Source organism: Labrus mixtus, chromosome 21 (genome assembly GCF_963584025.1).
Source record: "Labrus mixtus chromosome 21, fLabMix1.1, whole genome shotgun sequence".
Taxonomy (NCBI): domain Eukaryota; kingdom Metazoa; phylum Chordata; class Actinopteri; order Labriformes; family Labridae; genus Labrus; species Labrus mixtus.
Genome location: NC_083632.1, coordinates 15,029,570 through 15,172,266, shown reverse-complemented (window position 1 = coordinate 15,172,266; position 142,697 = coordinate 15,029,570). Strand labels below are relative to the sequence as shown.

General features: G+C 44.6%; 6 protein-coding genes across 16 annotated transcripts in view; 3 read left to right on the top strand and 3 right to left on the bottom strand.

Annotated features, from left to right (window-relative positions):
- Positions 1-20,533, bottom strand: part of gas7b (growth arrest-specific 7b) — a 56,070-nt gene extending 35,537 nt beyond the window's left edge. For both annotated transcript variants that reach the window (XM_061027589.1, XM_061027590.1), the window contains exons 1-2: positions 20,084-20,533; positions 1-82 (exon numbers count right to left, since the gene is read on the bottom strand). The exon at positions 1-82 is cut by the window's left edge and continues 36 nt beyond it. In XM_061027589.1, the coding sequence (XP_060883572.1) occupies positions 1-82; positions 20,084-20,263 (262 nt within the window). In that variant the 5' untranslated portion in view covers positions 20,264-20,533. The remainder of the gene's footprint in view (positions 83-20,083) is intronic.
- An 11,786-nt stretch (positions 20,534-32,319) lies between these two features.
- LOC132954996 (myosin heavy chain, fast skeletal muscle-like) lies at positions 32,320-54,104 on the bottom strand. Its single transcript, XM_061027578.1, has 39 exons — positions 54,042-54,104; positions 53,205-53,432; positions 52,785-52,928; positions 51,584-51,740; positions 51,461-51,488; positions 51,239-51,353; positions 50,526-50,618; positions 50,373-50,436; positions 50,192-50,290; positions 49,707-49,810; positions 49,479-49,617; positions 49,010-49,128; positions 48,147-48,296; positions 47,895-48,065; positions 47,512-47,818; positions 46,157-46,236; positions 45,986-46,073; positions 45,789-45,906; positions 45,596-45,719; positions 44,174-44,310; positions 43,823-44,078; positions 42,421-42,663; positions 42,132-42,308; positions 41,295-41,440; positions 41,115-41,205; positions 40,654-41,043; positions 40,447-40,573; positions 39,402-39,520; positions 37,950-38,146; positions 37,013-37,196; positions 36,567-36,732; positions 35,607-35,731; positions 35,215-35,523; positions 34,927-35,130; positions 33,942-34,067; positions 33,650-33,820; positions 33,359-33,559; positions 33,139-33,270; positions 32,320-32,367 (listed from the first exon to the last, which is right to left on the bottom strand). The coding sequence occupies exons 2-39, from the start codon at positions 53,406-53,408 to the stop codon at positions 32,320-32,322; spliced, it is 5,853 nt and encodes a 1,950-aa protein (XP_060883561.1). The 5' UTR covers positions 53,409-53,432; positions 54,042-54,104.
- A 5,338-nt stretch (positions 54,105-59,442) lies between these two features.
- rsph1 (radial spoke head component 1) lies at positions 59,443-63,277 on the top strand. 2 transcript variants are annotated; one of them, XM_061028209.1, is made up of 9 exons: positions 59,443-59,549; positions 59,770-59,883; positions 60,579-60,684; positions 60,766-60,856; positions 61,055-61,190; positions 61,408-61,479; positions 61,613-61,720; positions 62,751-62,859; positions 63,148-63,277. In XM_061028209.1, the coding sequence occupies exons 1-9, from the start codon at positions 59,499-59,501 to the stop codon at positions 63,198-63,200; spliced, it is 840 nt and encodes a 279-aa protein (XP_060884192.1). In that variant the 5' UTR covers positions 59,443-59,498; the 3' UTR covers positions 63,201-63,277. The 2 variants fall into 2 exon arrangements, with proteins under 2 accessions (XP_060884192.1, XP_060884193.1); XM_061028210.1 differs by lacking the exon at positions 61,613-61,720.
- Positions 63,278-64,442: 1,165 nt separating this feature from the next.
- Positions 64,443-69,039, top strand: adprm (ADP-ribose/CDP-alcohol diphosphatase, manganese-dependent). The gene is made up of 3 exons (XM_061027595.1): positions 64,443-65,200; positions 67,488-67,610; positions 68,035-69,039. The coding sequence occupies exons 1-3, from the start codon at positions 64,630-64,632 to the stop codon at positions 68,325-68,327; spliced, it is 987 nt and encodes a 328-aa protein (XP_060883578.1). The 5' UTR covers positions 64,443-64,629; the 3' UTR covers positions 68,328-69,039.
- A 584-nt stretch (positions 69,040-69,623) lies between these two features.
- map2k4b (mitogen-activated protein kinase kinase 4b) lies at positions 69,624-84,990 on the top strand. Of its 4 annotated transcripts, XM_061027591.1 has the most exons (13): positions 69,624-69,850; positions 73,199-73,234; positions 75,152-75,184; positions 77,693-77,795; positions 78,137-78,311; positions 78,501-78,620; positions 78,731-78,850; positions 78,935-78,986; positions 80,098-80,225; positions 80,487-80,564; positions 80,727-80,875; positions 81,909-81,954; positions 83,689-84,990. In XM_061027591.1, the coding sequence occupies exons 1-13, from the start codon at positions 69,736-69,738 to the stop codon at positions 83,800-83,802; spliced, it is 1,269 nt and encodes a 422-aa protein (XP_060883574.1). In that variant the 5' UTR covers positions 69,624-69,735; the 3' UTR covers positions 83,803-84,990. The 4 variants fall into 4 exon arrangements, with proteins under 4 accessions (XP_060883574.1, XP_060883576.1, XP_060883577.1 ...); XM_061027593.1 differs by lacking the exon at positions 73,199-73,234; XM_061027592.1 differs by lacking the exon at positions 75,152-75,184 and having other exon boundaries at positions 69,625-69,850.
- Positions 84,991-86,996: 2,006 nt separating this feature from the next.
- On the bottom strand, positions 86,997-117,010 carry myocd (myocardin). 6 transcript variants are annotated; one of them, XM_061027582.1, is made up of 13 exons: positions 116,599-117,010; positions 110,202-110,267; positions 103,975-104,130; positions 99,167-99,351; positions 97,601-97,705; positions 97,170-97,492; positions 96,908-97,064; positions 96,312-96,827; positions 95,016-95,513; positions 93,355-93,495; positions 92,974-93,096; positions 91,919-91,976; positions 86,997-91,751 (listed from the first exon to the last, which is right to left on the bottom strand). In XM_061027582.1, exons 1-13 carry the CDS (start codon positions 116,651-116,653, stop codon positions 91,129-91,131), a joined length of 3,006 nt encoding a protein of 1,001 aa, XP_060883565.1. In that variant the 5' UTR covers positions 116,654-117,010; the 3' UTR covers positions 86,997-91,128. The 6 variants fall into 6 exon arrangements, with proteins under 6 accessions (XP_060883565.1, XP_060883566.1, XP_060883567.1 ...); XM_061027583.1 differs by having other exon boundaries at positions 86,997-91,673; positions 116,599-117,009; XM_061027584.1 differs by lacking the exon at positions 92,974-93,096 and having other exon boundaries at positions 116,599-117,008.
- Between the last annotated feature and the right edge of the window lie 25,687 nt (positions 117,011-142,697).

The following is a 142,697-nucleotide window of genomic DNA, read 5'->3' as shown; positions in this document are numbered from 1 at the left end:
GTGGCGACATGAAGCATCTCCACTGAGGAGGGAGGGGGTCTTTGAGGTCCTCGACGGGGAGCTGACTCAGAGACGCTGTCCTCTGTGGAAACAGAAACAGAAATGACAACATGAATAAGTGGCAATAACCACAAATTTACATTTTCAACGTCAGTGCCAGGTTCAAGGACAAAGATGTTTCCCTCAGAGGTCTGTGAACATTTCAATCACTGGTGCAGATTAAAGCAGATGAAACTGAACCGCTGAGGAGCAGGCTGCACAGCAGATGCAGCAGAAACACGCTTCCCTCAGCTCGGGTTCAAAGAGGTTCTCATTTCCTCAAAAGATTTCACAACCAGCAGCCAATGACATCATCATCATCACAGGCCGAGCTGCAGCACGTCCTCCACACGAGGAGCGTTTCTCTCTGCAGTCAGAGTGTGAGCTCGTACATCGTACAGCTGAGGAGCTCTGAACATCTGCAGCTGATTATCAGGAAAACGACACGCTGAGGCCGTTTAACACACGGAGGAGACGAAGTCTGAGACTCTGCAGAGACCGGCCGAGCTCAGCCACAGTCTGCCTCAGTCCAACAGATCCAGAACAACAAGTTAGTTCTAGTCTTTGCAAACAAACCCCATCCAGATGTTCAAACACTGGAATACAGCTGGAATAAGAGCTGCTAAAAGTGATGCATGCTCAACAATTTTCTTCCTGACTATCACGAGCGTCTCTGTCTGTTCAGTACGTCACTTACCAGTAAGAGTCATTTTACATCTTTGTTGTTTCAGTTTGCAGCAGAGTTTTAAACAATGGTTCAAAGCCTTGACTTTCAGGTAGAGTCAGCATCTTTTTCCTTCAAAATAAAATACAGACTTCTCCTAAAGTGAAGCTGTTCCATCGTCCCTTCTGGGCCTCCATACACGTGTGGTGGTGACTGTGGCTGTTTTCGAAACCCCGTACTACATACTACTATCTAAATCAGTATGCAGTATATACTGTATACTGTATACTGAGTTCAACAGGAGTATGTAGTATGACTGCCAGTCGTCGGTTATCTTGAAGTATGCTTGGCACGGTTAAACTGGTTTCCGGTCCTGGAATGCGGAAGTAAACCACAGCCCATCTGGAGGTAATTAACATAATTAAAATCAAACAATCTCTCATATATTCTGTCATTTATACACAATGCCCTGGGTTGAAATATGATTGGCATGCTATTAAAATTGTAGTATACTTTTCAGACATTCAGGTTTAACTTTTACTCAGCTGTGAATAATATGAAGAGCAAGCCAACTGTGGCACTGTACAGTCTAAAAAGCAGGAAAATCCGAGGTCATATTTGTTATTGGTTCATGTCCATAATGTGGCAAGATATTCAGTCAACGCCACCGATGAGTTCAAACAGCTACGTTCCGGCATTTTGATCTCTGACCTGGCACTTTGCATTGTGGGAAACAGTACTTGAGGTAGACTAGTCCGATGCATACTGTACATTTTTCCCGAATCAGTATGACGTGTCTGCAGAGACTCTGTCCTCTGACTGGATTTTACTGTTCTGGTTGACTCGGGACATTTGTGGGCGGAGCTGGTGTGTTTCCTCCAGCCAATGACAGCGCAGCAGGTGAGTTTAGGAGTGGATACAATTCAGCGACTGGACACGATTCAAACCGGTGAATATGACGGACGTGGACGTAGCAGCAAAGAAGAGAGAATATAATCACAGTGAGGAGAAACATCGGCGGTTAGCTTGTGCTAGCGTGCGTTAGCTTGCAGTGTAGCTACAAGCAGTAAACGTACACACTAGGTCCTGCAGTGAGGGCGAGCTTCTGGAGGAGATTGGGGAGGAGGAGGGGCCCAGTTTGAATGTTGTGTTTACAAACATTTCTACCGACTCCTCCTTTAATTTGAATATTAAAGAGTTAGCTATGGACAGATTTTTTTCAGTCCAGCTATGCAACTAAAGTTAGCTTTGTGATGACATTTTCATCAGACTGAAGAAGGTTTGTTTTTAATGCCTAAAACACCGGGAGTGATTAACCTTTTCTTGTACCGGTAATTCATGAAATGACCATTAAGAGCAGGAAACAGAAACTGTGTTGTGGCGTTTGTTAAAGCTCAGAAAATGTTCTCATGTTGCTTCATCTGAAAACAGATAAATGTAGAAAAGAGACGTTAATATCTGAGATCGTAGAAACTGACAAGTAAGTGGAGGGTAAAGCAGAACTCGTTCCTTCTTCTTCCTCTGATGTTAAGCGTCACGCGTGTAGAAAAGCTGCTGAGGAGACGAGTTTGGATCAGGGTTTGTGTTTGCTCTTCTTCATAAAACATCAGCACACAGAGGCGGGAGGATATCATCTTTTACCGTCTAATCAGCTGTTTTTTATGGCTAATCAGGCCGCAGTTAGTATTGATTTAAGAATAAAGAGTCCCTGGAGGTAAAAGTTAGGTCATTGTGAGCCTGAGGACGAGAAGGAGGAGGAGGAGGAGAGGAGGAGAAATGGAGAAACGCCTCCTTTCTCAAGGCTGCAGGATACAATAAGAGGAGAAGAAGAACGAGGACAAGGAACAGGAGGAGGAGGAAGAGAAAAAGGAGGATGAGGACGATGACGAGGAGCACGACTAGGAGGAGGAGAGATGAAGAAACGCCTCCTCTTTCAGGGCTGCAGGATGAGTTATGACCGTGTGTAATTACAGCCTCTCTGACAGCACGGCGGCCATGTTTTCTCTTTCATGGCCTCAGCGGTTACTCTCATATTTGTCCTTCATGTAACTTCCTTTGAGCAACAGAACAGCTTCAACGATCCAGAAACACCCCACAGAAATGAAAAGAAGTCGTGAATTAAAACAGAATGAAATATCTCCGACAGAGCGTGAAGCCTTAAACTGTGCAGGAGACACTGATGTGCTTTCTTGTTGTGATGTCGTTTATGCGAGTATTCTCAATCATCTATATGCTCTCGCCCTCGTCTGCAGAGAGAGAATCAAACCCTCCCGCGCTGAAATGTTTTATATCAGATCGATTTAAAGAGCATTACGTGAAGATGAATCTCTTCTCTGTTATCACATTTCATTCATGAGCTATTTCCAGAGACGTGATCGTCTGTTTGTTTACTGACGGAGAAAAAGAAAAGTCGATCCAGCAGACAGAGTTACAGTGAAGAGTGTGTGTGTGTGTGTGTGTGTGTGTGTGTGTGTGTGTGTGTGTGTGTGTGTGTGTGAGAACTTGTTTAACCAGAAGCTGCAGCACGAGAAAAAGAGAGAGAGCTCGGTCCAAACTAAAGGAATACACTGACAACATTTCCGTACCTGATGGTGCAAACATATTTGTGCAATTTAGACCGTGTGCAAGAGTTCGCCTGCAATTTGTGATGACTCAAAGAAGTAACTAGGACTTATTTTTGTTGCCGTGGTATCAAAACAGCAATCCAACTGAGTTCAAAGATCACATATTCTATATTATCCACTTCAGCATGTTTCTCTAACTCTAATATGTGTCCCAAGTCTACAAACCCTTCAATGATGAGAAAAGTCTGTCTGCCTCTGCCCTCTGAGTCTGCCTTCTCACCTGTGAGGTGCATGTGTGAACAACCACTTCAAGAGGATTTCAGCAGCAGTCCTCCTGAAAATATCAAAAAGTTTTCAGGAGTGCATGTATGAAAACAGCTTAGGAGTTGTGTCTTGACTTGTCAGGTGAACGTTGTTTATTTTAAGTGTAATGAGATATTTTTGACTACAAATTAGAGGAATACACTTGTAGTGTTCCTGAGGTGTGACCTTCACATGAAGGGGTCACACGTGCAGTCAGAGAGAACCCTCACCCTTCATCACTGTTTCTAAATATCTGAGTGAAAGGTGGCCGTGTTGTGCCGACAACACCGAGGATATTCCTGCCAGGTTGCTCATCCAAAAATCATGTTCACAAGACGAGGACAGACGGAGGGACAACCCAGAAACATAACGCCTCCGGTCATGGCTTTTCACGAGAGAAGAAGGACTAAAGTATATTCCAAATCATATCAGGCATCAATGAGAAATGTCGTGTTTTCCTTTAATGACAGAGTGACTTGAAAGTCTGTCCCTAGCTGTGTGATCATGTCAGAGATGAGCAAATTCTCCTGGGGACGTTTCTCTGCTTGTGTTCGGTCTCGTTTATTCTCAGTTAAAGGAGAGCACTGTTTCTTTCTCTGGACCGAGCGGGGAACTCTCCGAGAAGCGGCACCGACAGATGGGAGTGGGAAGCTTGGAGTCAAAAGGTCACGATGCACGAGCACCAAACCTGGACAAGAACACTGAATTATCCCTGCTTCAAGTACAAAACTGTGAGTTTCTATCTCTTCTAACATCGTCGTTCTTCCTCTGCTCTGAACCCAGCAGGAGGTCTCCCTCCTGACGGAGCGCTGACAGACCGGCGTCTCCCGTCACACACGTGAAAACAGACAGACAGGACTGAGAGAATGGGAGCACCTCTGTGGTTTAAAGTGTGACGGAGCTCAGAGCCGGCCTGTCTCAACATACGCGGCGTTTAAATAATGCAGCGATCCAGATGGTTAACCCTGTAAAGCCCACACAGCCTGCAGCTCCTCGCTCTCAGCCTGCAGGAGGAGCCGCTGGCAGAGAACAGACGATCGTCATGACGGAGCGAGAGAAACCACAACAATCAGACCTCCCGTCTGAGATCTGCACATGCTCACAACATGGCCGTGATTCAAAGACACTCAGCAGTCGTTAAAGGGGTCAGCGGGGGACAGAAATATCATTCTTAGAGTATGAGACTGACGCCATTCTCCCTGTTGAGAGTTATTGTCCCATTAGAACCACTGTTGGAAAAATCACAGATCGTTGCTTGAGGCTGAGCAAAGCACATCTTGTCTGCAGTCCCGAAACTACTTAAGTTCTGTTTGCACGTTTTCATTTTCAGTTGCACAGAAGGTTTGGAGATTTTCCCTTCATGACATCACAAAGGGCAGTAACCCCTCCCCCAGGTGGGTGACACTCCCACAGCTAGGTGTTTGTTCTGCCCTCTGAGTCTGCCTTCTCAACGTAAACAATAGGACATGGAGCGAGAAAGACCGAGCCACCCAAGCCCTTCCAGAGAGGGGGCGTGGTCAGACACAGCTCATTTACATTTAAAGGTACAGACACAGAAACAGCCTGTTCTGAGCAGGGCTGAAATAGAGGGGTTTATAGACATGATCAAATACAGGATCAGAGTGGATTTAGAACAAGAAACTTCACACACATGTTTTGACGATCTCTGAGACTTGTTGAGGAGAACATGTGACCTTTAGACATCACTAAGTGGAGACAAAGAACAAATAGCCTTCATGAGGTGATGCAACGGCAGATTGGAGGTGACAATTTGTTGGATAAACTATCATTTGTTGCAGGATTACAGATTCAAACTAATACTTTTAAAAACCTTGATTTGGGGTATTTCTATTTAACATGAACTGTGGAGTCCTCTCTGCTGGATTCTGGGACATTTGGAGCGGTCCTGAAGTCAAAGTTCACTTTTCTGAAGACGTACTGTGTTATGTCAAATATTTATGATGCAAAAAAAGGCCAAACCAGATCCCTTACCGGTCCCCCGGGAACAATAAAGAGAGTCCAGCATTTTATTTAAAATATTAGAGATTTTTCCCACACACCCACAATCAGCACACACACACACACACACACACACACACACACACACACACACACACACACACACACACACACACACACACACACACAGGCTGGCTCTCTGCCTGGAAAACTCTGAGTAATTTGTTGGGAAAGTCTTGTAATAAACGTTCGGTGTTACTGTGAGTTCAGTCAGTCGCAGAAGAACCGTGTAGTAAACTTCATGATTCGTTTTTCACCTGGATGTTAACGACCCGAGCCGAGCGCTGCGGAGAATACGTCCACTCACTCCTCCTTTAAGAGACAGAAAGTTCAAACTCAGGGGATCGTCTGAACTCTGGAGGGAACTCTGGCATCATGTCTCAAGATATTTCAATCAAATCAATCAGACATGATCGACTCACACACTGGGCCCTGAGACACTCGTGCACAAACAGGATCTGTGGACATGCGGGGGGGGGGGGGGGGGGGGCTATTATGGGTTTGGTGGCTTGCTCAAGGGCACTCTGGAAGTGAACTGGCACCTCTCCAGAGACCATACCTTGGTCCACACTGGGACTTGAACCTGCAACCGTCCAGTTCTCTACCCGAGGAAGCAGACCAACTCCACGTCCCTCTTCAGTCCACGGCGCCCCCCTCAGTGCTCGAAAGCGCAGAAAGCTAACTCAAGGTTCACCTCTGTTTAGGGAACGAGCTTTATCGGCATCACCCCTGCCCGCTCGCCCGCTCGCTCACCTGCAGTGAGATCTCCAGAATATTTCCTGCTGTGTTCTCACCTCAGCTCAGCCCGACTTCCCGCAGACATTGAACCAGGGGGACAGCAGGAAAAAGTCTGTGTTGGATGTTTGCGTTCACACATGCAGCTCATCCTGAAGACGTTTGGTAATGTGCATGTGAGAACACACCAAAACACGATCCTGAAAGTAACTGTTGTTTCAGTTCAAATAAAAATCACAGCCTCAGCTCAGTGCGACACAAAGAGCAGAAGTTCCTCCTTTCACTGACGTCAGAGGAACGTTGTTTCTAAAGACTCAGAGCAGACTCCGTTAATGAGCCACCAGCGAGCACGGATTCTTTCTGTCTGAGTTTTTCTGCAGGTCAGCAGCGCTGGTACAGGCGCCGATTGTCGTGAAGGTGAGTCATCAGGTGAAACTGTCGCAGTCTGACATCACATGATTCACTCTCTGTGTGGAGGAGTTGTGTTAAAACACGGAGGATTACTGGACCTTAGCTCCTCACACAGGCCTGACTCACACTCACACACAAACACACACACTCACAGGCGTTTGTGTGTGTGTGTTTGTGTGGGTGTGTAGTTACATGAGTGTGTGAAATAGCTTTTCAGCAGTGCAGCTCTGTTTCTGTGTGTTAGCCGACCTCAGTGGAAACATCTGGTCTGCAGTGTGCAGGGTCAGGGTCTGTCTGAACATCTGTCCAGTTTCCAGCTGGAAGGATTCAGAGTCACAGAGTCCTGAACGTGAACCTGAGCTGAAGGCAGAGCAGGGCAGGATGTGGAGTGATCCCAAACATTTAGAAATATCTCCCCTACCATGAAGAAGTTTAAAGACAACTTCAGTCAGAGAAATAATGATGCTAAAGGAGACGTTTAAAGAACATTGTGATGACGTCCATTCTGATTGACCGTGAATCAAAGCTTGTTACAGCGAGGCTGACCCGCTGACCCCTAAAGGTCAAAGACCAGACTCATACATTATCAGCTGGAAGTTGGCCGTCACACTGTCACGATGCCGAAATTTTCTCTGATGTTTGATATGAAAACAAGTCACAGTTTGTCCAACAGGTGACGTCCTCTTATCTGAATCAGTTAGGTGTACGAGATGTCAGCATTAAATTGATTTGGCACAACAGAAAAACATCGACAACTGACGTCGGTTCATGCCACATTATTTGTCGATGTCTGTCAACAGGGCTGATATCGGCCGATACCGATGTTGAACTGATGCGTCCCTGCCTCTCTGATCAAAACTAAACCATCTGCAGAAATACCACATTTCAGTCCCCAGGTCAGATATTGAACCTACTTCAGTCAGACCGGAGCCTGAGGAGCTCTTCTGACGCCTTTAGACTGATAATATAAACTCACTAAGCCTGTTCCCTCACTGTTTATCATTTCAGACTTGAGATGAGAAAATCCATCCGAGGCCTCAGAGACACCAGCTGATGTTCTCACTGCAAACATTTCATGTCCACATTTCATTCCAGTTACTGAGTAAACACTGAACAACGTTCTCTATGCTGCTGCATCTTAAGATATGTTGTACTGTATACACATACATGAAGCCAAATAAACAGCAGCTGTGTACATGTTGGAGCAGAGCTGTAGACCAACACAAACTCAGAGAGCACAGGCACGCTGCAGTCTGCAGCCTGTGCATCTTTCAAACCCCGCCCCCCCTGCCCCCCCTCCCTCATCATGTCAGAGGATCAGAGGTGAGACACACAGAGGAAGTGTCTGTTTCCTTTTATTTACTCAAGCACACCTCCACCTTCCCTTTCTGGGCCCGAATCTGCAAACGTTCCCTCATCAGGTCACCGTGATGTTCACACACAAACGCTGATGCTGATGTCAGAGCGAAAGCAGAGACACAGCTGATTAACACGGAAACACGAACGCAACACCGGCTGAGATTAAATGATTACTGTCAGTGGTAAATTAAAATCTGAGGCCCGATGAGTCGGCAGAAACACGAGAGCCGTCTCAGGTTAACATGTCAGGTCAGGGTTCAGGTCATAAGGGAGAAAATTCATGGACATTTAACTTCAAACCGCTTTGAAGTCATCAAGGTTTTCATCATTTTCAGACGTCTATAGAAAGAGGAATCCACAGATACCACTAAAGGAAGAGAACCCCTTGTGGGGAGGCTGTGGCTCAGTTGGTAGAGTCACCGTCTCTCCATTTCGAGGGTTTGATCCCCAGCTCCTGCAGCTACATGTCCGATGTGTCCTTGGGCAAGACACTTAACCCCCGAATTGCTCCCTCTGTTTCGTCAGCAGTGTGTGAAAGCGTATGAATGGAGTTCATTCTTGTTTTTTGTTTTTTTCAGATTTATTTTTGGGCTTTTTGTGCCTTTAATGGAGAGATGGGACAGTGGATAGAGTTGGAAATCAGGGAGAGAGAGAGAGTAGGGAATGACATGCAGGAAAGGAGCCACAGGTGGGATTCGAACCTGGGCCGTCCGCTTAGAGGACTACAGCCTGCATACATGGGGTGCGCGCACCAACCACCAGCGCCCCTGGATTAGTTACTTCTGATGGACTCTCTACTCAGCAGCCTCTACCATCAGGGTGTGAATGTGTAGGTGTGACCTGCGGTGTGAAAGATCTTTTAGAGTAGTCAGAAGACTGGAAAAGAAATCAAGTCCATTTAGCTTGCATAGGGGTTAGTGTGCGTGCTCCATGTGCGGAGGCTGTGGTCCTCGAGGCGGGCGGCATAGGTTTCAGATCCGACCTGGGGCTCCTTTCCCGCATGTCGTTCCCCAGAAAAGAGAACCACCGAGGTGAACTAGTTTGAGACCATCATCCTGCTTCCAAAGGGATTCGTAACTCTGATCGCACCGACTGATTTATGACACTGAGAGGAAGGAGAAATCTATGAGACAAAGTTTGTCGTGCAAATGAAAGAGACCTGAATTCAAGAAATGTTTGTAAACACAACATTCAAACTGGGGCCCTCCTCACTGCAGGACGTAGTGTGAACGTTTACTGCCTGTACCTACACTGCAAGCTAACACACGCTAGCACAAGCTAACGGCCGGTGTTTGTCACCTGCCTGTCCAACAGGAAGCAGACCAACTCCACGTCCACGGGTAAAAGACAACACAAGGTTCACCCTAGTTTTAGAACGAGCTTTATCCACTGTTACTGTTTTTATCTGTTTGTTTGTTTTTGACTGCACTGTTGGTGTTGGTTTAGTGTCTTTCTGCAGCACGTTTCTTCAGTCGCAGCATGTTTTGCATTTATTCTGGACTTTTATGTTTCTGAATTTGCTTGTCAGACCCTTTTTTGTATTTTTGTGCTGTTGCAGCGCCTTTGCTCTTCTCAGCCATCGTAAAAAAAAAAATCTCAACGCTGGGGACCAGAATTCCTCCAGCGACCCACATAAAACAAGGGCACAAACTAACACGCAAACTCCGGAGAGCAGCGTATTTACGTCTGATCATCAGCGCTGTCATCAGCAGGCCACAGAGCAAGGAGAGCAAAGTTTAAACATCTCTCCCAGGAGGTCTGAAGCTCAGAGTCTCAGCCCTCTGAGATCACTTCAGCCCAGTGTGAGAAATACAGACAGGGAGAGATTTCTCACACGTCCGCCCAGCCGCTAACTACCAGACCTAGAGAGAGGAATGTGTCAAGATACGGCCGAGGAGGAGGAGGAGGAGGAGGAGGAGTGAGAGAAGGATCCTCGGAGTGAGACAGGGAGGAGGCAGCAGAGCGATGGGGGCTGTGGAGCGTATCTTTATTTGGGAGACATTGTTTTGGTTTGGGCAGATGTGGGAGCCTGAAGCGAAGCCACATTCCCAGATGAGGGCTCTTCAGACACTCTGAGAGGAGCAGGAGGAGCAGGAGGAGCAGGAGGAGGGATGCACATGCGTGTTCAAACATGCACATATACACCGAACACGCACACACAAACTGTCATTATTGTCTGCTGAGTGTGTACATGTGTGTTTCTTTGTGTGCGCTTGCAGGCAGCTAACAAAGCCTGTTTTGTTTGGTCCGGTTTATGTGAATTTCTGCAGCCTTGTCCGTCGTGACAGAGACGGGACGAGTGTGACACGCTGAGTGACACGCCGAGTGTGCTGATGTGTGTGTGCAGCTCTTCTCTGAACAGGCCTGCTGATGTTTCTGCATCAGATGTGAATCAATCTGTTTTCACTCAAACTCTCTGAAACCTCCACGGGAACTAAAGCGTTCCCCGCTGCCACCACTCAAACATGCAGGACAGGCGGTTAAAATCATGACTGCTTCACTCGGAGCGCACAGAAAAAGTCTGGCAGCTCCAGACGAGCTGGTCGTAGCTTCCTGCACGCGGTCCACGCCCCCCCCCCCCCCCTCTTTAAACAGATGCAGCTTGACTCCTGAGTGTGCATGCCAGTGGTTTACGCTGTGTATATGCTGAAACAACTGTGCACATGATCTGGATTATCCCCCTCCAAATGTTTGTTGTAGGTAAAGAAACACGTTGAAACATATACTCTCAACAATGTCCGGTCTAGATCAGGATTAGAACATGTAGGTCGTTCTGCAGGCCTGAACCTTCGAGGCGCAATCCAGGAGTTTACAGCCGAGTGTGAAGCAGCTGCAGTCAGACCTGAATTCAAGATTAATCTCCGTCCTCCATTAACTGGGTCTATCCTGCTTCTTCCAGAGGCTGACCAGGTCCCAGTTTGATGACCTGTTAGCTAGGATCAGTACCAGGTCCCGGTTTGATGACCTGTTAGTTAGGATCAGTACCAGGTCCAAGTTTGATGACCTGTTAGCTAGGATCAGTACCAGGTCCCGGTTTGATGAGCTGTTAGCTAGGATCAGTACCAGGTCCCAGTTTGATGACCTGTTAGCTAGGATCAGTACCAGGTCCCGGTTTGATGAGCTGTTAGCTAGGATCAGTACCAGGTCCCAGTTTGATGACCTGTTAGCTAGGATCAGTACCAGGTCCCGGTTTGATGAGCTGTTAGCTAGGATCAGTATCAGGTCCCAGTTTGATGAGCTGTTAGCTAGGATCAGTACCAGGTCCCAGTCTGATGACATGTTAGCTAGGATCAGTACCAGGTCCCGGTTTGATGACATGTTAGCTAGGATCAGTACCAGGATTTGTGCCTCAGTGTTGTCACTGGTTTCTGAATAGGTGTCTTGAAGACAAACATCAGCAGTCGCCATGTTGGAAATGCGGACTCCGCCTAAGTTTAAATAATTCTAAAAACGGACAAAGAGGTGGAGGGGAGACGGGGCTTAAGCCTCGTCCCCTGCTGGACATTAGAAAGAATGCAGGCTTCAGTATAAAAAGCAAAACATCTTTTATATTAATTCGATTAAGGTCTCTGATCTCTGAGAGCTCCAGAGGAGGTTTGGGGTGAATTCATTGGTATGAAGAGAAAAAGGTAGAAAAGGAGGCCGAAGTTGAAAATTACGGTAATAATCATTTAACTGAGCTTAATGTTCCTCAAGCTTTAACTCTAATAGCTGCACTGGAGTCGGCCAAGACCGAAGAGATGAAGGCCCAAAACAGTTTTACCACCACAATTACCAAAATCTGGCTCTGAACTGACCTCATTAAAATAATCATACTAACTTTAAAGGGCTCTAAATATACACACATCCACAACCCACTCTGTCTGACGTCTTCCCTTTCTTTGCCTGTTACTACAGAAGGCTTCATCTCCACAGACTCACATTTCTCCGAGGTGTGAAACCTTCAAACCGTCTCCGGTGTCAAAACAAACAGCAGCGCGTGGTTAACAAGGTGCTTTCAGCTGAAGTTTCTCGGCTCCTCCGCATGAGTAACGCATAAAAAGAGATGACTGTGTGTTGTAGTGACATCACAGCGGGAGGGTGGTGTAAGTTTTCCAGCGTGAAGGGGAAGCACCTGGCTCTCCAGTGGCGGTCAGACCCCCGCACGCCACGTCAGGGATTACAGTATGCCAGGCTAAATCAGCATCTGAAGCTCTGCCTGAAGCCCCCCCACCCACACACACACACACACACACACACACACACACACACACACTCTCAGCTCTAACCACAGCTGATACTCCACCAGCTGAGGGTTCATGGAAACAAATCAGGGTTTTTACTATTTGATAGCTATGAAGACGCTCAGGAGTTAAAGACATCCCGCTCCAGATGAAGTAGGATGACATGTATCCTCCGTTTGATGCTCGATGTGAATCTCAAATATCAAACACACGGTACAATGCAAAGGAACAGTGTCAGCCATACAGCAGCGGTTATCAAGAGACTGTCGTCATAGAGACAAGACGCATGTGCAGGGCTTTCATTCTCAGCGCACCGAGCGCACGGCCAGCGCTTTTCTGCCTGAAAACACGGCAGCTCCTAAATATTACAGACACGTGACCGTTGGACAAATTCATCCCGCTGCTGAGTCAGCATGTGAGGAAGAAACAGACGTCAAAGAGGAAAAACAGTCGGCAGAACAGCACAGACATGTGACATTTGATGCCGTTTCATTTGTGCGACCAACAAATAAGAAGCGTCCCCAGAGTCTGCTGCTATTCGGATCTCGTTGATCAGAATGCAGATCCCCCAAATGACGTCGACGATTGACTGCATCGCTCTGGATGATGACGCTACTCTGTTTCACATCACGACCACAAGCTCCCATTGGATGTCAACTCACACACTGGAACACCAATATTAAATCAATGCAAATCCAATTAGGAAGCACAAAGGCGTGACGCCGGAGCTCGGTACAGCGCTGACCTTTGATTTACAGGTATGTATTTAAAGCGCCCCCTGCTGGACAATCTCCGTCTCTAATAGGTCCATTTCTCTGATAATAAAAAAAGACTGATATGTTGTTCATCTTAACATGCTTCTCTTGAAGAGAAAGAAAAAAGGTCACACCCGCCTGTAGAGAACGTAGCGACCTGTACTCGCCATATTTCGTCCTCATGAAGGAGTCAGGCGGGGGGGCACGCAGGGGGGCAGGGGGTCCCTGCAGACGGCCCCTGCCTCTCCATCTGCAGGACCTCTATTACATTTTTACTGCCCATGTTGATACTTCAGGTGTTTAATGGGAGTCCTGACTTGTAATGTGAATGTCATACTCGTTGTAAACAGGAGTGTTTACTGCCCTCTGACTGACCGTTACAGGTCGTAACCCAGTGTCACCAGTTCATGAATTAAAATGGTTTCACAGCCTGTTTGTAGCTCGTCCCCCAGCAGCAGCAGATACGACGTATACTGAAACACGAGGTCAGGAGGTGACGAACAAACTGCCGGATGTTGAAGTCCAAAGTGAAACAATAAATGATGATGTTGGTATTTTGATTCGGCATTACACCCTTTGTTAAAAGCTGTTCCATTGTACACCGAGGTATGCAGCATGTTTACTGAAACTTTACAATCAACAATGATTTCGGATGAAGACGGCAACCTCTTGCTGCTTTCAGGCTGTTCGCTTACACGACAACGCTAAACCAAAGACGGGGGCCTTTTCTTTTAAAAAGAAGACCTCGTCAGGTACCACCGAAGTTGAAATCCCAACCAAGCTTGACGGATCTCAAAAATCCAATGGTGTTGACACAGGTCAAAAGTCAAGATTTCGATCATGATGTGGTTATTATTAACGCACCGTTATCTCCACTTTGTACAACAAGCTAACTAGCACTGCTGAGCGAGGAGAGAGTGACACAGCCTTGTCGAGCTTCCTCCTTCCTCCTTCCTCGTCCGTCTGCGCGAGCGACAGAGAGGAAAAGAAGAACGAGGCGTTGAGGAGTCTCGTCACGCTGCGTCGCTTGCGGGCCGTTAGGACACGCAACAGGAAACAAAAGAATCGAGCACCTTCGTTATCTCCTGCAGTCTTCTGGACTGACTCTCAGGTCGGACTGAAATGCTTTTTTACTTCCTGCTCATGTTGATTCAGTAAAAAGTAGAAACCAGTTTGTCGTTCTTTAGCAGAACAATGCTGATGTCCAGATTTCCTGCTGCACCTGAACAAAACAAAGTTATCACAGAATCTGAAGTCACCTGAAGTCACACCGTGCACAAACACGTTTTCAAACGTGGTGATAAGACACCAAACATGTCGCTCAGCATGAAGTACCCTGACCCCTGACGAGTCTGATGACAGGTTTCAACCAATCAGAAGTGTTTGGAGAGTCGGCGTCGGTACAAACTGTCCCTGAAGCACATAAAGCAAACGTCCTGAAGCCTTGACGACAGCTCCAAACACAGCAGGGCGAGCCGACACGAATGAGTCACTGAATTAATGGATCGCTGCATTTCATTGGTTAGTCGAAGCTGAAAAACATTCAAGCATTTTGAGTCTCATTCACATAATGTCGTCCATTGAAGCTGAGTGCGTGACGTCATCGCCGCGCTCACAGGAACGAGTCATCGCTGACGGTCTTCAGCTGCTGCTTTTGTCCTGACACTTTTCTCTGCGTTTTCCTCTTTTTAGGGGAACGCTGCAGAGCGGCACACGCTGAGAGGATCACAGTTTGCATGAGTCATGATGCTCCGCTGCTCGACATCATTCCACCTGAAACATGTAGAAAAGACGACCTCGTCCGCTCCTCTGTTTGGAGCTTATTCAAAAAGAAGGTTTACGTTGTTCTGCGTCTAAATGTTACCTGAAAAACAAAAAAGACGACAAACGACAAAAAACGCCTCCTTTACTTTTCTGAAGCTTCCACCCTAAAGTTCTGCAACCTGACCCGAGCCCTACGGAACCAAAGGCCCACCTCGGGCTCCCCTTTCAGGGCCTGTGTCCATTGACGGCGCTTATTCTATGGCTCCATAGAGCACATCACTCCTGTCTTTGATTTTAAAAGTCTCCTTCTCACCTTCAAGGCTCTCCATCACCTCCCACCTCCGTACCTTTCTCAATTCAATTCAAATAACTTTATTTATCCGTTAGGAACTTCATTTGTGTAAAAGAGCATCAGTACGCATACAGCTAGACACAAAAACAACAGCAGAAACACACACACATAAATAAATCATGAGTGGTCTTAAAAATAAATAAGAAATAGATCATTTGTTCATGAGCCTGATGGATGTGGGAGCAAAGCTTGACATGGCTCGATTAGTCCGGAAAGTGATTTACTCCTCACCTCCACACCCATCCAGACCCTGCGTTCTGCCTCCTCCATGCTCCTCACCACACCTCCAGCCCGCCTCTCATCAATGGGGTCTCGGGCCTTCAGCCGAACAGCCCCCCCGTCTCTGGAACGCTCTCCCAGTCAGTTACATCAACTCTCTTCAAACCTTCAAATCACAGCTCAAACACCTTTTTAGATTAGCCTACTGCGTTTGACCACGCACCTTCTTTCTTTTGCTGTTTTTGTTTTGAACGTTGTGCTCTTGCAGTTGATTGTGCTCTTTAGACTCACTGTTTTACCTCTTTGTCTGTACGGTGACCCTGAGTGACCTGAAAGGCGCCCATAAATAAACTGCGTCATTGTGCTGGCAGCGCCCACAACCTCCGCTTCTCGTCAGCGCTCATTGTTGCTAGGTTACAAAATGTAACTTGATACAGTGTCTGATACTGCAGCTCTGTACGCTTACTTACTTTTTCTCAAGAAAACTTCACCAAGAGAACAGGTACGGTCGAATGATTTCCACGAATCCACACTGAATTCCACATTGAAAATGATTCAACTGTAAAATCAGGGAATTTGCTGAAATGTGTGTGTGTGTGTATGTGTGTGTGTGTGTGTGTGTGTGTGTGTAAGTGTGTGTGTGTGTGTGTGTGTGTGTGTGTGTGTGTGTGTGTGTGTGTGTGTGTGTGTGTGTGTGTGTGTGTCCAAGCCCGTGAGCTAAATGAACAGACAAAAACGACCGCTGCAGCGCCCGTCAGCCTGTCTGTGTGTGACCTGTGTTCGGGGGCGGGGCTCGTCTCCCCCACACCATCAGACGTAGCGAAGAGAACATCCGACACGTCAAAATCTCAAACAGAATTAAGAGACCCGAAGCGTCAAGTTAGAAAAAAAACAGAAAATGATCAGAACGACTTTTATGAAACTATTCTGACCTGAAACTGTTCGAAACTAATCGAAAAGACGAGTCTCCTCCGCCATTGTTGCTGACGAAGCTGATACCAGAAGCCCCGCCCCTTCTTGATTCTCGTGTTCAAAAGAACTTTATTCACGGCGGCCTGTGCATGCAGTCAGACTTCAGACGGGACACTTTGAGTCATTAAAGCTAAGGTGTCTTTTTAGCTCTAAATTCATCTTTTACTTTGTAAGAGGAGAGCATTGTTTGTCATCAGTGTGCGAGGCGCCAGGCAGCAACAGGTCCTGAATGAGTCACTGTGTGTGGAATAAAGGAGCCGTTTGTAGAACAAAGACACGGCACTGAGGACGACAGCCGAGCCGAGCGCAGCAGCATTGTTTCGAGGTACCAGCTGAACAAATCTCTGACAGGACATGAAGGAACATCAGCGTGAACTTCGGATCCATCATCGGGACTTACTACACTCTGAGATTCCCCCGAGGGTTCAAATGAAAACCCCAGAGTGAGGAAACAGAGAGACGTGTGTCTGTATGGCGCCATCAAACATCCTCCTGAACACGTCAGATCAGCCAGCAGACGACTCATTCAGAGAGCGAGCAGGGGGAAATGTGTACTTTCAGGATGTGTGCTTCAGCCTATGTCCTCCAACGGGGGGGCACGAGAGAAAAAAACTAACTGTCTGAACTCTCGCAATGATCTGATTCCATGGTTTGGATTACTGTGATTCTAATTCTGTTAGCATGTTAATGGAAATTTCCATTATGTGTTAGCATCAAGCTAACTGACTTAGAATAATGCACCAGCTGTCACTGAATCTGAGCGACTGTTCTTACTCGATCCAGGTCTAAAACAGTCCTCTCCTCTTGTTCCTCTTTCTGACTCCTTCCTGTGCTTTAAGACGTTTACAAAGACGGTTAGCTGCTTAAAAAAAAAAAACACAACAAAGACCGGCTCGTTCACCGGGAGTTCAGATTCAATCCACACTGAAGATCACATGAACGTCGGGACCTTCACCTAACGGATACATGTCCCTGATCCTTTTGACACTTGGACTCAAACAGAAACGTAGGCAGCGTGCCGACGTTTTAAAAACAAGAGATTGCCCGATATTCGTTTCCTAAAGCGCCTTTCAGAGAGGAGTCTGCGTGCTGCTCTCAAACCCGTTCATTGTCTACGTGTTACACGGCGTGAAAGCGAGTCTGCGTCGCACTGAGCTGATCGCAGCGTCGCGCCCGCCGTCGTCCCTGAGCTCCATTCTACAGACCTACGGGCGTCGGAGAGAGAGAGAGAGAGAGAGAGCTTGTGTTTGTAAAGACACGTCATGCTCGTGAAGCGCTCGTTATGGAGCTGCAGCTCCTCTGGACGAGACGAGACTCTTGCACATCCTGTCGTGGTCTGAGGATCTCATGAAGCCACGCCCTCTTCTTCTTCTTCTTCTTCTTCACTGCTCGTCTCCTCCTCCTCAGCAGGAGAAAGTTCAGAGTGGACACATATAAACATACTGAGTGTCCAAAGTGTAGATATTTGAACGACTATCGTTTCGGTCACCTAGCAACCTGCCTGCTCCGTTACGTTGTGCGTGTGCATGCCCCCCTTCCCCTGGGGCGAGCTGCATCCTATCTGACAGACCCTCAAGACTTCTGTTTGTGTTGCCGTAGTTTCCAAACAGGTATGATACCATTTGAGATTTTTTTTTTTTTTTAAGATTTATTTTGGGGCTTTTTGTGCCTTTAATGGAGAGATAGGACAGTGGATAGAGTTGGAAATCAGGGAGCGAGAGAGAGAGAGAGGGGAACGACATGCAGGAAAGGAGCAAGTGGTCGGATTCGAACCTGGGCCGCCCGCTTGGAAGACTACAGCCTCCATTCATGGGGTGCGCGCACTAACCACTGCGCCACCAGCGCCCCGATATCATTTGATTTTGACAAGAATCATGTTGAAGTTTGTAACTCTGCTCTCAGGGCTCAAAACTCTGTTCTGTTAAAGGAGTCGGGCTCAGCTTTGAAGAAAGAAGATAAGAAGGTGGTGATGATGTCACTCCGAGCTGTTCGATCTTTATGAAGCGAAACTGGTCACTGGTAAAAACCCAAACAGAGCAGAGTGTTTCCCTCCACCACAGAGCCCTCTCAGAATGCTTTCTGGTTATTTTTAGCGGTTCCACTGCAGCGAACAGAGTGACAGGAAGGAGGGTTAGCGGTGAGAATCTGAAGCCACAAACATCCGACACAAGCTGCAGGCGCACACACACACACACACACACACACGGTCTGTCCACACGCTGATGAGGATCCAGCATCAGATAAGAGTGTTGTTAGAGCTGAAATGAGCTGCGCTTCAGGGCTGAGCCTTTATCTCAAACATCAGGGTTTTAGAAAGAGTGAGCATGAAGGACACACTGAGACAAAAGATCCTCACTCACATGTTCTCTGTCGTCTTCCTCTCGGCTCTATCCCGTCCATCAAGGCTGCCCACAACTGTTTCTATCATCATCCATTAAAGTCATCAAAGATTTATTTACTGCATTAACTGGGTGTTGAACTTTGACCCCGGCAACTGTAGTTTAACACAACTGATTTACTGACCGACATGGTGGAGGAGTCTGATGCTCGGACCACGTGGACCACAAGAAGACTAAACCTGGGCTGGAAAGCTAGACCACTATTTAGACAGTCCACCGCGTGAACGCTGGACTGATCCAGGAGGTGACATGCGGTGGCCGATGGGAGCAATCATGCTCTGTGCTTCCTCGTCCGCCAACCCCCACGGGTTCAACCGATCTAGGACCCCCCCCCCCCCCCCCCCCCCCCTGGACCCGCTGGACTGTAGACCACAAAAGTTCACGTAACCCTTCAATAACCAAACCGTGGTCCTACACTTCAAAATATGAATCTGAAGGAAACACAGCAGGAGTCCGTGTTCACCTGCAAGGATCCACATGTTGCTCCTTTAAATGAAGCTTGATGAGAAACTTTGTTTGGATGAACAGCTCCTGTTTGAATAATTAGCCTACTAACATGCGCGTGTGGGTAACTAAGGAAACTCACTTTTTAGTTTCCGCGTGTGGCTCACTACACAGGACAGATCTGCAGACCATCATTTCTCCCACAGATGACACCCTGCTGCTGCTCCAGCCCGGCCGCCCCACCCATCGCTGCACATTCCTCAAACTGAAGAAGATACGAGATGTTGTGCGTGTGATCGTATCTGAATCAGGAGCTTCTGCATTACTGTTGTTGTGTGCGCACATTCAGCGAGAAGAAGACTGGATCAACGCAGCAGCCGTCGTGACGGAGGGGAGAGTCCAGGAGTCGTGACGAGATTTTACGATGGACGCAAACAAAAACCACCAAAAGTGAAATCAGACGAACAACACAGAAGAATTTAACAAGGAGAAGAAGGGGGGGGGGGGCTGGTGGGTGTGTGCATGTGCAGGGAGGAGAGCATTCACGCGCGCAGAGAGAGAGAGGAGACCTGAGAGTATGAGAGGAATGTGCGCGTGGAATGAGGAAGTGTGCAGCCGGTCAGTGAGGCGGAGGGGTGAGAGTTAATCTGATAAAGTCAGCACGGGAAAACTATTCATCAGAGCGTCTGTCAATGCTGCCTTTATACCCGAGCGTGTGTGTCAGAGTGTGTGTCAGAGTGTGGAAATTGAGTGTGTGTGCGTGTGTGTGCGTGTGTGTGTGTGTGCGTGCAAGGAGTTCTGCACTGACCAAGAAGTTTCACATGATGTTCATTAATAAGAAGATAAAGGATTGGTCCTTACCTCGAGGACCTGCACGTAGCTGGAGGGGAACCAGCCCCTCTCCCCGTCCCTCTCGCCCTCCCACCAGCCCCCGGGCAGAGCTTGGACCACCTTGATGACCTCCCCGGCCTGGAAGCTCAGACCCTGCTGGTGCTGCTCCCCGCTGAACGGGTACAGACTCTTACAGAAAGACCCGGACATCTCCGCGGCAACTTTCTCAGGAGGAGGATGATGATGATGTTGTTGATGTTGTTGATGATGATGATGATGATAGTCCAAACGGCTCCCCGTGAAAGAAAAACTAACTTTTTAAAGCACGTGAGGGTTTAAATCCAGAGTTTGTGTCTCGTGCTGCTCGCGGGGGAAAACTTGTGTGAAGTTGGTGAACAGGTTCTCCTCCTGCTCCTATCTGCTCCTCTCTCTCTGCTCCTCCTGCCTGCACACCACAGACTGTAAACACTGAACACACACCCTCCGTCTGAAGACACGGGAGGGAGAGAGAGAGAGAGAGAGAGAGAGAGAGAGAGAGAGAGCGTCAAGGTACCCGGATAATCACGGAAAAACACGAAGCTCAACACGACCGATTTCAGAATAAAACATTTTTTTTAATTAGAAAGATTTTCTCTGTATTGATCAAAAAACAATTCATTATTGTACACATTTTTCTTACATTTATGACATTTTTAAACTCTTCTATTTCCTCTAAAGAGATATTTTCTTATCTGAATATATTTTATGAGATAAACATTGTCAATGAGTATTTTTTTTAACATTAACGTGACTTCTTTTTATGTACATCAGCGATTATAAAGCTGCAGTCTTGAGCAGCTCTGATTATCTAAATATTTTGATATCGTCCTTAATTTCGTGTTTTTTTTACACTTCCTTTGGTGATGTTTCTGATACCAATAAAATTATGAATTAAATTAAATCTAAATACAGACCGACAGAATAAATACACTTCCAAATAAACATTAATGAAACAAATCATTCAAAGTTGAATTTACAGAATGTTTTAAAAGTAAATGTAGCCTTATTAAACTTATTTAAACCACGACTGCTTCATATTTATCGAACAATTAGCCTACATGTCCTTTTCTTGGTTGTATTTCATCAGGTTGTCTTTTTGATTTATTGTATTTTCACCATCATCTGTAACTCATATTCCTCCAGAGACGATAAAGGTCTGAACTGAACTGAAAACAACTCTTCTTTTTATCAGGAAATCAGCTATTCAAACAAACCTCCTCGTAGCGTGCTGCGGGGTGTGGGATTAAAGACACGAGCTTCAGAGACCTGGTTCGTTTTTTTAAAAATGAGACTGAACACATGTTCAAAATGTGAGAACAATGCTATCTCTGGAAAATACTTATTTTTCTAATACATTTTCAGATCTTTGTTTTTTTTTTTTTATATATTTTATTTTTGAAATTTTAACCGGAAGTTCTCTTCCTTGTTGCGGCATACTTAACGAAAGTTGTAGAACTCCCCTCGCGCTCTGCTTTTTTTTTTAAACATTATGAAATCGTTTGTCGATGTTTTTTGTCATATTTTTATTTTCATTTGAGCAGATGTGGTAATTTACACACTTTATTCTGAAGGATTGAGGAGGAGGGGGAGTTCGATCCAAAGTGTTTCACAGCGCAGATAGAGAGCTGACATCAATGTGTGGAGCTTTATTTGTTTTATTTTTAACCTTCCTGTATCACTCCGGACATTTAGGTGTGAATGTTTCACTTATATTTAGAAATTATTTGGACCGTGTTGCTGCACATCTTTCTAGATAAATGTTGAAACTCCAATTTGAATTTGTCTAAAACGTCTTTATAGAGCCAGTCGTCCGCTCCCTCAAACTTCTTTAAAAATAATACAGAATTATATTTTTTTGGGGGGGTTCAATCTTTCAATCATCTTCAGTCAGGTTCAAACACAGTTTATGTGTATTTATTTATTCTCTCCTTATTGTTTTCTCTGTTTTATCACTTTTCTCCCTATCTTAATTGTTTTCCTTTCTAAAGCCTCCTGTGGACAGGTGTTGAGAACTAGCATGCTTGCTAAAACACTTAAACAATGCATCTGGTTCGTCCAATGTATCTGTGATGTCCATGCCAAATAAAGTCTATTATTATTATTATTATATTTCTTTATTTTGAGGATGTTAACCCTTTAAATGCCAGTTTGGTTACATAATGTCAGAGGTTTCTATAAACAAAAAAACATTAAAAACCACAGTACCAGCAAGTTCAGTTCACATGCTGACAACACAATGACAGCAGTCATAGCAACTAAATCAACAACAACAACAACAAACAATAACTTTACAAAAGAGAGAAAGAAAAGGTAACTTACAGAGAACATTTAAAAAGAAACACTTTATTTTGGAGGGAAAGTCGAACATGACATTCTGACATCACATCTAGAGTTTGTTGGTTCTTCATTTCTCCTGCAGCTCATCGTTAAAACACAGCGTTACTGAAGTTATCTCAACCTGAGACAGAGACAGAGACGCGTCACATTCTGGATTCTAACTTTTCTTTGACTTTTAAATCACTAAAAACATCCTGCAGGAATCCTCATGTCGGTGTGTTTTAGATGATGCACAACATGGAGCCTCGCCACGTTTGATGAAAAGTTCATTTTTGAAAAATGTCTTCTTACAATAATATGTGTCTGTGGCTCAGTGGTAGAGTCGGTCAATTCTGAACCGAAAGATCGGGGGTTTGATCTCCAGCTCCTGCAGCTACATGTCCGATGTGTCCTTGGGCAAGACACTTACCCTCAAGTTGCGCCCGGTGTCTCGATGGTGTATAAATGGGAATATGGTGCGTTCGGAAATTCAGAGTTGCCGGCACCTCTATTTCCTGTACATAACCGGCCAATCACAGCGACTCTGTAGGAGAATGTTTGGGTTGCCTGGCAACAGTCAAGTTTCAAAGTAGCATCATCCAGCTTCCATAAGTTTAATTTTTTCTGCTTACTGTCTCTTTAAGAACGCTTAAAAAATGCACGTCAACACTGATGTCATTTTTGTTTTGTTTTGAGGGGATCGCCATGGAAACCGTTTGTTGACAGGAAACATGAGAATGATGCAGACGATGCTCTCCTGTTCTCTGTCCACCTGTCCAGGAGCGCCAGGTTTCTCTCTCTCTTCACCCGACCTCCTGAAACGTTCTCCTCGTGTCGGGTACGTCAAGTCTTTCTTTGTATTCTTTGTGTTTAGCCAGAAGAGCTTAAATGTTATCGTCTCATGAGTAAGACAGACATGGAAATATAATAATCCTCTTCTCAGAGATGAGACGTTTGTGTCTCTTACTAACCACAGGATTTCTAAATTCTTAGCTTTAAACTTAAATTCAGTTGTGATCTTTCAAACAGTATAGGAAGCAATTAGAGTAACAATTAGAGGCTGGGTTATCGGCTCTTTAACAGCTCAAAAGAAGCAGATAAGAAACATAACGAAAGCTTTCGCTGAAAGATCTTGAAATTAAACTCAAAGAACAGATCATCTAAATCTGGTTATTGTGATGAAAACTGTCTTAAAGGTCCAATCAGTGAGATGTGTAGTGAGTGAAATGATAAAGTGACCTTACTATATGATCAGACATTAAGGAAACATGCTATGTTGAAGTGCTGGCTTCTCTGACAACAATGCAGCAGCCAGTATGTCCTCCTTCTAACTTTAGATTCTGGTCCTGAATGCTCTGGATTTGTTTGGACCAGAGGAGGTAGGCGGTTTTAAGACACCCACACACGACCGTTTTGGACGCCCCTCGGTTTGCCAGATATGATTCCAGTTATCAGGTCAAACCAACAGGTGTTGCAGTGATGGAAGCGGGCAAGAGAACTGGTTCAGATAGAAGTGATTGTACCCGACCTAAAAAGCCTCTGCATGTTTCTAATAAGCTCCACGAGCAGAAACGTGCTCAAACTAGGATCAATATTGGAGATGCTTTTGAAAAATGGAGAGAGGTTAGAACGCAGAAAGGTTTACAGACCGATGCAGAGCTGACTAAACACTGAAGCTTCAGTGTCCAAGACATGGCATCGACTCTAGAGAGGAGGGGGCGGGGGGAGACAGCTCTCTATAATGTTTTGAATTTAGACTGCAGTACCCATTTTAACCACTAGGAGTCAGTTACATACAGCTCCTTTAATTTGTGATTCATTCAGATGTCTTTGGTCTCCTGCTCTGCAAACAGATATAAGGCTGTTAAACGTTGATCTATAACAGTCGTATTATTGGTCTTACTTTACACTGAGGAGCAGATCAACATCATCAACCGTCGCTAAGGGTAACCTCGTCCCGAGGTCGAGGACATTCCTGATTGCCACGACAACAAACGGCAGTACATCTTATCGTGTATCAGGCTTTAATGGTCCAGACCTCAATGACATGACTGTTTTTCATCAGGAGTTTAACTTTGGTTCAACATGCACAGCGACTTCAGTCTTCAGCAACTTCTCCACATGAGACCGCCGTCTTCCTGCGAGCGAGGGCAGCAGCTCTATGGAGCAGAGGTCAGTCCGTCACAGTGATCATAGAGCTCCGTGGTCTTTATATTACCGTTCAGGACGAGCTCATGAGTCTGTGATCTGAACGTGTCATGCAGAAGATGCTCCTGCGGCAGTTTGTGCTCATGAAGCTGCAACAGGAAGTTCCTGTTGATTTATCTGCTGCAGACATGAAGAGGTGGCTGCTGGCAGGACGGAGCTTCCTCAAAGAGTGAGACCAACACTCGATAGAAGAATTAACTTTAATTAATGCAAATTAAACCAAAACGATAAAACACATGTTTCCTCCTTCTCTTAAAGGTTCCAGGAAACAGCAGAAGGAGTGGAGACGAGGAAGCTGCTCATGGTTGAACTGGTAAATAAAACAGATTTTATATGTTTAAAATCTGTTTTATTGTGTAATCATCGCTCATCGTTAGGCGCTCTCCTCAAAGATACCGGACGCCATCGACAAAAACAGTCGAGCACTCTTGTTGTGTTACATCCAGACGAACCATTTCAACACTAAAACACAAAACAAGTCACCCGTTGAGGCAGCGGTAGCTCGACATGTCCGTTGTTTTAGAAGGTAACACTCGTGTTTCTGTCCATGAAGCCCGGTGTGTTTGTAGAGAGAGATGTAACAGCTGTTTGTGTTGAAATAAATCGTCAGGTCGATCTCTGCAGGGATCCTTTCTGTAACGTTTTCACACACTTGTAATTACTAGTGTTGTAGTACTCGAGATCGGTCTCGAGACCACTTTTTGAAGGTCTTGTACTCGTCTTGGAATCTAAAGCATTTGTACTCGGTCTTGTCTCGGCCTCAAAAATGGCAGACTTTAAATCAAGACCTTCCCGGTGTTACGGCCTAAATAAGTGACACGCCCCCTACACACAAGATGATGATTTTTCTGTGATATTTATGGTCTTGGTCTTGACCCGGTCTTGATCCCTTAATGTCTTCATCTTAGTCTTGTCTCTGTTACTGTGGTCTTGGTCATAACAACACTAGTTATTAGTACATTTTCTTGCAGAAACAAACACAAAATCAACTCTTGTGTGAAGCTACATTTAGCCCGGGAAGAATTGCTTCATAAACGACTTTTTATTGACGTTTTTGTTAGCTTAGAAAAACACAATACTGTGTGTGTGTGAGCGAGGATGTCAGGAGTTCTTCCCACAGTCTGTATGAAACATGAACGTAGGGTCAGTGACATCACCCACTGGTTTCGGAAGAGACGCTTTGAAGCCCATCGATGGCTGTGGACATTTTGGAAACGCAGCCTTAGGCCCCGTGTCCACCCAGCGTTTTTTCCGGGCAGAAAAGAGCTTGCATGAAGCATTTGTGCGCTGAGAATAAAAGCGCTGCACATCTGTCTTGTCTCTATATGTATGGCCGACACTGCTCCGTTACTTTTTACTGCATGTTTTATATTTGAGATAGTTTTTTAAATTTAAAGATTTACTTACAACTTGAGCGCTTGGAAAAAAAGATGCTGGGCGCTGCACTCTTGTCCTGGTGGCGGCCAGCTTCTGCAAACATTCTCTCCTCATTGAAAACAACTGAAAAATGTGCAAGTGGTCCGGGGGCTTAACTCGCCTTATTATCTCCAAAACGAGAAGAGTTATAAACAAATCCAGCGTCTGTGCAGTGAGCGTCAATAAAGAGATGAGCTGTTTTTTGAACCAGGTTGTAAACATGTTCATTTCCTTCATGTTTTTCCTTCATGTTAATTTAAAAAACAATAATCGAAACCTTTAACTTCAGGTATATTCGGTTTAGATTCATCATTTTGTGGGCGCCAGTTCCCCACTGACTTGCATTGCAGGAGCTGGTGCAACAATGACCTCGTACTGGGTTTACTCAGAGTCGGTTTTATTACCTGAGAAAGAGAGATCCAAACCACGCTGTTACCTGGGAAGATGGCTCAAAGACATCCTGAGAAAGAGCATAGCGCCCCCTGTGCTTTAGAGAGCGTACTAAATTATGAGCCAAACTACCGTCTCTGCTCTGGGCGCTTTTTGACCCACACTATATTTTGCAACACATGATTTCATTGTAGGTCCTTTAAAAGAGGAGTCAAAGAGTCTCTGACAGAGAAAGGAAGTCAGCTGTTCAAAACAAAGAGTTCCTTCTTGTGCAGGCGTGGAGCTCAGCGAGGCGTCTCAGTGTGGATCAGCTGGAGAGAGAGATCAGGGAGGAGATCGATAAAGAGAAACGTCTGTCAGCGCTGCTCAGGAGAAAGGTCAGATCAACTCGAATCATTTAGAACTTAAACATCCTTCAGTCACTCACTCTGCTTCTCTTTCTGCCGTACGAAGGTGACGTTGGAGGGCCTTCAAATGTTTCTGTCAGTGATCCGCTCTAAAGCCGAGCAGGACGTCCGAGTCTGTCTCCTCCAGCTGTCCAACCAGCTGCTCCTCTCCTCCGTCAGCTCCGACACGGGGACGCGTTTCAAACTGGCGCTGATCACGAAGCTCCAAAGGGCGACAGAACCTTTAGTCCCTCAGGTGGTTCAGACCGCCCTGAGCCTCCTCCTGAAAGATCCAGACCCTCGTGTGGAGGACAACACCACCCAGAATCAAGACGAGATCAGGGACTCTGATCTGAGAATCAGGACTGAAGCTTCCAGTGCTGTGATTGGCCGACAGCTGGCTGATGCAGCAGCTTCCTGTTTCTGTCTGAAAACAGGTTTCAGTAAAGCTGGTGTGCTGCGTGTGTGCACGGCGGTGAGCGGAGACATCGTCCGAGCTGTCTTTAAAAGATTCACTGAGCGCTCCAGAAGCTTCCACCTGTTCGACTTTGATCAAAGTTTCTTCACTGCGAGAGAGAGCGTCCTCGCCATTGTCCACGACATGATGGACGACAGACTGCAGCGCGATGCACTGAGCTGGGAAATGCATCAAGTTTGTACTCAGGAGGAGCTAAAGGTAAAAAAAAAATCTGTGCTCAGAAGACGATAGAAGTTAAAGTTAGAATAGTTCCGTTAAAGTTTCACTACTTCCTGTTTCAGACTGCATCATGGGATGGCTGCAGGAAAGACAGGTGAGTTCTTTAAAAAAAGGCTTATGTTGTTCCAAAACGATTAACATGATTAAAGCATGCAGCAAATTCAGAAATTATGCAAAGTCACAAACAAAAAACCTTCAGGCGTCAACCATGATAACACGCTGTGGAAGAGAAAAAACGTGATGCAAAAACCGAAACGATGCATAAAATGTTTTTATTGGACAAAGCCTGATTGACGTCACCTGTCTGTTCCTGCAGGGGGCGCTGGAGTTTGCCTCTTAGTTAAAACACACGCTGCAGATTCAGTCTTAAACAGTAGTGCTCCAGGCCTGAAGGGGGCGCTCAGCAGATCAGAGTATTCTTAAAGGCAGGGTTGGTAATTTTCTAAAACTAGCATGATTATGAAAGTAGCATTCCCTCAGTGCTCCGTCTGCATCCCCCCCTCCCCTCTGTGCTCCCTCAAAAGCCACGCCCCCTCACTTACATGCACGAGCGCCGTTGGTCCAGAAGCGGACCTCAGCTCATGCTTTGAGTGTGGGCTAGAGCACGCAAGAGGTAGAGAGCGAGCAGGGAGACAGGGAGGCTGTGATTGGTTCATCAGATTGGTACCTCGTGGCAGACATTGGTTGAAGTTTTTACAGGCTTACAAACTGATACAGATGACAGATTTTCTTCGTTCCTTTTTCAGAGAACATGAGTTATTAATTTCTGTCAGGACCTAAAGACAATTTCAACCAGAATATTAAAAAGTGGATCTGGAGGAAATGACCAACCCTGCCTTTAACTGAAGAGAGTGAGGGACAACAGGAAGTGTTTTTAAATTGAGTTTTTTCATTTTGCATCATTTCTGAATTTGCTGCATGTTAATTGTTTGACTGTTGCCGATCGTTTTACCCTTGAAGGCCACCGTACATTTTATCTGATTTTAGATGAGAACGACCAGCAGAAGTGGTTTAGAGTGTTCTTCAGTAGAATGTGGAATAAGATGATCAACAAGTCCTCAGAGGAGTGAATCCCACCAGCTGCTAGCTCGACATGACATGCTGCACAGAATAAGACATATTCAATAAATTATTATTAACATAAAGAGCATCTTTACTTCCTTTAGTTTATTCATCACTTACACTCACTCCTCACTTCTCCTCTTCTTGTTTTGTGGAGCCCTCTAGTTGCTGTGACGGTGTCATTACAGATTAAGACAGAATATCAGAGCAATAAGGCGTCTTTTAGGAGGGGATATCTCCTATTTTCTGATGTGACGCTAATGAGACGAGTTGCAGAAATGTGGAGGTGCTTTCGTGTGTTTTTAACAGACCTAATGGTTGAAGAAAAACCAGCAGGTGTGAAAAAATAAACCAGCTCATTTGACTGGTTCATTACTCACATCTGATCTGACTCTATGCAGCCCACTTTAGTGTGACATCGATCACGCAGGCAGCATCCGACGCCTCAGTGAGCTCGGCCTTCACCGCTGAGTCCTCGTTCGTCTCAAACTAGGAGGCTGTCAGCGCTCAGGATGTTCTCCTGCACTGACACAGTCCTGAACTGCAGCAGAAGATAAAAAAAAGTAATCCTCACACTAACTGACTTTAAGGAGCTTTACTATATCTTTACATTTGTGTCTTCTAATAATTATTATTTCTTTTTAAAGGCTACCAGTGGAGTTTTTAAAATTCATATTTGGGCTTTCATGATGAAAAACACGAGAATGTATTTATTTATTTAACACTTTGTCAACATTTGAGTCCAACATTTGAGTCCTGCAGCTCTCTGAAATTTGGTTCATGAACTTCTGGAAGTCTGGAGGCCCGTTCTGAAACCATGAATAGATTTGTAAAAAGATGAATGAAGTATCAGAACGTTGCTGCTTTAATGAGGCTGAAGCGTGGTCAAAGAGAAACAAAGAGAAACACCTGAATGCATGAAAGAGTGACATTAGCCTCTAAGCACACTCTGAGGCTAATGACATTCCTGTGATGATGAGGACGCCGACAGGGAAACAAAAGAAAACAGACGTAGATCCATCGTCCTCTGCAGCCGCTGTGATTGGGCCAAATGCTCCTTTGGTTATTTTTCTCTAATCACGGTTAATCCTCCGCTCTCATGCTAGCTTTAGCTGCTGAGGATGAGTGACAGCGAGGAGGAAAGTTATTTTAACTGAGAAGGAAAATATCAGCCCTGATCTCTGCAAACACGCTGAGATTAGACTCACACTGACACACACTCACCGACACACACATACACACACTGACACACACACACTCACACACACACACACACCGACACTCACACCGACACACACACACACACACACTGACACACACACACACACACACAGACACCGACACACACACACACACACACACACACACACACACACACTCACACCGACACACATACACACACCGACACTCACACCGACACACACACACACACAGACACCGACACACACACACACACACACATACCGACACTCACACACACACACACACTTACAGTCAAACACACACACTCACACACACACACACACACTTACACTCAAACACACACTCACACACACACACACACACACACACTTACACTCAAACACACACACTGAGAAACAAAACAGAAATCAGAAATAATCAAACGTTTGTGATGCTTCACTCGTCTTTATTCTTCTAAAGTCTCACAGCAAAAACAAAGTCTCTGTTTACACCGTGTGGTAACATGAACATAGACGCAGTAAAAAGATGGACGACATGACAGCTCTCCAAAAGTGAAGCCAAAACATTCAGAGCTCCCCCTGCTGCCCACTGGCTGCAGTTTAGATTTTAAGCTCCGCCTCCTCCATGTTTACAAATGGAGCATGTGTCAAGCTTTAAATGTTTCTCAAACATGGTTTCTGTCTTTATAGTTAGTTCATGTCATTCATGTTCATGTTTGGAGGAAGTTATGTTTGAATTAGTTATTTGATGCTTTAAAAAGTGGAACAACGCTATGATTGACAGCTCTGTTGACAAATGAGGCTCCTGCAGCGCTGTGTGCAAACCGTCACAACAAACTGTTCTGCTGTGGACTGAACCCCCCTGGGGGACCTTTGACCTTTCAGCAGGAAGTTAAATGTGTGTTTTGTTTAGAGGAAGGGGCGGGGCGTCAATACCATGGCGCCATCAGCTGACCTCAGCTCTTTCTCCAAATAAGCAACTCGTAAGCAACTATTTCTCCTGGGTCGCCGGGTATTTTGGCTTCATTTTCATAAACTGAGAGAATGCGGAGATGCTTCGTCCATCTTTATATGAAGTAAATTGTGCAAACATAACAAAGCATGAGAGCGGGCTTTACTTGAAAACACGGGACAGAACAAGCCATCTGCACTAACTCAGTGACACCGGGCGTACACGACAGATTCTGAAGTCAGGTCAAAAATTCAGCCCAATCGCTCGCCACAAGCAGTGTACATAGTTGGGCATGTCGGCCTGATCAGCTGTTCACGACCGGTCAGATGATTTGATGAGCAGAGACACGAGCTGATTCCTCGACATCAGGGCTTCTTTTCCTGATTTAAACCTGAGCAAACTGTCAGGGCCCACGTCCAACAAGCGTTCTTTTTCTGACTGCCAGCGTCTTTTTTCAATTTAGCGTTTACTGCAGCAGGCGGCCGTACGGAGAAGCACGCTCAAGTTGAAAATCTTTCAACTTTTCAGAAAGGTGCTGTTGACGTCACTGACGCTCTTTTCCTAATCTATGATATTCCCGTAATTTTGTCTCCTACAGGTCGTGTCTTGTCCCCACATCCTCCTCACTCCGTGTCTGATCGGGAAATAAACGATCTCAAATATAAAACATGCAGCAAAAAGTAACGGAGCAATGTCAGTCATACAGCGGCTGTTTTCAACAGACAGGCCTGTGCGATGCATCTTACTATCACCAACAAGATGATCATTGGCAGGAAATATCTGTTGAGTGTGTGAGAGCATTAGAGAGAGAGAGAGAGAGAGAGAGAGAGAGAGAGAGAGAGTGTATTTGACGGCGTTTGTTTTTGATCCGAGACAAAGAAAAGAGACATCGCTCTGACTGAACTTCAATCTGGAAGTATTTAAGAAGAAGAAAACTCCCCTCACGATTTTCACTGCTCCGTCTTGATTTAACTCGTACATCGTGAGCTCATTAATCGTGATCTTTGCTCGCAGGCCGTGAACGAGGAGAGAGCATTTTATTTTTCAGTGTGCTGCCGATATTTAACAAGCAGTTAAAGTTTAAACTAAAACGCCATGAGGATGAAGCAGATATTTCAGAGCAGGAGCAAAGCTTCCTTTAGAGTCTCCCCGTCTTTACCAAAAGTTCTCTCAATGTTTTTTCATCGTCCTCCGAGCTACACAAACATAAAACTAAATCAGCTCTCTCTCTTTCTCTCCCTCTCTGTCTGCCTCCAGGGACATTTGTTTACCACCATGTAGAGCAGGGATGTGTTCACTGGAGACGCTTGTTAACATCAGGTAAAAACAGGTTCAATAATGTTTGTTCACTCTGCACGGCAAACTCAAACAGACGACATCTTCTGAGGCGGCAGGATTCACTCAGATTCTGCCTAAAGGTGGAAAGAGAAGAGAGATAGAAGTATTTGTAAACCGTCAGATAAACTTTCAGAGAAATGAGGTAATGGTTTTCTCTGGTAGAATCATTTAGCTTTATAAAAAAAGGTTTTAAAGGTCACATATTATGCTAAATCGTCTTCACCATGTTCCTCTAACTCTAATATGTGTCTCTAGTCCGTCTACAAACCCCCCAATGATGAGAAAAGTCCATCCTCTCCGTCTTCTGCCTGCTCCACTTTTCAGAAAATGTGTGCTCAAACAGGCCGTTTGGAGATTTTCCCTTCATGACATCACAAAGGGCAGTAACCCCTCCCCCAGGTGGGTGACACTCCCACAGCTAGTTGTTTGTTCTGCCCTCTGAGTCTGCCTTCTCACCGTAAACAATAGGACATGGAGCAAGAAAGCCCGAGCCACCCAAGCCCTTCCAGAGAGGGGGCGTGGTCAGACACAGCTCATTTACATTTAAAGGTACAGACACAGAAACAGCCTGTTCTGAGCAGGGCTGAAATAGAGGGGTTTATAGGCATGATCAAATACAGGAGGTTGCGGCTTTGTTTTCTTAGTTCACCTGATTGCTGAAAAAAAATGTTTTCAAGTAGCTTTGTTAGCTAATTGTCAATCACAGGTCAACCCCTCCCCCTCTTCCTGGTCTCTGTGACTCTAAACGGGACCATAAATAACTAAATGAACATCATGCTGTGGTGAAGAAGAAGTGAAACTAGGGATTGAGATAAACTCATCAGGAAAATGTTTACTAAGGGAATAAATCAACTGAAGAAGGAGGAACATTTGATCAGACTTTTTGCAACTTGTGAAGTCGCCCCCTGCTGGACATTCATAAGAATGCAGGTGTTAGTCATTTCTCTACTGGGTTCACTTCTTGAATGCAGTCTGTGGATTTATTGAATAATAGACATCTATTTAATTACCTCACTGGAAGATAAACAACCTTAGAAATCAGATTCTAAAATAAAACATATAAATGTCAGACGTGTTACCTTTCCAAACTCTCGGCTCTTTGTTCTCATTTTGTTGATCTGAGACTCAGCGATGTCTGCTCTCTCCTGAGCTTCCTCCAGCTCGTGCTGCACCTTCCTCAGCTTAGCGAGGTGGGTGTTAGCCTGCTCCTCCTGGTTAACAATAAAAATATATATAATTAATTGCACAGGCAGAAATATTTGGTGGTGTTTTGTTTGTGTAAATCAGATCAGGTCTTACAGCTTCCTCGTTCTGTCGTTTGTAGGCCTTCACTTTGAGCTGCAGCTTGTCCACTAAATCCTGCAGCCTCAGAACCGTCTTCTTGTCCTCCTCGGTCCGATACGTCAGCTCCTTCACTCTCCTCTCGTATTTACGGATCCCCTTCACCGCCTCACAAGATCTTTTCTGCTCGCTCTCCAGCTCCCCCTCCAGGTCACGCACCTACAAGACAACCCCCCCCCCAAAACCCTCCTCAGATATAACATCCCTCTCCATAACGCTCCAATGGTTTCACACAGAAGACTTTGATACCCGAGTCTCCAGCTTCTGGAGCTGCTTCTTGCCCCCCTTCAGAGCCAGGCTCTCAGCTTCATCCAGGCGGTGCTGCAGGTCCTTCACAGACACCTCCAGGTTTTTCTTCATCCTCTCCAGGTGGCTGCTGGTGTCCTGCTCCTTCTTCAGCTCCTCTGCCATCATGGCCGCCTGCATGAACACCAAGTGATGTTTAATAAAGCTTGACAGGAAAATGAAAGCACGCTCTAATAATACCCACAGCCACTTTATAAACCTGTAGCTGCTGAATAAAGAGGTTTTATTTATTTACGTCAGTGATGGCCTTCTTGGCCTTCTCCTCTGCGTTTCGAGCCTCCTGGACGGCGTCGTCCATCTCTCCCTGCAGCTGGCTCACGTCTGCATCCAGCTTCCTTTTCGCGTTCAGGAGACTCGTGTTCTGCAGCCGAGAGGGGGTTAAGACACCAAAGGTTAAGAGTCAATGATGGTTTAAACTCAAGAAGTGATGCAATGTTAATTATTGGACATTGGAGGGTTGAGAGCCATGAGAGTGAAACAAAGCAGGTGGAACAAAAGATCCCAGAGAGCTGAAGTGGAGCCGCTGAGTCGGTCGAATATTACTTCAATTAACGAGCTACACAGAGTCATGCATGTTGTTTGACTTATTTATATTCCAGCTCATATTTCAGTCGACCGTATGTTCCAGTGTAACGTTGTGATGGTCAGCGTGAGAACTGCTCGACGGTCAGGTAAATCAAAAGTGAAAATAAGCAGGAAGTCAGTTTTTGGTTTCAGCCATGCAGCAGAGAAGTTACAAGGATGGAAGAGTAAATATAATATCTCAAATGAGTGACGACAAACAAACACAAAATCCTTTCTGTGTGAAGTAACAATCAGGCTGAGCTCTCCTGGAGACTCCAGGTTCACACTACCACAGTGCACTTCTCGTCGTGATCTCTGGCAAGAACTGAAATCCCAGTACATCCAGAACAGCGCTGCTGGGAAGAGTGCGGGAACATGAGCACATCAAACCATCCTGCACCCACTACACTGCAGGCTTCCTGACACGGCAATGCCCCTCCCTACCTCAAAGAACTGCTCCCCCACAAACTCGCACAAGGACCCCAAAGATCTGCTCTAAGGGGGACAAAGCCCTCTACTCTGCTGCCCCGCGATGTGGAATGGGCTCCCAGATCACCTCAGCCCCCTACATACTCTCATCTTTGTTATTTGACTGAGTTCTTACGTTCTGGTTCCGTCCCTCTTCACGCCCTCACTGACACATACACACAGCTCACCTGAGCGTGCAGCAGAGCGACTCTCTCAGAGGCTTCAGTCAGCTCCTGTTCAGCTACTTTACGGCTTCTCTCCGACTGCTCCAGAGCCGCTCGCAGCTCCTCCACCTCCGCCTGCAGCAGGCTGCACCTCCTCTCCGCCATGGCCACCTGCTCCTTCAGCTCCTCCTGACTGCGCAGAGCCTCGTCCAGGTGGATGGTTTGTTCCTGCAGAGACACAGGATGTTAAACGACGTGCTGTTTATCTAAAATCGAACATTCTTGTGTTGGAGGTGCCGAACAATCCTTCACTTTGAGGTGAGACTGAATGTTCCTCAGCTGCTTCTGAGCCTCTGCAGCCTGCCGGTTGGAGTGGCTCAGCTGGATCTCCATCTCGTTCAGGTCGGTCTCCATCTTCTTCCTGATCCTCAAGGCGTCGTTCTTGCAGCGAGTCTCGGAGTCTAAAGCCGACTGCATGGTTTCCACGACGCGCTGGTTGTTTCGCTTCATCTGCTCGAGCTCCTCGTCTTTCTCAGACAGCCGGCGCTCCACCTCTCCTTTCACCTGAGCCAGCTCCAGCTGCACACGCAGGATCTTAGACTCCTCGTGCTCCAGAGAAGCCTGGAGGACACACATGAGGAAGAATATATTCATTAACATTGATAACATCGATTGAGGAGCATTTTTATCTTCCTTTATGTTACCTCAGCTTCTTCCAGAGCCGTTTGAATCTCCGTCTTCTCCGTCTCGGTTTGCTTCTTGGTTTTCTCCATCTCGTGGATGGCTTTGCCGTTCTCTCCGAGCTGCTCAGTCAGATCACAGATTTCCTCTAAAAATGACCAAAAAAACATAAAACACATTTATTAACCACCAGCTGGAAAACAACACAACTTCAAATCAAAGTAATGTGAAGGTTGAAACTGTTCTTTATGCGTTACATTAACTCCCACTGGACTTGCACAGAGTGCACTCTGTGAGTAGGTTACATACACTGTAAGACGTTTCTCATTGTCCACTGCACAGCTCCTACATTGCACCTTTTGTATATTTTGTGTTTTTTATTTTTTACATTTTTAAATTCTATTTTATATATTGTAATAGCTTCTTATACTTTATTATGTAAGTTGTTGCTATTTTTGCTTTATTTCCTTGTTAATTGTTTAGCACCAATACACCCTGACAAATTCCTTGTATGTGTAAATGTACTTGGCAATAAAACCTGATTCTGATTCTGATTCATGCTTTTCAGTTCTTCACATACCAGGACTGTAAACACGACTTAAAGTCTTAAATTCCAGACAAAGACAGACGATGTTCTTTTGGCCTGTTGTGATGTTATTTCCTGATTTATCTTTTGAAGCTTCACATCTGAAAAAAACTATTTATAGAAGTCATATTTTAGCTATAATAGTTTTGTGCAAGCGATCTCCTGCAGCCAGATCCCAGCCGCCGCCTGCCCCGGTGATGTCACCACGTTTTAAACTTGTTTAAAATAAGTTATGATGTAATCAACCAACGTACATCGTGATGATGTGGACAACAAACCCTCAGCTTCCTGTTGCATAAAGAATAAATGCTCCTGCCATCGTAGATTTGATGAAGTCTCTGTAAACTGCAGCAGAGAGATCTGCAGCAGCTCCAGTGATGAGCGCTGATTTACGTACGCTGCAGGTTTTTGTTCTCTCGTTTGAAGACCTCGAGGTGCTCCAGAGCTTCCTCGAAGGAGTTCTTCATTTTGAAGAGCTCGGTGCTGAGGGAGCAAGACTCTTTCTGAGATCCTTCCAGCTCCGCCTGACTCTCCTCGTACTTCTGCTTCCACTCGGACAGAATCTAAGAAAACACAGATTGTTGCTATGGTTATGGTTTTCTCCTTTCAGCAGTCTTTTGATCTCAGCTGCCGTATCTATGTGTGCAATGCATCACGATTATTGTTCCTGGTGCAAACTGTAAACTTGTTTTTTCACTCTAAATAAAAATGCTGCACGTGCAGGATTCAGAGAGCTGCAGAATTAGAGGATGTTATAAACCGGGTTTGTTCAACAGAACTCGCCAAACAGAAAGAAATGCAGCTATTGTTTTGCACAGTTAGCATGTGAAATGTCTCCGTTACCTTATCAAAGGTCCTCTGTTTTTTATCCAGACTGGCGGCCTGAGCGTTTGCTCTCTCCACGTCCGTCATGAGGTCCTCCACCTCGCCCTGCAGGCGCTGCTTCGTCTTCTCCAGAGACGAACACTTGGCGTTCACGGCCTCGTTGGCCTCCTCCGTCTCCTGCAGACGCTGCGCAAGTTTTTTCCTGTTCAAACGAAATAAGTTGGATTGATGATTGAGTTTGACTTTGACTGGACATTTCTGATTCCTTGATATCTGAGAACAATAAAGTGATCCCTGTGTTTTCAGGGTCTTATGTCCAATCAGACTGTCAGACACTGAGAAGGGCCGTCTTTGAACCTCCAATCAAAGAAAAGAGAGGGATGTGCCCTAGACAAGGGGCCTAGCGGGTAGAACGCTCAACCCATGTACAGAGGCTGAAGTCGGGCGACCCAGGTTCGAATCTGACCAGTGGCTCCTTTCCAAAAGTCAAGACAAAAATACTCCAAACGTTATCTTGGATAAAAACAGTCATGAGAAGATTAAACTCTTCAAAAAATAGAGACGGGACCGATCCAATCTACTATCAGTATCGGGTCCGATATGGTCATAATTTACATATCGGATATCGGACTGACGGCGCCAATCCACATCACCGATCAAGAAAGATGGTTGTTCACTTTAAACATCCTCAGCTCTGAAACAGTCTGGCTTTCAGACTGAACCGCAAGCGCCCTCATATCGTCTCCATGACGACGAGATGGATCAGCTCCTTCTATGTGACTACAAAGTACAATTCTTAGTTTAAAAGATTTAATTTGAAAAGCTTACAGCTGTTACTACTTCCTGTCTGTAAGTGAAGCTGGCTCATCGGTTCATCTCTATTAAAAAAGTCTCTGTAACATGTCACATTATCAACACAGTGAACGCAGCACACTGTGAATGTATGAAAGCTCACTTGGCCTCCTCCAGTTCATCGTTGCGTTGGATGGCGTCTGTCTCGTATTTGGTTCTCCACTGGGCCACCTCGCCGTTAGCTTTGGACATCCCTCTCTGCAGATCAGACTTGGCCTCCTGCTCCTCCTCAAACTGCTCCCTCAGCAGGTCGCAGTCATGGCGGGCGGACTGCAGGGCGTGGGCCAGGGCATTCTTCGCCTGACACAGAGGACGACTTCAGTTAATAGTCCAAAAAACGTAAGTTGGAAGCAGAATTTATTTAACTACTAGATCGATTATTTTCTCCTCATAAATTAGGATACCCCCGTTAAAGTCTAAATAACCTTTAAGTCTTCTTCACAGCTGTGGAAGGATAATTTTTATTCAAGTAGAAGTCTTTAGGCGTATTCGGACCGCGGGAAGTTTTCCATAGTTCTAGGAACTGTTGGAACCCCTCCCTCCCCCGCACCGCAGGAACTATGACCTACTTTAGTTCCTAGAACCTCGTTTAGAGGAACCTTTTTAGCTCCTGCTTCAGAGGCGGTACTCTCCCAGCAGCATGGCGGTGAGAATGCAGAAAAAAAAAGTCCCCATGGTGTCTAGATCTCAGGGAACTCCTGAGGGGATAGTTCCTTTTCAAAAAGTCCCCAGAACTGTTCGGTCCCAAAACACCTACTGCAAAACCCGGTGTATACGACGCACTTTTTACCTATTTTTTAACCGCTGCGTCTTATACACCGGTGTGAACAACATACCTACATAAAAAGCTGACAGACGCACCGTTATTACTGGGAGTGCTGCCGCCACCATCACACACTGCACGCGACCTGATGTGACTGTGAATTCATCCCCGTTCATTGTTTGTTGCACAGAGCAGACTGGCTGCGCAACCTTTTCACATCTTTTCTCCCTCATGAGGTCATAATGATGCATTTAAGGAAAACCTTGTGGAGCGCTGCTTTTGATTGAAAGAGTCATATGTCAAAATGAACGAGTGACAAGTCAGGCAGAGAGCTCGCAAGCTAGCGGTCTGTGCCCCACAACTTTCCCTGCAGGCTGAGAGTTCGAATACCGTATTGTAGCTAGTAGGAGAGCAAACTCCACAAAGTGAAAACAGACGGAACTAAAGGAGCGACACAGCTGCACAGAAACTGACCATTGTAGACATAGCTGAACACAACAGAAATCTTCAAACAGGAAGACAGTTTAAACTCTCTGAGAGACCTTCAAACACAGACTGCGTCTCAAATAACCATGTACTTTACAGTAATCTAAGACACTTGTAGGCTGTTGTCTGTCCATTGTTAGATGTAACACGCCTACCTGTATCGTCCCTCACAAATAAACTGATAAATAAATAAATAAATATACATATACTAACAATTACTAATAAATAAAGGGTACGACCATCAAATCTGTTGACCCTCACAGTTATTATCTCGGGCTTCATTTGTTTGCACGTTATTTAACAAACCTTTGTCTCTTCTTCCACCTGCCGCTTCAGCTCCTCGACCTGCTGACTGAACGCCAACTTGGCCCTCGACATCTGAGAGAGGATCGCTTCCTTCTCCTCGAGAAGACGAGAAAACTCTCCTGTTGGAGCAGAATCAGAGAACAGGGTCAGAACAAATCAAGAGTACTGTTTAAGCTTGCTACAAGATGTTGTGAGGACCCTATGAAGAATAGCTGCAGCTAATGGCGATCCTAATAAACTAAACACACTAAGGGGCCTGATTTTCCCCCACCAAAACGATCAGGGGGCGTGGCCAATTCAAGGCTTGTTGCAACTGATCATTTGTCCAAAGAATCCCCGGTGGTGCGGTGTCACTACTATTATTTTCGTGCTCCTGATCGAGTGGGAACCTCCCTGATGTGGAGTCATAAATACCAAACGTGTTTGATATTTATGATTCCAGGTCAGGATGCCTCTGACGGAATAGCTGCAGCAACCAATGAGAGCGTGCAGACCAGGAAGCATCACAAACCGGATGTTGTGTACTTTTGCATCTTTTTTTTTTTAAGCTTTAATTTATGACTTTTTGTGCCTTTATTAGAGAGACAGGACAGTGGATAGAGTTGGAAAACAGGGAGAGAGAGAGAGAGCGGAGAATGTAACGCGGGAGAAGCTGCTGATCAGATTCGAACCCGCCTGCTTGGAGGACAATTGCCTCCATACATGGGGCTCGCACACTAACCACTGCACCACCGGCGCGCCGTACTTTTGCTTCTTAAAAAAAACGCGCCCGGTCGTCTTCTCAGCCAGGACTCTGAACATATTGCTTGTCTAGTTTCTGTTTCTCGCAGCAAAACAAAACACAAGACAGGACAGCGATCTACCAACAGCGATCGTCCTCCATGTTTGTTTTTCTTCTGAAGTCACGTTTAATCACACGAGTTTCTGTGAGATCTCGTATCTGTGGAATCGTTTCTACAACCAGCAGGCGTGTGGTCTGTTGGTCGGGAATTGAAGATTGTCTCGGGTTCAGCCAGCCTCAGAAAGCCTCATCTCCGATGCTTACCGTTTTCATTCTGAAGTCTGGCCCGCTGAGCGTTGACGTCAGCGATCAGACGAGTGTTCTCATCGTGTTTCGTCCTATAATCACTCAGCTGATCTTCCAGAGCGTGACACAGTTTCTCAAAATGAATCTGTGATGAATGAAATGTTAAAGTTAGACTTTTTATATCGAGGACAATTAAAAAACACTTTCTCTACCTGTCGTTCTTACCTTTGACTTGACCGTGCACTCCACGTTTCCGGACAGATCGTCGACCTCCATCTTGAACTCGCTCTTCTCCTTCTCCATCTTCTGTTTGACGCGCTGCAGGTTGTCGATCTGCTCGCCGAGCTCGGCCACGCTGTCGGCGTGTTTCTTCCGCAGAGCGGCGGTCGTGGCCTCATGGTAGAGCGTCGCCTCCTCCAGGTCTCGTCTCAGTTTCTGAAACTCGACCTCTCTCTTCTTGTTCATCTCGATCTGCGTGGAGGTCGCTCCTCCGGCCTCCTCCAGACGCTCGCTGATCTCCTCCAGCTCACGGGAGAGTTCAGACCGCTGCTTCTCCACTTTCGCCCGGGCGACTCGCTCCACCTCAATCTCCTCCTCCAGCTCTTCAATGCGAGCCTGCAAACAGCAAAGACTGATCATCATCAGCATCCAGCAGAGTCAAATGAACCCTTCCTTTCCCGACGTACCTGAAGCTCCTTGATCTTCTTCTGAGACTGCACCGTCACACTCTGCTCGTCCTCTAGTTTGCTGACGAGCTGGCTGAATTCAAAGTCCTTCCTGTTGAACGATCAAACACTTTATTTAGAAAATACACATAAAGAAATGTTCTCACCATCAAGCGAGGACTTCTCTGTCACAAAGCGTACTTTTTAAGGCGTTCCTCCAGCTGCTGTTTGTCGTTTTCCAGATCCATTATGGACTCCTGCGTGAGTTTCAGATCTCCTTCGAGCTTTCGTTTCCCTCTCTCGATGTCCATCCGGATCTTTTTCTCTTGTTCCAGAGCGCCCTCGAGCTGACACGTGGACGCAATGTTTCAGTTAAACTATTACACCTAAACTCATGAACAACTTTCTGAAACAATATTAAAATACAGATGTTGGAGTGTAGCCCACACGTCCATCTTTTGTGTTTTTTACAAGTAGCACGATTGTTGTGATCGGAGGAGATTAAATGGTAAATGGAGTCTTGAGCTTGTATATTTCAACTTGTGAATCTCTGCTGTAAAAACTTTTTTTTTTTTTAAGTGGGTGTGTGTGTGACTTCCTGTGTTTCTGCAGCCAGCCTCTAGTGGACACTCGAGGAACTGCAGGATTTTACACTTCAGCATCGGCTTAATTTTTCAACTCCGGAGGTTGCTGCTAGGGTTAAAGTCACTTATGGAGTCTTTAGAAATGTGCTTTTTTTGTATTTCTACGTTCAGAATGATTTTGCATCAGAATGTCCTGCACACTGTTTAACTTTTTATTGGCAATGTTTTGATTGGACCTTCATCCAGAGGATTCAGTATGGAGGAGGTGTGGCCAAACAGCAGTTTGTTTAGGTTTAATGCTGGTGCTCATCTACTGGATCAATAAGTCTGACATTCTTCCTTTAATGTGAGTGACAAAAAGTGTTCTATAAATAAAGATTTTCATCATCTCTATTGTTGAACCTTTACGTTCGGCATGCTGCGATTACCCAAAGGTAAACAGAAGTGGACTCACATCGTCCACCTGTTGCTCCAGTTTAATCTTAGCTTTAGTCAGAGAGTTGACTTTGTCCTCCTCGGCCTGCAGGTCGTCCAGAGTCTGCTGGTGAGCCTCCTGCAGGGCCTGCTTCTCTTTAGACAACTTGCTGATGGTGTCGTCCAGAGTGGACATCTCCTCCGTCAGATTCTTCACCTGCAGACGGCGCAGGAAGTGACCCGTTAGTGACTCTTTCATCCATCATGCTGCCATTCCACACACACACACACACACACACACACACACACACACACACACACACACACACCTTGTTTTCAGTGGCATGTTTTTCCTTCTCCACTTTAGCCAGCGTGAGCTCCAAGTCGTCGATGTCCCTCTTCAGCTCGGAGCACTCGTCCTCCAGCTTCCTCCTCCTGGCGGTCAGCTCGGCGTTCACCTCCTCCTCGTCCTCCAGCCTCTCGCTCAGTTCTTTGGTTTTGGCCTCCAGCACGATCTTGTTCTTTATCAGACCCTCACACCTCTCCACTGCGTCTGCCAGACTCTCACATTCCTGTTTGATAAACACACAAAGTGTAACATTTAGCGGGCAGTTTTTCAGGCTGCATTCCTCCTGTGGTAGACTCTGTAATTTTCCACTCAACATGGGCTCGTGTCATTTTTAAAACCTGATTTTTAACATGCAAAACATGGTCGTAGTCTCAGTGATGTCACCCACTGGTTTCTGAAGAGGCGTTTTGAAACCGAAAGATAGCGGTCGTCATATTGCAAATGGTATTGCAAACTAACTTTGAATCAATCTAGAAACATGCTGGATCTCAGACGGGTTTTAAGCCTCCTGACAAACAGCTTTCAGTCCACCTGTCTGTTAAAATCAACCACACCCTTAACAACTGATTGATGAATAAATCTTTAGCCAAAATCAAAACAGAGTTACAGAAAAATCGTTTATAAAAAATCTGCTTTCGATACCACCTTTGTTTTCTGAATCCGGCTGTAAACATGTTTATTTCTGCTGTAGGGCCTTACTACTGACTACAATCAAGCATAGTATGTATTACATACTGTGTTGGACAGTAGTCTGTAGTCTGACCTCCAGTCGGTGGTTATTCTGCAGGCCTCGACTAAGCTGGTTTTCGGTCTTGGAATTAGGAATTAATGTTTACTTCCTCTTTCCAAAAACAGAAACCAGCTATGCCCGGCGTGGTATACTGCAGAATAACCACCGACTGCTGACGTCAAACGCCGTTACAGCATAGCGTCCACTTAGAGTCTGAAAAAAGCTGAAGAGAGACTCATTTAGACTATCATGATTTAGAGAATCAACAAAGATTACTGGTGGTCTCTTTGTGTGGTTTGGCCTGATTGAGATTATTTCCTCTGTTTACGATGGATGCTGCTGTCAATCATGTTGACCTCTGACCTGCCGCTTTGCATTGTGGGAAACAGTACATGAGGGAGACTGGTCTGATGCAGACTGTAGATTTTTCCTGAATCAGTACGACATCCGGGTTATTTTTGTCATACTGAGGATCTGCACATACTGCATTTTGGACCAATCAGGACGGACTGCTAGGATAGCAGGAGCCTCAATCTCCCGTTCTTTATAAAGTCAGCCGAGGAAGAGATCACCCAGAGCTGCTGCGTGGAGCTCATCTATATTTCATACATTAACTACAAACCCTTCACCAAAGTGTGTTTTGTGAACTCACATTTTGAATGTGCAGACTCAGGTCATTCTTCTCCTGAAGCAGAGAAACCATTTTGGCCTCCAGTTCCTTCCTCTTGGCCTCGGATTTGGCTAAATCCTCCTTACATTTGGCGAACTCCACCTTCATGTTGGCCATCTCCTTCTCGGTCTCGGCGCTCCTCAGCAGCGGCTTGATCTTAAAGTAGAGCTTCATCCACGGCCAGTGTTTGACGTTCATGAAGGAGCGGATGTTGTACTGGACGATGTAGATGGACTCTCTGTGAGGTGACGAGTGTTTGGGGTTTAGGTGGATCAGAACCTTTAAACAGATCTGCAGTATTTTAATGTAAACATGAGCCATGACTGTGATTACCTCCTCTCCATCATATTCTGTAACTCCTTCCTCTTGAGGAAGCCTCTGCACAGAGCCTGCGTGATGGTGATGAGAGAGGCCAGCCTCTCGTCCCTCATCTCCTCCAGCAGACCCAGGAGTCCCGCTTTGAAGAACACCTGCACAAAATAAGAGTTCAGGTAGAGAGTGAAATAATACATCAACAACAGGACTACAGATTAAAGAATACGACATAAACTGCACATCACTACATCCTTTGTTTTTCAAAATAAAAAGATACTTCGACCGGTTGAAACATGATTTACAGTATAAGACAAAAGGCCTTAAGATGGAAGAACATGTTTTTTGTTGTCTTGAAATATGGACGTTAAAAATTAAGGTTTTATTTAGTAAATGTCACAAGCTGTGTCCAAAATGCAACAATGGTTGCAACATCTGTACTGCAAGTGTTCTCCATCCATCCATTATTTATACCACTTTTACCACTCAGGGTTGCGGGGTACTGGAGTCGATCCCAGCTGTCATTGGGCGAGAAGCGGGGTTACACCCTGGACCGGAACCAGGGCTGACATATAGAGATAAATAACCAGTCACACTCACATTCACACCTACGGACAAATTAGAGTCAGCAGTTAACCTAACGAGCATGTCTTTGGACTGTGGGAGGAAGCCGGAGTACCCGGAGAGAACCCACACATGCACGGGGAGAACATGCAAACTCTACACAGAGAGGCTCCTGACAGACGGGGATTCAAACCAGGAACCTCCTCACTGTAACCACTGCACCACCGTGCAGCCCTGCAAATGTTCTGCCCCGTCAAAAGACTGTTAATAAGAGGAGAACGAAGCGTTTGCTGAAGTGCTGAAGTGTCTTAAACCTGTCTTCAAAACATCCAAATGTTCGTTTTATTACGGTCACATTAAGAGTCGAATCGACCATCAAACAGGAGGAACCTGTGATTGACAAGTCGATACCATGGCAACCTGGCAACAATGGACTATGTGTAGCAAAGCAGATCGGTCATATTGTCCCAAACAGTCCCATATTTCCCAAAAATCAAAGGTTCTCAATCGATGACCTCAACCAGGCTCTGCCCACTTCTTTTATTTGGTCGATGGTGCTGGATGAAATCACAATAAAGAACAGATGTCAAATAGTGTCATGGGATGCTGCTCTGTTTTTGTCGGTGTGCTCAAACAGAAACCTGTGTCTTTTTTTAGAGAAGTGCATGTCTTTGGTTTATGTGCAACGTTCAGGACGGTCTCTCCTGACAGGAACAGAACCTGCCAGACTTTGTAAACTCTTCAGACCTGTCCAATCCCTGCACTATTTGAAGTAAGCATCAGATGGAATATTTCCAAAAAGTTACAGGAAATAGATGATGCGGCCTCCCTATTCCATCGTTAGAGAGAGAGAGAGAGTTTTGGCCCAGACGTAGTTACCTTGGTGTGGCCAAACTTATACTGAGTGTGATCGACATCGATGGAGCCCAGGAGTTTCTCCGCAGCCTTTTTGTTGTCGATGAATTGTCCCTCTGGGATCACGCTCGCATTCAGTACTTTGTACCTACAAGACAAACTCCGGTTAGTGACTCTGTTTAAAAGAAAAACTCGAGTATGAATGTTCGCTCTTTACCTCTGCTTGAAGTCCCCGTACAGGATCCTGCTGGGGAAGCCTTTCCTGCAGATCCGGATTCCTTCCAGCACGCCGTTACACCTCAGCTGGTGGATGACCAGGTGGTGGTCCATAATACCTGAAGTGAGCAGAGGCGGGTTAATAAAAACAGAGTCAGTAACATGCAAAAGATGTGATAAAGACTTCACTCTTATCACCTGGAGTTTTAGTCTCGTTTGGGATCAAACAGCGGACAAAATGAGGATGTGTGCAGCGGAGGTTCGTCATTAACTTCCCCAGATTCTCCTGTGGGAGGAAACAGAATCATTTTCATTCATATTAAATGGTATCAGAATATTTCTACGAGTCTTGTTTCAGTGTGCCATTACCCTGAAGAGGGCCGACACAGTCTGGAAGGACGAGCCCTTCTTCTTTGCGGCTTTCTTTGCACCTCCCCCGCCTGCAGCATCTACAAGAACAAAAGTTTTTATCATTTAAAATCTGAACCTCCAAATAATAAAGCTGCTCATGGCGAGGCATAAAAACAGACTGCAAATGTCTGGATAGATGTTTAAGGTTTAGTTGACATGATGCTTCAATATGTATTCGAATCCAAACTGATGCTTCAGTTTCCATTGTTTTTGCAAAAAGCAATAGAAGACCTTGAATCGACCAATCAGGGAGATCCTGACTGAGTCACTCAGAAGACACGGCCAATAATTCAAATTTGCACAAATTGGGTACAAAAAGTGGAGTATTTTTGTCTTTAAAACTCATATAGTGGAGATTATATGAGGTGGCGCAGTGTTTGGTAAGGGGGATGTGGTCCTCCGGGCGGGCGGGCGGGCGGGCCGTGTTCGAATCCGACCTTTGGCTCCTTTCCTGCATGTCCTTCCCGACCCTCTCTCTATCTGGTTTCTGAACTCTGTCTCTCCGATAGAGGCATAAAAACCCCCAAATTAAAATCTATTAAAAGACAAACGTATAAAGTGTTACGATGCTGGATGTTCAAACTAAACGTGGGCAAAGCTTCAGATCATGATGTAAAGGTATGTCGGAGTTATCCCAGGACAAGTCTGCAGAGGGCGCTAAAAGTCTTGTTCTGCAAATCACGCCGTAGTTCCCCGATATGAAACAAAGAGTTTCATCAGATGGCTTCAAGCCTCTACGTAAGCCAGTGAGTTGAGAATGTTAAAAATGCCCAACGTGGATCTGCGCCGTCAGTCTGACATCTAATATGTATAATAATATCAGACCCGAGAGCGATATTAGATCGGATCTGTCCCGTCTGTACTCACATTTGGTAATGAAGAAAAATGAAGAGATGATTTTCTTTTTTACTTAATTTTTTAAAAATGTTGCAAATGTTTGGCAATTGCAGAGCGGCCGACCTACGGAGCAAAGATGACAAACACTCCAGAGATTAAAATTAATTTAGATTCTACGTCAAACTTTTAGGACATTTGCAGAAAGCTATAGCGCCATCTTGAGGTTCAATACGTTATTTATTCAGCCAGAGTTGCAAGTAAACGTTTCAACCCCACTAAACGTGATGCAGCGATGTTACCAGATAGGCATTCTGGGAGATTTCTCATAACGCTCGGTATTTAAGGGCAGTGTAGCCCGAACCCTTCCCCCTGCCCCTCCAGTCCAACAAGAATCAGGACGCGTTACCCGTAGACGTGAAGGAGCAAACGTAGGGCTAAGAGGGGGGGACTACACCCCAGTCTGCCCCCATTCTTACCATCAACTGAGGAGTAGGAAATGTAGAGGAAGGCCAGCAGTTTGAGGCTGGCCTTCTGGTAGAGCTGGACCACGGTCTCGTTCAGCGGGTCCTTGTTCTTGTCTAACCAGCCCGTGATGCTGTAGTCCACGGTGCCGGCGTAATGGACCAGAGAGAAATGAGCCTCGGCTTTGCCTTTGACGGGTTTGGGTTTCTGGAAGTTGTTGGATTTCCCCAGGTGTTGGTCGTACAGTTTGTTCTTGAAGGTGGTGTCTGAAGCCTTGGGGAACATACACTCCTCTTCAAGGATGGAGAAGATCCCCATCGGCTGGCGAGCAAAGAGACATTTTAGAACCATGATTTGTGACGTTTTTCTTTCTGATTTGAAATGTTTAGAAACAAACCTTTTCGATGAGCTCGATGCACGCGGCGAGGTCCATCCCAAAGTCGATGAACTCCCACTCGATGCCCTCCTTCTTGTACTCCTCTTGCTCCAGAACAAACATGTGATGGTTGAAAAACTGTTGCAGCTTCTCGTTGGTGAAATTGATGCACAGCTGTTCCAGACTGTTGTACTGCAAATTGCAGAATGCAAAAACAATCAGTGAATATCTACATCATCTATCGTAAAAACACTCGGTTTAATGCAGACCTACATCAAAGATTTCAAAGCCGGCGATGTCCAGGACTCCGATGAAGAACTGTCGGGGTTGTTTGGTGTCCAGCATCTGATTAATGCGGAGGACCATCCACACGAACATCTTCTCATACACCGATTTGGCCAAAGCACCGATGGAGTTGTAGACCTGCACGATGCCATGAAAGTGAAAATAAGAACTTTGAACATCATCAAATCTGAGGTTAAAGCAGCTGCCAAGCGTTTCATCATCAAAAGCAGCTTCTTTAGACGGTAAATGGACTTCAGCTTATATATTTATTTTTTAGTCTTCTGACTACTCAAAGCACTTTTACACCGCAGGTCACACCTACACATTCACACACTGATGGTAGAGGCTGCTGTGTGAAGGCCCTGACAAACCAAGAAGATCATCGGCCGTCCGTCCTAGTTGGACCGTCGATGAGCGGTCGTCGCCCTACATTTTGTGGTGTGTCTAGCTCCGTTGCTACCCGGTAGCCTTTTTTTGGCCGGTGTCAGCGGTCGGTGAGAGTAATCTCTGTGATTGGCTGTTGGGAGGTTTCATTTTTCTCCATGCTTTCACCCATTAGTGCGGTTTCTCCTGTTGTGTCTCCTCCGCCTCTTCTTTTCTTTTTCCACTAAAAGACCAAGGGCTGACAACGCCAGCGCCATTTTCAACTTTTTATCGCCCAGGTTCCGTCTATGTGTGGGTTCACTGGTACTGGCATGTCACACATTATACATTTTATCAGAAGTAAAAAAAATGAGTGATTAGAGCCACTTGAAGGTCATATAACACATTATCTTTAATAAAAAGCTAATCAAACATAGACTGTTTCAGGAAGTCATGTAGGGTGTGATGACTATTAACGGTTTCCTGACCTGCTGCAAAGTCTGGCTTTTGGTCACGTACTCGTTCCCGACCTTCACCCGGGGGTAACACAGAGCTTTGAGCAGGTCTGCAGAGTTCAGGCCCATCAGGTAAGCTGCTTTATCAGCCACTGATCACAGAGAGAGAGAGATAGAGAGGCAGAGAGAGAGAGAGAGAGAGAGAGCAGAGAGGCAGAGAGAGAAAGAGAGAGAGAGAGCAGAGAGAGAGAGAGGCAGAGAGAGCAGAGAGAGAGAGAGAGCAGAGAGAGAGAGGCAGAGAGAGAGAGAGAGAGACAGAGACAGAGAAAGAGAGAGAGAGAGAGCAGAGAGAGAGCAGAGAGAGAGAGAGCAGAGAGAGAGAGGCAGAGAGAGAGAGGCAGAGAGAGAGAGAGAGACATCAGAAAGATGGAAACCGAGAGAGCGACATCTAGAGAATCTGAGGAGACAACGAAAGACAAAGATTTCAGGGACTGAAGGATACCCTCTGTGCCGTCTGGCTCCGCCTGCTCCTCCCTCTGCTTCTGCTTGAACTTCATGTTCCCATAATGCATCACAGCTCCTGTCAGCTTGTAGATGCCGATCCTCTCCTCTCCGGTGAAGCCCAGGGTGTCGATAGCACTCTGAAAGAACATCGGAACAATGGTAATGTGAGAATCGGTGAACGTTTCAACATCGGACGGAGAAGATAAAGATCCTAAATGTGATTTACGTCCGTGGCCATCAGCTCGTCGCTGTCGTCAATACTCGCCACGCTGATCTCCCCCTGACTGACAAACGGGTAATCATACGGGTTTGTGGTGATGAGGAGAGTCTCTGGAAGAAACAAAGGATATAAAAGCCTGACATGCACAACATTTAAATACAAATCACAACATCTCATCTCATCTGAAGTGACATTAGATTTTAACCAGTACCAGTAAAAATGAAGATGCTTTTATACTCTGCTAATTTAAAAATTGAGATCATCGTGAGCGCCTGCATGGCGGTGTTGTTCGAGGCGGCATGTGTGTTTAGTTTTGCAACATGGCATATGAACAGTAAGAAGTCATGATGATGAGAGAGGATACCATAAACAGTATCACTGAAGATGAATGCACATGTGATTGTTTTTTCAGGATCCATTTTTCCACTTGACAAATGTTTAATGTTTCTGTGAATAAAAACTCAAACACACGGCTCTCTCTGTTTTGTTACCGATCAGCTCGGGCTTCTTGTTGGACATGATCTGGTAGAAGATGTGATAACTCCTCTCTGCAGACAGCTGAAACGTCACTCTGGATTTTTCCAACAAGTCTGTGAAGGAAGACGAGAAGACTTAGAAAATAAATTCTTAAAAACACACAAAAAAAACCTCCTCTAATCGACCCAAACTCACAAGTTTCTATGTCAGCAGACGACAGTTTTCCTGTCGTTCCAAAGTGGATTCTGATGAATTTACCCTGAAAAAGAAAAAATGTATAATCAATAAAGAAACACAACTTGAGAAAACAGATAATTGTTACGAGCTTAATCTTTTTTGTCTACTCACAAAACGCGACGAGTTGTCGTTTCTGACAGTTTTGGCGTTTCCAAAAGCCTCCAGCAGAGGGTTTGCAGAGATGATCTGATCCTCCAGATTCCCCTGAGCAAACAACAAGAAGAAATTTAAAATACTAAAGAACCAAAGACTGTAAATATTAAAGGACAGAGTCTTAGTCATGTCCCCCATCTGTTCCTGCAGGGGGCGCTGGAGTCCCATCGATGGCGGTCTCCATGCTGGAAATAGCTGTCTCAGTCTAACTTTCAGTCAACCTAACGACAGGCTGAGAGCTGGAGCTGAGGCGGGTTTTAAACCTCCTGACAAACCGTTACACAGCACCCACCTGTCAATCAGGTCAGCTACACACCTTATTGTGAATGACTCTTATCCTTCATCAAATCAAAACTGATGAGTCATCAAAACATTCACCCCCCCGTACAGTGTGTGTCGATCGAGACATGATCTAATCAGACCTATTTGTTTTTTTGAACCAGGCTGTAAACATGTTAATTTCTGCTGTAAAAACAGGCTTTTTAGAATGGGTGTGTATGTGACTTCCTGTGCTTCTGCAGCCAGCCTCTAGTGGACACTCGAGGAACTGCAGGATTTTATACTTCAGCATCAGCTTCATTTTTCAACACCCCAGGGTTGCCGCTCTCATATGAGTGTTGTAGTTTCTAACATTTCCTCTATTTGAATAAAGAATGTCTTAATAACATCACCTGTAGTTTTCCGGCGGCAGCAGCATCTTTCTTCTTCTCGCTGGACCCTGCGATTGTCGCAAAGTACTGGATGACCCGCTTGGTGTTGACAGTCTTTCCTGCACCAGATTCTCCACTACAGAAAACAAGAAAACATCACAAACACACAGCAGACATGTTTTATTCCCTCTTTGATGAAGACAGGAAATACATGCTGCAGAATTCAATCAACATGGAGCTTACGTGATCAGGACGGACTGATTCTCTCGGTCTGCAAGAAAAAGAGGACACCGCAGTCATATCAGAACGTCTCCATAAAATCAGAAAGAAAACAGATGATTTCTTTAAAACCTCGTGACAGTTTACCGGTGAGCATGAACTGATAGGCGTTGTCAGAGATGGAGAAGATGTGCGGAGGAGCCTCCTGGCGCTTTTTGCCCCTGTAGGCCACCACCACCTCCTGGTTGTAGACCGGGAGCCACTTATACGGGTTCACAGTGACGCAGAACAGACCAGAGTACGTCTGAGACATGTAGGACAAAACATTCCGTTTCAGAAAATATCGAGAAAGTATCACATTTTCATTTGGAGAAATTTAAGCATTGTGTTTTAACATTTGTAACCCAGACATTTTCCAAAAGTTTGAACCGTTCTGTCTACACAAACAGATCATTGAGGTGAAAATAAACTTGCCCTCTCGATTCAAAGGTCACATATTCTCCTCCTCATGAACAAGATTAAATAAATCTCAGAGCTCCCAAAACTTGTCTGTGAAGTTTCTTGTTCTAAATCCACTCTGATCCTGTATTTGATCATGCCTATAAACCCCTCTATTTCAGCCCTGCTCAGAACAGGCTGTTTCTGTGTCTGTACCTTTAAATGTAAATGAGCTGTGTCTGACCACGCCCCTCTCTGGTAGGGCTTGGGTGGCTCGGGCTTTCTCGCTCCATGTCCTACTGCTTTTCCTGCGTTCTAAACTCTCTCCATTTTTCAAAAGCATCTCATAGTTTGAGCACGTTTCTGCTCGTGGAGCTTATTAGAAACATGCAGAGGCTTTTTAGGTCGGGTACAATCACTTCTATCTGAACCAGTTCTCTTGCCCGCTTCCATCGCTGCAACACCTGTTGGTTTGACCTGATAACTGGTCTCATATCTGGCAAACCGAGCGTCCAAAACGGCCGTGTGGGGGTCGCCTTAAAACCGCCTACCTTCTCTGGTCCAAACAAATCCAGAGCATTTAGGACCAGAATCTAAAGTTAGAAGGAGGACATACTGGCTGCTGCATTGTTGTCAGAGAAGCCAGCACTTCAACATAGCATGTTTCCTTAATGTCTGATCATAGAGTAAGGTCACTTTATCATTTCACTCACTACACATCTTACTGATTGGACTTTTAAAGTGTATAAAAGAATTGTCTGCTTCCCGTCTCTTCACAGCAGCTCTGATATTTTAAGCATCACAGACGGCTGCAGCTCTGCAGCTGGTCAACACGGTGTGTGTTGGCGGCAGCTCCTCTGACGGCGTGAAGTTATGAGCCTCATAAAACTGCGAACGTTTCCTCACTCACATAGATCATCCACGCTGCGTAACGCTCTTTGAGGTTGTACAGCACGGCGGCCTCGTTCAGGTGCGTCATCATGGCCATGTCCTCGATCTTATCGAACTTTGGAGGGTTCATGGGGAAGATTTCGTCATCCTTCACAGTAACGACCTGTGAACAGAGAAACGACCTCCATCAGAGGAGCATTAGAGAGAGCAGGGCAGAGATTAGCCCCGTCCACTGCTGATGTACCTGCTCTGTCACACATCTGACGTACCTGCATCAGTTTTAACGTACCTGCCCTGCATCAGTTTAGACCTACCTGCCCTGCATCAGTTTAGACCTACCTGCCCTGCATCAGTTTAGACCTACCTGCCCTGCATCAGTTTAGACATACCTGCCCTGCATCAGTTTAGACATACATGCCTTGCATCAGTTTAGACCTACCTGCCCTGCATCGGTTTTGACGGTGGCTTGGCCGCCCTCTTTGCTCTGCAGAGTTCCTTTCAGAAACAGCTCCTTTGGATCCATCACAAACACGGCGCTCTTGGCGTCAAACGGTCGGTTCTGCGATTCGATCCTCTCTCGTTCCGGTCTCCTCAGGTACGGGGCCGCCTCCCCAAAAACTCTCATCTCAGCATCCGAACTCATATCTGCAGCTCACCCCTGAGGGGACTGAAAGAGGCAGGGGTGAAAGGTCAGATGATATTGTTTTGATCCTCAGATGCCAAAGAAAGTTATATAATTATTATGGGAATATTAAAATCTAAATCAATCTTTCTGCAGGTAGAAAGATTAAAAAGATCCCTTCTACTGTCCGCTCGATGATGGTGATGGTGAGGTCAGCAGAGGTTGCTTTAATGAAGAGTTAAATACTTTCATTTTCTGCTGAAGCTGAATCACTTTTTGTAATGTTTGGATTATTTAGAAAAGCTGTAAAAGCTCAGTACTCAACACACATTAACATTTCACTGAGGTGCACAACAGGTTGTCTACTGAATGCAACTGTTGCAGCGAGGAATAGCTCAGAGTGAGATAAACAGGCTGATTAATTTAATTAGATGAAATAGAAGTTGCAAATCTCTGCCAAGCTGGAATAACATTGAGATATCAATTCATGTTAATCGTAAAACTTAAGCACATCTTGAAATGTTTGACATCACAAAGATATAGTTTCATGACTTAAAGTATTGAGATGATGATCTATCATAAGGCCTCAGGATTCTGGTCTTATCACTGTAGAAAAAACTGATATCAGAAATCAGGATCAATACTTGGTCTTACCTTCCTCCACCTGTAGACACCTGAAACAAAAGAAGCTGTCTCTATGACACAGCCGTGTTTCTTCACCAGCAGAGTCCCAGCTGAAAAATGTTTGAGTCTTTGACCCTTTGCTGCTTTTATAAGGTTCCTCTGAGTTCATGCAGAGACAAACGCCTCTATATTTAGGTCAAAGCTCTCCTCCCTGCGCTCTGTGGGAGGAGAGCGGCGATTATTCCGGCATGTGATATCACCAAGATGTCACCCAGCTTTTGTTATAAATCCGCGTCAGCTGAAGAAAAGAATGAAGCCAGAGGAGAGTGACCTCTGAAGGATGCTGAAACGCTCCCGGCACGCAGACAGACACAGACACACATGCAGACAGACACACATGAAGACACACATGAAGACAGACACACACACATGCAGACAGACATGAAGACAGACACGCAGACACACACAGACACACATTAAACACACACACACACACACACACACATTCACAGACAGACAGACAGACAGACAGAAAGACAAACACACACACACATGCAGACAAACAGATATGCAGACAGGCACACAGGCACACACACACACACACGCAGACACACACACACACACACACACACACACACACACACACACACACAAACATAAACACACGCAGACTCACACACACGGAGACACAGAAATGGTTATTTGGAATTTTGGTTCCGTCTACGCTGAGGTTACTTGTTTTCCTGTTTGAATCCAACCCTGCTTAAATTTTGAAATAAAGTAAGGCCCTTCCTGTAGATGGACGGTCAGGACATGAAGTTAAGCCCAGAAACAGGAAGTAGTTAGGGATCCCAAAGTGAGGTGAAACAGCTCAAAGGAACGGTAACAAAGGTCAATGTGTGATGTCATAAGGTCAATGTGTGATGTCATAAGGTCAATGTGTGATGTCATAAGGTGGATATTACTTTGGACTCGTCAGCTGAGCTGTCTGAGAGTTTGTTAAAGTGAAATGAGACATTCAAAGATGCAGCAGTGTCTTTCTTTATCATCACTGAGACTACAGGGAGACACTGAGGACGACTATGTACAGTGAGCCTGAAGGGACAAAATAGAAGGAGATTAATCGTGTTAAAAAAAGTGTTTATTTCTGACCTTAATTAATCTGGATTAACTAGCTAATGCTGACAGCCGTAGTTATTACCTTCATTTATTTATTCTATTTTTATAACACAACCCTTTCATCTTCATTAAAAATGTTTTTATTTTAAATCTCATGTTATTTATCTAACTCTCACACTCTTAACTTGGTTTTTCTTTGAACTTAATTTCCATGTGAACACTTTGTCCACTCGTTCCCCTCATTATAAAACATCCCTCGACGTTTTGATTGTATGAATGGGGAAAATAAATAAAGTTTATACTGATGATGATTATTATAAAGTGTCTTCCATGTGATGAAGGAGAGTTAGTGTTGAAGAACAAACCATCACGCCACAGCCTGAGGATTATTAGCTGATTTTTAAATATTACACAGAATCCATCCATCATCCTGTGATTGCTTTGACGGGCTTATAAATAAAAGCATAGCTGATGAATCCCCCGACAGAAATTCCCCCAGGATCCTTCTGGGGCCGGCTTTAGAGATTACGGAGGACTAATGGTCGTGTCAGAGATTTGGAGGCCTCATATTTGTCCTGCCATCATCGTCCCAAAGAGGGACACTGCAGGACGGGAGAATAATACAAGTTCAACAAAGAGGCACATCGTCATACCGCAGACTTTCAAACGAGACACAGAACATTTAGGAAGTATTATTATAATGATTTCAAATACAGGTCTGTGTTTTTAGAAGAATTAGCAATACGTCAAGTAACACTGTAAACAAAGCGATATTTTCTGAAACATTTATTCTGATTTCATTACAATTTTTGAGAAATTGAATATGGTGGCTAATAAAGTAAGCTCCTGGGCTAGCAGCAGCCTCCCGTGTTGAAGAATGAAGCCCATGTAGAAGTGTAAAAAATCATGCAGTTCCTCGAGTGTCCACTAGAGGCTGTCTGCAGAAGCGCAAGACGTCACATACACACTCATTCCAAAAAGCCTGTTTTTACAGCATAATAGGTCTGATTAGCTCATGTCTCCCATCTTCCCCTACCATACATTTGGGGCGGTTGCCCACCGCCCTAACATGATCCCACCACCACTCAGAGAGGAAGTTTTTGTTTACACTCATTAGTTTCACCAACAGGGACAAACACAGACTTTATTTTTTAGCTGGGGAGTGTGCACTCACACTAGGCAATCTGTACCGTGCTTAAGCTAACCCCTAAAGTCCAGTTTGTTTGACTTGTGTGAGCGCTCCGTTCCTTGGCCCTGGCACGCTTGGAAGAGGTGTCTTCAGCCCCGGGTATGAAACCTGGACAGCCTTCATCATGGAGAAATCCCGGAGTGTTTTGTCTGTATCTGACTAAAATGACTCAAAATGAGCCACAAGGTCAGTAAAGTAGCCGTCATGTTCTCTGTGTTGTTCAACAATGTGTGAACACGGACTCGACACGCCTCCCTTTTATTTATTTATTTTCGAGTGCGCTTGTCTTGTAAACTTAGCACGCTTCATGGTCACGTAAAGCCATGCATGTGTTGTATTACGACGTTATGTAGAAAAGGGAACCGTGCTCAGGCCCTGTGAGTGCAGGCCAGCGGGGGGGACAATAGTTCTTCAGCACGGTATAGGAAAACTGGTCCTAGTGTGGGTGCCTCCTAACTTGGGCTCCAACTTGTGCTGAGGTGGAATGAAGTTTGTGTGCATACACACAAAGGATCATCATATACTGTCCTCACTAATCTTATTTACTTCTGACATCAAGGTATACTATCTAAAATGTGTTGTGGTAAAAATGTTAACCTTATAAAGTCAATACAATGTTAAAAACATGGAGAAACAATGAGTTCCTACCTGTCACTCAGAGAGGCCACGCCCCAAATCCTACTTAAGCCTTAATGTAATGTAAACAGGTGAGTTGTATAAACATTCAGCCCGTACAGTTGAAGAGAGAAATGAGCTCAAGAGACCCAAACTGTTTTTGTACCAGGCTGTAAACATGTTTATTTTAACATGGGGTTCTATGGGGACTGACTCACTGCAGGAGACAGACTCTAGTGGACGCTGGAGGAACTGCAGCTGTAAAGTTGGACATTTTAACATGGGGCTCTATGGGGACTGAGTCACTGCAGGAGACAGACTCTAGTGGACACTGGAGGAACTGCAGCTCTTTATTGTCTTAATTTTTCCGCTCTGAAAGTTGCTGTGAGTATAAAAAACAAAGACATAAATTTGATATTGATCCTCTCATGTACTTCTTGGGGAAAATAATATAATATCTCCCTTCAGATTCTCTGTAACTCGACTTTAAAATGTGTTTAAATGCAGACAGATGTCAGTTCACTAGCTTTGACTGATATGAGGTCTTCAGACTGTCGCCTAATCCTCGAGTCGTGAGGGGAAGATTAGATATATGTAAACTGACAAAAAGGGTGTTAAATCATGAACAAGCAGCCAATGAACCTTCAGCTGAATCTCCCCCCATCTTAAACATGTTACTGAGTCACTTTAAATAATAAAAGAGGAGTGAGATATTCTTGGGGCCTGCCCTGAGAGGACAATCAGTTTAAGGACAATGATGCAATGTGGATTACCACCGCAGGCTTTTTCATTTTCCTTTTTTAACCTGCATGAGTGTTTCTACTAATTGAATAACTGCTTCAGACATTTTCCTTGTGAGTCTCAGAAAGCCGACGTGAATGCAGAGGATTTCAACCAGAGTTTATTCTAATCTTTAATGCAACAGATGGCGAAATCTCACAGCTTATGAGTTAATGTCAAGTCAAGTTCAAGTTGTCTAAATAAAGGGCTGCTAATCAGCGGTCTATTATCTGTACCAGATGCACTTTGATAATGCTTAATGGACAGCTGTTAACAATGGAGGCTCCTCCATGAGGTAGAATTATCATCAAAAGCAGCCCACATCCACGCAATAACCTGCACCACACAGCGGACTGGACTGTGAATACTTAGACCATCTATCGAAAGACACAGAGACACTCTTTTTCCTGAGGAGGCTCAGGTCTTTTGACATATGCAGTGAAATGTTAAATATGTTCTAATACCAGTCAGTGGTGGGAGTCGGGGACTGTCCCATTTTATGGTGTGGTCTGTTGGGGGCAACATGACTGACAAGAACACTAAGCGGCTTGACAAGCTGATAAAAAAGGCTGGCTAAGTTTTAGGCAAGAGTAAGGACTCACTGAGGACTGAGGTGGACAGGGAAGGACAGGTTATATTGGACAATGTTAGCCATCCTCTCCACGACATTATGGCCGTCCAGAGAAGTACCTGCAGTAGACTGCTCATTAAATTTCACTGCAGGGCAGGACTGAGAGGTTCAGGAGATCTTTTGTCCCCACAGACATTAGGCTTCATAACACACAGGCCAACTGCAGCGACTCACGACCTGAGCTGTGGAGCGTCACTGTCTGCCTTTTCTCCTCAGCGCTCTCTCACCCTGGGAATCAGTGCAAATAATAAAAATATTCAGCACCGCAGAGACTTTTAGGATTTGATTCCTCTTGTGCATCTCTTTCATTTATGTTGGACACCAAATAATGCTAATTCAGTCATCTAGGACAAAACAGGAACATTTCACAGTACAAATACTGCAGCCATGATTCCGCTTCTTCTCGATAATAATGAAAGAATATTGTAATGAAAAGCCCTTTACCTTCCAGATAAAAAATAAACCACAGTGTCCTCCATTGTCACTGCTGAGAAACAACATCTTGTTACCCAGAAGAAGTACTATCATGTTAACTATAACTTCCTAGTAAGATATCTGTAAATACACATTCTCACACTTTCTGAAACTGTCAAGTTTTTCTGATGATCTGTAGGATACAATTCTGTATGCTTGTTGCCACTTTGTTGCGTGATTCACTTTATTTCATTTTTGTATATTGAATATTTGTAAATTGTATGTAATTATGTTGCAGAATAGTAGCCGCGGCCATGTGCCAAACTTATTATGATATGTTACTGATCTGCTTTCTTCTTTAATTAATGCGTTATTTTCTATATTATTTGCTGTTCATATTGTTTTTTATACCTGTAACTGTATGCATGATCCTTTCTGTAGGCTACAGTAAGTTTAATGTCTTCCTGTACTCACATGTTTCTGTGTTGTAGGAAATCAATTGTAAATGTAATGTAATGTTAATAAAGTTTAATGAAAAAAAAGAAGCTAACAGCTAAAGCGTTTGACGAGTTTGATTGAAAGTCACCAATTAACACGGACACTCCTTAAACCATAACACCGGCACGTTGACGTGGGGGCATTTACCGTTGTCATGACAACCGTCAACTACCAGGAGCGCTAAGACACTTTTACCTCTCAGTCTAATACTTAAACTTTATAACATCCTGACTGGTAAAACATGTCTGATATCGGATCTGATGACTTTGACGACGAACAAAATAAACTCGGGGTGAGTGAGAAGTATAATAAGATGACTTTTGTTTGCTAGATGTGGTTTGTGTGTGATAACTTTCGCTAGCTAAAGCTAACGTAGGTTAGCATGACTATCTACTACAGCTGCTGTGTGTGTGTGTGTGTGTGTGTGTGTGTGTGTGTGTGTGTGTGTGTGTGTGTGTGTGTGTGTGTGTGTGTGTGTGTGTGTGTGTGTGTGTGTGTGTGTGTGTGTGTAGGAATATGAAGGAGACAGAAATGAAGCAGGGGAGAGACACGGATTCGGTAAAGCAGTTCTACCTAACGGAGACGTTTATCAGGGACATTATGAGACCGGGCAGAGACACGGAGAGGTAAGAGCAACCTGAGAGAATAATGAACTACATAAGATTGTTTTAACTTGATTGATATTAACAGAGAAATTCAGGTAGTTAAAGTACTTTATGCCGTTTTTTTGTGAACTTCATTTCTAACACTAAAACTAAAAATATGAAGACTGAGGTAATGAAGTGTAGTCAAGAAGACCACACTATCCGAGACCAAGACATACCCAAGACCAGAGTGCTCAGAGACCGAGTCAAGACCGAGACCAAGGCAGGGCAAGACCATAATATGACAGAAAAATCATCATCTTGTGTACAGGGGACGTGTCACTCACTTAGACCGTAACACTGGGAAAGTTGTGGACGTAACCGGGGGATAAAAATCTAATTATACATGAATTGAAGTTATTTGTTCTTTTAGAAAGGAGCTTTTTCCTTCTAATGTCAGTGATGACGTGGAAAAAGAGCAGATCAGTGGTGGTCTTGATTAAAAATTCGAAGTCTACCCAATCTGAGACCGAGACAAGACCGAGTAAAAATGCTTTTGATTCCGAGGCGAGACAGACCTTCAAAATGTGGTCTGGAGACCAAGACCGATCTCAAGTACTACAACACTAGTAATAAACACTGAAGCAGGAGAGGTGCTGCTGAAGGTCGCATCATTTCGCCTGTAAGAGGATAGTGTTTTCATAATGCATATTTATTTTTACTGTTCTCACCAACAGGGAACATATCGCTTTAAGAATGGGGCGAGATATGTGGGAGATTATCTTCAGAACATGAAACATGGACAGGGAACTTTCTACTACCCAGACGGATCTAAATATGAAGGTATGATGAAGTTTATGTTTTAGGTTTAGAGTCCAGCTGAAGCTCTGACACCAACGTGTTCTTGTTTCTGTGTTTTTTCAGGCTCCTGGGTGGAGGACCTGAGACAAGGTCACGGTCTCTATACTTACCCGAACAGAGACACGTATGATGGAGAGTGGCTGCAGCATGTGAGGTAGACCTGCAGGCTGAAAAGCACAGACTCCTGTATGGAGGATGAAAACTGTAAAAAAGATAAATGAACAACAATAAACAAATGTGAACAGACACTTAATGTACTACTTGATTAACAGAAATGTTATACTAAGAAACACCTGAACATTTCTATCAAACGTATGCTTTGCCAAAATCTTTGCTGTGGTCTGATTTCCAGGCACGGTCAGGGCATTTACCACCATCATGACACTGGCGCAGAGTACAAAGGATCATGGGTAAATGGCAAGATGGAGTCAGCTGGAGAGTACATCCACACCCACCACAGATACAAGGGCAGCTTTGTCAACAACTACGTGAGTCCTGCTCTCATTGTTCCCAAACATTCTCGGCCAAATGATGAAAACATTTATTATATTTGACTTGATGGGACGGTATCCAGAGTCTGGTTTATTTAAAATCATCATTTTTCATGTCTGGTCATATTTAGTGTCTGTTGGTGAATTATCTCAGATTTCAGATACATCTAGTCCTGACTCTCTCTCTGGTTCTTGTGCGTTCTATGGTTAACAGCCGTGTGGTCCGGGCAGATACGTGTTTGACATCGGGTGTGAGCAGCACGGAGAATTCCAACAAACAGAGCAGGTAATGAAACAGTTTCAGCTGATGTCCCTGCAGGCTTTACAGTAATGTGGATTCAATCTGACACTCCAAATGAATACCAGTCATAATGACACACAGACACAATGTTTAACCATCCAAACTGTCTCGACTCCAGCCGGCGACTGTTGAGGAGAACGGTAAAGATATGAAGTCACAGAGGTCGCCCTACATGGCCTCCAGGGCGGGGACTCACATGTTAGGGTCTGCAGGAGGAGCAGAGGAGGTGCTGGACCTGAGTTTATATATGACTGATGAAGATGTGTGATGTCTGTAACAATAATCACTGAGCCACATCAGTGTCCTGCATGATGATTACGAGAGTGTCTTTCCATGCATGATGTGATGATGATATGTGTAAGTGACGATAGAAAAATGTGCGTACATCCCCTGAGTTTTCCCGGTACACATCACTCCTAATATATAAAAATGAAAACAAAAGATAAAAAAATAAAAAATAAGAATAAAAATGGCGGACCTGCACAAAAGTTTTGCTCTAGGCTGGGGGTGGAGTCCATGGTCGGATATACCAGGGGAGGGGATGTTTTTTTTAAACAGAATCCCACTGTGACATCACAAGGAGAGCAAATTAGAAACGGAGCATTTTTCTCTGTGTTGTAAGACTTATGCAGACCACAAAACAAAGGACTGGATGGGTTTATTTCACATTTTGTGGGTCGGTAGACACTCAGGTTACCCAAATATATGTTCAAAAACACTGTAGAAGTGGATTTTTCATAATATGTCCCCTTTAATATAAACTCAGAGTGAACATAACTCCTCTTCATCAGACCAAAATCAACATTTATGAGCCCTTCTTTAGAAACAAAATCATTAGCCTTTGAGTTCAGTGCTACAGTTGTGTCTATGCAATTTATATGATGTGTCTGTCAGAGCAGGAACATGACTGTCACGTGTGTCAGTTGTCAGCATATCAAAGCGGCCATTTTGCTTTTGATTCTGATGAAGAGCAGTTTGCTGAAAACGTCACTTAGATACGTTTCTAACAAGTGGACATTTAAGATCTTCAGTGTGCAAGCTGTCTCTTTCTTTGTTTACTTACTTTCAGCTCCGCAGCTGCACTCTTTGGTTAGGATGCATGCTCATTATTTGACTGTATAAAAGCTTGACGGTGCATGTTTTTTAGTGATGGAGATGTACTTTGCAGTGTGTTGCATCTTGAGCGAGCCTGGAGTTTGTTGCACACAGAGTCATGCTGCCTCCAAAGTCTCTCTCTCTCCCTGCATTCTCTGCAGGACCGAGCTGAGGGCGAGTGGGGCGAGTTGTCCTCCAACACCACCCTCAAGTGGATCCCAAAGTGTATCACCGGCCTGACACCATGGACTCCAGGGAGAGACTCTACAGGTGGACTTCAATAAAAGCAGGATAACAGTAGGGAGCAGGGGCAGAGCTAGAATCAATCACGCACTGTCAATATGTACATACTTAGATATAATATTCAGCTTAATTCTGGCTAATAATGCAGTTTGGTTCTGGGCCATAGTTGTAGTTTTTAGTGTTGCTTTCAATGAACTAAGAGCTACAGCATGACTCAGACAAAATATAAAAACAGCTCTGAAAGAGCGCCAAATAAAAGAGGAGGAATCAAAAATGTGCACCAGCTAACTGTTTGTTTGTGTTTTCTTTTGTCAGCTCGAGAAAAGGAAACAGCTTCAGCAGAGGAGGGAGCAGAGAACTCACCATGATCAAACCACAATCTGTTCACAAATAATAAAATATGTATTACAATGCATGAATAAACGTGTAAATAAACGTGTTAAGCTTTTATTTCCAACGTTTCAGTAGAGATATTTTGGTGTGATGACCGTTAAATATCACCAACAAGCAACAGACCAACAGCGGTGGCTGTGGATCAGTGGTAGAGTCGATCTTCTCTCAACCGGAAGATCAGGGGTTCAATCTCCAGCTCCTGCAGCTACATGTCCGATGTGACCTTGGGCAAGACACTTAACCGCTGCTCCTGTTGCTTTGTCAACTGCGTGTGAATGTGTATGAATGGATGAGTTAATACTGATGGACTCTTTACCCAGCAGCCTCTACCATCAGTGTGTGAATGTGTAGGTGTGACCTGCGGTGTGAAAGAGCTTTGAGTAGTCAGAAGACTAGTAAATAAATATACAAGCTAAAGTCCATTTACCATTGACATTGTCCTGAAGTTTAACAGTGTGTGCTTCTCATACAGAGCAGCATCCCCTTGTGGTAATGTAGAGAAAAACAAGAAACTTTATCTAATAAATGTCAAACAATTGAACAAAAAGGAAGAACCCCAAATATAAGAATATATCCAGTGGGTGTAGGGACTCTAAACAGATTATTTCGGTATGATTGATGATTCATTCATTCTTGTAACTATTTACTAAATGTAAACATGTTGTGTTTCTGCCTCTTGGGTTTTGTAGTTCGTGATTTCATTACTGTGACGCCACCTTCAGAACTTCTCATTCTTTGAGGCTGGCTTCTGGAAATGTTCAAATACTCAAACTGCCCTCTCTTTAATTCACAAGTTGATAACATCGTTAATGTGTCAAAAAACCTGTGGGGAGGATAAAGAATTTGTCAGGATTCATTATTTTAATAAATGAAAACTATGAATTCAGCTATAGAAAATCAACCCGAGAACCTGAAGTATCCTCGGGATGTGAGGACGAACATCATTTTTAATATTACACCCTAAGAGTTAGGGGCTTTTTTATTCAAATAAAGTTAACTTCTCAGGATTAGTATTAATGTTTTCATTGATTTCTTTTTATTTGATCTCCCGTGCAAATATTATGTACGTAAAGTGTACAATTTCCAGTTCCACTCGTTCTTATATTAATTTCCCCTGCATTCAGGTTGACTGGAAACTTTATTTTGTAGGCTTAAACCGGAAGTCCGTGCTTTTATTTTGCCTCAGCTGTCACCGGCATTACACATAAAAGGCTGTTTTTTGAACTGTCATCATGCAGCACGACTGAGGACACAGAACACAATACCAACAGCCTGGCTGTGTTTCACCATGTGACGTTATTCACACCGTACAGGTATGTGTTCGGAGTTTCCCGGAACATTACATTTCTCCGGAGAGTCAGTAAACATACCCTGACTGACGTTACACCGAAAACAGAACCGAGAATGGAGAGCTGTCCCGAACAAACGCCCCTCTTTACCTTCGGGGTGATAGCGGACATTCAGTACGCAGATATCGACGACGGGTTTAACTTCACCCGGACACGGAGGAGGTACTACCGGAGCAGCCTCCAGCTCTTAAAAAGCGCCATCGACTGTTGGACAGAGTCCACCGTGAAACCGAAGTTTATCCTCCAGCTTGGAGACATCATTGACGGTTTTAACAAGAATCACGGCACCTCACACCGAGCTCTGGACACGGTGCTGACCGAGCTCAGCTCCGGGCCCGCCGAGGTCCACCATGTGTGGGGGAACCACGAGTTTTATAACTTCAGCCGGAGCGAGCTGCTGCGTTCACGGCTCAACAGCACTCTACACTCCGAGAGGAGCGTGAACGCAGCACCGGCTGACAGTGAGGTGTACGCGTACAGCTTCAGCCCGGTGCCCGGTTTTACTTTCGTTATTCTGGACGGTTACGATGTGAGTCTGCTGGGCAGAGAGGAGAGCAGTGACCGGTACCGAGACTCCCTGAGTCTGATCCGAGAACACAACGACAACGACGACCTCAACTGTCCGGGTAGGTTACCACGGTTACCAAAGTTACCAAAGTTACCAAGGTTACCAAGGTTACCAACATCACTGCGGCCCTTATGTTTTACTGTTTTCAAACAACTAATGTATATCGATTAATTATATTGTTATAACTTTTTATTTTGACTGTTAATTTAGAGAAACCAATGCAAAAAATAACACAGATTTTGACCACATCTAAAAAAATTTAAAAGAAAATCTGATAAAAATTCAGAATTCTTACGTTGTTTTCTGAAGAAATAAATCAAATTTTGAAAATAGAAGAATTACATTTCTGTGGTAAAATTCTGACATGTAAAAAAGAAACTCTGGTTTGTGTGGACTGTAGAGCTTAATTATGTTTCATTTTCCATTTTATTACTCCTGTTATTGTATGTTTATTTTAATGTGGACCCCAGAAAGAACACATTTTTCAGCTTTGGACCCCCAAAATAATGGTGCCAGAGACGGGGGCCCCCCCTGTCCCTGAAGGTTGTTAAGGTATATAAATCCCTGTTTCCACCAAGCAGTCCAGTTCGGTACGGCTAACCCGGGGCCCTTTCCGAATAGTCACAGTTCAGTATGCAGTACGTACTATTCAGTATGGAGTTTCAGTAGACTGAACCCTCGTGGTCATTCAGTATGCATTTTTTGGGTCCACCTCAGTAGACTGAACATTTCAGTATGGATACTAACTTCTGGGTTTCATGCAGTATGGATCGGATGCGTGCTTTCAGGAAATTAATTGTATTTTACCACCCACAATGCTGTGTGAAATTAAACGTAAATCGTCACTTCACGTGTGCCTCCAAATCAAAACAAACGAGCGTGGATTAATTGAATTAATTTTTAATCTAGAGTTAAAGTCCCGACTGAAATCGCTACTTTAAATTAACAACAGAAAATATAACAAATGTCTGAATTATTATAAAACCTTTCCCCCTCTATTTAAATAATGATTTCACTATTTAAGTGCATCTTTATATGTTTATTTTACTTTATATTCTGTATATTAATGTCTTTCATTTGTACTTTTCTTTATGTACTGTATGTTATTTAGTTATTTAATCTGCCTTTTACTTGATTTACATTGTGATATAGTTTTTTTTTTTTACCTGACTGTATATGCGCATTACTCTTCTTGAATAAAGCTAAACAAAAAAACGGGTGAATGCGGCCGGTTCGGGTAACGTAAATGACGCTACTCCATACTAAATGACTCAGACGAAGCAGGAACAAATATCTGCCTACTGTGTGTGCATACTGAATAGTAGGTACTAAACAGTAGACGGCACGGATAGTAGGTACTGTCTACTGCCAGATTGAGTAGGTACTTGGCAATTCGGATGCAACCCGGGTCTTGCTAGCGTTTCCACAGCCAACCGTCCCCTTATTTGGTAAGTGGAGTGTAAGCTAGATGGAGATCGCCGCGTCAGCTGTGTAGTAAACAGAGTCACAGCAGGTGTGTTGGTGTTTATGTGTAAAGAGCAGCAGACAGCGACAGTGTTGTCAAAGTCACAGAAGATACCCTAACTTTAGAATCTCGAGTTTAAAGTTTGATTTTGAGGACAAAGTAAGAGCAGAGTTTCAGTTCAGACTTCTGACGTCATTTTCAGGAGAGACAAACAAAAAAAAAACTTTTCAGAATACTTTGGTCCCTCAGAACTCTTCACACGTGGTCTTTATCCTCGTCTGCGTACCTCAACTTTTGGTGCGTTCCATCTGATCTCGGAGGTCATAAATTCCAAACACCGGTCTGATACGTCAACAGGAACGCCTCCTGAAGTTGGAACTCGGACTTGGAAACTCGGAGTACTCCAAGTTAAGATTCCAACATGGCTGCTAAGTGCATCAGCAGTAATGTTTAAACGGTAACAATTAGCAACACACGCCTCTTTTAGTGTCATTAAATCCATCACACTGAAAGTATCGAGCAACTTCTACCTGAGGACATGTTGTCGTGTTATCTTCACGCACAAACGGCCGTGTAGTGTGTCGTTCTCGTCTGGTATTAGCTATCAAAACAAAGGTTGGTCTGGAGGCGTCCATGTTGCTTGACTGACTTGCAACTGGAACGCCAATAACTCGGGCGTGACGTCATTCCAAGTCCCGAGATTCGAGTTCTGAGGAACATTGAATGCACCATTCGCTTTTCAGAGAATCTCTTCCCGTCTTGTTGATGAGGAGCTCTGACCTCCAGAGACAAGACTCCTGTCATCCTCTCTTTTTATCAGACCACCAGAGTCATTTCACAGGAGGACTGATGATGATGATGTTAACTTTTTGTGTTTCAGTGTTCAAAGGTCTGGAGGAGAGATACACGATGTTTAACGGAGGCTTCAGTAAAGTCCAGCTGGACTGGCTTGATTCTGTTCTGTCGTCATGTGATGAGAAACAGGACCGAGTCACTGTCGTCTGTGAGTATTCCTGCTGTCCGTAGCGCCTACGACCTCTGCTTCAGAGCGCTTCTCACCAGCGTTCATTGTTGCTAGGTTACCAAAGTTATCCCCAACGTCCCTCTGTAATGTCCGTCAGGTGTGTTTTAGCTCTGTGTTTTATTTTTACTTAAATTAAATATAAATCTCACTAAGAAAAACTTGAAGAGGATGTAAAGGTGTCCTGACGTCAGCAGCATCTCCACACCTGAAACTGTTTCCTCCAAAAGACGAGTCAGACGAGCGCCTCCTCGCCATTGTTGTTGACGAAGCTGATATCAGAAGTCCCGCCCCTTTTTTATTTTGATTCGTCAGTGAGGGAGACGTGATGATGATGATGTCATGTCGTGTTCTTCGTTGTCGGTCCTTCAGGTGTTTTCAAAGTCTTCTTTCTTCCCTCGCTCAGGTCACCTCCCCGTCCACCCTGACTCCACCACCCCCATCTGCCTCGCCTGGAACTACGACGAGCTGCTGGCCGTCCTCCGCTCTCACCGCTGTGTGGTGTGCTTCATGGCCGGGCACGACCACGAGGGAGGATACCACAAAGACGAAGACGCGGGGACGCACCACCTCACCTTAGAGGGCGTCATCGAGACTCCGCCCGACAGCAACGCCTTCGCCACCGTCTCCGTGTACGAGGACCGGATGGAGCTGAGAGGATACGGGAGGGTTCGGGATCGGGTGTTCCTGTTTCCATGACGACCACAGGAGCAACACGGCGAATGCAATGACAGATTCACAGATTAAAATAAATATCTGTTAGCTTTGAATTCAAAGACAGACAGTCAGATTTATTTTATTTCCTTAATTTGAAGGAGTAAAAAAAAAAACGACCTGCACGGCAGACACACACACACACACCGTCGAGGGAGAAGTGTGTGTGTGTTTAACGGGACATTAACAGTCCATAGGCGCCTAAAACAGCGCCCAAAAGAATCGGTTAATTTAGTAAAGATGATTGCGCTGCTCGTCTGTGTTAACTACTCACTTCAACAAACATTCACCAAAGACGCTGACATCTTTAACTTCTGTTGGACACAGCCTCATGTTGATTTATGTTTTAAATGCAGAGTCGTGATGAATTACCTCAGCTGAACAGAAACAGTACCTCTGATTATTTCATCTACTTTTTATTGTTTAATCCTGACAGAGAGGGGGATGTTTCTCCTGTGTTGATTATTTTATATTCCAGCGGTAAAATGACACACTTTGAATAATTATACGCTCAGATTTTAAGATGGAGGAGGTTATTTTCTACTGCTGCCTTTTTTTCAAAGCAGCGCTGGTTTATTTTCTTACTCTGTTGTTTTTTTGAAGGATGTGTCGGGTGATGTGGATTGATTTTAAAAATGCAATTCTGTGTTTTACGACGTAAAAACGATGCAAGGTGCTATAAAACATCATAATGACAGCTGTAGTTCATCTCTGGCGTTCTGTGCTGCGTTCAAGTTCCGCAGGGAAGGTGGGTGATTCAATCTGTCTGAGAGAGGTTTGGTTTTTTGAACCAGGTTGTAAATATGTTAATCTCTGCTGTAAAAAAAGAAAAGAAAAAAAAAAGGTTTTGTTGAATGGGTGTATGTGACTTCCTGTGCTTCTGCAGCCAACCTCTAGTGGACAGTCGAGGAACTGCAGGATTCTACACCTCAGCATCTGCTTCATTTTTCAACACCGGAGGTTGCTGCCCAGTCAAACATCTTGTTTTTGTTCTTTATTCAGCATTTAAAATAACAAACAGATATTTAAACTGTTGAAAATTTCGCAAATTACTCTAAGCAGCTAATTTAGATCACAAATAAAAGTATAACAACCAAACTGATCAGAAAACAACAATACATAAATATATAATAAATTAAAATAAATGTAAGTTATAATATGTATATGTAGTATAATATATGTGTAATTCTTTATAAATCAAATATTAATCATTTGCTGTGAAGCTGTGGTTTCCTGTAATTTCCGACCGTCCATGAAGGCATCAGCGGCACAGACGTGGCCGTGGTGCAGCTGATGCGTTCAGGTGTCGCAGTGTCCCGTGTGGAGACAGAAAGGGCGAAGTTTCTCTCTGCACTGCAGCCTGGCCGCTGCTGCCGGAACCAACAACACAACAATGGCGACTCCCAGTCGGGACAGCAACTTCACCAGCGGCTCCAGTAACACCGGAAACATCGTCGGATCCACGTCGCACCATTTTCACCCGCAGACTCAGAGCAGCAGCATGCAAGGTACAAACCCCTGGGTTATGTTTTAACTGGGGACACTGGAGTTAGTGGGACAGGGGAACTCGTAGCTTCACAGAAACCACAGTAAAGCTTAACAGGAACACGTGCGACGTCCGGCTTGGATTTTCAAAATAAATTCCCTTAAGCCCCTCTATCTAACATTTATCGTTTATTTTCAGAAATATATAAGTTAATTACATTTTTAATAATGTTCTAGTGATGTTAATGTAAATTCTAAGCTTTGATCTGGTTCTTTTAAGTGACAGTCTGCTCTCAATATTATAATATAATTTCATTTGTGTTTAGGGCTATGCAGGAACTATGAGGTCTGTGAATCTTAGTTTTAATAATGCATAGTAATGCATATTATTTATATAGCTCTTTTCAAAAACACTCAAGGACTTGAAAGAGGTACACTCAGACAAAACAAGAATACTAAAGACCTTTTCTCTGCCATTAATCTGTGGCATCACATTAAAGACGGTGCAAAGTTGTCAAAATGCTTTATGGGCTACTTTATTATCCCGTGTTTTTAAATTACAGTATATAAAGTGATATTGTGACAGTTGCTCAATAGTATCGATATCCAAATCTTCAGTCATATATGTCTAATTTGGATAGCGTGTAGGAGTTTGCCTCTACAGACAATTAAAGAGTTAAACACTTTTCACCGGTCATATTCACGCAGGCTAATGGAAATGCATCCACAGAACAATAAGGACACTTAACTTTTATTACATATAAACTTAAGATAGTTTGTCCTGAAAGATCTGCCCCCAGGAATGAGATCTACACAGTTTCAGTAGTGTTAGTTGTGCAGATGAACCTGATATCAACATACATGCTTTTATAGTGAAGGCGGAAGTGCGCAACTTCCGCTAACGCCCGCGCTTTTACTGGCTAGCTTGGCGAAGCTACATGGCTAACGGGCTAGCAGCGATGCAGGAGCTCCAGTTTAGCTGCTGAGCCGACAGGCATGAAGTAAAGTTTCTTTATTTTATGTATCACAATGAACAAACTTTACTAGACACACAATTTAAAAATCAAACAAACTTAATTAGTTTAAAGGCGCGTCCAATAAAAGTGAATCCACAGACATGATTAGCATCACAAAGCTAGAACAACAACCACCGAGGCCTACCTACGCTGAAGTGATCCTCTCTGCTTCACGTTAGTCAGGACCAGAGACTGTAAAGTCAGGACCAGAGACTGTAACTTAGAACCAGAGACTGTAAAGTCAGGACCAGAGACTGTAACTTAGAACCAGAGACTGTAAAGTCAGGACCAGAGACTGTAAAGTCAGGACCAGAGACTGTAAAGTCAGGACCAGAGACTGTAAGTTAGAACCAGAGACTGTAAGTTAGAACCAGAGACTGTAAAGTCAGGACCAGAGACTGTAAGTTAGGACCATAGACTGTAAAGTCAGGACCAGAGACTGTAAGTTAGAACCAGAGACTGTACAGTCAGGACCAGAGACTGTAAAGTCAGGACCAGAGACTGTAAAGTTAGGACCATAGACTGTAAAGTCAGGACCAGAGACTGTAAGTTAGGACCATAGACTGTAAAGTCAGGACCAGAGACTGTAAGTTAGAACCAGAGACTGTACAGTCAGGACCAGAGACTGTAAAGTCAGGACCAGAGACTGTAAGTTAGGACCAGAGACTGTACAGTCAGGAGCAGAGACTGTACAGTCAGGACCAGAGACTGTAAGTTAGGACCAGAGACTGTAAAGTCAGGACCAGAGACTGTAAAGTCAGGACCAGAGACTGTAAGTTAGAACCAGAGACTGTAAAGTTAGGACCAGAGACTGTAAGTTAGAACCAGAGACTGTACAGTCAGGACCAGAGACTGTAAGTTAGGACCAGAGACTGTACAGTCAGGACCAGAGACTGTAAAGTCAGGACCAGAGACTGTAAGTTAGAACCAGAGACTGTACAGTCAGGACCAGAGACCTTAAGGTCAGGACCAGAGACTGTAAAGTCAGGACCAGAGACTGTAAGTCAGGATCAGAGACCATAAGGTCAGGACCAGAGACTGTAAAGTCAGGACCAGAGACTGTAAGGTCAGGACCAGAGACTGTAAAGTCAGGACCAGAGACCTTAAGGTCAGGACCAGAGACTGTAAAGTCAGGACCAGAGACTGTAAAATCAGGACCAGAGACTGTAAAGTCAGGACCAGAGACCATAAGGTCTTTATTTATCATGTAAATATTCATTTTATTTTGAGGATGAATAACCAGTAGATGTCAGAGACCCTTATCGTTAATGTGTTTGATAAATGTCAAGATTTTATTTCATTTAAAGGTGCACTATGTAGTTTTAGTGGAGAAATGTGAAAGTTGTAGAAGTGTACAGATTCTGTGGTATATGTTTATAACTCTATACACAAACTGGCCTCAGAGGAACATGTGGTCCCTGTAACTGTTTGAAGATAAAATGCTACGTGAGAAGTTATGGTGGGGGGCCCACAACAGTGAAACCGTAACTCTCCTGGTAGCTTCATATCTCCAAACAGTGTTCAGGGGCCCAATTTTTCTTTGAGTAACGATTGTGTATATAGTTCAGAAAATATAGCATAGAATTTATTCACTTCTCCAGTTTTCAAATTTTACTTCCAAATCTACATTTGGTGCTGTCGGCTGAGCAGCTAGGGGACCGTCCAGGTTTACAACCACCCGACTCTTTATTCATGTGAAGTGATGTCTGATGTTTTAAAGGCCGTAGAGGCCGTCACGTCAGGCTGGTGTTGGATAATGGATGTTACAGATGTTAGCTGCTGGATAAAGCCCCGTGTCCACCTAGCGTTTTTCCGGGCAGAAAAGCTCTGGCTGTGCGCTCGGGAGTGTTTGCATGAAGCGTTTGAGCGATGAGAAGAAAAGCGCAGCTCGTCCGTCCTGTCTCCATGACAACAGTCTGTTGATAACGGCCGCTGTGTGACTGACAATGCTCCGTTACTTTTTACTGCATGTTTTATATTTGAGATCGTTTATTTCCCGGTCAGACACGGAGCGGGGAGGATGTAGGGACAAGACACGATCTGTAGGAGACAAAACTACAGGGAATATCATACATTTAGAAAAGAGCTCCGGTGACGTCAACAGCGCCTTTCTGAAAAGAAGAAAGATTGAGCGCTTTTTCTCGAGGCGGCCCGCCTGCTGCTGCGAACACTCTCTACTCATTAGAAACAATTGAAAAAAACGCCAGGTAGGCACGGGGCCTAACAGATGATATTTTATATTTTATTCTTGAATGTCCTGATAAAGAGTCATGAACAGTGACAGGTCAGAGCTGCTTTGAACCAGATGTGATATGGCAGATGTTTGGTATGAAATGTTTGATCTAAACCTTACAGAAACCAACACCTGCTGGAGATGTCAGAACGAAACAGGTATTCACTTTTACTTTACCAGCTCTCAGTCTGGAAGGTTTTTTTTATATTCTTTGTGTTGAACAAAGAAAATCATCCTTCAAATGTTCCTCATCCACCTTCTTCTTCTTCTTCTTCTTCTTCTTCTTCTGTTGATCATTTCCTCTCTTTGAGTGAATGTTAATTTTGTTTTATTGTTTTCATACCAATCCGGAGTTCTGATCTTCATATGTGCATGTTTTTAATCAGGTTTCCATGGCGACACATTAGACAGACCCCGATTAATGAGACTCTAGTCTACACTTTAAGAGACACCTGTCTGTCTGAATACGATCAACATGTGCCTCTTCTTCTTCTGATGGAACATCTCACTCTTATGATTCTCTGCTGCTGCTCTTCTGGCTTAAAGTAAAAGATAAACATCAGACCCGTTGACATTCAGCTTCAGTCAAACTTTATCAAGAGTCATGCACCGTATAATAATCCTACAGGGGAAAATGATTGCATAAAGGTGTGTGGCATGGAAGCTTTTCAGACCGTAACGACGCTCAGCCGTCATCACGTCTTTATTCATATTGATTCCAAGTCGCCGTAATTTTTTAGCGTCCCAGTGTTTTTCAGAGTAGTGCACACAGTCAGACATGCGCACACACACACAGCGCTGTTCTCCCCCGCTTCCCGCCACTGGAAGCTGTTGCGGTTAGCGGGGTGAAACTACAATGCTAGTTCCTCATATTTTTGACCACTGAAGCAACAGATCTATCATGTCATGAAACATGGCCTGTCGGCAGCAACCGTCTCGCGGCTATATTGCTATATTACTGACCGCTGCCAGCTCAGCAGCCGAGACATAAGGCCTGCCTGTCGGCGGCGGTGAGGATGAGAAGCCCGGGCCGGCTCGAGCTGGGGCGGACTGGTAGTGTCGGTGCTCTCACTGTTTGTCTATGGACACAGACATAGAGTCTGTTTGCTGCCAGGAATTTCCAAGATGCTAATTCCTTCTGGAAGAAATCTCGGAATCAGTTGAGGAAACAGCCTTATGTGTTGAAGTAAACATGTCTCTAAACCTGACCTTAGTGGGAGTGGCCTGCAGTGCTGAGCATTCTGGGATTTGGTGTCTCTCATCCACATGAGCCAAAAAGACACTTTCTGCCTTTTCTCGGTCAAGAAGGCACCAACTTCAAAATTGATTTCACATTTCTACTAAATATATGACCCAATGTCAAAACAGATTCATGTTTCAACAGGTGAAGTATCCCTTTAACAGGTCATCAAACTGGGACCTGGTACTGATCCTAGCTAACAGGTCATCAAACTGGGACCTGGTACTGATCCTAGCTAACAGGTCATCAAACTGGGACCTGGTTCTGAGACTAACCCAGCTGAGAAAGGGTCTTGTTGATGTTTTGAATAAAGACATCAACTTATCTGGCGGCAAATCTTCACAGGTTTTTTAAATAACGGAAACAATAAACTATGAGCAGCATTTTGAGTAAATCACGTAATAACGGGTCTGAACACGAATGAAGAACCGTTTTCCAGAAGAGCAGCAGCAGGACGCCGTGTTTGGAGTGAAATACTTCATAGAATCAGGATTTAGCACTAAAACAAAGGGGGGCAAAGCCTCAAACTATGATCTCGGTGTCACTCATTTTTGCAAAATACTTCAAAGTAAAGGGTACAGAAGAGATCAACTAAAAGAAGCACATGAACATTTTACGATGTTCTGCCACCGTTCCCCTTTGTTTACAATGGAGCCACATCAAGTTTCACCAACAGTTGCATGGCCGTTCACCCAATCAGACCACGGAGCTTCTTTTGACCTGTAACTTCTCCTTGACCCGCTTCCATCATGCCAGGATGACGTGCTCATAAGGCCCCTTCCACACTCAAACAAGCCCAAAGAACATGCAGTAAAATGTTTTCTCTTTACTTCAGGGTTTCAGATAAGCCTGTCTGGTGTTTCCCAAAGTAAGCCCTAGACCTCGCACACAAAGCACACCGACCTTGGACTCTCTGTGGGTGCATCTCAGTAGTCTAAAGTGGTTTCCTTTTTCCTCGCCGGCTCGCTCTGAGACGCGTTTCTGTTCTGTCATTGGAAGCCGCTGTACACTACTGACCAGCCTGTGTGGTGCTCTGGTATTTGGGGGAGTCTGTCCGCTGTTCACTGCTGTCACAAAATCAGCTTTGGCAGAAAGGAAATGAATTTGCATCGAGGGCTCAGAGGTTCAGGGATCTGTTTGCACTGAGGAGCTGGCTGAGGAGGGCATGAGGAAAAGACGACTCAACACTTAAAGTCAGCACGAAGCTTCAAACCCAGCCCATAGTGGATCTATTCTACAGAAACATTCAAATCATAGACTCTATATAAGAACTAGACTGGCCTCTTGATTTCCTAAACCTGCAGTCCTCCTAATGGCCAGCAGGGGGAGACTTGTCTGTTTGCTAAACGAGGTCTATGATAAAATGTTCCTGCTTGTCGTTGATTAATTCCCTCTAGTAGTAGTTTTGTAAATGATGGTCCCATTTAGAGTCAGAGAGACCAGGAAGAGGGGGAGGAGTTAAGGGCGGGGCTTCCAGTGACAGGTCATTACCATGGCAACCAGAATAATGTCTTGTTTAGCGTTTAGCTGTACAAAAAAATACTTGACGCTTTTATTTCTTGGTAACTAAAGTTTGTGTAAATACAGTTTTACGAATCCAAAGTGATAAAACCATTACTGTGAATAGTGCAGGCAGCTTGTTAGCCTTAGCATTAGCATTACCTATTAACGTAGCACTGGCATTAGTATTGGCTAACAGTGTTGCTAGCTTGCGATATACAAGTTTTAAAAACTGCTCCCTGTCAACATATATAAAAGCGACAAATGTTCACAAACCACAAAGCGACCTCATCGAGGCCACGCCCACTTCTTATACACAGTCTATGATCCCTTTAAACATCTACCGGTGACGGATGCTGTTGAATTAAGTGTGACTTAAGTGTTGGGTCACTTTGATATGTGACGGGAGCTGTTCAGCTGTGATTGCACATTTCTTTTCTTTTTTTTTTAAGTCTATTGTCTTTTGTTCAGGGATTCCCAACACGAGGATTCTGCAGGAAGGCTCGTTTTGTGTCATTGCAACACAAACATCTTTGCATTGATAAATATATAAAAAAGTATTTCCTCAAATAAAAGTCTGGTCCTGAGTAAAGTCAGAAGCAAAATGAATACATGAAAGCTGATCTCAAATACAGCCTGAGAAAAAAAACCTCTTAACAACATCTGTAAATAATGATTTAAATCACCAGAGTAACTCTTAAACTGCCCTGTTCTTTGCGGTGTGCGCTACCTGTCTAAGTGACGAAAGCAAGTCAACGACTACAGTCAAGAGGCAACTTTTTATCAGACATTATTCTCCATATGTAGGCTACCTATAATACGAGTGGTGAGCGACAGCGGTGTGAAAATGGTCTTCTCGTATCATAACAACGGTTTATATATCTATGCTTTTCTTCCTCGTTCTTTTCCGGTTTCTCCTTTTTTGGAATGACGATTACAGACTACCGCCGCCTGCTGGCATGGACAGTTGTTTCCTCTCACGCGTGCGGTTGGCTGTAGTCTTTGCGGTGTGTTCAAGTGCAATTTTTTTGCCGAGACAATAGGCGTCGTGAGGCGACGCCACAGTCAGCCTTCGTCGCCACCAGTTCTTTGCTGTCTGCTCGGTGTGTCAGAGGAAAAGCAGAAGCAGATGAAGAGTAAAAGATTACTCATGTCGATACTGAACAACCAGATAAATATTAGCCTGTTTCTAATAACGCCCTGGTTCCTGCTCTAGTTGAGGTGAACAAAAACCCTTTATCATTATTTGAGGAAATACAGAATCTGGACCTGAAGGATCCTGAACATCCAAAGCCCCTGTTGTAGTGTCTGAGTGTTGGGAGACCCCGAGTGTCGGCACTCTGTGTGTGTTGAAATGCATTTTGTGCTTCTTCTGATCCTGAGCAGAACGTGAGATAAACCTGAGATCAGTCTGTGGATGAAAACACCCCCGCCTCTCTGACCTTTGACCTCTTAACATATAAAGCTCGTTATGATGCTGCCAAGCGGGTCAGATTCAATTCTTAATGTTGCTTATAATCACACAGATGAAAAGGTTTATCTCATGTTCAAACAGGCAGAGCTAACAGGAGCATTAAAACACACAGTGTGTGTGAGTGTGTGTCTGCTGTTTGCACCAGCAGGATGACTCACCGTGTGTGTGTGTGTGTGTGTGTGTGTGTGTGTGTGTGTGTGTGTGTGTGTGTGTGTGTGTGTGTGTGTGTGTGTGTGTGTGTGTGTGTGTGTGTGTGTGTGTGTGTGTGTGTGTGTGTGTGTGTGTGTGTGTGTGTGTGTGTGTGTGTGTGTGGGTGTGTGTGGGTGTGTGTGTGGGTGTGTGGGTGGGTGTGTGGCATGTTGTGCGATCTGGATCTGTGTCTCTTTTTTTTCTACCTGACAGGTAAACGTAAAGCTCTGAAGCTGAACTTTGCAAACCCTCCAGTGAAGCCGGCCTCCAGGCTACCCATCAACCCCACACCCCCCTCCTTCCAGAACCCCCACATGTGAGTACGGGCGGCTGACGGTGGGACCGTGTTTGTGCTCAATAACAAGTCGGCTCAGTGAAATCTGTATTTTCGATGGAGCAGCTTTACTTTAGTATAAGTCTGTATTTTATTTTGAAGGAACAAGCTCTTACTTGTTATCCGTCAGAGAGAGTAAGTCATTAATTGAAGTTTTCGACTTCTTTTTCCAGCGTACTTTCAGACGTCTTCATTTCACTCCCATCAAAAAGTCCTTAAGATGTTTCTATAATTAAATATTCCTTAAATGACATGCATCTATAGTCTGTTTTTCTCTGGCTTCCTCGCTCTTGTTGTTCTAACTCCGTCCGTCCTCCTGTCAGAGAGCGTCTGCGGACGCACTCCATCGAGTCGTCGGGGAAGCTGAAGATTTCTCCGGAGCAGCACTGCGACTTCACGGCCGAGGACCTGAGAGACCTCGGGGAGATCGGCCGGGGGGCGTACGGCTCCGTCAACAAGATGGTCCACAAACCTACGGGACAGATCATGGCTGTCAAGGTGAGCTGCTCGCAAACTCATACACGAAGACAGATCTGAGTTTACCTCATCCAGATCAGCGGCGAAGTCAAATCAAAGGCATATAAACAAAGTGGAGATGAAGAAAATCCATCACTGAAGACGTAGCTCCTTGAGTGTAAGTAAAGAAAAAGTCAGACCCTACTAAATGTGTGTTTGTGTGTCTGTCAGAGGATTCGCTCCACGGTGGACGAGAAGGAGCAGAAGCAGCTGCTGATGGACCTCGACGTGGTGATGAGGAGCAGCGACTGTCCCTACATCGTCCAGTTCTACGGAGCACTCTTCAGAGAGGTACGACTGAAAATCAGTGACCCTGAACGCACCACAGCATGCTAACATAATACAGCAGCTTTTCTGTGGGAACATATATCTTTAATGTTCCTGTGACCTCTGTGTTTCAGGGCGACTGTTGGATCTGCATGGAGCTCATGTCTACCTCATTAGACAAATTCTACAAATATGTATATTTTTCATCAGATGACGTCATTCCAGAGGAAATATTAGGAAACATCACATTAGCGGTGAGTGCCTGGGTCACTTTATACTTCATCCTTTTTAAATGCAGCTGTGCAGAGAACTGATGTCTTTGTTTGTGTCTCCAACAGACGGTTAAAGCACTGAACCACTTAAAAGAAAACTTGAAAATAATCCACAGAGGTAAGACTTCACATGTTTCATTAAAACAATAGGGTCCAATATTTATAGAGTACAACTTATGACGACACACAGCTCATAGCGAGGCGTTTATTGACGAGTGATGTGATTTGAGTCTACGGCTCGATCTCGATGTCCTCCCTCACACACTCGCTGACTTTGATGCACGCTCCCGCTGTGAGGGCTCAGTGGTTGTTCCACTGACGGACCAACAAGTGCGTCAGGGATCTCTCGCTGACTTTTTGAGCCCTTTATGCAGGTATAACAGCTCCTCCATACAAAGCACCACACTTCTGTTTGTCCACCTTCAAAATAAAAGCACCACACTTCTGTTTGTCCACCTTCAAAATAAAAGCACCACACTTCTGTTCGTCCACCTTCAAAATAAAAGCACCACACTTCTGTTTGTCCGCCTTCAAAATAAAAGCACCACACTTCTGTTTGTCCACCTTCAAAATAAAAGCACCACACTTCAGTTTGTCCACCATCAAAATAAAAGAACCACACTTCAGTTTGTCCACCTTCAAAATAAAAGCACCACACTTCTGTTCGTCCACCTTCAGAATAAAAGAACCACACTTCAGTTTGTCCACCTTCAAAATAAAAGCACCACACTTCTGTTTGTCCATTTTCAAAATGAAAGAACCACACTTCTGTTTGTCGGCCTTCAAAATAAAAGCACCACATCTTACAATGTTTACAAGAGGAAACTGAAATTCACAGAGCAGAGAATTAAATATTTAACAGGTTCAGCGTGGACAGCGAGCGTGCAATCATACCTGATGCGACACGACATCAAGCGCTCGGGTGCTGTTTCCAAAAAAGTTTCAGCTAAAATTTCGAACAAACACTTCAAACTTTATACGGCAAACGCACGTTGTCAGACAAATACAGTAAATCAGAACAAACATTGTTCAAATGCAAAAGAATGGAATTTCAAACATGTGATTAATAGTGATAAAAAACATTTAATAATTTAACAGCTCTAAAACGTCTCGTGCAGTCTGAGGAAATATGTTTCTACATCTAAAGAAATCCACTTTTTTTATGAATTTATTTGGTTAAATATGATGAAAATGTTTCAGTTTTTTATTTCATGCATTTTATTTGTCAGACATCAAACCTTCCAACATTCTGATGGACCGGCGAGGGAACATAAAGCTGTGTGACTTCGGGATCAGCGGTCAGCTCGTCGACTCCATAGCAAAGACCAGAGACGCCGGCTGCAGGCCGTACATGGCGGTAAGAAACGATTCACTCTCAGAGAGACGTGATCATGCATCCAGTAATACACAAAGACTTCCTGTCGCGACTTTTCTTCATGACAAAGTTGGTTGAACCTTGAAATGGTTCAGCTGGGGATTGAACCCTCGACCTTTCGGTTGAAGGGCGATGACTCTACCAACTGAGCCACAGCAGCCCCCACACTCTTTGATCTCGCTGCCTGTTGAATAAATAATTAGAAGTGTTGTGTGTGTGCGTCTTCTCTCGTGTGTATTTCAGCCGGAGAGGATAGACCCGAGTGCGTCCCGTCAGGGCTACGACGTCCGCTCCGATGTTTGGAGTTTGGGAATCACGCTGGTGAGAAGAACGAAGACGTCAGCTTTAGAGTTACCTTTGTTTTACCTGCGTGTGTCTAAACATACAGGTCTCTGTGTCTGTGTGTGTGTGTGTGTGTGTGTGTGTGTGTGTGTGTGTGTGTGTGTGTGTGTGTGTGTGTGTGTGTGTGTGTGTGTTTTTCAGTACGAGCTGGCCACAGGACGGTTCCCGTACCCGAAGTGGAACAGCGTCTTCGATCAGCTGACTCAGGTGGTCAAAGGTGAACCGCCGCAGCTCAGCAACTCAGAGGAGCGACAGTTCTCTCCAAAGTTCATCAACTTTGTGAACCTCTGGTGAGAAAAACACGATCGCTCTGTGATGGGAAATATTCAAAGTTTCTGATCAGCTAAAACTTAACCTGTAATTAAAAACCAGTTACGCTTTTTCCTCGTTTACAGTGAAGTCAAATAAATTAAAACACTGAAATCTGAGATCTCATTTAAAGAACTGAACACAACAGGAAGTGGAGGAATACTAAATGACCGTCAGAAAGCGAGAGTTTCATTCCATTCCTTGATATATATTTTTTTATTCTGTGTTCGTCATCAACATCAGCATTAGGGACTCTCTGTAGTCTCTCTACTTTAAGGAGTTGATTCAGGATTTAGTGACACCTAGTGGGGAAGTTGCAGAGAACCTGACCCACTCAGCCCTAAAGGCCCTGACACACCAAGGAAATCGTCGCCCTACTTTTTGTGGTGTGTCCAGCTCCGTTGCTACCCGTTAGCCTTTTTTTTGCCGGCGTCGACGGTCGGTGAGAGGAATCTCTCTGATTGGCTGTTGGGAGGTTTCATTTCTCTCCAACTCTCGTCACAGGTTCAGGAAAGCCCCTTGAGCATGCTGCTGTAGTATCCATGCTTTCACCCATTAGTGAAGTTTCTTCTTAATTGTCGCCTCCGTCTCTTCTTTTCTTTTTCCACTAAAAGACCAAGGGCTGACAACACCAGCGCCATTTTCAACTTTTTATCAGACATTATTCTCCATTAGTAGGCTACCTATAATACGAGTGGTGAGCGACAACGGTGTGAAAATGGTCTTCTCATATCATAACAACGGACTACCGGCCCCTGCTGGCATGGAGAGTTATTTGAGCAGAACGTACGTGGTGGTTGGCCGTCTGCTGTAATCTTTGCAGTGTGTTCAAGTGCAACTTTTTGGCCAAGGCGTGAGGTGGCGTGAGGGCGACGCCACAGTTGGCCTTCGTCACCACTAGTTCTTTGCCGTCTGCTTGGTGTGTCAAGCTGTTCAGCTGTTCTGTCTTTTTATCCCTGGAATCAAACTCTCCTCTGATGCTGACAGATTATTTCTGTTTGTTTTTCCATCCAGCCTGACAAAGGATGAATCTAAAAGGCCAAAGTACCGAGAGCTTCTGGTGAGTTTGATGCTTCATTACGACACACAGAGTGAATTATTACATGTTGTTATTGTTTATTGTTTTATTTTACCTGAGCTTGATGCTGAAACTTTTAGTCATTCCAAATAGTAAAAGTATACGATAAAATCTGCAGGAATATTTGAGAAACACTGAGATTATGGTCGAGATGTTGAGGATAAAACACTCCATCATCTATACCGCTTTTCCCATTCGGGGTCACACGGCGCTGATCCCAGCTGTCATTTGGGGAGAGGCGGGGTTATACCAGCCACACTCACATTCACACCTACAGACGATTTAGAGTCACCAGTTTACCTAACGAGCATGTCTTTGGACTGTGGGAGGAAGACGGAGTACCCGGAGAGAACCCACGCATGCACGGGGAGAACATGTAAACTCCACACAGAGAGGCTCCTGACAGACGGGGATTCAAACCAGGAACCTCCTCACTGTGAGGGGACAGCGCTAACCACTGCACCATAAAATACTCTGTGTGTAGAATGAGTTTAAATCCCCCAAAAGTTTGAATTTCGAAAATAAGAGAAAATAATTTTCCTTAAACTACTTTAAGGTATAACGTCTTCTCACCTCGACTTATTAAAACTCAAACTGGAAACTCCTCCGTTGTGTAATGTTACTGTGATCGTGCAAACTGTCTGTAAACACGTTCCACTCAGGAGCGACTTTTCTTTCCGTCTGCTTTCGCACTGTTGTAGTTCCTACTCTGATGCAGAAGCTAAACATGTTCCTCTAAACGGGTTTTTAGGAACTGAAGTAGTTCATAGTTCCTGCGGTGCGTTTATCTGTAAATACTGATGAAGATAATCTTCTCTTTGGTACCTATCGCTTATTTTGATTTTATTAAATGATATATTCATTATATATTTATTTTATATTTTATATTTCTATATTTTCTCCTGCTGTGACGGGATAAAAAAAAGTATTTCTGACTCTCTGCTGACCCCAAGTGGTGAGAAAATGTCATTGCAGGTTGAAAAATAAGCAGGGTGAAAGTGTAATGTCATTTAAATCTCTTAAAAACATATTTTAGGGGGTGCTGGTAGCCTAGTGGTTAGTGTACGTGCCCCATGTACAGAGGCTGAAGTCCTGCAAGCAGGCAGACCGGGCTCAAATCCGACCTGTGGCTCCTTTCCTGCATGTCCGTCCCGAATCTCTGACTCTAGCCACTGTCCTATGTCTTAATAAAGGCAAAAAAGCCAAAAAATAAATCTTTAAAAACACATTTTAACCAAAGAACCAGATGACATTTCTATGTTAGATGGATACGTATTTCTTCATTTACAAAGACATTGTAGGAATTAATTCGGTCGACCTCTCCTATCTTTGAGTTCTGAAGGATGAGTCAACGACCCTGGCTCGTTGGACAAAGTTAGAACGGAGTCAGAATAGAAAGCTTTCAGCTTCTCTGCACCTTCTGCTTGAAACAACCTGCAGCCTGATTGTAGACTGCAAACCAGTTTCCCTTAGCGAGACGTCTTGAGTGTTTATGATGATGAATCTGTGTGCTGCTGTTCTCGGCGAGGTCCGCCTTGAAAAGAGATCTCTGATCTCCGTGGGACTAACCTGGACACAGAAAGACCTTTTTAAACAGACACAGACGTGACAAGACATGAAGTCAGACTTTGTAAAAATCAGCATCATGGTGTCGTAATGTCAGCATCCTTTCATCCTGTTTTTTAATCATCTGTTTATTGAATCTATCTCCTGCAGAAACATCCCTTCATCATGATATACGAGGAGCGCTTAGTGGACGTCGCCTCGTATGTGGTTCGCATCCTGGATCAGATCCCCGCCTCGCCCGTCTCCCCCATGTACGTCGACTGATGGAGATCAGCTGGTGGTGGGGGGGTTCAGGGGGGGTTCACTAAGCTTTGCGAAGCGACTCTCGCCATGTTAGCCCCTCAGAGTAGTTTAATCACACGTTCCAAAGAAACAAAGGAACTCACAAACTGCATCAGACAAACATCACCAAATATTCCCCCTCCCGTCACGTCATCAAAGTCAAACATCAGCATCCATCTTCACCCCGAGAACACTTGAACACACGACTCTGTCTCAAGAGAACGCAAGACGTCCTTCATGTGAGCAGAAACATTTAATAAATAGATATATTTACTTGAAGAAGTCGATGTTCACAAAGACAGAATCTACCAAATCAAAGGAACAAACAGAAACACACACACGCGCACACACACACACACACACACACTGTTAAAGTCGAGTATGCAAAGTGCTTCTTCTCTGTGAGAGCTCATAGATTCGGTCGCGTGGCTTTACTTTTTATTTTTGTTTTTCTTCGATATGCAATCTGTGAGCGTCTGTCTTCACTCACGTTTAAAGTTAGCTCCAGTTTGTGCTTTTTCTATTTGACCTTGTCATCATGAGTTTCAGCCACAGAGATAAAGATCCATGTGTCTTTAAAAACAAAGATAGAGATAGAGAGAGAGAAATGACATGCGGTGAAAGGAGCCATGATGTCAAACTCAAGTTGCCTGCTCACAAGGACCACAGCCACTAAGCCATAAGGCTACAGACCCCCCCCCCCTTTAATATCTTTAAAGAAGACTTCTGGCAGATTGGAAGATGTTTGTGGAGTTGCATTAAGTCTTCATGAAATCCAAATCCAAGGTTTATTTATGCCTTTTTATGCCTTTATTTTAGAGCTATAAGAGTGGACAGAAATCTAAGAGAGAGAGAGAGAGAGAGAGAGAACGACACTCCACAGGGACGAGGGAACACGGTGATGAGGGAACATAGACACGCTCCCGTCTCTGTTGCCCAAAAAATGTTGAGGAGATATTTTCCCTGTAGCTTTAACGTAAATGTTTGAAACATTTTATCAAATCTGCAAGCAGGGGCGCAAATGAGATGCCCAAAGTTTTATGATTATGCATATCCTGAATTTTCTTTTGAATCATGCTAAAAATCTTTATATTCATGACATCACAAAATCCTCCTGATGTCCTGAGGTTAAACATGAAATGTTCTCGCCAAACTCCATTCACAAAACAATCGATTTAGACGTCGTTTGCTCATCGTCTTGCAGAAAATTTATGACTTGTGATGTCGTTATTTCAGCAACTTTAAACGGTTTTAATGAGAAGATTATTATGTTTGAATTGTGTTCCTGAGAATGGATGGGTTTTTTAGCCTATGACACAAATATAGTGACGGCACATTAAAGGCACAAACTGGGGCTAACACGATGCTACATTGATGTAAAGTAACTTTTGATGTAAATGTGTTTGTATATAGAACTTCTAATCCGGCAGGTTCTGCTCGAGCGTTACGGCTCATTTTCAAACTCAGAGCATCAAATTAAAACATCAGGAGTGTTTGAGAATGAGCGGAGGAAGATTTTAATTTGTGCATTTTGAGAATAAAGTTTTTACCTAAAACGAGGAAGAACTTCTTGACATTTCAGACTTTTTGTCTTGGCGCCGATACTCGCCCGTTTGTGTGGGCGCTGGCTGCAGAATGAAACGTTTATTCTGTCTGTTTTCATTTAAAGAAAAATGAGCCTTAAAGCTCCTCCGCAGCCTGTCCAAGAACTGTACAGTTAAACTCATCCACACTGATCACAGATGCACCGTGCTGCCACACAGAGGCAAACATAGGAACTACACTTTTTTTAAAAAAGGTCCAGGAGAGGACTTCCTGTTGTTAAAAACGTCACCCGTGATGCTGCTAAACGACGTCTCGCCTGCGTCTGAAGAGGAGAACGATCTCTCCTCGCGCGGTTTCCGCTCCCTGACCATAAAGACCACCATGACTCAGCATGTTTCTTCATGATTCAGCATGTTTGCACTGATGGTCGAATGTTTCCAATGACAAACCTCATGTTGATCCAGGGATGCATCTCGATACTCTTCAGCAGGCAGCAACGTGAGACTATTGACATCCATCCAAAGGGATTCCCGCTCTGAAAGCTGAAAGTCTGACATGCAGGAAAACAAACGACTTAAAGGTCATTACTGAACCAAAGTGTACACACTCATGGTGTCCCCTGCAAACAATGTATTTTCTTGACAAAGTGGTCGTGACTGAACGCCGGTAGGTGGCGTCCATCAGAGAAATCCTGGTACTGATCCAAGCTAACAGGTCATTAAACTGAGACCTGGTCAAATAGCAGGAAGTAGCACGGAAACAAAATTTGTCATCCAGACACAGTGGATGGAGACATTGACCAACCTGTGTGAGTCGAGGTGACGTTTGATTTCTTGCATATCTAGAAGAGCGGATACTTCAGCGTTGTCTTTAACCAACGCAGATAAACACAACGCTGAGGATTGGTAAAACTAGTGTGGAAAAACAGGCCCAAATTCGCTCCCCTTTTTGTCTGAACGCAGCTCAAAACCAAAAAAGAATGTTAATCCTAAAGAGGTTAAAAAAACCTTTCAGACTTGTCAAAGCTCCTCCAAAAACACAGAGCAATAAACAACTATTCAGAGGCCAAATGACAACTTTAAAACGCTCATATGAAAGTCACATTTTCATCTTAGCTCAGTTTAAAACTCGAGCCACGGGCCTCTACAGATGTCGGCCATGTTGGAAAATGGTCCCTATCGTCTGGGAGTTTGGGGTCTCTTATTACAAACTTTTAGTAGACTTGTGGCTCTTTTAGGAGGGGATAAAACCAAACATCAATGTCGGAGGAGCTACAGTGTAGACCAGACATGTTTCTCTCTTTATATCCACGAGAGTGAGGGGCGTCCGTTCCGTTCTTAACGCTTCTATCCGTCACGTGAAATGGTGCAAACACACTGAAGACACGACACATCTGTTCTTCACTCTCGGGCTACACAGGAAGCCGACTTACCGCCGGTAATCTGAATCTCCGGGGTACATGTTGTAAAAATTTCAATTTACTAGAATGTTCATATTAGATTCTAAGATAATATTGAGGTGAATATTATATTGTATCTTTATGAAGGGTTACCAATAAAGTTCCCGTGGAAAAGAAGAAACAGCTGTTATCGTGTGATTCTTCAATAAAAAAAATCAAACTGCACACGTGATCTTTGCTGTGATACGTTTATTGCTCGTCTTTCTGTAGTATACACGGAGGCAGGCAGATATGTTTTTACAAAAGTAAAGCAAGTCAGTGGTCAAGCAACATGGAGGCTTCTGTCAGATCAGGAAGAACCCAACCGGAGAAATAAGGCAAATCTGTTTAACAGAAGACGGCTAATAGAGAATATCAGCTTTGTCATATACTTAACATTGGTTTTAATCTCCTGAATGAAACCATTGAACCCATTAAAGAAGTGGAACTCTTCCTAAGAAGCAGGATACAAAACAATATTTGGTCAAAACAACACAAGGTGGGCGAATCATCAACAAAACACAGAATCGTCAACGCGATTAAAGAAATAGTTTGACATTTTAAAAGAATATGTCTCAAATCTGTCTGATAAGAATAAGGACAGGTAATAGGCTACACATGAGGTGGACATAGCTTCTTAAACCTGTATTCTGGCTCATGGCCAGCAGGGGGCGACGCCACTGTTTGCATAGAAGCCAAAAAATTTAGCTTAAAGATGTTCTCTGAAAACGACGAGTCTGTCTCCAAGGATAATACAAATCACCACCAAAATAAGTCTTACAAGTGATTTGAACCAAAGTTTGAACAGTTTTTATTTAACGAGTGCTGCGATGCCGGATTTAAGCAGGTCAAATGTGTTTTGATTTGTGCTGGTAACCGATGAGCTAACGTTTGCCGCGTTAAGGTTGCTATGGTGAGGGCTTAACAAGATGCCAACTAGAAAACCTTGAACGGGCTCATTTTGGTTTTACGTTAGCTTACCGGTTGAGAAGCTAGCCGTCCCCCTGTTTCCAATAAGAATTTATGATGAACTAACTGCTAGCTTTAGTCGTTTAGCTATCTCCCTGTTTCCAACATGAACGTAAGTATAACGCTGAGGGCAGACTACACCATCCTTTTGTCTGTTATGATGGTCACTGCCATACATTTGTACTGTGACTTGACTGACACACATGACAGACTACTCGGTCGCACCTGACCAATCATCTTGACCGATTGACCCCCAAAATCTGCTGGTGCCAAAGCTCAACAAATGTTTCCTCTGTCTCGTAGTTCCATATCCCAGTAATAACTTCATCATTAGTCCTTTGCTTGTCTATGTTTGTGACCTGCCAGATCGGGCTCAAATCGTGCTGATAACGTGAAGTCTGACCTTGGCATACGATACGAGTTAAATTGTTAATGTTAGACGTATTGCTGGTGGAGTGGCGTTCTCATCCTCCATCACTTCCAACACGTGCATCGCCGTTGCAAAGTTCAGGCGCCCCGGTCGGCTGGCATACCGGTGTTACGCTAAGAGATGCATCCCTGCCACTGATGCATTCAACTCGCAGAAGTGTTTTAAAACGGGATAACTCTTATTTCTGGGGTCAGATCTGGGATGACAAAGTTTCTGAATTTTTATTCTTAACGTTAGCATGTTTGTTCACGAGATGGTCATAGTCAAGTTTTACGTGCTTCTATTTAGGTCACGATAACCCCGCCCCCAACCCCTGATGTATGCCGTTCTTTCTTGTAGACCAGCGAAGAGTTGGTGCTACTCTGGGACTGTTTTTATTTCTGGCCCAGAGATGTTGAAACACAAATAACTGATGCTAGATTAGACTCTGAACCAGCCCTGGAACTGGTGTGATGGTAAAGGGGTAATCTTATGTTAGTTCGCGGATTTAGAAGTTAGCTGTCTCCCTGCTAACTACTATCTTTAGCCACATGTTTAGCTTAAAGATATGACAGCGTCATTCTCCTCAGACTCCTGAGAAAGTTTGAAAAGCAAAAACTAAACTAAAACTAAAACTTTAAAGGTTTTTAGAGTCTGACTTTTTTTTTTTTTTCGTGTAGCTTCTGTGTGAAAAAGGCTGGCTCTGGTACGCTAAGTTTAGGCTGTGCTCATACGCGGTATTCACAGTAGAGGTCTGAATATATTACATTTCCTATTCACAAGTGCTCATAATGGTCATTTCCACTTCATATGGTGAACTGACATAAGAAAACATGGCTTTTCAAAGTGGTTCCTTCATGTTTCATCACATTTTTAAGAGACTTAATTTACTGGGAAATATCTGCGGTCAGATCGACTGCACAGGAAGTTTCCAGTAAATCAAAGAGCCCCAATCTATAAGAAAGGAATGTCAGTATAAATACACGATAAAGCATACATTAAAAACACAAAATAAATAGTTAATTGGCCTGGGTACAAAAAAAGAGTATTTTTCATGATTGGTCAAATAAAATAAAACCAGTTGATGCCGGAGCGTCTTGGATTAGTAAACTAATTGTAAAAGGGGAAAGAAGCATAAACATGTCATAAAAATATGTTGCAGATATTTGCCTGGTAATTAAAACCAATAAGACCAAAGATTTTCAAAATAAAAGTTGAATTCTCTCCATTACGTCATTCTGTGGATTAAAAAACGCCAAATAGTGAACAGATGAAAAAAGGCAAAGACAAACATTTCTACACACATAATTCTACTCTCAAGCAAACTGTGACAAAAGTGTTTTTTATGTAGAGGTGCACAGTGTGTCATATTTACATCGATAATAATCCCATTACATATTACACTTGGATTTGTGGTTCGTTTCGTCTCCCACGCCGCTGACAAAATATGCAGACGTCATCATGTCTCTGTCGGTACAAAGAGTTCATATATTTACAAAATGGCCGCCAAAGCATCCAATTCACCTTGTATTTCCTTTTGTTTTAGTTTTTTCCAGTAATACAAACTCAGAGGATATACAATGATTGTCACAAGTCCAGGTGGTGTAACACTGATATTGCATAAAGTGTTGGAATAAAGCACGTAATCATACTTTCATAAACTTGTTAATCAGGGATGTAACGATACCACGCAGGACAATCAATACATCGATACAAATATGGACAATTTTAATCTGTTTGACAAAAATATATATTTCAATACAATGTTTTAACCAGCAGAGGGAGCTTGTGGGAAAAGAGCAAGAAATAATTAGGGGGCCCTACAACCTGCATTTATCTCCGTGATGTTATGCCAGCGTCCCTCTGCTTCCTGTTTCTGTTTTCTCACCTATAGACGGATAACTCGTCTTTATTTTCTTTTGTTCACTTTTTAGAAAAACATTGGTTTTCACAGAAATAATGCATGCAACATTTAGCAGGGCAGGGTTTCCTACTGTCATTGCAAAACTTGCACATTTTGGGCGGCTGATGTGGTTTAAAGTTTGTGAGCCCTCAGGGGGCCCCCTACTGGTCTGGGGCCCTATGCACGTTTAGCTAAGGTGTCAAAAAGTTGATTCATGGTCTTTTAAAAGCCGTCTGTTTTCAATCCCATGTTTACAATCCATAATTTTTTTATTTTTTTAAAAAAGTATGCTTTTTGTATTTTGTATTGTCTTAATACTTCCTGTTTAGATTTTTTGGTAGTGCTTTTATTTTGAAAGACTATAAGGATCGGTAAAAGTGAAACGTTTGAGGACACTAGCTGGATTTAACTTTGGACTCGTCAACTGATCGGGTCGAGGTTTTTCTTTTTAGGGAAATGAGAGATTCGAAGGCACAGAGGAGTCATTTCTTTATCACAGCGAGAGCAGAAAGACGTACAGAAAGGAACAAAATGACACGCGCATGTGAATTAAAAAAACTAGGGCATTAACTTCGGCACTTAACCGCATCGCGATTGATGCTCTGACGCTGTATCACATCTATGTTTATAAAGAAAATAAGGAAAAGGGATGTTTTGTGTTTATATTGTCTGAGATCGCACGTTGCGTGTATCGTCACATCCCGATCATGAACCCTTCCTGTGTTCGCTTTGAGATACTTGTCGGCAGTTTTTGTGCATAAATGTAAAAAAAAAATGGACAGAGGTTGTTTTAATCTTTTCTTTGGATTCTGTCTATTTCTCTGTAGATACATTTCTTACATCACACACAATCTCTTAATGTCGGCTGACAGTCTGCTTCATTTACGTCCCACTGTTTCATACAAAAGGCAAACTCTGGCGTTCGGACTGAAGCAGTTAAGGCAGAAGTTCTTTGGTTTGGTTGGAGCTGAAGTGAGCAGTTTGCACTGTTCCTCGCAGGCTGGTGTTAGCATGATGCTAGCTAGTACTTGGCGGGCGTTGCGTTCACCAGTGCTCCAGGTGGAGGTCCATGGCAGAGTTCAGGTTAATGTCTGTCACATCCAGGAACTCTGTGTTGAAGATGCTTGGCCCGGTGGGTGGAGCCACGCTGAAGGCCGTAGCCGAGCTGGGCGGGGTCAGGTCCAACCACTCCATCGTCTCCCACGGTGTCTCGTTGAACGTCATGCTCACCATGCCCTGCACCTCGGGGCCGCAGGACACCTTGGTGTTAATGCTAATTGGGGACAGAGGCGTGTCCATCAGCTCTCTGTTGGTCATCAGTTTGTCCTGTTGGGGGTGGTGCGGGTGGCGGTGATGGTTGTGGGGGCTGCCGTAACCCTCGCCGTCTCTGTTCCCTTCGTCCTCCTGCCCTCCGTCCTCAGCAGCCATTTTAAGGAGAACACCCTCCGCTCCCCGAGCGATCGGACTCCCCAGCAGAGTCTCCAGGTGGCTCTCTGCGATGTGATTGGCTGCGTGGTCGTACGGCAGCTGGGAGGGGCTCAGGTGCTCGTAGTGTCGGTGGAACCTCGGGATGAGGAGGCCGGGGCACCCTGGGGACACATTAATGTGAGGCACAACTTTGGTTACAGAGGACCGCTCCCTCTCTTCTCGGGCGTTAGCGGGCATCTCTTGAAGAGAAAGAGGAGAGGAGGGAGGGTCACTGCACGTTCTGATCAAACCCCACTGTGGGGTAAAACTCTGACCTCAGACCAGCTCACTTAATATGTAGATTTTAAACCTCTTAGCGTGTGCAGTGCTAGCTATGCCAAACGGTCGGAGCATAATGTGTCCTTACCTCCGCTCTCTATGAGCACGTCCAGCAGCTCGTCCATCTGCTGACTTCTGGTCAGCTGCTGTAACAGAATCAAGACAGTAACTGTTAACCGAATGCTACTTTAACACTGAAGTTCAATTCAATCAAACAGTCGTTAAAAAATAAATAAGCTTTCAAGCCGTCTACAAAGAGATGCAAAAGTTAGAGATGTAAAAGTTCAGTTTAAATAGTCGAGATGAAACGAGTGTTACCCAGGATTTACTCAGATTATATCACTGTTTGCACCTTATTTAGGCTTTTATTTTGAATTTTTGTTCGGTCCACGCTGACGGTACGTATTCTCCTGTTTGAATTCAACCCTGCTTTTATTTTGAAATAAAGTAAGGCCCTTCCTGTAGATTGGAGGTTAGGACATAAAGTTAAGCACAGAAACAGGAAGTGGTTAGGGATCCCAAACTGACGTCAAACAGCTCAAAGGAACAGTAACAAAGGTCAATGTGTGATGTCATCAGGTGGATTACTTTGGATTCGTCAGGTGAGCCGTCTGAGAGTTTGTGACATTTAAGATTGAAATACGGCCGAGGTCTCCCCAGGACTTTCACTATTCGCTGTATTTTGGAAAATTGGAAATTAGAAAGTTTGTGTGATTTGAAGTTACCGTGAGAACAGCAGAGTTAACGACTCTAAAACAACGTTTGAGCTTCCCATCTTCACCTCCCCAATTTGAGCGCAATAATGAGGGAAATATGGACGGCATGCGATATTTGCCAGCTTGCTGTGCCTGCCGTATTCTGTCAAGATGTACGTTTAGCCCCACCTCTCTTTACCTCGACCACGGAAAGCTACATCTGTACCACTTTAACATCCATCTGCGTCAGGCTTTTTATAAGGAGGGTGTAAAGTTAGTGTGGGGAACAAAGCGAATGGATGAGTTTAAGAAGCGTGACACAGTTGATGAGACAAAAAAAAACAGGAGACAGGAGGAGGAAGAGTGGAATCAGAGCAACGCCAAGAGTCAAATAAAATCTTTTGACCAGCCATTCGTCTGCTAAATTTAGTGTAAATTTAGAGTTTACCTGCTTGACTGCATCCTCATAGCATGGGGGCTGTCTTAAGTCATCTGAATCTGAGCTACTGACGGCTGGGGGGGGGGCCTGGCTCTTTAGGCCAACATGCCGAGGAGAGGGCACTACTGACATCTACATGAGACAGGTGAAAAGTGACGTTAGCCCACCAGTTACAGTAAGAGGGGGTTTCAAATGTGAAAGTACTGCACATTAGAGATAAAGAATCCGGCCCTTGTGATGGGATCAAAAGAAAGTTGGCGTTGTTGTGTGATGAAAACAGATGAACACACACATGGATAGAGAAGAGACAAACGGGTATGTGGATGTGAGGTGATGACTAAGTGACACTGACGGCACGCTGCAGATGCTGTGAATGATCAACATGCTCACCTTTGGGTGCATGCTGTGGTTCTCGGTCTTGACTGAGCCAGTGTGACCACACTCTGCAGAGTTTGGAAAGACTCCCTGAAGGCCTCTTTGGTCGGAAGGATAAGAACAGTTAACCGGCAGAACGCCGTTTTTCTGCTGCATCTGTGGTTATCAAGACAAAAGTATATATCTGAAAGGGAAGTTACAGGAGATACAGAGATCATATATTTACAGCGGTTTAGAGAGGACGTAGGGACGAAGGGAAACTCAAACCTAATCCAACCAAACAGTTCTGTCAGTAGTATGTAAACCTGCGGTGTTTAAGCAGCAGAACACAGCTGGCAGTAAGGAAAGGGTTAAGACGATGTACCAGAGTCCCTTAGCTAAAGCTAGCTACACACTAGACAATTTAAGGCCTGATTCTTCCCCCCAAGTGATCAGGGGGGCTTGACTTGATTTGCTTAACACAACTGATTATTTGTCCAAATAATCCTCAAGTGTGTTAATACGATTATTTTACTGCTCTTGATCAAGTCAGAGCCTCCTTAATCTGGAATCTAAAACATCTAACATGTTTGATATTTATGACATCAGGTTGGGCTGCTTCTGACGGGATACCTGCAGCAGCCAGTGAGAGCGAGCAGACCGGGAAGCCTCACCTCCGGCTGCAAATTTGATAAAACTATGCCTAAACATTACAGTTAGGTACTGTGATGATTAAATGCAGAAGTACATGGTTGGCACCATAACTACTTGGTTTGGTTTAGACTACATAGCAAGGTACAAAAGACGACATTTTCATGCATAAGAACGACAAAGCAGTGCAACAAAACTACTTGAGTCGCTGTGGACACCAAACCCACACGGCTAGGCACCAACATGACTCTGTTGGATACCGACTTTTAGGGATAAGGCACCAAAACTACATGGTGAGGTTGAGGAGATCTTAAAGGGGACATCTTATGAAAAATCCTCTTCTACAGTGTTGTTGAACATATATTTGGGTAATTTTATTTCACATTTTGAGTGTCTACTGACCCACAAAATGTGAAATAAACCCATCCAGTCCTTTGTTTGTGGTCTGCATAAGTCTTACAACACAGAGAAAAATGCAAAGTTTCAAATTTGCTCTCCTTGTGATGTCACAGTGGGATTCTGGTAGAAAAAATCCCCTCCCCTCCCCTCCCCTGGTATCTCCACTTAATGGACTCCACCCCCTGCCGAGAACAAAACTTTTGTGCAGGTCCACCATTTTTATTCTCGCTACAGAGGAGTGATGTCTCAGGGGGGGCTCGTTGCATTTAAAGAGACACACACACACCAAAATGGAGCGTTCTGAGAGAGCTGGTTTATACAGGGTCACAAACCTCCTCTGGTGCTTGATTCATGTTATATTTTGACCAAAGCACAGCACAGATGTTTCATTTAGACCACAGGGGACTGTTTGAGAAGGGGGGTCAATATGTCCTCTTTAAGATAAAATTATTGATGGTGAAGGGGAAAGAGTAACTGGGCATGTGCAGGAGTTTGGAATCTAAAGGGTTAATATCCAGACACAACCTTGAGATTATAAAGACCCACAGTTAATAACTTCTGACTTAACAATAAAGAGCTCAGTTGGTAAATTTGATAAAGCAGCTATTTATTGTAGATCTGGAATTTAAAAGTAAAACACACGTTACCTGCATGTTGCGTACTCTGTTGTTGCCCTGCGGGTGGGGGTGACGGCAGCCGTCCCTCCCCAGCGACGGTGTTAGCATGTAGGGGTGATTTGGAGACGACGGCTGGGGGCTTCCCGAAGGCTTTCCAATGGGGGAGTCCTGCGGAGAGCACTGTGGACTCAGGAAAGCGGACATTGTGGAGGGGCTGCCCGTGGACGGGGTGGTGTCCATACACTGCGGTCCACTGGGGCCCCCCATACCAGAGAGGGGGGCGCTGCAGTGTCCCATCTCCTCCATGCAGCTGCCAGGTGAGCTCTTCAGCTGCTTTGGAGAGGACAGAGGACAGCTGGAGGACAAAGACATGGGCTCCTGCTTGATCGTCACCCCGAAGAAGTGCTGTCCCATCATGGGGGGAGTCTGCTGGTGGTGCAGGGGAGGGTGAGGTGGAGGAGGGACGGTGTCTTGTGTTGCTCCGTAGCAGCGTTTCCTCTTGTGGAGCTGCATCTTTAACTCCTCAACCTAAAAACAGTAGAACCATACAGATATTCTGTCAGTCGTAAAAATAATTAGTTAAATGTCCCTGTAACACTTTTAGGTTAGACCTGCATTAACCTCCAGTGCTTTTGAATGAGGCCACTGTTGAAGCACCAAAAGCTGCAGTTCCTTGAATGTCCACTAGAGTCTGTCTCATGCAGTGAGTCAGTCACCATAGAGCCCCATGTTAAAATGTCCAACTTTACAGCAGAAATAAACATGTTTACAGCCTGGTACGAAAACTGTTTGGGTCTCTGTAGCTCATTTCATGCTTTGAGGCTAATTTGAATAGAAAGGGAACAGTTTTCCCAAATGACTTCATCATGTTTCATTTCATCACACGCAAACAGCACGGACACCGTTTACTCTGCAGCGCAGTGAGGGGAGCTTTTAACACTTTGGGTGTGTTTAGTGAATTAAGACCGTGTCTTTTTGACTCACTTGCCGTTTAGCAGGCACAAAAATCCTTACAATAGTAAATGGACTTGAGCTCGTAAATGTATGACTACTCAAAGTGCTTTCACACCGCAGGTCACACCTACACATTCACACACTGATGGTAGAGGCTGCTGGGTAAAGAGTCCATGAGAAGTAACTAATCCCAATCATTCACAAGCCGCCGAAGCAGCGGGAGCAACTGGGGGTTAAGTTTCTTGCCCAAGGACACATTTATTTATTTATTTATAAACATAGGACATGTTGCTGAAGGATCTGGGGATCGAAACCCCCCAACTTTCCTGTAGACAGCCGGCCCTTTAGTAAATCAGTTCCTGATTTCCTCACCTGTCTCTGCTCTTGGTGCAGCTTCCACGTCAGCTCCTCGATCACCTTCTGCTTCTCCACCAGCATTTTATCTTTCTCTGCTTCCATGCCCTCCATACCGCCGCCCTCCCCCACCCTCTGCGATCCCCCAAGGCCGTCCTCCATGCTGAGATGGGCGGGTGACGGCTGCAGGTTGAACTGGGTCGGCGAGGACATGGGTACGTCGCTGAAGCTGTCGGGGAGCGAGCCGCTGAGGGAGAGCTCGGAGGAGGCGGGGGAGATGGGCGGGGTGGAGGAGGTGCTGGGGTACGGGTAGTAGCCCCCATGGGAGAGAGCGCTGGAGGAGGAAGGAGACTGGTAGGAGGATAGGGAGCCTGTGGGTGTGACGGGGAAGGTGACTGTGGTGATGTCGGAGGAGCCGGACGGGGAGGAGCCGGCGTTGGAGTCTTTGAAGGGTCGGAGCCTCTCGATGAGGGCGGTCTTTGTGCCGGAGACGGGCATGCCCCGAATACGCAGGTGCTGCCTGAGCTCTGACACCTGACACAGAAACAAACAGATGTTAGACTTTATGTAATGAAAGCAGAACATCAACCGTCATTTTCCTTCGTAACACCTACCTTTAGGTCGTCCAGATTCGCCGGCAGGGGCCCAGGTTTGACCGGAGAGATGGTGCTCTGGTTTGGATAGGAGTTCTTCACCGGGGAGGAGGAGTTACAGTTTGTTTGGCTCGATGGACCGTTGGAGGTGCAGACTGAGAGCTGCTCACTGACGCCTCTACAGTGGGAGAATCACAGTGGATTAATCCTCCACCAATGCTTCATTGATGTTCAAACAATAACACAAATTCTTTCTGAGTTTCTGACTCCGATTGAGACTCACTTGTGTGTTTGGCTCTGTGGGTGGGGCTGGTAGCTGAACGCCGGCTGTCTCTGATGGGCTTGTGTGTGTGGAGTGTGTGTGTGCTGCTGCTGCTGCTGCTGCTGCTGCTGGGACTGTGTGTGAGCGTGTTTCTGCTGGCTGAGGATCTGCAGCTGCAGGAAGAGCTGCTGCTGCTGGAGCAGGCGGGCGTAGGCCGAGTCCATGGGCGGAGGGGACTTCTCCGCCTTCTGGTCCGGCGGAATGTACTGATGGTACTTGAGCTTCTTCACCTTCGGCTTCACATCTTTGGGCTTCTTGTGCCGGTTCTTGTCAGACGTCTTTGACTGTTCAGGGTGGGGAGAGAGAGAGAGAGAGAGAGTGAGAACATGCATACTGAAGCTTTAAAAGAAGAAAAGAAAAAGGTGGAGGTAAGTCCATTAGACGATGCCGACCTTGACGATAGCGGGAACAGGTATTGGGGGAGTGGCCTGGTTGTTGTTGGCAGCAGTCTGACCTTCATCGTGGCTGTGATCAGGAGGGTCTTGGCCCGTACCTCCCTGTGCACAACACAAAACCAACATGCTGAGAAAAGTATTTTGTGTATCTGTGCAGAGCTGCTCCAATAAAAGTAGCTCCTTAAGACGACGTCTGTATCCTGAATATCTTTAAAGGTCCAACCAGTGAGATGTGTAGTGAGTGAAATGATAAAGTGGCCTTACTATATGATCAGACATTAAGGAAACATGCTATGTTGAAGTGCTGGCTTCTCTGACAACAATGCAGCAGCCAGTATGTCCTCCTTCTAACTTTAGATTCTGGTCCTGAATGCTCTGGATTTGTTTGGACCAGAGACGGTAGGCTTTTTATGCCTTTATTTTAGAAATGGTACAGTGGATAGAGTGGGGATTGACATGCAGGAAAGAAGCCACAGGTCTGACGAGACCCAGGGCCACACTCTTGGAGGACTATAACCGCTGTACATGGCGCATGCACTTACCACTACACGTCTGTTTTGGACGCCCCCCCTCAGACATGAGATCAGTTCACAGCTCATTTGCATTTAAAGGGACAGACACAGAAACAGCCTGTTCTGAACAGGGCTGAAATAGAGGGGTTTATAGGCATGATCAAATACAGGATCAGAGTGGATTTAGAACAAGAAACTTCACAGACATGTTTTGAGGAGCTCTGAGACTTATTAACACTGATTGAAGAGGAGGAGGATATGTGACCTTTAAAAAGATCTACATGTTGGGGAGAGAAATCTTAAAACCAGTCTGACTAAACTGAGCCGAGAAACAGGATCTGTTTTTTAATGGACCTGTCGTCCTCAATGCTTTAAACAGAATCATCATACAACATTTATCGACATAATGAAAACAAACTTGTATTTAGAAATATCACATAACCTGTTTAATAAAAGGTCAGAATCAGTTCTGTCAAAACTGCAGCAGAGAATATCTTCATCATTTCACATGTTTGGTGTTCAGACTGCTCGAGTTGTTTTCTAAATGCTGCCTCGGATTTTATGGTTTTGCTCTGAATTTCTGTTTTTCTTTTTATTCCTCTGCAGGATTTTCAAGTTGAGCTGAGGATCTTTCTGCATGACAGTAAGTTTGCAATCCAACCGTTAGAAAAAAAGTATTCATAAACAAGATTTCTTCATCTGACACGTGGAATTACGCTCGATGAATCTGCTGGAACATTTCAGAGACAGACGTCTGACATGTAAATAATCCTGCTCTGGTATCACGTTTAAATCTGTTTACTGTTAATGATGGCGTCCATTAGGGTGAGGTCATCGTGTTTGAAAGGGTGAGTGGAGAGGAAGTTAACGGCAGCTGTGGAGGCAGGAATGTGACACCTGAGCGGTTCAACTGAGTCCAACGGTCTGAGGAGGTGCAGTTCACTCCGTCGCCACAAGAGGACACCAGAGGCAAATAAATGGAGGAGGGTGCAACCGGAGAAAAAGAGCACATGCAGAAGGACTTGAGGGGACGATAGAGGTGAGTTCTTACCTGTCGGGGGCTGGTGAGGGCGGGCGAGGAGGACGAGGAGGCCGTGCTGCCCACAGCCTCGGACGACGGACACGCCGAGCCCGGAGACTCATCGCTGTGGTGCTGCTCCGGAGACAGACTCTCACTGCTGCTGTCCTCCTCGAACGCGTACGAGTCCTCCTGCTTGGGGAACTTTCCGTGGTTCACTGTGAGAGGAGCACAGAGACAGGAGGAGGGTTAACAGAGTGGAGATTTCAGACCTTTTTATTTCTTGCTGCAGAGATCCGGGGAACACGAGGGGGTCGTGAAAAGTAAGTCCGATGGAGCCGAGACCTAATCCGGCTGATCTGAACCTCTTTATTAGGAGGTAAAACTGAAACATGCCCGTCCAAAATGTCACCGATAATCCCTCACAAGTACAGAAGGTCCAGATTGATCCAGAGAGTCTGATGTCTGTTTTCTGCCCTCCGTTTGGATGATTTCACCTCCTGCCTTTTGTTTTCTAAGAAGTTTGTCCTGCTTGTTTAAAAAGTGAAGGCCTGCTTATGTTTCTTACTCGGTGAGATAAGAATTTGTCTGCTGTACTGCTGCATGAAGACAAAACTACCAGACGATACTTCTACAATTTGACAACATCAGAAACCCTTTTGTCAAACATATCGACAAATCAAGTGTTTGTGTTCATGCATATTTAGTACATGAGTACGTTTATTTATCTTAAATTATAAAATCAGGAAACTGAGGCGCTCTCTTTTAGACTCTCTTATATAACTTGTACTAAGCCCTGAACGCATCATGTCAGGCCCAGGAACTACTAAACATTTGCACAGCAACATTTTCACAAGATGGTATGACAACATGAAGCATGATTCACTCAAACACAAAACTACTGAACCTGGCCTTTTCAAGTCAACTTTCTGCAGGAAGTCTGGGTGAGGCAAATATTTTGTATTTTCATCCTCGGCATGAGAGCCAGATTGAGCTAACCAGCTACTTTCTATCTGTTGTCCCTGGTCTGATGATGGCAACAGTAAAGTACAGATGCACCTCCTGTTATCCTCTACCAGAGACCAGCGATGCCTGTGTTCTGCAAGACAGATGAATGTTTTTTCTGAATGTAGTGATGTGTGTTTGCAGAGAGTGATGTATCAGCTGTTTGTGGTTTAAAAAAAATCATCGTCCTCAATCTCTGCAGGGATCCTTTCTGTCATGGTGTCACACACTTAGAGTAACTACCGTAGCCTGTCAGGGACAAAAACAACAACTTTTAGAGGATGCTCTCTGATTTGTTTGAGGATTACATTGCAGCCGTTGCAGCCTGTTTCACTGCTGCAGGCTACTGGAGACACTCAGGAACGGCAGCACGTTGATCACACTGAGTGTCCTCTAGCTGAGCGCCGGTATTCACACATTTCCTGTGTGTCACTCACACCTTGTACCAGGGAGGTGTCACGCTGCGTGTGTGAGACACTTTACATTCAGCTCGCCTCTGATTGGCCGGGCTGATAGTGAGCGCAGTTTTAATTGGTTGATCTGAGAGTGGCTATCACACAGAAGCCAGTGTGTGTGTGTGTGTATAAGATTCTCTCTTTGTATCCAAACATGTGACGGGCAGGAACAGACCCTGGTTTCAATCACAGCACCAGACACGTTCTGTGCAACTCAATGACCTCCACACACACGCACACGCACACACACACACACACACACACACACACACACACACACACACACACACACACACACACACACACACACACACACACAGCTTCGTCCTGAATGCCACTTCCTCACACCTGTTCACGATGAACTCTTTACTCTTGTCCAGCTTTATGTATGTTCTCTCTTCACATCGACCAATCATAGGTCTGTACTACAAAGACAGTTCCACACACACTGGTTATTTTTTTTCAATAAGCTGGCTCGACCAACCCTGAAGATGCAGTTAGAGATAACAGGTATGATAAAGCTGCTTATCAACTATCTCTATTAACTCAGGCTGTCTGCTTCAGGCTCTGAGCGCTCTCACAGAGAAGGTTTGAATGTTGATTTACAGCCGTCTGCTTCAGTCATGCAGTGCTTCCACTGTGCTTGTGCGTTTGCATGGAGGTTCACGGAGGCCACATTAAGCTGCGTGCAAAATCTCTAAGTGTGGAGCGGGGGTGCGTTCTTGATCTAAAGTACCTCTTTCAAGAAGTACGGTCACTTCTCCCTCACCCACCAACCAAAATCAAGGAGGGGCGGGACATCGACTTAGTCAAAAACAATGGCAGAAGAGGAACTTTTCTGATTCTTGTTTCCAAGGGAAGTGGAAGTGCACTGAGCACACACACACACTGGTAGTCATTGGTAACCACGCAACAGTGAACGCCAGTGAGACGAGCCCTGAGCTTAAGGTAGCTAGCGTGCTAGCGTTAAGAAAGTAGTTTAAGCACACATTGGCCGACCCTTAATGGTTCATTTGAAAGTCCAGCCACATTTTTTGTTTTTGCTTATGTTGCATATCAATCATTACTACCTGGACATCAGCGCCCTGCAGGACGTGAACTAGAAGGAAGTGTAGAGCTGCGGAACATGCTGCTATGTGTTCATTTTGTAACCAGGACATGTTGTTCACTCTGTCAGCAGGAGTCTGTCTGTCAGTTTGACTTCACCGGGTGATTGAAATGTCCGCATTGCAGGAAATCTGTGAGCAGCGTGCACTTCCTCTTGTTAAGTGTCTGTTTTAGAGGTGACATGGGGTCACATAGTTTGTAAACGAGGCTGAAATCATCTTTGGGAGTGTGTGTGTGTGTGTGTGTGTGTGTGTGTGTGTGTGTGTGTGTGTGTGTGTGTGAGGGGATGTGGAGCTTTAATGTGAGGGGTTAATGCAGCAGCCTGCTCCTGTCACAGAGCTCTGCAGGACGGCAGGCCAGAGACAAAGAGGGAGGAGGAGGGGGACACAAATATACACACAGGTACGCCCACACGTACACACAAGGACGCTCTCAAAGTGAAACACTTCTAAAGAAAAGGGTGGACCCAAATACAGCTGCTGCTCATCTCAATAAACGGCGCTCCCTAGCCCTGCAGAGGTAAACCGGCCGAGCGCGGCCTGCCGGCTCCTTTACGCAACATGTTTACAGGAAGATGAAGCAGGCAAACATAAAACCGCTGAAGCTCCAGAATCCAAAAAGCACTTTCTGCACATCCCCGAGTGATATAGAGAGAGTGAGTAACATGTTGAGCATCTGAAGACAAACACAGCGAGGTCAGAGCGATGCACGGCGTTAAATCACCGCTGTGTGTAAGCATGCATGTTGTGCATTTTCTTAAATCAAACACTGGAGGCGGCGGAGGTCTCTACATACACTTTAGATGTCAAAGCACCTCTTCTTGAAGAAAAATAGCCACAATAACAACATTTCTGGAGGTCCGCACCGAGCTGAAGAAGGATTTCTGAAAGAAGCACGATGTTCTAAAAATGTAAATAACATTCCCCGAGCAAAAGACACAAACAAATACTTTTTCCTGCTTTGAAATGAGGATCACATTAAGGAGCAAAAACAGGAAACAGGTACTGAGCGTGTGCAGCTGACTCTTTGGTACCACTCTCTAATAAGTCACGTTTTATAGAGTCCAAATGTTACAGGATTGTTGAGGCAGACACGATAAAGCAGCAGATAAAGTGATACTTTCACCTAGAAAGAGTTTTTCCACTCTATGTGTGCTAATTTAACTCTGCAAAGGTCCTCATTCCTCGAAACAAATACTTTGATATACAATGTGAACCAGTTGTAGTGGACAAGCTTCTGCTCAGCTGTTATGCTCTTCTACATGTGCAGGCCGGCTATAAATTATGAATGGACGAAGACTTAACGATGTCACCCAAAGCAGGGGGCACTGTAGTCCCATCGATGGCGGTCTCCGTGTTGGAAATGCTGTCTCAGTCTAACTTTCAGTCAATCTAACGACAGGCTGAGAGCTGGAGCTGAGGCGGGTTTTAAGCCTCCTGACAAACCGCTACACCGCACCCACCTGTCAATCATGTCAGCTACACGCCTTATTGTGAATAACTCTTATCCTTCATCAAATCAAAACGGATGAGTCATCAAAACATTCACCCCCCGTACAGTGTGTGTCGATTGAGACATGAGCTAATCAGACCTATTTGTTTTTTTGAACCAGGCTGTAAACATGTTAATCTCTGCTGTAAAAACAGGCTTTTTTGAATGGGTGTGTATGTGACTTCCTGTGCTTCTGCAGCCAGCCTCTAGTGGACACTCGAGGAACTGCAGGATTTTACACTTCAGCATTGGCTTCAGTTTTCAACACCAGAGGTTGCTGCTTGGTGCAGGCGGCGCTAAGTGGATTGTAAACAATGCAGAATGTCAGAATGCCCTCTGCTGGACAATTACGTTATTATTTCTCCACTTGCTTCAGCTTCAGTTTTTTTGCCACTTTGCTGCACTTGTAACCCCTTATCTACTGGTTTCTGAAGAGTTGTTATGACCTCCACCTCACTTTTGATCAATCTAGAAACAGATAAAGAGGTGCTGCTGAGGCGGACCTTAAGCTCCGGGTAAACAGCGACAACGTGCTCACCTGTCAGTCAACTCAGCCACGCCCCTAAGAATGCAAAGTGTATTCAACAGATGAGTTATTAAAAACAAAAATCACCCCTGTTCAATACAACTATAAGATGTTAATACCAAACAGGGTTCTGTACCAGGCACTCATTGAGGAGGAAAACATGAACTGAAGCTCTCCCCAAACAAACACGTTTAGTCACACAGGTAGAGATGCATCAGGTGTTACAGGTGAGTGACACTACAGTCCTCTGTGTGTACCTGTCATTGTGAGGGCAGAGTCTAGGGGAATGATATTCTTTTGGACCAGCTCCAGGGGCCCCGGCCTGAGAGCCAGCTTCTCGTTCAGGTCCTCGGCTAGCTGCACTCGCTTTAGCCTCATCTGATCGTCCAGAGAGGAGCCGTCTGAGGCCGGGTCTGCACAACACACAGCAGGACGAGGCCGTGAACAACAGGGACACACCACGGAAACACTGAACACAAGTCTGTACAAACTGCAAGGAGAGGAAGGCAACCAAGTATATTCAAACCATCTGTATGAACCATCAGTACTATTTTACATTAAATGGAAAGTTGTGTGTTTGATCGTCATGCTGGTACCAACATATTTCTAACATCTTCGCTATCGCAGCCTTTTTCTAAACTCTGCAGAAGGAAGAACACTACAAGCTAATTTAAACATCACATATTCTTCAACCCGACTCAGAGCTCCCCAAAACATGTGTGTGAAGTTTCTTGTTCTAAATCCACTCTGATCCTGTATTTGATCATGCCTATAAACCCCTCTATTTCAGCCCTGCTCAGAACAGGCTGTTTCTGTGTCTGTACCTTTAAATGTAAATGAGCTGTGTCTGACCACGCCCCCTCTCTGGAAGGGTTTGGGTGTCTCGGTCTTTCCCGCTCCATGTCCTATTGTTTACGGTGAGAAGGCAGACTCAGAGGGCAGAACAAACACCTAGCTGTGGGAGTGTCACCCACCTGGGGGAGGGGCTACTGCCCTTTGTGATGTCATGAAGGGAAAATCTCCAAACGGCCTGTTTGAGCACATTTTCTGAAAAGTGGAGCATTCAGAAGACGGAGAGGATGGACTTTTCTCATCATTAGGGGGTTTGTAGATGGATAAGGGACACATAAAGAGTTAGAGAAACATGGGGAAGTGGATTAAGCATAATATGTGACCTTTAATCTGTTGCTCAATATTAATAATTTCCAACTCAAATAGCAGGTTTATAAAAAATCAGGTTTATGTCACGAAAGAGAGTGAAAGCCAGAAGGATCATCGGTAAGAAATGGACTGGATTAAAGGGTCTCCATCATTACCTAATTTCTCAATTTAAAACATCTGGATGCGATATATATTGTGATTGTTCTGTTTTATTGAAATCATTCATGTAAGCAGTTTATCTCTGCAGACATTTCCCCGAGCAGCAGAGCACACGTGTCCACACTTATCCTTCAATAATCAATATTTCGCTTTAGGATCAGTTCTGATTTCGGCTCTGTTGCTCCACTCCCTCAGCAGCCGACACTTTGAGCGCTGAAAAAATAAATGGAGCTGCTGTAATTAAACGTGTGCAGCGGGGGAGATTTTCTACCTTCCACCGCTCCCTCTGTTAAATCCAGAATAAATAATCAGGACTGAAGGGAACCTGGCCCCGGGGTACAAATCCATCCGCAGGACGGAGGAGAGAAACCACATCAGTTTGATTATCTGAGAGCAAGAAAGAGCAACAGCACTTATTTGGTCAAATGTAATTTTAGTGGGATTTTTGTGAGGGCGGACGGAGGATTCAGAGCCAAACTGAAATGAATGATATCGAGTTTGGTGCTGGACGAGTCAGTTGGAGAATTACAGTCTGATGAAAAATGGATCTGAAATAAGACACTTCCAAAATCAGAGTTAAGTTACGATTAAAGTGCAATATTAAGCATTCTTAATCTCCAAATACAGCAAATATTAGGCTTAATGTCTCTTTCGAAATAAATCTTTCCTACTTCTCTTAAGGACAGCGGCGTGTCCAGACTCTCTGGACTGGGGTGGCCCACCTGGGGCTCTGACTTATGCAGGGGTGGCCTGAAGTTTGTGGGCACACACACACAAATTAAGTTAAGAAATGTTACCATTTCTATCCCCACTAATGATAAGTGTGTAAGTAAGACAATTTGGTAACTTAGAAATCTTCTTAGCTTGATTCTTTCGGGATAAAGATGAAAGAAAAAATGACTGAATAAATCCGACTTCTATAAAAGAAGAGTTATCAGTGGTTGAGATGAGTGGAGACGACATGAACGAAATGATCTGTTTCCATGTTCAAGCACGCAGAGTCCCCGAACATGATAACGGACATGAGAAACTTCTGGACAAATATTGCAAAGACAGGAGGGAATAAAAGATGTTGATTTCATGTGGAATGAAAATGCGAATTAAATTAATTAATATGTTTTATTGTCTATACACACAAAGAGTAAAATAATATTCTACATTTCAGAGACAAAGCACTTTTTTGGGGGGGGCTTTTTGTGTGCCAATATTGGAGAGACAGGACAGTGGATAGAGTCGGAAATCAGGGAGAGAGAGCGAGAGAGAGAGTAAGGAATGACATGCGGGAAAAAAGCCACAGGTTTCGAACTGGGCCGCCTGCTTGGAGTAATAGCATCTATATATGGGGCGCACACAACTGTTTTTGAACAGCTTTTAGCTTGATATAATTTTGTCTTATTTGTCGGATATTTTGGGCTTCATCTTTGCAAAGACTGTTGCTGAACAAAGTCATTATTATTATTATCATGTAGTAGTAATATCTCTTTGAAGAGTAATTATCATAATGACTACAAAAACAAGTTGTGCCTTTTCAAGTACGTCGCACGGATAATAAGGGTAATTTCTGGAAAGTAACCCTCAGCTGAGATGTAAACAGCACACAGGACGCCATATGACCACCAGCAGGATGACATCATGTGTTTATAAGCGAGTCCCCGGCCTCACCTGTCATTCTCTGACCTGATTTAAGAGCTGATTTGACATCACAGGGACACACGCCGCTCTAAGTGTGTTTAAACCGTGGAGTCAAACTGCCTGAAGACGTGTTCGAGCGCTGCTCCGTCTCTTTGAGGCGCAGCGTAACCCGATCCGATGAGTGTGGAGCTGGCTTACAGACGTTTAAACAATCTGCAGCGGTATTAAAACACACAACGCACTTTAAACCTATTGTAATGCATTTACCTGCTGACTGTATCTGTCAGAAGTAAACAGTGCACGGAGAGCGAAGACGTATGGTGCATTAGCGGGAATAATTCTCTTTGTGTTTCCATCCCCAGAGGATTAAAGCACCGCGGCGGAGCGAAAGAAAATGTGTTTTTATGCAGGAAAAAGCTCCGTAAACCTGCAGATACCGCTCTATTATCTTTATGAGGAAATATTAGATGTGTGTGTGTGTGTGTGTGTGTGTGTGTGTGTGTGTGTGTGTGTGTGTGTGTGTGTGTGTGCAGACCCGTGGCCAGCAGACAGACTGTGTGCTCCCATGCAGGCCACACGCCAGCCGGGCCTGAGAGGCTGGGCTGTGTTCTTCAATAGCCTAATAAACACCAGATGTTCCCTGGGTAATATATACACAGACCGTGTGCCGTGTCCATCTCCACAGCAGGAATAACACAGCCGGGCAGAGCAGCCGGCGTCCGAGGGCTCTACAGGAGGAGGAGGAGGAGGAGGAGGAGGAGGAGGAGGAGGAGGAAGATGCTGTGACACCCTGAGTCTTGTGTTTTAAGAACCTAACATACAAATCATGAGTAGATTCTGAAAACATTGACGGATGTATTGAATATTTTGTAAGCCGAATGCCACCTGACTGACTTAAATTATTGTTATTTAATGGAGGGGGGGGGGGGGGGGGGGTAATTGGCTTAAACAATTAACTGTCAAAATAAATCCTAAGTGCCCCCTTCAGTTCTGCAGAGTACCTGTTATTTGTGAAACCCTGCTGCAGCAAGCCGATAAGACATCTCGTGTTTCAGTGTGAGAAAGTGTGCGCCAACAAATTCAACCCTCCTCCATCTGTACCTCCGCCTGCAATCAACAGATAAACAACCAATTGAAACGTTCTTTTTTAAAAGCGCGTTTGGTGCCCCGCTGGCCAATCACGTTCCTCCTTTCTGCCTTATCTGTGACAGACTCCCAGAAACTGATAGAGGCTCGCCGGGCCTCTGGATTCCGTTCCCCCGCACACTTACCAGCAGTTTATCTGCAGGCTGGAGCCGCTGGGAAATGGCAAACGGTGCCAGAGATATCATTGGACAAATCCCCGACCTGCAAGTCCCCGTGTTGTTCCTGCAGCCGAATACAAAGCTACACATAGGAGTCGCACACTGCTCCCTGGTTGCCCACAGCAACAAGACTTTGCTCTAATAAAGACCTGAGAGATCTTAGTCATAAAGACTGTTGTCTGTGTTTTATCTCATGCTGAACAGATTGATTCTCCAAAGTCAGCATTTCATTCCTGATGTAAAAATGCAGGAAAATAAATTGATTTGTGTGACACTTTGGCATGAGCCACAAACACCTAAAGAACACAAGCGAACATGAATCACGGCCACTGTTAGACCGCTGCGTACGCTCAGCACTGCTTGTTCTCATCACGTTGTCGTAGGTGACACTAAGAGTACAAAGCCTGGCTCTTATAATATATATGTTGTTGTGTTCGGATGCGTCGCTGCTTTGATGTGTCACTCTGCTGTAAACAGGTACGGGACATGTAAATCTGGACGAGCTGCACGAGAGCATTCCTCTGCGGTCACTCACAGACCTGTCTGTCTGCTCGCTGGCTGTAAACGCTATCTGCCTGTCTCTCTGACTGAAGGTTCTCTCTGCCTGTCTGAGGGCAAGTTTTATCAACCTGTCTATCTGCTATCTGCCTGTCTTTCTGCCTGCAGGATTTCTCTGCCTGCCTCACTGCCCACACATTTTTTTAGTCTGTCTGCCTACAGGGTTAATCTTTTGTCTCTCTGACTGCAGGTTTTCACTGTGGGTCTCACTGCCTGTCTCAGTGTCTTCAAGTTGTCACTCTGCCTTCAGGGTTAATCAGTTGTCTCTGCCTTATCTACCTGTCTCTCTGCCAGCAGGTTTTCTCTGCCTGTCTGTCTGTAGGTTCTATCTGCCCGACTATGTACCTGCTGGTTGAGGTTGCCTTTCACTTTCCACCTGCCTGTCTCTCTGCCTGCACAATAGCCTGTCTGTCTGCTCTCTCTCCTCTTGTCTTGTATCCACCTGCTCCCTCTCCATGGACCTCTGTTTCTGTCTCTAGCTGGATTTATCCGTCTCTGGAGTCTGGTTCAGCTTCTCTGTGGAGCATCAGTCATGTGAATGTTTGTCTCCGTCTGTCTTTAAAGCTTTAATCTGCAGCGTCGTTCTTCTTTTTGTTCAAAGAGAGTTCCTCCGTCGACCTTTAGCTCCAACGCAGTTTGACTCCGGGTACACCCTTTTCAGGGAGGAACGTGCATCAATTACAAACTATGATGTATGAAGAAACGGTGGCAACCAGCCAGAGTCTGCAGCTTTCTGATACAAATAGTCTGATTTAAAGGAAATAACTGCCGGAACGCAGACAACTCAGGGATATTTTTAAACTGATACAGTTTTAAGAGAGACTGAAAATCCATCCATCCAGCTGGAATAACTCCGATAAAGGGCTGGATTAAAAATAGAACTTTTGCATGTTGGATATTACTTGAAAAAAGACGCTGGCGCTCAGAAATAAATGCCATGCGGACACAAAGCCTTAGAATACCATCTGCCAGAAGACTTGTGAAACGATGAATATTGACGGAACACGATAAGAGTATAAAAGTTTACAACGGGGGCTCTGATAGCCTAGCGGTTATGTCGCGCGCCCCATGTACAGAGGCTACAGTCCTCACCACAGCGACATGTGGGCTTGAATCCGACCTCTGCGCTTTGCTGCGTTTCTCTCCTCCTTACATTTCCTCTCTATCTTCAGCTGTCCTGTCCAATAAAGGCAAAAATGGCCCAAAAAATATCTTTAAAAAAGAAAAGGTTTACAACCTGTGATGATGTTGCTCCTGCATTGATTGGTGCAGGATTATGCAGCTAAAAACACAAATGTTCAGAGACTTAACTGAGTAATAAGAGTCTACTTTGTGTCTTCTATACTGATTTTATTCAAATGGTCAGCTTTAAGTGGGCAGTGAGAGCATCTTCACCTCGTTTGCATTTGATTGGGGACAGAAATTTTGAAACCTGGATGAATGAATCTCAAACTATCTGCATTGTTACGTTGGATCCAACAACAGCAAAAGGAGTTTTTGTTAACCGTGTATTTTATGACCAATGTGTCACCTTTTCCCTCTGCCTGTCTTGTTCACACTGAAGTCTAAAAGCATGGAAGTGTGTGAGTTTGTGTGCAGATCTGTATGTGTGTGTGGTTTGTGTGTGTGCCTGCATGCACGGCGGCTCGGTGTTGGGAGGTGTTACTCACGAGGCATGATGCCTTGGTCTGCCAGCTGCTCTCGTGTCCTCCTCTGCTGAAGTCTTAACTGTAGGACTGGAGTTACAGCGAGGAGGAGGAGGAGGAGGAGGAGGATAGATGAGAGGGAGAGCAAAAAAAGAAGGGGAAAGATGAGAGAGAGAGAGAGAGAAGTGCAAAGACAGGTAAGGGACAGACAAAAAAGCAAGAAGACAGAATTCAAGCCACTTTAAATGCTGTTTTTCAAATCTTAACTTTGTGATCTAGAAAAAGTTTAAAACTAGCTCTGCCATCTCTTCGTGAAGGAGTAGAAGCATGTATGTGTAAATGCATACAGAAAACAGAGGAAAAAAACAACGCTGCTTGCTCACAAATATTTCTGTGAGCAGGATGTAGGGAATGATAAACAGCTCCTGGCTTTTAAACAGATCTGCGAGCAGTGTGTGGTCTGCACGTTTCTGTGAATGTGTGTGTGTGTGTGTGTGTGTGTAGCATTGGTGGAGGTGGGAGTGAGGGGTCATAAACACGGAGCCTCCCCCGTGTCTGTTGGTCTGCTTGTGTCTGTCGTTTGTGTCCGTGTGTGTTTCTGCTCCACGCTGTTATCTGAACGTCTGTCATCTGAAACGTTCCTCGATCACTTCCCTCCACTTTAATATCTCCCTCAGGTGGTTTTTATTCTCGCTTAATGTTATTATTATTATTTTCTCCAGAACTTCCAGGTTTGATCCCATGAATCATATGAGAGTTTGAATATCAGAGTGCTTCGGTGGGGGAGCACCTCCGTTATGTAACAGCAGGCCCTTCCCTTCATCTAACATCTGCTTTAGTTTACAGAGAGTAGGGGTCATGACCTGCTGGTCGAAACATCACAGACAGCAGACGCAGATATTAGTGTCCGACTAAAATCTGACCATGAACCTGTAACTGATACATGGACGGTTTTCATCAGCCGCTATAATAACAACAGACACAAGAACATGCAGGTTTGAATCCTTTATGTACCGTAAAGCTTCTATAAAAAAGCACCAGGCTTTTATTTACTTCAGCCTATGAAATGACCCCTCCTTTATTTGGGACGGACGGCAACACAAGACGGGCCTTTAATTATCGTCAAACAAAACTTGAGCACAGCAAAGATGGGAAAGACTATTTACCCCCAAAAGAATATTTGATGTTACCTTGTCAAGCAGCATGCAGACCTGCTTCATGTCCTACACACATACAAGCATTATCCTGGCATGCCCTGCCTACAAAACCATGAGCTGTAAATATTAAAGCATGAAGCCTGAGTGGCGTCACCCATCTGTCCCTGCAGGGGGCGCTGGAGTCCCATCAATGGCGGTCTCCATGCTGGAAATTCTGTCTCAGTCTAACTCTCAGTCAACCTAACAACAGGTTGAGAGCTGAAGCTGAGACGGGTTTTAAACCTCCTGACAAACCGTTACACCGCGCCCGCCTGTCAATCAGGTCAGCTACACGCCTTATTGTGAATAACTCTTATCCTTCATCAAATCAAAACTGATGAGTCATCAAAACATTCTCCCCCCGTACAGTGTGTGTCGATCGAGACATGAACTAATCACACTTATTTGTTTTTTTGAACCAGGCTGTAAACATGTTAATATCTGCTGTAAAAACAGGCTTTTTTAGAATGGGTGTGTGTGTGTGACTTCCTGTGCTTCTGCAGCCAGCCTCTAGTGGACACTCGAGGAACTGCAGGATTTTGCACTCCTGCATCGACTTCATTTTTCAAGCCTGTTGGTTCTATTCAAGGTACCTCCTCCACTACGTATTGATGTGAAAAAAGGTTGTGGTTTTTAAAAAGGTCTTTGTGAGATCAGATGTTCTAACAAGCTAACATTACGGTAAGTCTTCTTTATTTTAACCATTCGTGTGTTTCGTCCAGGTCAGAAAATAAGCGATGTGACAAAGTTACTGTTGGATATTTCTGCAGAAGGTCTTTGGTTTCATCTCAGGGGACTGATCTCTGCTGCTCTGTATTATGTTTGCAGACGAGTTATCAATAATGCTGTGTATAAAAAGCGCAGCAGCTGCCATGTAATCTGTGTTTTCTGGTAAAATGCCGCTCTCTGTCCTGATTGCAGATGGAGGACCAGAGCCAGGCGGTGTAATCACAGATCACTGAACCGCACGGTACTCTGCCTCCCCAAATGTTGACTTTGAAACTGAAGACATTTGTTTTAACTCGAAGTTCCTTGACAACAAAGGACATACAAATCCACAGCCACATTTACAAGTTTTCAGATTTATAGTGTAAGTAAATTATCATTCAACCTGGTGAAGTGGCGATAACTACACAAGTGAGAGACGTGATATCTGATTTATTGCTTCTAACACGTTCACAGCCACCACAAGAGAAAGAAACAGGCTAATAATAACACCACACTTTCACACTTAACCCCCGACATCTGAGCTGAAGGGACCGCGTGTGTTTTAGACCTACATGAAGTCTCCTGAACTCGCCCTCAGCTAAACCAGGAATGTGTTCAGGACAGATGTACGAGCGTGACTGTATAACTTCTCATAAACAGGTTTTCCCAAATGAAGTATTAGGTTTATTTAAGTCTCATTACTCAGCATTATGTGAAAATCCACCTTAAAACAGGACGTGTGTAATTTATTCCGAAGGTCTTGGACAGTAAAAGGCAGATTTGTGACTGTGAGCTAAAACTTCACTGTGAAGATTTCTGGAGCAGCTCCGTCCACACTGACTGATGGCGGATTCAGATTTGTGTTGTAGAAAAAAAGCACAACCATTTCACAAGTATAAGCTTTTAAATTGGCTCTGCGGTGGGCATCTATTCTTTATCAGTCATGTTAAACACCACAAGTCTTACATTTAAAGGAGCTGTATGTAACTCTGACAACCTAGTGTTTAAAATGGGTACTGCAGTCTAAATTCTAAACATTGTAGAGAGCTGTCTCCCCCCGCCCCCTCCTCTCTAGAGTCCATGCTCACTCAGGTTGCCATGTGGTGGACACTGAAGTGTTTAGCCAGCTCTGCATCGGTCTGTAAACCTTTCTGTGTTCTAACCTCTCTCCATTTTTCAAAAGCATCTCCAATATTGATCCTAGTTTGAGCACGTTTCTGCTCGTGGAGCTTATTAGAAACATGCAGAGGCTTTTTAGGTCGGGTACAATCACTTCTATCTGAACCAGTTCTCTTTCCCGCTTCCATCACTGCAACACCTGTTGGTTTGACCTGATAACTGATCTCATATCTGGCAAACTGAGGGGCGTCCAAAACAGCCGTGTGGGGGGTGTCTTAAAGCCTCCTACCTTATCTGGTCCAAACAAATCCAGAGCATTCAGAACCGGACTACATAGTGTGAACAAAAAGATGAAGGTTATAAAAACGTGGACAATCACAAGCTCATCAGTCATTAGCAGGACTATATCGAGGTTCAAAATTAAACTTTTTTTAATAGAACATTTTTCAGTATTGAGTTTAGTTGGAAGAAAAAGCGAAAGCAAAAACGTTCCGCCTTTGTGTGGCAAACTTGTGCAACAAGCTAACGTGACAAGGCTTGTTGTTCTGACGGTGGAGACACGCTGCTGCCCAGCTCCGCCCCTCACCCACAATTTCCTCAAAGTCTGTATGCGCTGTGTTACGTCAGCACCACAGTTTTACTCTGTCCTACAGCGCATGCATCGCCTTACTGGTGTCTTCCTGGAGTGTGAGCACAGCCATGAGCTGCTGAACTCACAGGTACACAAGATCTCATGAGAACTACAAGATCTCATGAGAACTACAAGATCATGCGTGAATAAAGAGAACAACAAACAACATGTTGCTTTGTCTTTCTGAGGTTGATTTTTTGTTCACTGTGTTGTGTTGCTGTTGTGTTTGTTGTTTTTTATTTTGAGAGCCCTGAAAGTAAGACAAGTGTGCAGCTTCGAGAAAGTCCAATGGATCATTCGACTGCATTCGTGTGGTCCGCTCAATCCGGATCTGATCGCACCCTCTCTCTAGTCAACGCTCCATTGTCAGTTAATGGTGCGTGCCAGAAACACCACTCTGCATCCCTTTAAATACACAAAGTCTATTTTTTCGACAGAGCTTGCTGCAAGCGGACTCAGGCAAAGGCTTGTTGTTCTTATGAACGCTGATATCAACTATTTTAATATCAAGACAAGGCCTGATGTTCATGTGCATGTTCATTATGAATTAAAAGGTGAATACAAGTCCAACATTAATATTGTCCTTTCGCTTGAATATCAAATGACAGCTCATATCCCCTTAATTATTGACACGCTGAAGTTACAAACACTTAAAGTAGCTGCTCTGTAGGTGAATAACTATGGAAGCCCTCAGAGGACAAGTACCCAAAACATTTTATTTGACTCAGTTTTTCTGAGTTTAGCAGGTACATTTCTGTTGTTTTCTGAAGATCTCTAGAAAACCAGCGTTGTCATCTCTAGATAACGACATAAAACAAAATGTATAGATGTATGTTTGCTTTTTAGTTCTGTAAACACCAGCCTCTGTTTTCATTATTTCCCAGTGTTGAACATCATCTTACACTACTTCACGGATGGTTTTGTGTTATTTAAATCCATTCAGCACAGCTCACTAGTTCACTCCCCTCTCTATCTCTACCGATGAATCAGAAGGCAAGAAATAAGAGGCTTGTTGTTCTTAGTTCTAAATAAAATGACATCTAAAAAGGCGACTTATTGCAAAGAACCTTCTTTTGAACCACAAGAGAGCTGATTTTAAAGTTTGTTTTTATAGATTAGAAATAGAATATGTCTCCATAACTCAGGTGAGGCTTAAGTGAGGTGTGTGTATGTGTGTGTGTGTGGTGATTTACTCTGTAACATGTTGACACCTTGTAGTGTTGATTTAACTTAGGCTATATGTGACGCCTCTGTAGTACGATTATGTCAGCGAGCGCGAGAACACGGGCCACAGCCCTTTGAGCTGTTAATCAAATCAGCATGAGAACTGTTCAGTAACATACACATTCACAAAACATTCAGAGGTCCAGAGGGAGCGCTCAAATGAGATCGCTATCTTTTCTTTTAGCTTGAACCGTGCAGCAGCAGTTCCCATGGCTTCGACAACGGCGATCAGGAGCGGCGCAAAATACTCGACAGTTGCTGAATTCACGGCGTGCAGAGTTTAACCCGAGCTTCTGCCTCTTAAAGAAAAACTGTAAATCCTGCATGACCTGATTGTTTAAGACTCCTCCTGTCAGCAGTTATCATACGCAGAGTTTTACTCCTCTGACGCTCCACATTTCATGCATGCACCCATAAATTCACTCAACAAGCCGGGCAGTTGTAGTTCATACCATTACCAACATTAATCCCTCTCACTGTAACATCAAGCACACATGTAGGAGGATGACCTTTGACGACAGCATCGCTGCATCTGTGAAATATTAAACAGCTAAAGCGCATTAAGTTAGAGCAACACAGAACCTGAACCTCCTGCTGCTGTTGAACGCCACCTCTCATCATGTTCCCTGGAGCACTGGGGGGTCATTCCCCACCCTGCCGATCTGCTCTAAACAACTCAGAGGAAAAGCATCATTTACCCTGGAACGCAATTACAGCTCAGCGGCAAACAGAAAGTAAGAATGAAGCTGCTTCAGCCTCCAGTTTGCTCATTCGGTTGCTTTAAAAATGTTGCTTTCAGGGGCGATCGTGTACATAAAGACTCAGACTGCAGAGCTGCATTTGGAGCTTCCATCAGTTACACGTTCCTCAGGGAGGTGGCAGTGTTGGTCAGACTACACACACTTCACAAACACACACTCAGCCTCACAGATGTTCAAAATAAAGACTAAGAGTGTGTGTGTGTGTGTGTGAATGGTGTGAACACAAAGACCTGACAGCTGCTGTGTGTTAAAGGGAGGTTAAATCAGCGCTGCAGCCTTCCTCCCTCTTTGAAATGCCCACGTTCACACACACAGACGCACACAAAACATCAGCTTCCAATCCAGCCTTATTAAGATAACCTCTGACTCCTCTCCGCTGCCTAATCTCTCTTTATCAGCGTGCACACAGACTCTCACAGGCTCCCCTCTGCAGCAGGTTAAAGGCTGGCACGGAGCAAGTGCAGCAACCTGCCCGGGACGTCACCCTGCATGTGGTGATTTAACGAGGACGGGTTGGAGCATTAACATCACAGAACACGCCCAAGAAGCCGATCCATCACTCTGTGACAGGACACGTGATCACACTTTATTACACACCTGTCACTTTGCTGTAGAACAAAGTGTGTCGACACAACTCAGGCATGAAGACAGATGACTGACATAATGAAGCAGCATCGCCTGTAAACGCCAAGTGATGGCATGCAAACTGTGTGAGGCTCATCAGAGACTCGCTCACTTATGAACAGACAGAAAAGAAAAGTGTCAATCTGTGTTGTTCTTACCTGATCTAAACTTGCTTCGAATGAGTATGGAGTGCTCAGAGCCCAGAAGAGTCATAATGCTTACAGTACAGGTCCAGTGTTCAAAAGTGACAAAATAAAGTCAAACACACGAGAAGCCGCGCACACTTCGACCCCTGCCAACGCCTCGGGACGCCTCACTGAGATGAGATGGAGCTGAGCCGGCCTGCCTCATCAACAGCTCTACAGGAACACTGATGTGAGAAAAACTCATAACACACACACACACACACACACACACACACACACACACAGGCTGGCTCTCGTTGTGTCTCTGCTCTCTGCGCGTGTGTGAGTGAGTCTGGGGCCGGGGAAGCTGTGGTCCCATCCAGCTGAGAACTCTGAGCCGGCCCAGGACGGCTCACACAGATATGCCCCGCTCGGGGAGGGGCTACCGGGACAGGGTTTCCTCTAAGCCCCGCCCACCAGAGCCCAGAGGCTGGACAGGGCCTGGCTGATGACTTCTTCCTCCCCTGCCACCAGTGTAAATATATCTGCCTATCAGCCAGGCTGGCTGTCATTAGGAGGGGGAGAGAGAGAGGGAGAGCTGGACGAGGGAGAGAGATAGAGAGGCTGATAGAGGAGTACAGCCAGGAGGGAGGGAGCGAGGGGTTTCACTTTTTGCCTTGAGACATTTTAAAAGTTGTTTTCTCCCCTCTCGAGGACTGACCTGACTAAAAAACTTGACTTTTTACTTTTTACAAATCTGCATCACTTCAGACTTGTTATGTGAGTAAATCACAAGAACATGAGTTTGTTTTTCAGCTTCATACCTCTGCAGTAATCCAGAGTGAAGCCTCTGTGTGACTTACTATTTACAGTTAAACTGAGACTCACCACAAACAGATGAACGGGCGCTCCTCTGGGGGATTTAATGAACCAAGAAATGACAGAGTTTATTTTGGAGACATACCTGGAGGAGAGAATTTTGCTTTCTTTTAATTATTTTCTGAACACAGGGTCGCTTCTCATATTTCTAACGGGGCCGTGAAGAATGCATCACACAGAGGAGGAAGTCTTGGCTGAAAGTTAATTATCGCTTACCGCCGGCTAAACTGGAATGACCAAAGGGTTGGCCTCTGTTCCCAGAGCTGTATCTCATCATCAGTCGTTAGCCATTGATTTTCAAGATCTACGTTATTGTATCCGTACGATTCAGAGCATTTTGACTCTTCTGGGCAAACTTTCCAAAACAAGATCAGATCAATAAAGAACAATAATCGCTATGTGACTTAAAACACTTCTTAACAGTTTGTATGATAGCTTAAGGTATGCACAAGTCTCCATCACTGACACATCGTCTGTACGTGCTGGGTTAAGTCAATGCAACGGTTTCACTCCATCCTACAGCACACGCCCTGCCCCACTGGTCTCATTTCTGGAGGGTGAGCACAGCCATTCAAGATCCCAGAAGAACTACAAGATCGCAGGAGAATTACAAGATCACAGGAGAACTACAAGATCAAATGAGAACTACAAGATCACAGGAGAACTACAAGATCACAAGAGAACTACAAGATCACAGGAGAACTACGAGATCACAGGAGCATTACAAGATCACAGGAGAACTATAAGATCATAAGAGAACTACAAGATCACAGGAAAACTACAAGAATACGAGAACTACAAGATCACAAGAGAACTACAAGATCTCAGGAGAACTACAAGATCACTAGAGAACTAAAAGATCACAGGAGAACTACAAGATCACTAGAGAACTACAAGCTCACTGGAGAACTACAAGATCACAGGAGAACTACAAGATCACAAGAGAAATACAAGATCACAGGAGAACTACAAGATCACAAGAGAACTACAACATCACAGGAGAACTACAAGATCACAAGAGAAATACAAGATCACAGGAGAACTACAAGATCACAAGAGAAATACAAGATCACAAGAGAAATACAAGATCACAGGAGAACTACAAGATCACAAGAGAACTGCAAGATCACAGGAGAACTACAAGATCCCACGGGAATAAAGAGAAAAACATGTAAGCAACAGGTTGCTTTGTCTTTCTGAGGATGATTTGTTGTTCATAATATTGTGTTTTATTTTGAAATTGACCGGTCTTTCTGTGCGTTTCCTTGTCTGACTTCCTGTCAGGGTTGATATATTCTGCCCAGCTTGACGCGTGCTTTCAGCATGCTCCGTTGAAAATAGACTTGGAGCGTATTTAAAACAGTGGATTTTGTGATTATTTTGGCTGAGCTTCACATTTTCTTCTTTCATGGAGCCGGCACACTGCAGACATTTCACATAAAAGCCAAACAATGTTAAGTTAGCAAAAAGCTGCTGAATAAATTGGTTTATTTTGAGGATATGGAGCCTTTTTTTTTCAATTCAAAGAGACTAGAAATAAATGTTTCAATAAACACGATGTTCCCTGTGAGATAGGAATATGATATGTAATATGTTCTGATTTTGTTTGACATCCTAACGAGTCTACATGTTTTCTTTCTTTGTTTGCTTTGGCAGCATTTATGTATTTATAGTACATGGCATGCCAAGACAGCGAAATGAAATGAAGGAGAAAAGATATGAACAAGACACAGAGAGGAATTTGATGTACAAATTTCATCCGATATAATATGTCTTTGAGCGGGACTCAAAACAAAACTATATGTCATAGAATCATGGATATGTGAACATTACATCACGCTTCTTTAAATGTTTACATTCAGGGGGAAATAGAGGAACTATGGCAATATAAAAGTGCATTTAGATGGATGGATTCATAGACCAATGGTTTGATGATGAGAAATGGATTGAAGTATGGATGGATGGATAAACTGATGGATGAAAAATGGACGATAGATTATATCACAATTGGAGGGATGGAAATATGGATGAGATATGGATCACTGGAATGATGGATGGATAAACAGATTGATGAACGGATTTATTGAATAATAAATTGATGGAATGATGGATGGCTGGATGGATAAAGTAGTGGATGGAAAGATTGATTGAATGATGGATGAGATGGATGGAATGAATGGATTAACAATTGGTGAATAAATGGAAAGATGGTTGTTGGAGGGAATGATGAATGGATGTAGGACTGAATGATGGATGAAACAGTGGAAGGATAAACGGATGGCTGGATGGAACAATGAATGAATGGACATACTGATGCATGATGGAGAGATACATGGATGGATGGATGAGTGGACCAATGTATGAATGATGGAGTTATGGATGAATGGACAAACAGAAGCATGAACAAAAATGGGTGATGGATGGAACAACAAATAGATGGATGGATGGATAGATCAATGGATGGACGAGAAATAGAAAGAAGAATGGATTGATCAATCTGAGGATGGATGATAAACAGATTGATAAATGGATGGATCGATGGATTGAACAATGGGTGAATAACTGGAAAGATGGTTGATGGGGGGAATGATGAATGTATGGATGGACTGAAAGATGCATGAAACTGTGGAAAGATAAACGGATGGATGAACCAATGAATGGATGATGGAGTTATGGATGAATTGACAAACAGATGCATGAAAAAATGGTTGGATGGATTGAATAATAAATGGATAGATCGATGGAGTAATGGATGAGGAATGGAACAGTGGATTGATAGATGGATGGATGGATGAGCAATAGAAAGAAGAATGTATTGATCAAACTGAGGATGGATGATAAACAGATTGATGAATGGAGGGATGATTAAATAATACATGGATGGAAAGATTGTTGATTGATCGCAAATGGATGGTTTGGGTGGATTAAATGAAGTATGAGATATGGATAAATGGACCATTGGATGGCTGCAATGAATGATGGACAGATTGAAGGATAAAAGGATGGATGGAATAATAGATCAACAGATTTAACGATGGAAAGATGGTTGATGGATGGACCAATGGATGGATGATGGAACTATTGATGGATGGTCAAACAGGAATGATGGATGGATAAATGAAAAAATGGAGAGATGGATGGATGGACCAATGTTTAGAAGATGGATGGATTGATAGATTGATTGGTGGAAGGGATGATGGATGAGGAATGGAACAGTGGAAAGATGGATGATGGCTGGATTCAAAGAAAAAAGGATGGATAGATGGAGAGATGGATGGGTAGACCAATGGATGGATGGATCCCAAACAGTACAAGATATCTTAAATATGAAATTAAAATGTATCATATAAAAAAACATACCTTACAGGGTGGTAGTTGTGTTTAGAGAGATAATCTATTTATTGAATTTATTGAATCTATTTATTTATAGATCTGGACTACACTCTGAGAGTTATTCACCCGGCAGCAGACAAACAGGAGGTTAATCTTATCAGCAGTGTAATAGCAGATTCTGTAGCCTTTATTCAACAAGGCATCCCTTCCTCCAGCTCCCACATACCAGGCCGACATGTGTCAGAGTTTAACTGAGCTCTGTGCCCGCTCTTCAAGGGGGCGGAGTCAAACAACTGCTGCTCTTAGTGCCACAGAGAGTCCTGAACGTCCGTCAACACAAGACGTCAGCTGGACACCACACGGACTTCTCTGTCTGCCCTAAAGCTTGATATGAACTAAAAACAGAGTATGATGCAATGTAAGTGCAGCAGAAAGACATCAGAGGGGAATAAAGAGGGAATGTCATGTATGCACGCTTGTTTCTGTCATACAGCAGGTGTCCGAGTCTGTGATGGCGGTCGTTGCAGAGAGCTCCTGTCTCACTAAACCCTGATTAAAGTGTTCTGTGGTTACAGCTGAGAATGTGAGGAGGCTAAACAGTGAAATACAGTACGTGTCCCTGGACCAGGCCGGCTTCCTGTCCCAACATAAACTGAACAACGGGCAGCAGAACAAAGACAGAATATTAGATCATTTATGAACATTATTTGACTCGTTTAATCTCGACTTAGAGATGATTAGTAACCGGTCCAAACAGTAGATCCCGTTATTGTGAGACAGATTCTCACTCTGAATACATGAAAACGGGTATTTACCAGTAGACTGTAAATATGAATAGACAAAGCCTGTGACGTCCCCCTTCTGTTCCTGCAGGGAGGCTTTGGAGGCACATCAATGACGGTCTCCTTGCTGGAAATGACGACAGGCTGAGAGCTGGAGCTGAGGCGAGTTTTAAGCCTCTTACATATATTAGCCACATTATCGTGGTATCAATCCTCTAATCTAATGTTTGTCTTTTCATACATGTCAACCTTTTAAGAAAGACGTTAATTATTTTCTAGAATAACATCAATCTGAATAAAAAGGTAGACATAATATCACGCTTCCTCCTTATTTACTTGGAACATCATTTTAGGGTTTATCTCAACAGTAAATGCATCAACAGGTTATATTTAGATCTAAACTCTGCTTGAACTTGTCCGACGGTTGCTTCTGTGTCGAGGAACATGTTGGGGTATTTTTTGAAAGCGTGAGTCTTTATTTAGACATCCTGCTGTGGAACATTTTCAGGTTTGACTCCAGAGATCGTGAATCATCTCGGCTGCTCGGATGACTAATACCTGCACAGAGGGCTGAGATATGAGCGGGCAGGGGCCGCTGTGAATCTGTGCAAAATAATTCACATTTAAGAATTCATATCACTTAATGTCAAACCTTTCCTGGAGTTCCTGAAGTTTTATGGCTGCAATCAAATGTTTTACAGGAGTTTTGTGGTCTGACAGAGTTTTAAACGGCTCAAGACAATTTGTCTCCCTAAATGTTGGATCCCTCCCTCTCCATCCTCCTGTTCTTCTTTTGGTTTGATCTCAATGCTCCTCTTCTTCTTCTCTCCTTTGACAAATCGTTTTTGTTCATCACCATGAGCCACATCTCCGGCTACACTCTGTCCCAAAGTCATTATGAACTTAAAATATCCGCTAATTTCCGTCCCTGTTCGGTTAAAACTCAGCTACTGTAAATACAAAGAATGAGCAGTGATGAGCGCGCTCCTTTCCTGCACATTGTGTAAAGACGGCTCTAATCAGTCACAGAGAGCTCGCTCCAGAAACAGCTCACTGCTCCTGCCTCGCTGCTATCCATTTTAATCTCCTCACACCATAAACACTGCTCGCCTTTTGTTGCCGAGGAGCGTCCACACAGCAGCGTGACGCGCACACCAAAACATACAATAATTTAATGTAATGAATGGCGTGTGCTGCAATGAGCTCCAAAAAAACTTGCACAAAACTCGAGTCAAATATTTACACAGAAGCTGCTCGGGCTGCAAATCTATCGCCGTCATCTGAGCTGCGTTTGTCTTGTATGTGCGGTGAACGCACATTTATCACACATGTACATGCACACACGTAACGTCTTAATTAGCAGGTGAAAGTGCTTAAAGGGAAGGTCTGTCAGAGGGTTTGACAGTGTACACACAGCGTCTCACAGAGATTCCTCAGGAGGTCACACAGTCCTGGCTTAATCCTCCCCTTTAATTGGGCCCGATGTCAACGGACGTGACAAGTCTCATCTGAACTGTCTCGAGCTGCACATGTCTGTGTGTGAGCGTGTGTGAGTCTGTATGTGAGCGTGTGTGTGTGACAAAGACAGAGCAGGAGGTCATATAGCACTCAGACAGATTCAAGTGCATATTTTCTACATTATATACAATAAGCGTGCAGCAGGGTGTGATAGTCCAGCCCTGTTCTCTCTGCTTTTTTTTAAAAACAATGCTCCTCTCCGAGTATCAGTCAGACGCCTCTGCACAGATCATGTTCAAAACACACATTTCATAACCCAAAAGGATGTGTTTATTGGCCGGCTGCGCAGACATCTAGATCATGAAGTGACTCTTCGTATTTCTGTGATTTCTTGTGTTTTAGATAAAGCAGATGTGAGACGTTGAAAACGGCTCAAAATATCATAAAAATGATGTCAAAGTCTGTGTGGAGAATTACAAACACTCGTTTCACATGACGTGTCTGGAATTTTATTTTTAACAAGCTCGTCTTTGCATCAGTTTGGATAAATGATGCATCAGTAGCTGCCGGGGAGCAGCAGTCACGTATTTGAAATGCTTTGGATGTCTGTTTGAATCCAGCTGTCCCTCGGCTCGCCGCCTGACAGAGCGTCGGAGGAGGAAGTGTGCAGCACGCACCGTCTGACCAGGTGTGAATGAAACATGGAGCTGGGCTGCAGAGCATGTGCTCAGCTGTTTTACTGCAGGAACCCAGAAGTTTTATTTAATCACTCTAACGTCACATCTTTTGACCTCCTGTCCCTGGTATTCACACAGTTCTTCATCTAAACAAGAAACGTCGAAACTGAATCACTTACTGTCAAACTGGACCACTAACAGGGTAACTGGAGGACTCCACATTACTATGTTTTGCGTCACTACTAAATGATCTTCAGCAGGTTTGCACAGACAGCATAGAGCCACCAAGATGTCACCCGTTTGTTTTCTACTTTGTAAAAGTCTTTAGTTTAGCACTGCTACAGTTTGTTTTTTTGTCTGGAGCAGGAAGTGACCATATTTGGAGGAGAGGGTGGAGCTATTGAGGAGTGAGGGCTTACCCTACATTCACGTGGTGTCAGAAACATCGGAAAAACGAGTTTCCGAGTTGCAAAATGTACATGAACGCCTGCTCAACATGGAGGCCTAAAGATGTTTAGTTAATGTTAAGATACATCAAGGTTTGCTCTAATATAACTCGTAACAGAGACATTCACACATCTTCTCCTTAGCATAAACGCTGTTTGTTGTTGTTCCAACATCACGATTTTCTGAACTGAAGCACGGGATCACACCGAAGAGGGAAGAACGACTTCCCAACTCGGACACTGGGACCATCAGAGCCAACCCAGTCTCATGTCAAAATGTGTAATACCTACATTGGTCCACAGCGCAAAACGTAGTAGTTTCACAATAATTATTTTACTTTATATTCTGTATATTACTGTCTTTCATTTGTACTTTTCTTTATGTACTGTATGTTATTTAGTTATTTAATCTGTCTTTTACTTGATTTACATTGTGATATAGTTTTTTGTTTACCTGACTGTATATGAGCATTACTCTTCTTGAATAAAGCTAAACAAACCCCCCCCCCCCCAAAAAAAATGGGTGAATGCGGCCGGTTCGGGTAACGTAAATGACGTCACTTCCTTACTGAATGACTCAGACGAAGTAGGAACAAATATCTGCCTACTGTGCGCGCATACTGAATAGTAGATAGTAAACAGTATACAGCACGGATAGTAGGTACTGTCTACTGACAGATTGAGTAGGTACTTGGCAATTCGGATACAGCCCCGTTTTTAAGATCCACGAACCAAACGTCCACTACCTTTTGGTTCGTTGTTAATAGCGTCCATAGCTATCACCATAGCAACAGAGTGTTGGGGTAGCTTGTTGTCTTGGTCCCAGGCGCCAATCTCTTGATATAAGGATTTTGTGAAAAATCAATGGAGGATTTGAGTGGGAAAATTTTATTCCGGAACCAGAGCTGCCGAAAAAAGAGCTGCGAACCGAACGTCCACTTCCTTCCGGTTCGTTGTTGATAGCGTCCATAGCTACCACCATAGCAACAGTAGAAAGCGTAACATCCCAACGTTTTTCTATCGAGACCTGAAAGAATCTTCGTAGAAACGAACAAACTAAAGATCATAAACATAAACCGAACGAAGATTATGAAGATACAATGTACATTTGTCGTCAGAAAGGTTATCAAAACGACACTTAAGCCTCAAACTATCTTAAAATATTGCATTTTCCACCGAAAATAGAAGGGATGTCCGCATGTTTTTTTTTTCGCTAGGGGAAAACTGGGCAGTCACGTGACCTGAGGTATGCCTATACAAAAGAATAGACAAAAGGAAACGTAGACATGTCACAATTTTAGAGCCCTTATTGTGAAACTACTACGTTTTGCGCTGTCGACCAACGTAGGTATTACACATTTTGACATGAGACTGGGTTGTCAGAGCAGCACATGAAACCCGACGTTATCAAAGTTATCACGCTCCAGGCCCTGGGCAGGGCGTGCGTTGTCCGACGGAGCAAAACCGCAGTGCTGACGGAGCGCAGCGCACATGGACTATGTGGAATATGTCAGTAAACCAGATTATGACCGCTGTGTGTTTGATGGGTCATGTCTCCCGCTGCAACAGTGTGACTCACTGGTGTGTTTTTAATTTTATCAAAGTTTTCATGCTGATTATAATAAATAATAAATATTAAACCATATTATCTTTGCACGTCTATATAATATTAGCACACCTGGCCTGACGATCACAGAGCCCAGGACTCGAGCCGTGTTGGTTTGTGTGTGTGCAGTTTGACGTGTGTGCTCAGTGTTCCAGGGGTCAGCTCGGGCTGAGCAGAAAATCTTTGCCCGAGGCTTCCTAACAGTTTAATCCGTCATGCAAAGGAGAGGATTAGAGGAGAGAATACAAAAGTACAGGTATCAGAGGGAGAAGATGGACAGGAGAGCTGTGAGGGAGGTGTGTGTGTGTGTGTGTGTGTGTGTATGTGTGTGTGTGTGTGTGTGTGTGTGCGTGCGTGCGTGCGTGCGTGTGTGTGTGTGTGTGTGGGGTTGAATATAAGTGTGTGTGGTGAGAGGGGGGTGAGGAGGGGGGTGAGGATCTGGAGCTAGAGGAGGGGGTGATACGGGTAAAGACTTTGTTTGACGACAAGAGGGGAGGTTGTCGGGTCAGAGGTGCACAGGATATGGGTGGGGGGTCTTAGAGGTCTTTGCATTCGTGCATGTGTGTGTGTGTGTGTGTGTGTGTGCATGTGTGTGTTTGTGTTTGTGTGCAGAACTTCAGACACAGAGGCCTCCTGCAGCAGCAGCAGCTGTGTGGTATCAGTCTGAATGCTCCTCTGCTCTCTGTCCCTGTGCTTGTGGCTCTCAGGTAAACACTGAAACAGCCAATGAGAAGGATGCAGCAGCGTGGTCATGCAGCAGAGGCGCCGTGCCGCACAGAGACAAAAAGTTAGGAGCTATACTTGGGTGTTCTGATTTGTTTGTGGTCCGAATAGTATCGACCAATCACGTATCAGCAGGCTTTGCTGTATGCAGGAATTACAGTGAGTATGGAGAGCAAAAACAGGAGGAACACAATCCACCATAACGCCATCAGCTGTAATCTGACGATGATTTATTTATCTCTATAAACAGCTGACAATCTGTTCTCGATCAAACATTTAATGCATGTGTGAATTTAGTTCCAAAAGCCAATCAGTGTTTATATTTCCTGACATCCTTGAATGCATCAAAATTGATTGAGCCAACCTCCATTCACCAAAAAACCTTTTCAAAGTTGTTTTCTCCTCCTCTCAAGGACAGACTTGACAAAGTTTGAATTTATATCACTCTGCATCATGATGTTATTAAAACTAAACTCCAGACCTATTAAGGAGGCTTAAAACCCGCCTCAGCTCCAGCTCTCAGCCTGTCGTTAGGTTGACTGAAAGTTAGGCTGAGACAGCATTTCCAGCATGGAGACCGCCATCGATGGGACTCCAGCGCCCCCTGCAGGAACAGACAGGGGACGTCACTCAGGCTTCATCCGTTAATATTTACAGTCAATGCTCATCACAGAGTAGCTGATGGGTCTCATTACAGCTAATGCGTCATTTTACCTACATATATTCTTCATTGCTCATTGTCTATACATTTTCAAACTAACCTGGAAGAAACAACATGATAACCATATTCAAGCTTCACACCCGGAGAGAGACGTGTTGAGGAAAATGGCCGCCATGCAAACATGTTAAATGTCTTTTAGCTTTGATTTTGTCCTTCAGCGTGCAGCCTGTTCACCTGATGTAATTTACATCATTGTTAAAGCGAAACTGAAGCTTTGTTTGAAATAGTTATCATTACCATTTAGCCTCACTGTGGATACGTAAGAAGTGAACGGGCTGAAACGGGGTCGGATGATGGAAGTTTTTGGATTCGTCAACAGCGAGAGAGACGAGAGTGATTCAGCTCTTTATCAGAACAAAATCAGTCTTATCAGAAAACTCAGAGCTTTCTCACGACACGAGCACCCCGGCTGAAAGACGTAAAAGAGGAGACTGTGGAAAGAAAACAAAGTGTGTGAAATCAAGAGAGTGGGAGAGCGAGAGAGGGCATGGAGGAGGAACAAGGGTTCAGGACGTACAGCGGGACAGAAGTAGAAGTTGGAAAGTGACTTGGACAGAGTTCGGTGTTTCCCTCTTTCTCTGAGCTGTGGTTTATAAAGACGGGGCTCCAGAGGGAGCGAGCTGAGTCCAAACCAGAAGTGACAGAAAAACGATCCTGGCCAACCTCCTCCTCCTCCCGGCTCTCTCTCTCTCTCTCTCTCTCTCCATCTTTATCTCATCCTCCGCTCGGTCACCTTCACTTTGTTCTCTCTCCTCAGGCCACGTCTGCCGCCGAGCTGGAAATGTCAGCGTGTCTGAGAGACGGCGGCGCTGCAACCGATGTACGAGGAATCCCAAAACACAACAAGAGAGCGAGCGAGAGAGAGAGAGAGAGAGAGACTGTCTCCAAATCATGAAAAACTGAAACTCAGAGGGAGACGCTGTTTTGTGTTCTCGTCGTTGTTTAAGTTTCAGCAATTGACTTCGCCTCCGCTGCAGTCTGCAGACGCTGGCGGGTGGCCACAGTGGCGTGGGCAGGAGGATGTGTGTGTGTGTGTGTGTGTGTGTGTGTGTGTGTGTGTGTGTGAGGCTCCGGAGCAGAGACAGGCCTGCATCTCCACAGATTAACTCTAACTCCTGCCTATTACCGAGGGCTATCTGCCGGCTTTATGAGGCATTCCCGAAACTTCTCCATCAGAAATTTAATAACTCAGAGTCCACTTTGTTGTTGTTAATGTGTGTGTGTGTGTGTGTGTGTGTGTGTGTGTGTGTGTGTGTGTGTGCGTGTGTCTGTGACTAACACACCAGATGAAAGGAGCATCAAGAGGAAACACCATCGGTGCCAAGCAGCTTCATCAAGCCTGACGGGGTTTATAAAGAGAAACCAATTAAGTCAAAACGTGTGAAATTTAAATAGAATGACTCGATATTAGTGGAAATAATTCTGCTTAAACACGAGCTGTGTTTGAGATGTTAATCTAGCCGAGTCCTTGTATCTAACAGGAGCATTAGGAGGGAACTAAACCTGATGGACAGCTCTCCTCTTTTTTTTACTCCGCAGAACATTTATAAAATCATATTTCTACGTTCAGAGGTCCTGGTTTGTCTCTCAAAGCACACTGACGTTAGATTTAAAGAAGATTTGGATTCAAGTCGTATTCCCCTCCGTGTGATTCATGTAGCAAAAAAACGTTCTTGGCATCGCCCTCCACCGGCATCTCTTTTCTTGCCATCATATTGTGCAACAAGGACGGTGGCAGGTTGGCGACCTCTGACCCCCATTGTGGGCTGATTGGCTAACATCTGACACAGACCAAGCCTTCTCCATGCTTTTCTACACAGCCATTATAGAAAAGCCAGGTTTTAGAAAGGCCAGTGTCCTGCACTTTGGGAAACCAGAGCCAATCAAATGCCGGACATCGTCTGAATTTGTCTATTTATCTTTCAGAAGGAAGCTACACGTTGTGGATGTATTGTTCTGACTGAAAAAAGTTTACTGCATAAAGTTGACTTCCCTCAGAACAAACCAACAAGGCTATAAAAAAGGAACTGTTTTACTGCACATCCATCAGGTGATTCAAACAGGAAGTCATAATGCTGCAGACCCACCACAGCTTCTAACAACATGAAGAAAAGAACTTTAAATAATATTAGTCTATCTGGATCTCCTGAGCCGCTCCAACACTCCCAAATGGCCTGAGTGAAACAGCCTGTCAGCCGGGACATTCTTCCTCTCAATGAACACCGAGCGGAGACGTGTTTTTGTTGGTATGAGCAACCCCCTCCCCCCCCCCCCAACTAATGACGTCAGAGAGAGAGTAAAAACATGCCTCTCCAGACGCCGGTCACAGGTCAGTTTGTGTTCTTACTTCAAGAATAATTTCAGAGTTTCCTCGGCTGTGTTAACTGATCTGAAGTCAGTGTTTGACGGACAGAGAGCAGATACACACTGATCCTCGGCTACAGAGCCCGTATCTGCTGGGCTGGACTCCACTTGACCTGCAGGACCGAAGACTTATTTATAGAACTACGTCTGTGTGTGTGTGTGTGTGTGTGTGTGTGTGTGTGTGTGTGTGTGTGTGTGTGTGTGTGTGTGTGTGTGTGTGTGCGCGCTCGCTCGCTCAGAGAGTTGTACGTCTTATCAGCACCGCGGAGCATTCATCAGAGGTGACATTTTCAGCCGGTCCTCGTTCAAACCAAACACTCTGCTACATGTGCTATCTGCACGCCGCGGGACGTGGCGAGGCCTGACTTATGCGACCTGTCAGTAAGAAATAACGCCATCGACACATTGACTCGGTACGTTGCCTCTCGTGTTATTTTTCCAGCGATTGGTAATTTGGTTGGACAAATGTTTCTTTCTTCCTCGCCGGATTCAGAAAGCTGAAACAACAAACGGGCACCAAATGCTACACGGTGCTGCTCGCTTTTAACACCCCGGGGACGCTCAGAGGGTCCGTGTTGATCCACGGGTCTGCATATGAACATGTGTGTGTTTTTTCTATCTTTGTGGTCCGTGTGCATGTGCGTGTGTGTTAACGCCAGCACGCCTCTGCAGTGATGGTTTAAAGTGGAGCTGATGCTGTTGACTCAGCTAACAGGACGGTGAACTGTGTAAAACTGTTGCCTTTACCTCATTGGCTCTGCTGATATTCAGGCCCAATATGAAGCTGGCGAGGAATCATGGGAGTGATTCTCTCTGCTACTCCCCCCCCACACACACACACAAAATGAACACGAACTCCGGGCTGACCAGGTGAAACCAACCTGAGTTAGAGAATATGTTTACAGACGAGCTAATGTATCCGAGTATAATTTACTTGATGTTTTTATCACAGCAGCACATATTTCAGCTTTCAGTAGCACCGTGTCCACAAAGTGTTTTTTCCAAGCACTAGCTGTGCGCTCGGGAGCGCCTGCATTGAACGTTTGTGCGCTGAGAAGTAAAGTGCTGCACGTCCGTCCTGTCTCGATGACAACAGTTTGTCGACAATGGCCGCTGTATGACCGACTCTGCTCCGTTACTTTTTACTGCATGTTCTTTATTTGAGATCGTTTATTTCCCGATCAGACACGGAGCGAGGAGGATGTGGGCACAAGCGACGATCTGTAGGAGACAAAACTACGGGGAATATCATACATTAGGAAAAGAGCGCCGGTGACGCCAACAGCAACTTTCTGAAAAGTTTCAAGATTTTCAACTTGAGTGCTCGGAGCGGCCGCACAAAGAAGGCAGAGCGCTCGGAACAAAAAAGTTTTCATTAAAAACTATTTTAATTTTAAAAGACGCTGGAAAAAAAAGCTAGGTGGACACGGGGCCTTATGCAGCGGTCTTTGACGTAACATCCGGTGTTTCCATGGCAACGATAAACATGTCGTGTCTGTCATGGCGGCTTTGCCACAAGACACGTCCCGTTACAACTATAAAATTAGGGATGATAACTGTTGGAAATATTGGAAGTAAGATTTTGTTCCTTTAAAAAGAAGAGATGCTGATATTTAGCAGAGCGTCCACCTAATCCAAGAACTTGAATCGATTCTTTTGCAGAAAACACAGAAAGCGGAAAAAGACCTTCATCTGTTTTCATTAACGACGCGTCGTTAGTTGGCTAAAAAAATGCAGAGAATCCTGGTTGCACTCTTTCACCCAGTGAAGCTTGACTTCCCTGTCGACTTTAAACACAGAACGCTCCTCTATCTCTGAGTATCACTCTGTGTACGGTCACTGTGTCCACACTGTCTGCTCAGGACTGCAGCCCAGGATTTACTCTGAAGAGATGACAGGAGATCTTCTACAAATTACTCTCCAAGTCAGATTAGAGATGAGCGGGTCAGCTCGCTCGTTATTCGCTTTAGTGCTCATTAACTCTTCACGTTCATTCGCTTTAAATCACAAGAATCAGGACGATTTTACATGTTTTTAATTATGATTTCAGGACGTTTTGTCTTCAGAGCATCATGAAGATGTTTGATAAAATCTGATACAGAAATTAAAAATGGATACACTTATTGTCAAGCTGCAGGCAAAAACGCAGAAACAGCTTCTCCAGCCGAGTGATCCTTGCATCAAAGGTTATCACAAAGTCACCGTAAAAATCCTGACGATAAACGACGAACATCGCTGAGATGCCGGAGCGCCACACGCTCTTCACCACCTCTGATTCAGCGTGTGTACATGTCGGGTGAAACAGTTAGTGTGTCACAGTGACCAGAGTTGTCACTCTCTCTCTCTCTCTTTCACCCCTCCCGACACAGACACACACACATCCAGAGATACACAAATACACACAGATACACAAACACACATATCCTCTGTAAACTATGATGTCATTGGCTGCCTGTCCGCAGAGTCGAGGAGCAGCGCAGCGATAACTCCACACGAGCCGAGAGACGAGGGGGCGTAAAGGAGAGACGAGGGGGAGACAAGGACAGAGGAGAGGGAGACGAAGGAGAGACGAGTGGGAGACAAGGACAGAGGAGAGGGAGACCAAGGACAGATGAGGGGGAGTAAAGGAGAGACGAGGAGGACACAAGGACAGAGGAGAGGGAGACGAGGAGGACACAAGGACAGAGGAGAGGGAGACGAAGTAGTAGACAAGGACAGAGGAGAGGGAGACGAAGGAGAGACGAGGAGGAGAGTCAGAACATAGGAGAGGGAGACGAGGGGGACATGAAGGAAAGAGGAGGGGAAACGAAGGACAGAGGAGAGGGAGACAATGGAGAGACGAGGAGGAGACAAGGACAGAGGAGAGGGAGACGAAGGAGGAGATAAGGACAAAGGAGAGGGAGACGAAGGAGAGACGAGGAGGAGGCAAAGGGGAGACAAAGGAGAGATGAAGTAGAGACGAGGGGGAGATTAAGAACATGGGAGAGGGAGACGAAGGAGAGACGAGGAGGAGGCAAGGACAGAGGAGAGGGAGACCAAGGAGGAGACAAGGATAGAGGAGAGGGAGTCGAAGGGGAGATGAGGGGGAGAGGAGGAGGAGATGAGGACAGAGGAGAGGGGGAGTAAAGGGCAGGAGAGAGAGGAGTGACGCTGGACTTTAGAGGCTGCCAGTGATTACAACAGTGACTAATTGTGACCCCTCAGATGTGGTTTCATGTTTTAGCCTGTTCACAATCACTGAGTGTGTTTACGTGGACTTGAGCGTCCCTGTTCTGAGTCTGACCCTGGTTCTGATCATCTTCAGGATTTACCTGGACTCAGAGCAACCTGGTTCTTCATATCCCTGTATACATGAGAAATACTCGTATCCTGCTTCATGATTATTCCATCTGAGTCATGCAGGCGCCTGTGATGTTTCTGTTTTACAACAACACCAGCGGGAAATCAGAGAAACATGAGACCACTGAGGCTTAGTGTTAGCTTAGCACTATTAAACGCCATCATGGCGTGCAGATTTGGATTTGCAGATATGACGTTTCCACCTTATTCTCAGCAACAGGAAAGGAGAAATTCAGTTTCTTCAGTGCTCCAGATTTAAGGTGATCTTATTGCCGCCGCCATGTTTGTTCTGCCGATACGGCACATGGCTGAGGTCACGCCTGGGCAGGTATTAAGCAGCTGTCAGAAACCGGTGGAATGTGAATACATGCCACAGTAACCCTGTTTCTTTTAGAGTCTCCAGGTGGCAAAACCAGGTTCCTCACACTAGGGATATAAGGGCTTATCCTGGTTTCTGAAATCGGCACAAACAGAAAAACTGGACACTTAAAAAAACCTGAAAACTCTAAACTCAAACCGCATTCAGTGAAATAATATCTGTGTCCAACCATTAAACATTTTTATGTAAACATACTTCTAAAGTTTGGAGGGAGAGAATCCTCTAATCTTCCTCGGCTCAATTCAACCTTCCTGCAGACCGGGACGTACGATGAGCACACGGTTGGCTCAGCTGGTTAAATTCAAACAGAAGCCTCGTCATTACTCTCACTTCATTTTGACTCCCTCTCAGAGTCAACTTCGCTGGCTCTGCAGCTCGTCTCTTTACCTCACACTCTTTGTCAGATCAAATATTAACGGCCATAACTTCCTGACTCCCAAAGTATGAACGCGCTGATACTCCTCCAGAGAAGACCGGCATGATGGGAGAACTATCCTTAATTTGTTCAATACAGCGAGGGCATTGAAAAGTGAATCTTTTAAAACGCTGGCACTCGTTATGAAGACACTGAGACAAAGATTAAACCTACGAAGTTCTCTGTCGCTCCCCGAGGATTCATCATCGTCAGCCAGAGATGAGTGTTTGTCCGACTCATCCGGAACCCCGAACCGTCACCTCAAGTACACTTTCCTCTCTTCATACTACATCTCTTCAGTGGTACGTGTAAACAATAAACTTGAGGACAGAATCAAGAAAAGACTGTAAAGAGAAACCTTCAGAGTCACATGTTGATGTTTTGGTGCTTTGCAACATTTCACTAAATCTTCAGTTGTCTCACGTCAGCTCAGTAGGTAACATCTGTCTGCTCTGTCTGCTAAAAACACACGTCTGTATTAAAGTCACAGTCCTCACTGCATGTACACACACTGAGACACACACACACACACACACACACACACACACACACACACACACACACACACACACACACACTGGACCCTGACTGCCCTCCTCTGTGAGTGCATTCACTCTGCATACTTCACACAAAACTGCAAACTGTCCACCGCTCTCCTCACCTGTCCGTCACCCTGACTGACAGCTCGCTAATGTTTGTGTGTCTCAAAGTGTCAGATGTGTCACACAAACAACTCTAAGGAAACAGACAGAAAGCAGCCTGTCAGATGAGGAGAAGGGAGACACAGACAGAAAGCTGTCTGTCAGACGAGGACAAGGGAGAAAGTATAGAAACAGTCAGAAAGCAGCCTGTCAGACGAGAAGGGAGAAAGTATAGAAACAGACAGAAAGCAGCCTGTCAGACGAGAAGGGAGAAAGTATAGAAACAGACAGAAAGCAGCCTGTCAGACGAGGAGAAGGGACAAACAGTTAGTAAGCAGCCTGTCAGACGAGGAGAAGGGAGAAAGTATAGAAACAGACAGAAAGCAGCCTGTCAGACGAGAAGGGAGAAAGTATAGAAACAGACAGAAAGCAGCCTGTCAGACGAGGAGAAGGGAGAAAGTATAGAAACAGACAGAAAGCAGCCTGTCAGACGAGGAGAAGGGACAAACAGTTAGTAAGCAGCCTGTCAGACGAGGAGAAGGGAGACACAGTCAGTAAGCGGCCTGTCAGACGAGGAGAAGGGAAAAACAGTCAGTAAGCGTCCTGTCAGACAAGGAGAAGGGGAAAACAGTCAGAAAGCAGCCTGTCAGACGAGGAGAAGGGAGACACAGTCAGTAAGCAGCCTGTCAGATGAGGAGAAGGGAGACACAGACAGAAAGCTGTCTGTCAGACGAGGACAAGGGAGAAAGTATAGAAACAGTCAGAAAGCAGCCTGTCAGACGAGAAGGGAGAAAGTATAGAAACAGACAGAAAGCAGCCTGTCAGACGAGAAGGGAGAAAGTATAGAAACAGACAGAAAGCAGCCTGTCAGACGAGGAGAAGGGACAAACAGTTAGTAAGCAGCCTGTCAGACGAGGAGAAGGGAGAAAGTATAGAAACAGACAGAAAGCAGCCTGTCAGACGAGAAGGGAGAAAGTATAGAAACAGACAGAAAGCAGCCTGTCAGACGAGGAGAAGGGAGAAAGTATAGAAACAGACAGAAAGCAGCCTGTCAGACGAGGAGAAGGGACAAACAGTTAGTAAGCAGCCTGTCAGACGAGGAGAAGGGAGACACAGTCAGTAAGCGGCCTGTCAGACGAGGAGAAGGGAAAAACAGTCAGTAAGCGTCCTGTCAGACAAGGAGAAGGGGAAAACAGTCAGAAAGCAGCCTGTCAGACGAGGAGAAGGGAGACACAGTCAGTAAGCGGCCTGTCAGACGAGGAGAAGGGAAAAACAGTCAGTAAGTGTCCTGTCAGACAAGGAGTAGGGGAAAACAGTCAGAAATCAGCCTGTCAGACGAGGAGAAGGGAGACACAGTCACTAAGCGGCCTGTCAGACGAGGAGAAGGGAGACACAGTCAGTAAGCGGCCTGTCAGACGAGGAGAAGGGAGACACAGTCAGGTGACTGGTGTTATCTTGTTCAGTGTGTCTGTTGCACTAATCAGCCTGTCAGTGAACGTGAGAACAGAAACATGTTCTCTGTCGAGTGTTTTCACCTTTTCACCTGCACAGGAAACAGCTGTCACTTCTCCCCGTCCACTTTAAACATCATAACTTCATAGTATACTAGAGGAAACGTACCACACGGACACAGGTTGATATTTTTCTTCATTTTCTTAGAAACATTTTAAATGTTTTAAATCCCTTAAAAGCAGGGTTGGTCATTTCCTCCAGATCCACTTTTTATGATTCTGGTTGGAATTGTCTTTAGGTCCTGACAGAAATTAATAACTCATGTTCTCTGAAAAATGAACAAAGAAAATCCGTCATCTGTATCAGTTTGTAAGCCTGTAAAAACTTCCACCAATGTCTGCCACGAGGTACCAATCTGATGAACCAATCACAGCCTCCCTGTCTCCCTGCTCGCTCTCTACCTCTTGCGTGCTCTAGCCCACACTCAAAGCATGAGCTGAGGTCCGCTTCTGGAACAACGGCCCTCGTGCATGTAAGTGAGGGGGCGTGGCTTTTGAGGGAGCACAGAGGGGAGAGGGGGATGCAGACGGAGCACTGAGGGAATGCTACTTTCATAATCATGCTAGTTTTTAAAAATTACCCACCCTGCCTTTAAACAGAGTAGAAGTCCCTCCTTGAAATGTCAGTGTAAAAGGGGCTTTGGAGCTTATTCCTTAGAGACAGCGCCTCAAGTCTCGGTACAGAACAGAGAATGGAAATTCGACTGGTTGCTGGAGAGGTGCCAGTTCGCCCCCAGAGGGCGTCTGATGATCCATTGAGCAAGGCAGCGAACCCCGAACAGAAAAGGCTGTTTACAAGACGTTTTAAATTTAATACATAACCCACAGGATGACGCTAAAGACACAAGGGTTAGCTTTTCGTTGCTAATTCAATATAGTCTCCAGTTTCCCCACTTGCAGAACATCCATGTTATTAAGTTAAATGCTTTGCAATGTCGTTATGCAAACATGTCCCCCCAAAAAAAATCTAAGCTCTTCTCTGCACACAGAATGAAGTTTTAATGTTTGATATAAAGAGGAGTGTGAGCGTACAGGACTCCCCAACGAGGTCATGAATGAGGATTCTTTATGTGTCGGCTTCCCCGTGTTGTAAAAGCGTAATAAACGGCGAGCGGAGACATGCCGTGGTGTGGGAATATTTTTGCACTGGTGAAACACTGAAGACTGAACATGGAGCCTGTTTTCACTGTGACCTTTTGTTTGACTGCAGGATTTGTCTGCGTGGCGATCGGGAACGCACTGCCTGGAGACTCTTATCGTGTCTGTCTGTCAGACGGGAACACTCTTAGCCTGCAGGGGCGACTGCTTCAGATTCTCTGAGAGCTCTGCTGCTGGCTCAGACTGCAGGTCAAAGGTCACGTGGTGGACATGTTTCACTGACAGGGAAAAACTGATCACATGTTGTTTTAAAATGAACCGGACAGGTGAGAGAACATTTTGATCAATATGAACAACTAAAACTTGTTGCTGTTTTTATCTGGGCTCTGATTGATTACGGTGATGTTTGATACATGTATGCATCTTCTAAGTGCTTTTAATATTCTGATGCTGTATATCATATATATATATAGCATTGAGGCTCATAACAAAACTCAGGGTTATGACTCATCATTGTACTCCATACGGTCGAGTCGGCTGGCCTGCACGGTCTCTTCGTAGAAAAAATCATTGGAATGTTATTATTTATGAGGCTATTCTTAACCTGCTTCCCTAACAGTCGTCTCATTTTATTCATGTGAAAAACATCTTGAGTTTATCTGCACCTCAGTCACAAAAGTTACCCACAGTAATCATAGTTGCTGCTTTAGTGAATGCTTCTGTTTCCTCTCCGTTTGCTCCGTTTGAAATCCGCAACAAGTCTATTATCGACGGAGCACGCGTAAAGCTGAACAGAATAGATCGACCCGGAAAGGAAGTCAGACTAGGACACGCACAGAGCATCTGGTCAATTTCAAAATAAAACACAACATACGGGCTCCTGATCTTGTAGTTCTCTTGTGATCTTGTAGTTCTCCTGTGATCTTGTAGTTCTCCTGTGATCTTGTGAACCCGTGAGTACAGCGCACTGACTTTGTGGAAATCATTCTTACTTTCTGTTCCAAAAGTGCGTCTTGACTTGGGTTTGAGGTTCGCTGCTCCTGCAGGAGGATTTGTGTCAGAGGAGCTGGTCTCTTTAAATCTTTGTAAACGTAGACTGAAGCTGTTGGAGGAAGATGCTTCAGGCTGTAGATGCTTTGACTGATGACTTTCTGCTCTGAGACTCAGAATACTCTGATCTGAGTTTGTAACTTCTCTGTGTTTTATGTTTGTAACTTGGCCATGCAGGACAGAAGACCGAGTGTGGACATCAGACACATTCAGTCTCTTTGTCATCAGGCATGTCAAAACACGTTTGAGCGCCTCTGTTTCTAGATTGATCTGAAGTGAAGTAGAGTCAGCACCATCGTAAGGCTCCAAAACGTCTCTTCAGAAACTAAAAGGTTAAAAAATGCTGCAGGCTTAAGACACTTCTGAATATGCTTCCCTTGCTACCAATCTGAGGGCTGCTTCTGTTTCCTTTAGTGATGATTATAAAGTCAAAATGCTGAAATAAGAACGAGTACAGTGCTGGGAACATTTCCCCCTGCAGGTTCCATTAATAACATATTTATTTTCCTGTATTAAAAAGAAATAAAAATATACTCATCTCTCCCTCGTCTTATTAGAAATAAAGTCTCTCTTAGTCCTTGCAGTCTGTAATTCTCGGAGTAAATCCAGCCAGCACACGGCTTCGTATCATTGGACGGCCGTCTACATCAAACCAAAGCAAACAGAGGATCAACAGCCAGATACCTGTTGTAGATCTTCTTCACTTTAATGAAATTTCCAAGGTGTAGTGAAAATGAAGAACAGTGTACATAAACAGAGAACGATCACAGTAGATTGGTGTTCCGAGCGTTAATTGTAGAACATGTGTAATGAACACATACCTGACAGTGATAGCATCTCTGGACCTGAGCTCTGCTTTTCTGTTGTTTTGACTGAGCAGGATCACCTCAGCTTCTGGTATGTCAGCTGAACGCTTTGAAAATATGACCCTGCTGCCGTGTTGTACTTGGCCTTTGGGAGAGGCAGCGTTTAGGAGGCAACGTTTGATGGATTCTCCCCCTCGAGACTTTAATGAAGATCGCATCGGGAAGGTCAGAATCTGAGCGTTAGGTAGAGAGGATTATCAATCACAACACTCAGCCTCAGTCTGCCCGAGAATTAAACACACTCATACGGTGAGAAGGTCTGCAAAGCAGCTGAGTGCAACACAGAAGCCCACAGACTGAGAGGAAGGTAATCAAATGTTAAAGGGGACATATTATGAAGAACCCACTTGTACAGTGTTTTTGAACATTAATTCGGGTAACCTGAGTGTCTACTGACCCACAAAATGTGAAATAAACCCATCCAGTCCTTTGCTTGTGGTCTGCATAAGTCTTACAACACAGAGATAAATTATCTGTTTCAAATGTGCTCTCCTTGTGATGTCACAGTGGGATTCTGGTACCAAAATCCCCTCCCCTCCCCTGGTATCTCCACCCATGGACTCCACCCCCAGCCTAGAGCAAAACTTTTGCACAGGTCCACCATTTTTATTCTCGCTAGCGAAGGAGTGATGTCTACGGGGAAAACTCAGGGTGGGCTCATTGCATTTAAAGAGACACACACACCAAAACGGAGCATTCTGAGAGAGCTGGTTCATACAGGGTCACAAACCTCCTCTGGTGCTTGATTCATGTTATATTTTGAACAAAGCACAGCACAGATGTTTCATTTAGAACACAGGGGACTGTTTGAAAAGGTGGAGAAGAGCGATAATATGTCCTCTATAAGTAACTACACTCCTGTTAAATTAGCTCCCTGTGAAGAGTTGACCATGACTCTCTGACCTCTTTGCTCTCAAGTAGACGGAGCTCCTCAAACCTACAGCGTGGTGATCGGGCCCTACTACCACCCGATGTCCCTGACGCCCAGCCACCACCATCGGACTGTGTCGTCCCAACAACCACCGCCTGACGCCCAGCCACCACCATCGGACTGTGTCGTCCCCACAACCACCGCCGTCCTCATTCATGCACAGCCTGAATCCTCAGCGCAGAGGAAGTGTGGACAACAGGAACACTAGGAATTCAAAGGAGAAATCGTTCCTGAACAACGAGTACGGTCTTTTACCTGCTCTTTTGTAAATCGTCTCCAGATAAGATTTGTTCTGAATTTGTGCTACACAAAAAGATTGGTTGATTGATTTGTCCTCGGTGATCCTGTCCACCTGTATGTTAATTAGAATAAATATTTTTTAAATGTTTTACTCCGAGATGCTGCGTTGTTGCGTGATCATGTTCTCACGTGCAGCTGTGTGTGTGTGTGTGTGTGTGTGTGTGTGTGTGTGTGTGTGTGTGTGTGTGTGTGTGTGTGTGTGTGCTTCTATCATCTGCGGCTCTAATCACATCCAGCTGCCTCTCATTCGCATGAACATGTGGTTCTAAGTCTCCCACTATTTTGACACATGTATGCCCGAGCTGCCCACTGGTAAAAACCGTAAAATGAATTCTTCTTTTTATGATTCGCAGCACACGAGGATGTTGGAGAGAGGGGGAATGATTTCAGATTGCATGCAACCCTCCCTGCTGGTTCTGTGCAGATACTGGGATCTGGGATATGAGAAGCAGGACCGTCTGCACTCGGCCGATCTAGAGCCTTTTTTATTTGGGGTTATTGATTGTGTTTGAAAAAGCAGAAACACAGAAGTGAGAGGCTTTAATGTGAGACTTTCATGATCTGTGAATGCAGTTAAACAGACACGAGAATACAAACTAAGCTGCGCTCTCTATTGTTGCTTGTCACTTAATTAGCAGCTAATGCTAATTAAAGGTGATGTCGTTTTAGATGTCATTCGAGCTCCACACGCAGCGTGCTTGTGTTCCTTTTCAAGTCACTGAAAAGTCTCTGTGTTGGAAACTGAAATTCACAGAGAGGTAAATATTTAACCGACTGTAGCAGTTGAAATTGTGGAATATACCTTTAAGACAAACTGGGTTACCAGGTTACTAGGGGACCGATGTCACTAGTTTTATTTGGTTTGAGCGGCGCTTCTTCCATGTAACCGAGCTCCTGATTTCCTTAACTCAACAGAGACATTGTGAGGGTTGTGTGGACACTATTCTAGGATAAAAAAGTAGCCATGTGATCCGGCTACAGGTCGATGGGTAGTTTGTAATAAATGACGAGCAGTGAGGAAACCCCAGACACGTGCGATTGTGCACTGCAGGCTCACTTGCTGTCTCCAACGCTCTCCAAATCACCGTTTACCAAGAGGCACGGACCCAAACCATTACAGGATTCAAAGAGACAAAGAGCGTCCGATGCTGCTTCCCGACGCAACATGATATGCAATGCTCGCTTGCCGATAAACACAACAGAGGACAAACAGCTCATGTCAAATTCTGCTAAAGCGAGGAACACGCTACAAGAACGTCGGCTCGATTTCAGGCCTGATTCCCCCGACCTGGATCGTCACGTGGAACAGAACAATAGCCAATCAGGAAGCAAGCTGACCCAGCAGAAAGCAACAAATGTAACCATGGCAACAACAGCAAACGAGAAGCATAAAGTTAGACGGAGTTCAGAAATGGAGGACCGACTTGTTCTGTGGTTACAACACGGGTGATTCTAACATAAACCACAATCAAACTAACAAGTGGATATACCGGGTTGTTAACAGCTAGCCACATTTATCATCATGTATGTTTACCCTTAAGTTGCGTTTGAGACGACGAATTCTGAGAGTGGAGACTCTGGATGTTGGTGAACGAATCTGTCTGTGGTGAGCTGAGTCTGACGTCTCGTTGCTCTCCACACACATCTCATACTGTCACATGATTCTGTATTTACTGTGGGAACTCCTCGGTCTCACGATTTTAGCTGTCCGGCGGTGCTTCTCCGTGCCGCGCTCTGAGAACGCAGCCTGTGGGGGTTGATGGACGAGGGAGCACGAGGCTGTACTGGAGCGGCGCTGACACTCAACGCACACGTATCTGGTGGAAGTCCGGAGTAATAGATTCTTTAACATTTTGTTCAAATCCTGTGATAAATCTGAGAGAAAGATCTGACTCGTCTCTCTCCCTCTCTCTCTCTCTCTCTCTCTCTCTCTCTCTCTCTCTCTCTCTCTCTCTCTCTCTTCACCATGGGCCGGATCAGAGGTGTATATTGTGTCTCTGTTTTCATTTCTACCGTGAGGATTTCTCCCGGTGGTTAAAATATTCGGCTCTCAAAGCTCTTGTATCCACAATACAACACCTGGAAAAAGAAACTCTTCATTAATCTGGGCAGCCGCTCTCGAGCTGCGGTTTTCAAGCGCCGCTGTTTCCAAACCACATGTGAGGCGGCCGGTGTTTCAGAATAACTCCGGGTTATTTTCAGGTCATTGCGGGCGACTGCTCTCTTAATTGAATTTCGGAGCGTTTTGTTTAATATGCCACCGTCAGAGGAGCTAAAAATAGCCGGGTGGATGCGATGAGCTAATCTTTTCCGGAGTTTTGGAGAGATGGCTAATCCTGGATGTTCTTCATCTCTGTTGACAGCTGATGGATGAATTACCACAGATAAGATGAGGTGGAGGTGTTAATGTGTTCCTGCTCTGATGAGCGATTCATAATCAATGAGATAAAGTCACACACTCTCCTGTCGGTGTGTGTGCGACTGTCTCCACTGTAAAGCTGTGATAACAAACACGGCCGGTCTCTGTGGTGACAGACGAGTGAGGCCTTCCTGCGTGAAGACTGATGAATAATGAAAACTTCTAACGGAAGCTTCTGGACTAAGCCCTTTAAT

What these genes read in the sequence shown, in the direction of transcription:
- adprm (XM_061027595.1), top strand. Translation starts at nt 64,630, where the DNA reads ATGGAGAGCTGTCCCGAACAAACGCCCCTCTTTACCTTCGGGGTGATA. An exon ending in CGACGACCTCAACTGTCCGG is followed by an intron (nt 65,201 to 67,487) that starts GTAGGTTACCAC and finishes TTTGTGTTTCAG; the next exon opens with TGTTCAAAGGTCTGGAGGAG. An exon ending in GGACCGAGTCACTGTCGTCT is followed by an intron (nt 67,611 to 68,034) that starts GTGAGTATTCCT and finishes TCCCTCGCTCAG; the next exon opens with GTCACCTCCCCGTCCACCCT.
- myocd (XM_061027582.1), bottom strand. Translation starts at nt 116,653, where the DNA reads ATGACTCTTCTGGGCTCTGAGCACTCCATACTCATTCGAAGCAAGTTT. An exon ending in CCCTCACCAGCCCCCGACAG is followed by an intron (nt 97,706 to 99,166) that starts GTAAGAACTCAC and finishes TGTTGTGCACAG; the next exon opens with GGAGGTACGGGCCAAGACCC. An exon ending in TGCACCAAGAGCAGAGACAG is followed by an intron (nt 95,514 to 96,311) that starts GTGAGGAAATCA and finishes TACTGTTTTTAG; the next exon opens with GTTGAGGAGTTAAAGATGCA.
- LOC132954996 (XM_061027578.1), bottom strand. Translation starts at nt 53,408, where the DNA reads ATGAGTTCGGATGCTGAGATGAGAGTTTTTGGGGAGGCGGCCCCGTAC. An exon ending in TGGAGCAACAGGTGGACGAT is followed by an intron (nt 41,441 to 42,131) that starts GTGAGTCCACTT and finishes TCCACGTGTCAG; the next exon opens with CTCGAGGGCGCTCTGGAACA. An exon ending in CGGCTCTGGAAGAAGCTGAG is followed by an intron (nt 35,524 to 35,606) that starts GTAACATAAAGG and finishes TGTGTCCTCCAG; the next exon opens with GCTTCTCTGGAGCACGAGGA.
- map2k4b (XM_061027591.1), top strand. Translation starts at nt 69,736, where the DNA reads ATGGCGACTCCCAGTCGGGACAGCAACTTCACCAGCGGCTCCAGTAAC. An exon ending in GCTGCAGGCCGTACATGGCG is followed by an intron (nt 80,226 to 80,486) that starts GTAAGAAACGAT and finishes TGTGTATTTCAG; the next exon opens with CCGGAGAGGATAGACCCGAG. An exon ending in CAAAGTACCGAGAGCTTCTG is followed by an intron (nt 81,955 to 83,688) that starts GTGAGTTTGATG and finishes TATCTCCTGCAG; the next exon opens with AAACATCCCTTCATCATGAT.
- rsph1 (XM_061028209.1), top strand. Translation starts at nt 59,499, where the DNA reads ATGTCTGATATCGGATCTGATGACTTTGACGACGAACAAAATAAACTC. An exon ending in AGACGGATCTAAATATGAAG is followed by an intron (nt 60,685 to 60,765) that starts GTATGATGAAGT and finishes GTGTTTTTTCAG; the next exon opens with GCTCCTGGGTGGAGGACCTG. An exon ending in CTGCAGGAGGAGCAGAGGAG is followed by an intron (nt 61,721 to 62,750) that starts GTGCTGGACCTG and finishes CATTCTCTGCAG; the next exon opens with GACCGAGCTGAGGGCGAGTG.